Source organism: Prionailurus bengalensis, chromosome D3, assembly GCF_016509475.1.
Source record: "Prionailurus bengalensis isolate Pbe53 chromosome D3, Fcat_Pben_1.1_paternal_pri, whole genome shotgun sequence".
NCBI lineage: Eukaryota > Metazoa > Chordata > Mammalia > Carnivora > Felidae > Prionailurus > Prionailurus bengalensis.
Window position 1 is genome coordinate 11,555,440 of NC_057356.1, and position 141,869 is coordinate 11,697,308.

At 52.9% G+C, this 141,869-nt stretch overlaps 1 protein-coding gene and 1 long non-coding RNA gene across 3 annotated transcripts; one reads left to right on the plus strand and one right to left on the minus strand.

The window, feature by feature from the left end:
• Positions 1–22,708: 22,708 nt before the first annotated feature.
• TBX5 (T-box transcription factor 5) lies at positions 22,709–69,222 on the minus strand. Of its 2 annotated transcripts, none has more exons than XM_043557684.1 (9): positions 68,390–69,222; positions 66,514–66,698; positions 64,752–64,846; positions 62,457–62,576; positions 61,504–61,651; positions 57,814–57,966; positions 49,638–49,729; positions 33,687–33,913; positions 22,709–24,882 (listed from the first exon to the last, which is right to left on the minus strand). In XM_043557684.1, the coding sequence occupies exons 2-9, from the start codon at positions 66,658–66,660 to the stop codon at positions 24,305–24,307; spliced, it is 1,560 nt and encodes a 519-aa protein (XP_043413619.1). In that variant the 5' UTR covers positions 66,661–66,698; positions 68,390–69,222; the 3' UTR covers positions 22,709–24,304. The 2 variants fall into 2 exon arrangements, with proteins under 2 accessions (XP_043413619.1, XP_043413621.1); XM_043557686.1 differs by having other exon boundaries at positions 22,709–24,879; positions 68,390–69,219.
• Positions 69,223–70,692: 1,470 nt separating this feature from the next.
• On the plus strand, positions 70,693–75,485 carry LOC122470261. Its single transcript, XR_006293874.1, has 2 exons — positions 70,693–71,884; positions 74,629–75,485. It is a non-coding gene; the product is annotated as an uncharacterized LOC122470261 (long non-coding RNA).
• The last annotated feature ends 66,384 nt before the right edge of the window (positions 75,486–141,869 follow it).

The window sequence follows — 141,869 nt, forward strand, 5'->3', positions numbered from 1 at the left end:
GAGATCGGGACCTGGGCTGAAACCCAGGGTCCGACGCTGAACCGACTGAGCCGCCCGGGCGCCCCTGAGCCAGGATCTGGACTCAAGTCAAGAAGAACTCGAAACTTTCATCACCCCCACCACCCACCCCTCAGAGCTGTTCCCATATTGATAGAGAATCCAGTGAGAAACAACCCATCGAGCAAGATAGGCGCACGTGGGAGGGCCTGGGGTTTGTCTTTTCCTCCTATTATTTTTTTTGTAAGATCAGATTACCCTGGTGACTAGCAGCCCCCGCAGCCCAAACAGGCGGTGACCGGGATTCAATGCGCGTTATCGTCGGCTCCACCCGAGGGCTCATAATGCAGCGTCTGTGCCTTTCTGTGACCTTCCGATCCCTGGGAGCTCTGTGCCAGCTCATTCCCCTGTGAAAACAGAGGAGCCAAACCGGGTTTCAAGCAGCCGTCTTCATTATCTAGAGGCAAGGAAAAGCTTTTGGTAGCCCTCTTGGGACCTGGCCTGGGTTGGCCGTCCCTCTGTGAAAGACCCCGGGGTGAGCAACGGGGGAGTTAAGTCTCCCCCCTGCCCCCTGCCCAGTGCATGGTGGGCTCCATCTTGGATCCAGTGCTGACGTGTCCCCAAGGCCCTCTGGAAAGCTCCAGGCTGGCCCCCGGAAGAACCAGCTGACAAAACCTCGGACATCCGGCTGGAAAGAGCTCCCCAGAGCCCCTGCTGGGTAGATCCAATCTCTTGGGCTCTTGGGCTGGTCAGTAAAGTCTTGGGGCCGGGAGCTGATGCCTTCATCGGTCTCTCCTGCAAGGAAGACATGGCACATGGGTGGTCTTACAGCCAGAAGTCTCCACTAGACCTTGCCAGGGGTGCCTCTTCCCAACCATCGAATCTCAACCCAGTTGCGCCCTCCTCCGAGAAGCCTTCCCTGACCGCCGTGACCTAGAGTAGGCTCGGCCACATCACCCAACTGAGTTCCTTCTCGCTAGCAGAAATTACCTTCTGCGTCGAGCTGTTGGATGGCCCCCTCACGAGAATATAAGCCACAAGCGGGCAGGGTCTTTTTCTGCCTCGTTTTCGTCTGCGTTTCCAGAATCTAGACCAACGCTTGGCTTGTAAACAAAACTTGTTGGATGAAGGAGCGAATTCCACAGAGGAATAACTGACCGGATGACAGATGGAGGATGAACACCTGTTTCTGTTCCACGTTCGAGAATGTTCCACGTTCGAGGAGAGGGAGGCCTGGTGAAGACAAAGCCGAATAGACAAGCCAGCAGTCCTGTGGGCTTCCAGAACTCTGCCTGCTTCCTGCCACCCACCCCTGGCCCCTTCCTCTGTGCCTGCTGGCCAGGCCCTTAGCCCCTGGCGAGAAGGTGCCCTGTGTCATTTGGCTTTTTATCCCCAAGGTCTCATAGGTCCAGGCTCCTCACGGGGAGAGAGCAGGCTGGGGCAACAGACCCTCTGGCTTTAAATTTGTTTTAGGTTTATTTATTTTGAGAGAGACAGAGACAGTGCGAGTGGCAGAGGGGCAGAGAGGAGTAGGGAGAGAGAATCCCAAGCAGGTTCCCCACTGTCAGCACAGAGCCTGACACGGGGCTCGAACTCACGAACCGTGAGGTCATGACCTGAGCCGAAACCAAGTGTCAGACGCTCAACCATCAGAGTCACCCAGGTGCCCCGACTCTCTGGGTTTAAGTCCCGCATCCTTGGGGCGCCTGGGTGGCTCGGTCGGTGAAGCATCCGACTTGGGCTCAGGTCGTGATCTCAGTTTGTGAGTTCGAGCCCCACATCAGGCTCCGTGCTGACAGCTCAGAGCCTGGATGCTGTTTGGGATTCTGTGTCTCCTTCTCTCTCTGCCCCTCCCACACTCACCCTCTGTCTCTCTGTCTCTCAGAAATGAATAAATGTTAAAAAAAAATTTTAGGGGTGCCTGGGTGACTCAGTCGGTTGAGCATCCGACTTTGGCTCGGGTCATGATCTCGCGGTTCGTGGGTTCGGGCGCCACGTTGGGCTCTGTGCTGACAGCTCAGAGCCTGGAGCCTTCCTCAGATTCTGTGTCCCCTGCTCTCTCTGCCCCTCCCCCACTCATGCTCTGTCTCACTCTGTCCCTCCAAAGTAAATAAATGTAAAAAAAAAAAAAAACTTTTTAAATTTTTAATATAAATTTAAAAAAACCTCGTCCTCATGTGTGATTTCAGACAACTCACTTGTGTCTTCTGAACCTCAGCATCCTCATCAGTAAACATGAATTATAACAGAACTTTCTTCATAGAACAGTGCGAGGATTAAATGAGACAGCTGTGCATAGTCTAGGCAGAGCCTGACAATTATAATACGAATTATTATTACCGCCAAACGTTTTAACATCTTAAATGTATTATCGCTAAGTGTCTTAATATGTATAAAGATTATGCAAATGCTTTAAATATATTATTTTGAAACGTTTGAATGTTCTAGATGTATTATTCTTACAGTTAAGTATTTTAATGCTTTAAAGATATTGTCATGGATGGCTTTCGTGTTTAAAATGTATGGCTGGGAACTTTCAATTTTAAACGTATTGTTCTCAAAGATTTGCTGAATAAATACATCGTTCAAAATGGACGCTTTTCTCTCTCTCTGTCTCGTTCTCACCGCTCCCCATCTACCCCTGAAGACGGAGCACTTGAACTCTGGAACTTGGACTCCAGTGGCTCTATTTCTGTTTCTATTCTCAAACACGCTCCTTTCCTTGTAGACGGGTCTACAGTGAGCATCCATATGACAGGGCAGCACCGAGAAGCCCTTTGAAGTCAGACAGACCGGGGTTCGAATCCTGACCCCCCGCCAGCTGCCTCTCTAAGCCTCTGTTTGCAAAATGAGACCCGGCCAACCCAGCCCCCTCATAGGTCCACGAGGAGAGCTAAACGTGAGAGGGTATAGGAGGTTTATCAAGGAGGCATCTATTTCTTTGCCTGTTTTAAAAAGGAAGAATTCTTTATTTGGTAACTTTGTTTTTAATTCCAGCGTAACTGGCATACGGTGTGACATCAGTTTCAGGAAGGCAGCACATATTTCTTGAGCACCTACTATGTGCCAGGGACCGGGAACAGCTCAGTGAGCCGAGGAACAGAGTCTTGCCCTCGTGGGGCCTCTGCGCGGCCAGCTGCACCTTTTCCTGCCTGAGAACTTGACTCCATTCCCCCCGCAAGCCCTCTGCCTTCTCCCACGTGCTTCGACGCCCAGCGGCAGACATTTACAGAGCGTGCGAAGCCGAGGGTGCCGGGCACATCCCCCGAGAAAGGCACAACCTGGGATGCTGAGTGGTTGAGAGTGGAGTCCGTGTTCTAATGGATGCTGTGCTGGAATGTCCAGACTCCCCCTTAGGGCAGAAGGCTACGTTCCCCCGCCTGCCGGGAGCGCGGCCGGCTGATGGCCCGTAGCTGCCAGCCTCGTCAGGACGGCCCCTGTCGCAACCCCCTGGAATTCTCTCCTGGACCGTTCCAGAAGATGATTTTTGGATCACTCACTTCAGGGTTACCTCAGCCCTGCCCCACCCCCCCCCCCAGGGGTCCTTATCACACTATATTTTCCTCTCTTGGTTTAGTTAAATGTCTCCCCCACTGACCTATGAAGATCTACACGATGGAGCTTTCCGGAAGAATGTCCTTCAGACAGCAGACACTGCCTATGAATGTATTCAGCCTCGTTCTCCGACTGGCTGAAAGAAGCTTGGCCGAGGCTTGCGAAATCGGCTACAGGAAGCATGACAGAGGTCGGAGGGGATTCCAGAACTCTCCTTGACAGGACTGGGCAGGGTTACCCGGTGGGTAATCAATGGTAACAATGGCTGATGTTTGTAAACACTTTCTCGCGCATGCTTTCTATCCGTCCTCAATATCATTACTGTCAGTAGTCATTGTTGGGCGTCTCGCTTGCAAGTTCATGCTGTGCACCAGCCCCCGAGGCTGGCGGTTGACCTACAGGATCACGGGGATCGCCTATGACATTGGGAGGCAGCCGTCGCTTATTTTCTCTCATAGGTGAGCGCCCTGAGTCTCTCTCCAAGAGAGTGACTGGCTTAAGGTTGCACGGCCAGCAGGGGTGGGGCCGGGACTCCAACCCACTGGGGTTTAGAGTCCGCTTGGCTCGAAAACCCTCAATCGGAAGCATCAGAGTAGAATTACGCTTGCATTCTGACAAGCCCGGCCAAGAAAGGAGACCGACTTATGCCCACTTCACAGCGCGGAAGCCGGAGGTGCAGACGGTACATAGAATAGTCACAGGAAGTCACTAGGATGGCCACACGGAGGGCACAAAGACCCGCTAAGCTCCCGAAAGAGGGGGTTCCTGCTAACGCAGGAAAAGGGAGCGAGGTTCTGAAAGCAGCAGGCCCGAGGGACGCTCGCTCTCCCCGCGATGTCTGGCTGTGTCCGGGCGACGCGCTTGGCACTGAGCAGGCGCCGGATGGCCGGGAGCCGAAGCGGACTCCACGGACGCCCGCAAGGAGGGCTGCTGACACGTGTGATGTTTCACGCGGGATCCCTCGTCCGCGCGATGGACGTGAGGCAGCGAGGCTGAGCCCGGGGTCCCCGCGAAACCGGCACCCCTGGGAGACGCACCCCGCGTCCCACAGCCCCCTCCGCGTCCGGATGTTGGAGCCAGATCTCCCAAGCCCCCCCGGTTCCCAACCCCATCTGTCTGGCCCTTCCCCCCTCCTCCCCCAGCAACTGAGCTGGCCCTGGAAACTTATCCAGACTTATCCAGTGTTTCCCGCCCCGCAGTAAGTACCTAACACCGCCTGCACTCACCCTGCCCGCCCGCCCCCCGGCCCCGTGCACCTTGGCTACAATATCTCCTCCTCATAAATCACACAGCCATATTAACTGTCTCTCAATCAATCTCTTCCAGGTGTTGGCTTAGACAGTCTCTCAAGGAGAAAACGTCTCTCCCCTCGAGGCTTAGGCGCTAAGAGCCCCGTCGTCTGGGAACGGTTTAAAGCCAGATAGCTTCCCTTCCTTCTCAGGGTCTCCAGGCTCAGGCTGGAGACCCCCAGGATCCACAGACTGCAGACGGCTTCAAGAAACCCAGGAGAGGGTCAGATGTACCCCGGAGCGTGAGGCTGGTCTTTCTCAACACGCGAAGGCTGGGTAAATCTGGACCATTTGAGGTTTTTCCGCCAGCAAATATTCCGCATGGAGGATCTGAACCCCGAAGCCCCGGGCTCGAAGCCGAAAGCGTGGTCTTCCCAGGACAGTTGTTAATATTGGCGGGGCGCCTGGGTGGCTCAGCCGGTTGAGCGTCGGACTTCGGCTCGGGTCATGATCTCGCGGTCGGTGGGTTCGAGCCCCGCGTCGGGCTCTGTGCGGACCGCTCGGAGCCCGGAGCCTGCTTCGGATGCCGTGTCTCCCTCTCTCTCTCTGCCCCCCTCTCACTCGTGCTCTGTCTCTCTCTGGCTCTCAAAAATAAACATTAAAAAACCCACAACTGTTAACATCGGTTCGTTTTAGAGACTTGTCATCCCACACTGCCTGCACACCCCCCCACCTTTGGGCACACTGGTGGGCGTGGCAGAGATAATGCTGGATGTTCGTAAGATTCCCCGTCGACCCCATTATAAACCCTGGTTATTTCGTCTGTCGAAGACATACGGCCCGATCCTGGCCCAGGAGAGAGGGACAGAAATATACCCACAACTTCCAGGTTCAGCCATGAGACTCCCTGTACATCTCGAATCTTCTTCTGCTCTTTCCACGATGATCTAGGGCGCCCCGTGCATAAGACAGAAGGAGCCTGGAGCCCTGAGTCACCACCTGGAGAACGGTCCAAACAGCTGCCCAGCGCACACGAGCCTGTGATGACAGCGAGTGTGACAAGCGACTGAGTTCCAAGGATGTGTCACTCCAGCATCACCTGGCCTACCCTGACTAATACAACCAGGTTCCAAAAAGTCTACCGGCTTGCGAGATACGACGGCGGCCTGCTTACGTGTCACCTTCTGTGACCGACTTCGCTTGTAAATGCCGCAGAGGCCGTGCTGAGCAGCAAACCTGGTGGCAGGGACCATCCGCCGTGGGGATTATACCTAGATGGCTGGAAATCAGCATATCCCAATTGGGCTTTCAATTCCGGCAAGGCCTCATACAGCCATGATGAAGCACGTGGCTGCCGAAGTCAGGCCAACGGGGGTCGGACTTTGGCTTAATCCCGTCCCGCTGTGTGGACTTGGTCGAGGTTAAACATCACCGTCTCATCTGTAAATAGGGGTAAGACTTGTAGCAGACGCTGGTGGCCGCGTTGGGGTCACTGTGGCTCCTCGGCGGCCAGACGTGGCCTCGTCAATAGAGAGCCGTCTCACCCAAGGTCACAACCCGCATCCAATGATGGGTGGATGACGAGGCGTAAAGACCTGATGCCCGTGACACGGCTCGAGACAGCTCCGAAGGGTCATCCCAGCTTCGGATGTTGTGGGGGGGGGGGGCAGAGACTCTTAGGTGACCCCCCCCCGATGATCCCCGCCTCTTGTGTCTTGCGCCCTTGTATAGTGCCCTCCCCGGGAACGTGGGTAGAAGCCGTAACTTGCCTCTAACAGATGAACACGGCAAAGGTGAGGGAGCGTCGCTTCTGCGGCTCTGTCGTGTAAGACTTCACTGTCGGTCTTGCCGTCACACTCTGTCCCTTGCTGACTGTGATGAAGCCAGGGGGCAGCCGCGGGGCCAAGAACCAGAGTGACTTCCTGCCAACAGCCAACAAGAAACCACTGTCATCTGTCCCACAACCTGTACGAAACGGAATTCTGCCAACAGCCATACGGGCTTAGAAATAGACCCTTTGGGGGCGCCTGGGTGGCGCAGTCGGTTAAGCGTCCGACTTCAGCCAGGTCACGATCTCGCAGTCCGTGAGTTCGAGCCCCGTGTCGGGCTCTGGGCTGATGGCTCGGAGCCTGGAGCCTGTTTCCGATTCTGTGTCTCCCCCTCTCTCTGCCCTTCCCCCACTCGTGCACTGTCTCTCTCTCCCTCTCTCTCTGCCAAAAATAAACAAACATATAAAAACATTTTTATTTTAAGAGGCTTCATCTCTGTCCATTTTGCTGCCTTTCCTTCCCTTCCGCAAGTGTCGATCCCAAGAGCACTCCCTAAAAAAACCCCAGCCCCCTAAATTCCGTCCCAGGGTCTGCTCCTCAGAGAACCCAACCTGGGACGCGCATCGGATACTCATTGTTCTTCTCCACTTAGCTGGCAAAGCTCTGATCCTGCTGACTCGGTCCCCCCTCGAAGTGACTCCGTGCTTCGACAGAGGCAGGCGCCAGCCCCTTGGCTGGCTGAGTCCTACTTAGACTAAGCCTGACAGGAAAATCCCATTCTTCTTGCGTGGAGCTTTTTAGGAAGAAGCCCCTGGGCCAGTTGTGACCAAGGAGCTTCGAGAAGGGGAGTCTGTCCGGGGCTTCGAGGAAATAGACCCGGGAGGGGCAGTGCCTCCACTGCCCCTGAGCACTGCTAGACCTGATCGTAGGAGCTGGGAACGCGGAAGTCAGCTGACACCCACGGCCAGAAGGCTCGGGACCGGGACAGCAGCGCGAGAAGTTGGAAGGGGGCTGCGTCTTTCATTAGATCGGCGTCATGGAAGTAATCGGCCCTGGTGTTGCGTTGCCTGGAGACTCTACCACGGGACACAAGTTCTGTCTAGGGCAGCTGAATGCATTCTGATGGAATCAGTTTAGGTGGCCGCTTACAAAGGGTGGACTGGAGAACTGAATGCAACGATGCTGTCGTCGCCATGAAGCACACCTTGCGGGACCCCCCACCCCCAGCCACGGGAGGGGTAATTGACCGAGGGTTCCAGGGGCTGTACTTTGCAATCCATCACCAAGTTTGGGCCACACTTCCCTTGGGCCGCTTCTAGCTAAGGACTCAGCACAGCAGGGATACTAAGATGGGCGTGTTCCCGGGAGACCTGGGATTTCTCTGATGGATGACTTTGGCACAAGGACTTGCCATTGGCCTTGCTGAACCTTCCTTAGAACTGCACTGCAGTCTGGGACTCTTCCTACCAAACCAAGTAGCCTCCCTCCCTTTCTTCCTTCCTTCCTTCCTTCCTTCCTTCCCTCCCTCCTTCCTCCCTCCATTCTCCTCCCTTGCTCCATTCCCTTCTTCCTTCCTTCCCTCCCTCCCTCCTTCCTTCCTGCCTCCTTCCCTCCCTCCCTCTTTCTTTCCTTCCTTCCTTCCTGCTTCCTTCCTTCCTTCCCTCTTCCCTCCTTCCTCCCCTCCCTCCCTTCCTCCCTTCTTTCCTCCCTCCCTCCTTTCTGTCCCTCCCTTCCCCCCCTTCCCTCCCTTCCCCCCCTCCCTTCCTCCCTCCCCTCCTTCCCTCCCTCCCCCTACTCCCTCACAGGGGACAGACCTGAATCAGATCCAGTGACCCTTCAGCTCCTCCATCTCCCTCCCCATTTGCCCTCCAAGATGTTTCCCTCAATAAGCCTCTTGAAGGTTCTGTCTCATCTTAGTGTCTTCCCAAAGGATCCAGACAAGCGCAGATGAGCTTAGTGCAGAATTTGCATTCAACAAATAGTGGTCATAGCTGTTGCTGTTGTGTCCCACTCAACATTTACTCCTCGTGTCTAGCACAGTGCCTGGCACAAAGTAATACTTCATAAATATTTTTTTAATGAATGACTGGATGGATGGATGGATGGATGGATGGATGGATAAGTGGATGGATATGTGGATGGATGAATGTGTGGATGGATGGGTGGATGATGGATGGATGGGTGGATGGATGATGGATGGACAGATGGACGGATAAATGGATGGTTGGATGGATGGATGGATGGATGGATAGATGGATGTGTGGATGGATAGGTGGATGGATAGGTGGATGGATGGATGGATGGATGGATGACAGAAGGATTGGTGGACAGGTAGGTGGATGGACAGACGGACGGATGAATCAATGTATGACAACACTTCCTTCTTTGCCAACTGATGCCTTTAAAGCCAGGTCTGAAGTTTCTCAAACCCTAGCCCACAGGCCTAAGCTAATATACTTGCTTGTTTTAGGACTTTTTATTTCCTTTATGTCAATAGCAACAAGAAATCTGAGGCCTCCCTGACTTCTTCCCTAATGTGCCTGACATCTCTGTAAATGGGAAGTGGAGTGAAAACGTACATTTCATGAATGTTCCCGTCATCCACTGAGACCTCCCTATGGAATCACAAACAGGAGTGCCAGACTGGGAGATCCTAGGTTCCCATTTGGACCAGTGAGGCAAACACTCCTGCCTTCAGCTCTGCCAGTGACTTGCTGTGTGACCTTGCACCAGCCCCTTCCCTCTCTGAGCTTCAGTTTCGTCATCTGTCCAAGACGGGGATTGAATGAGATGGTCTCTGGACCTCCCATCCTCCTTGTCATGTTCTGTCATTTAGGATGTGCTCAGCTACAAGTAAGAGTCAAGTAAACCATAGCAATATTGAAATATATCCTACATTAATAAGTCACTTAACCAAAGTGACGCTTTGTGCACCTCCTCAACCAGTTTATCCATGTGCAGACTTTTTCAATCCTTTCTCCTCACTATATTTAACAGGCTGGCTTCCAATCTTGTCCTCGTTGTCTCATGGTCCCCTGAGCGCTGCCAGAGCACCGAATATCGCACTTCACTCCAGTGTCCAAACCCAGGAGAAAGGGGCCAACCGAAAGGTATTCCCTTTTAACAAAAAGGAGAACTTTTCCTAGAAACCGCCCCCCTCCAACGTGATTCCTCCTGATTTGCTGGCCATGAATCACAGGGACCCTTCTGGCTGCAAGCAAGTACTTGACCAAAAAAAAAAAAAAAGAATGCGATCGCCATGGGCATATTGCTGCCTTGATCAGGGCAAGGCGGAAAGGATACGTCTTTGAGGGAAGGGACTGATGAGATCTGTCCCAGAGGCCTCAAAGGTGGGCACCCGATCTCAGAGAGACACGACAGCCGTGCATGAAACAATTCGTGGCCACCTGTCTTTGCACGTATCAAAAACAACAACAACAACAGGGCAAAAACAGAGCTCCCGAGCGCTGACGGGGTCCGGATATTTGGGCTGCAGCTAGAGGAGTGCAGAGGCCAGAGGAATCAGGGGTGGGAAGGGAACAAGCATGAAGACAAAGGAGATCCTGACGCCTTGCTTTCTCCGGCGGGGCTGCGTGCCCTCTGTCCGTGCCCACCTTCGCATGTACCCTACCGAAACCCCCCACGCCCCTCCTCGCTGCAGCCGGAGCGAGCTTGTCACCGCTCGACACAGGACCTGGCGTGTGATAGGTGTGCAACAAATGGGAAATAATGGAGCGCGTGCACGTCGGAGGGCTCCCCAGGGAGTCCCCCGCCCGCCCGGCCCTCCTGCTCCAAGCCCCTTCCCCTCTCCCTTCCCCAGCGCAGGTGGGAACCTCCAGCCCCTCGTGGTGGGACAGCCTCCAGGGCCGGCCCCTCCATTCTCCCCCACGCCGCCCGGAGACACGGAACGGCTTTGATCACTAACAGGAGACTTCTGGGAAGAAAGAGAGAGGGAGCGAGAAATCTGGTGCTTTAAGCTCCCTGGACAGGACCCTTATTAATGAAACGAGCGGCTGTCAGCCTCCCCTCCAATCAGCTGTCCATTGCTGGGGGGCACACGTGGAGGCTCGGGGCAGCCCCAAAGCCAGGGGGGGGGGGTGGGTAGCTGTGGCAGGGGAGGGCGCAAGAAGCCGCTGCCTCCAGATATTAAATGCATAAAAAAGCCCAGGCCTCGGCTGAGAAAGGTCTGGTGCCCCGAGCCATGTCTGACCCCACTGATTTTCACTGACTGTATCCCCAATGTTCTCCTGTTTGCCTACAGCAGTTAGGGTTTACTTATAAAATCATGAATAAGTTCTCCTTGCTCAGAAAAAATTAGCCTTGCAGATAAAGGCCCAAGGACCCCCTTCCCCTCCTGTCTTGGCCCCTTCAGCGTCTCCCAGGAACTAACCACTGACAGCACTGTGGGGGGTGGGTGTATCTTTCCAGAACCCGTTTCATGCTTGACACGCACATGTACCTCCCGCGTTAGGTAGTCGTATTTTGTGTAGCTATTGGTATGTAGACTTTTCCCGGGGGGAAGTGGGGGGGGGTTGGTTGGTTTTGTTTCCAAATGGCATCTCCTCGAATCTCTGATTCGGCAAGTGGCTTCGTCCATTCGATGATGTGTCTGGGGGGGTCTTGCCGTGTAGGTGCACACAGATCAACCTGGTTTTTTTCATAACGACATAGCATTCCTAAAAGTAGATACAACCGAGTTTATTCCACTCTGGCTGCATATTATAACGCCAAAGTGGGGGCACCTGGGTGGCTCAGTCGGTTAAGCGTCCGACTTCGGCTCAGGTCATGGTCTCGCGGTCCGTGGGTTCGAGCCCCGCGCCGGGCTCTGTGCTGACAGCTCAGAGCCTGGAGCCTGCTTCGGATTCTGTGTTTCCCTCTCTCTGCTCCTCCCTGACTTGGACTCTCTCTCTCTCAAAAATAAAATAATAAACATTAAAAAAATAAAAAACAAACAAAACACCAAAGTATAGGTGTGTAGGAAGGTCCCTTTTAAAATAGGGATGCCTGGGTCCCCCCCCCCCCCCCCGCAAACAAACCTAATGAGAACTCTGAGGGCAGGGTCTAGGCAGCAGATGTTACAACTCTGAATGATTATAGCTTGCAGCCAGGGTCAAGCCTTATTCATGGAGTCAGTCTCCTATTAATGCATATTGTTTCCAAGTCTGTTCTGTTAAAGAAAACAAAAACAAAAACAAAAAAACAAAAAAAGTCTGCCGAGCATTTGTACATTTCTTCTTTGTGCCTCTGCCCTGATATTTCTCTAGGGTGGGGGTCTACCTCCGACATTTGGGGCTTCATAAGTCCTTTTTTGTGGAGGGCTGTCCTGGGCACTATAGGATGTCCAGCAACATACACACACACACACACACACACACACACACACGTCACGACAACCAGAAATGTCTCCAGAGGCAGGTAAAGGGGATTAAGTGATACAAACTTCCGAGTATAAAGTAACTAAGTCCTGGGGCTGTAGCTTACAGCACAGGGGATACAGTCCACGATAATGTAATGACTCCGCGTGGTGACAGATGGTTCCGACGCTTCCCGTGGGGGTCGCTCTGAAATGTACAAAAATATTGATCACTATGTTGCATGCCTCAAACTGATAGGATATTGTCTATCAGCTACACTTCAATTAAAAAAAAAAATGTCTCCGGACACGGCTGCATTCTGGGGAGCAAAATCACCCCAGGTTAGGAACAACCGCTTTGGGATAGGAACCCAGAAGGAGGGTGGTTGGATTAGAGGGGGCGCACCCTTTGGGGACTGATCCACAACCTCTCATTTTCTGGGACTATCCTTCCGGCAAACATTTTACTCCGTTGTCCCTGTGTCTGGATCTAGAAGTGGGGCCACAGCCCTGAGCACCTCCAATTTTCACGCTGCCACCTGTAGCCCCAAAGCTCAGGAACGCTGTCATGCCTGGGAATACACTTCAAGCTTCTAGAATCTAGACTCGAGAGCCTAAAGATCTGGAGTAGAAATAAGGGTTTTGTTGTTTTTTTGTTGGGGGGGTTTTATTTCTTTTTTTTTTTTTCTTTCCTTTCCTTTTAGTTAATTCTGCTGAGGGGAGGGGAGGATACTCCATCCTGCCCTCCCCCCACCTGAAATTTCCAGAGTCCTCTCAGTCTCCTTAAGGGCCCAATCGGCGTCCTGGGGGCTGCCTGAGTTTCACAAGCAATGAGCAGAGTGAACAAGAGGGAGAAAGACGTAAGCTGAAGTAGCTTCCCCGGGTCTGGGTGCAGGCGTGCTTGCGAATGTGCATCTGAAAGAAAATTAAATTCACAGGCTGGGAAGGAAGAGAAGGGGCGGGGGGGGGGGGGGGGGGGGGGGGGGGAGGCCGCAGGCCCAGCCAGTCATGTCTCTTTAAGCGAGATAAGCTGCCTGTCTCATCCATCTCATTGACACTATCAGCCTGTTGTCTAAAGTACTTACAGTTCCCTCCTCGAGAGAGGAGAAGCTTGACGTGGGGGTGTAGGGGGGAGGGGAACGGGAGGCACTTAGGACAGGGCGCCCTGGCTGGCCTGCTTCCCCAAAGAGCAGGGAGGGGGCGCAGAGGGAGGAGGTCTTCCCTCCCCTGGCCTGTTTTTAGATCGGCCCTGAGTGCCGGGGGGGGGGGGGGGGGGGATGGTCCCCCCCCCGCCCCCTACCTGGGGCCCCATTCCCAGGGGAACCACTTGAAACCCAAGCTTGTTCTTCTCAAGTGGCTGGGGGAGAGTGTGAAGCACAGGAAAGAGAGTGAGAGGAAAAGGGAAAGGTCTGGGCTCCAACTGACCTCAGCCCTGCCCCGGGATCCTTTCAAAATCACCGTGCACCGTGAAACCGCCGCGGGGAGTCTCCCTGTCTCCGAGAGCAGGCAAGCAGACCCAGAGACGTTGACTAACTCACCTAGGGTCACACAGCCAGTCAGAGGCATCGATGGGACTTGAGCCTAGATGTCTCTCAAGCTCCCAAGCTGACTTCTTACCTCTTTAAACCAGGGTGTTCCTTGCCCTCTTTTGTTATGAGAGATCCTGTTGATGGAGGACCTATTGGAATGACTGTACAGCCATTTATTCTTTATGCATTCAACAAATACTTTAAAAATTTTTTTTAATGTTTCTTTATTTTTGAAAGAGAGAGAGAGAGAGAGCGCGCGTGAGCAGGGGAGGGGCAGAGAGAGAGGGAGACACCGCATCCGAAGCTGGCTCCGGGCTCTGAGCTGCCTGATGCGAGGCTGGAACTCACAAACCCTGAGACCGTGACCTGAGCCGAAGTCGGACCCTTCACCGACTGAGCCACCCAGGCGCCCCCACTACGTCATCTTTCCAGGAACCCAAGAGAAAACTCTCTCCTGGTTTGTAGCAAACATGGCGATCTGTTGGTCTCTTACAACCTCTCGGACGATTGTCCCAAACGATTCATTCTCTCCTCGTTTTGGCAGCTGGGAAGTTCAGAGCCACGTACGTTTCTACCAACTACACAGGATGTTCCGGCTCTGAGGGCTGAGATGCAAACTATCCCCAAAGGGGGTGGTGCAGGACGACGCTTTCTTACGTGATCCAGACAGTGTGTGGCCGGAACCCTGAGCCTCTGCACCTACCGGGTCAAGGGCAGGGTGGGAGGGGGTTGGGAGGGGGGTACGGGGGTTGCAGGATGAACTGAAGGCTCTTCATTCACGTGTCTGGGGGTAGTGCTGGCAGGCTGGGGCTTCGACGTCTCTCCACGCGGGACCTCCCCTTGGGGGCTCTCCCGGTAAGCGGCTGTCCCTTCACAGAAGGCCGGCTGGGTTTCGAGAGTGAGTCTCCCGGGGGCAGGGGCAAGTAAGACAGAAACGGCACCCGCTTTTCATGACCTCGCCTTGGGAGGTTCTCCGACTGAGGAGGTCACTCCCCGTCCCCCACCCTTGGCCTGACCCGCTTTCAGCTCGGCCCTTGGTGCTGGGGACCATCACCCCCTCTCACACGGCGTTTGCCAGAAGGAAGCCACCACGAGGTCCAGCTCGCACTCAAGGGGGAGAAGCAGACTCCCCCTCTTGATGGGAGAAGCGCGAAGGTTCTAGAAGCCACCGGGGGACGCAGTTACTGCCGTGGCCACTTTGGGAAAACACAGCCTGCACACACGGGACCAGCTAGAGCTCACTGATGTGTGCTCGGGATTCCGGCCTCTGTCCCCTCATTGGTCGTCCTCCGCGGACCACGCGGAGGTTTGCAGTCCCAGATTCTTTGCACGACCGGGCGGGCTCGGAGACAGTAGTTGAAATGGCTCTGCTCTCTGAGTGTGTTTCACATGCCTGGCACCATGCAGATAGGTCCTTCCTTCTCCCCCTCCCGGTTTTCATTCACAGACAATCCTCCCATCTTTCTTTACCGCACAAGTAAAGACACAGGAAGCGGACGAAGGTCACCAGACCCCGCATCTCGGAGAAGTGGCAAAGGTGGGACTCCATCCCGGGCCGTCGGATTCAGCTCTGCCCCCGGTGGAGACCCACCCCCCTGCCCCCCACCCCGGCCACCCCGCACCTTCGTTCCCGGCCTTTGAGCCCCACTCAGCACCAAGCTCCTGCCCTTGAGGTTGTAACCTACAGGCTACGCCAGATTTAGCCCTCCCTTCCCCCCCGAATGTCTCCCCTGACCCCCCGAGCGTTCTTACGCGCAACTCTCTCTGAGAAATAACAAAGTCCTCGCTGACCCCTGCGTATACATCAAGATTAACATTCCCTCCAACTTAGATCAGCCAGCCTGTGGGAAGTCGGGGGATTTGGCAGAAAGTTTCTGAGCACCCACTTCCTGCCGGGCCCTGAGCTGACTCTCAGGAATCCAGACGCAAGGCCTGGAACGTCACACTGGGCTGAGATCCGTTCGAGGGCGGGGACCATGCCGCCGCGGCTTTGTCGCTGGGCACCCTGCGAGAGCCTAGCGCCCCAAGGGAGAAGGGGGAGGCGCTTGTCTGTCTGCGGTAGCAACGGAGCCTGGGGCGAGTGACCCCCTCTCTGAGCCTCCATTCGCTCACCTGTAAAATGGGGGTGAGACTGGTCCCGGCACTCCCCACAGGGCTGTGTCAGAAACCTCGTAACAAAGCAGGTTCTCCTACTTAGAAGGCTGGCTTCTAAGGGGCTCAAAGGCGAGTTCGGGGCCTGTGCCCCGTCATCCCGTAGAATGCCCAGCAGACAACCAGCCCTCAGTCCCCAGGCCTGGGGGTCGGGGGGTGCTCTCTGGGGCTTGATCTGACCTCAACCTCAGGGTGATGGCAAGCGGGAGGAGGAGCGTGGGTAAAAGTCATCGGGCCTCCGGTTCTCCCACCTCTGGAAACGGCAGCCTTGAGGGAATGGGATGCAAGCCGGGGACCTGATGCTTCCGGAATGAACAGAAATCTCCCGTGTTCTTTTCTTTTTTTTTTTTTTTCCCCCCCTAAACCCCTGATCCTTTAAGCCAAGCTCTTTGGCCAGTGCCTGCGTCAATGGATCTGAACAGATGCAGCCAATGACCTTCTGAGGCTGCAGCCTCGCGGGCGGGTGCCCGGTCAGGGGGCGCCGGGTGGGAAGGCAGGCTGGCGGCCTTTTCAGCTCTGCAGACCCCGATGCTGCCCTGTCTCTGTCGGCCCGATCAGCGCCCACCTCCACTTCTCTCTTCCGCGTAGAATGCGGCTGGGGCGTCAGGAAGAAAGGAGAGCTTCACCATTCACTTCTTTTGCTAGCTCTTGGAAATATCAAGAATGCCTGGCCCTCAAGACAAACCCCAGCTCTCGGCCTAAAAAGCTAAGTCCAGATATGTTATATATTTATTCAAGGCAGCAATTGGCCAGGAAACGACTATAAAACACACATTTTGAATAAAAGAGGGAGATTTATGGTGCATTTGTGAATCTGAGTCATATCTCTCTGCCTCCCCCAGGCCAGGATCCCTTAATCACTAACATACCCCCAGCTTGTACACTCGGTGGGCACAGAATTGCTTCCTTCTGGTCCCGTCCCAGTTAAAGATGTGGTGGGGATTGTGCTACTTGGACTGACAGTCAGTAAATGAATTGCCAATTCATTCTGAGCTGGGATGGGGGCTGGTTTCTGCATTGGGAAGAAAAAAAGTGGGGTCCTTTCATATGTATCTTTGATCAGTCGGGACTTGACAAATTATTTTCATAGGAATTTCTCTGTCCTTAATGCCACGGGGAAAAAATGGATTTACTCTAAAAGAATAGCTTTTATGTTTCAGAAATTAGAGCAATGTAAAAGCTTTCCTGGGGTTTCTCTCTCTCTCCTTCTCTCTCTCTCTCTCTCTCTCTCTCTCCCTCCTCCTTTTTTCCCTTCCACTGCATTTTTCTCCAGGGAAAGAAGGCAGGTAGCAGAGAGAGCTAGGCAAGGCCACTGCCAACGGCTAGACTTCCAGCTTACGTTACTTCAAGCAGATAAACAGAACAGGAAAAGAAGGCTCACCTCCTACAAACAACTGATATTGAGAAAGCCAAGTCAGCTTTTCTGCCTCAAGCGTCCCTTGTGATGGCTGATTTCTTTTCTCCTCTGGATTTTTGTCGTAGGGACAAAATTCAACCCGCAGAATACCTGAATTGGGTGTGAGCAGCATTCAACCCTACGGCAACTATCTTATGCCCATGGTTTTTAGACACTGACTTCTCCGGAGGCAGAGGGCTGGGACAGAAGATCTCTACGCGATTTCCACATCAAGATTTTTATCAGCTAGGGTACCACCTTAAAGAAAAGAACGTAATGACAGGAGTCGTGGTACAGAGCTGCCAGGGACAGCTGGGCAGGCTGTGCACTGCACCGCTCCAAGAGGCACCACTCAGGTAGACTACCCCTGTGAAAGCTGCCTTCCGAGGGTTGTGCCACGTTCAACCTATACAAGTGTGGGTGACAGCTCTGAAAGGGAACTCACAGAGGTGAAGGGAAGATTGGGGAACCACAATGATAAGAAAGGGACAATCTTGGGGATCTAGGTGGAAGGAACTCGAAGAGAGTTTGGTTCGGGACCAGAGTGAGCGAGTGAGCACGAGCAACGTCAGTCTGTTTATTTCTCTACTCCAGATTCCGACGCTGGGAGAGACAGAGAGGCAGAGACAGGGAGCCTTTCTCGGGTCAAGCACTCCTACCCCTTGTCTGAGGGGCTGGGGAGCTGTTGGATGAGCAGCTTTACTCTCTTACTCTAGGGCTCCCTCAAAGCAGCCCCTGACACCAGCACTGGGGCGCAGCGGTCTGTGTGGGCGAGACCAGGAAGGCAAGGAGGCTTGCTCAAGGCCACGGGGCTGTGTAGTGGGACGAACACTTGGGCAAAACCCTATTTGTGCTGGATTCCTCGTGTGATGGGTATTCGGTTTTTTTCGACCTCCTTGCCTCCATTACTCCTTTCTTGGAGGGGGCACCCCAGTCTTTTGATGGGGTCTCTCTCTCTCCTTCATTAACAGGCAGAAGAATGCAGTTCTGAGGTCAGAAGAGAGAAGGCATGGGGTTGTCGGCCTTTTGGGGCGTAGAGATTTCTGGTCGCTCGTGGTTGCCGCAGGGGACCCGGGGTTGAGCTGGGGCCTGGGTGGAAGACCTGTGTGTGAATTCTCGTCCAAGCGAAGGAGGGGGAGGGGGTGGGAGGGGGAGGGGAGGACGGGGAGGAGAGGGGCTAATAGCAATGAGGATAATCAATACTAATTCATCTTTTTATCAGCTGACAGCCATTGTCTTACACGGGGCTCTGTGCCCAGCACCCTCGATACCCACTGTCCCACCGAACGCTGGCTCGAACCTCCCGGGGCGGGGGGGGGGGGGGGGGGAACGTACCCTTAACCTCATGCCGCAGATGATTAAATGGAGGGTCAAAGAGGTTAAGTGACTTGCGCGAGGTCACGGAAGCAGTAAGCGGCAAGGTGACTTTCACGAGCCAGGTCAGGTAGGGAACAAAGGTGCGATTCTCCCAACGGCCTGTGTGTGTTCGTATGTATATGTTGCGCACATGTTTGTGTACGTGTATGTTGTGCGTGTCTGCGTGTGTGTGTGTGCGCGTGCATGCTGTATTTGTTAACAAGCGAATGATAATTCGGACCAGGACAACATCCTACCCCACCGAGAGGAACAAGCCAGCAAGGGCCAACCCCAGAAAGTGGCAACAGAGAAGCACCCAGGTGTCTCCTTGTTTCCGAGGTAGAATGTTCCGTGATTAGCAGTCGGCCGACTGGGACCGGCGTCCGGCTCTGTCACCGACCGGGCCCAGGGCACTCCTCGACGGATCTCCAGCCCCTTTGCCCTCGAAGCACACAGACACCAGGTGCCCCGCCTTCCTCACAAACTCGATTGGACAATGCGCCCCCAAAGAAACTAGATTTTATTTCACTAGTTCTGTTCCCAGTTGCAAAGATAATTCGTCTTCGTCACACCGGAGAATGGAGACGTATCCGAAAACACAAAGAAAACGTAGGCACTCACAATCCTGTGTCGTGCACACGAACAGTGGTTTTCGTTCCCCTCTATGCTTGAATGAAGGCTGTCGCATTCAAGACGACCGAAAAGCCGCCGGGCATGGCAGTTGTCAGTCAGCGTCTTTGACTTACGATGTATCTTAAATACGCCTTGGGGCAGAGAGAGAGAGAGACACAGAATCCAAAGCAGGCTCCAGGCTCCGAGCTGTGAGCACAGAGCCCGACGCGGGACTCGAACTCACAAACCGTGAGATCATGACCTGAGCCAAAGCGGGATGCTCAACCGACTGAGCCACCCAGGCGCCCCGACAAATGTGGTTCTTTTTTAAATAAGCCATGTGGTATTCCATTGTGTAGATGTACACTAATTTATTTAACCCGCACTGACTATATTAGTGGATAATAAGGCTGTCTCCAGTTTTGCAGGATTTATTATTTATTTATTTATTTATTTATTTATTTATTTCCTTTTGAGAGAGAGAGAAAGAGAGAGAGAGCCATCGGAGGAGGGGCAGAGAAGGGGACAGAGGATCCGAAGCGGGCTCTGTGCTGACAGCAGAGAGCCCCATAGAGGGCTTGAATTCGTCAACCGTGAGATCATGACCTGAACCGAAGTCAGACCTCAACCTACTGAGCCATCCAGGCGCCCCTCCGGTTTTGCAGAATTTTAAAAAATCATGACGAGCGACCCAGAAGATAAGTACAATGCACATTCCCGATTATTCTTTAGGACCAAATTCCTCAAAGTGGAATCATCAGATTAACTGATTGGCACAATTTTAGGGCTTCTGATATAGTTTGCCAAGTTCCCCTCTTTTTTTTTTTCAACGTTTATTTATTTTTGGGACAGAGAGAGACAGAGCATGAACGGGGGAGGGGCAGAGAGAGAGGGAGACACAGAATCGGAAACAGGCTCCAGGCTCTGAGCCATCAGCCCAGAGCCCGACGCGGGGCTCGAACTCACGGACCGCGAGATCGTGACCTGGCTGAAGTCGGACGCTTAACCGATTGCGCCACCCAGGCACCCCTCCAAGTTCCCCTCTTAAAAGGTGTATCTATTTTGGGGGGGGTGCCTGGGTGGCTCAGTTAAGCATCCGACTTCGGCTCAGGTCATGATCTCATGGTTTGTGAGTTCGAGCCCCGCGTCCGGCTCTGTGCTGTCAGCTCTGAGCCTGCTTCAGCTCCTCGGTCCCTCTGCCCCTTCCCCACTGGTTCTGTCTCTCTCTCTCTCTAAATAAATAAATTAATTAACTTAAAAAAAGAGATTTATCCATGTTCATTCCAGCCAACAGTTTCTGGGATTTCTTATCTTCTCATTAGAAAATCGGTATCATTATTCGCTAAATATACATTTGCTAACTCAATGAATAAAAGTTACGTCTCGGGGCGCCTGGGTGGCACAGTCGGTTAAGCGTCCGACTTCAGCCAGGTCACGATCTCGAGGTCCGTGAGTTCGAGGCCCGCGTCGGGCTCTGGGCTGATGGCTCGGAGCCTGGAGCCTGTTTCTGATTCTGTGTCTCCCTCTCTCTCTGCCCCTCCCCCGTTCATGCTCTGTCTCTCTCTGTCCCAAAAATAAATAAACGTTGAAAAAAAATTAAAAAAAAAAATAAGTTACGTCTCCCTTGCATTTCATTGAGGGAAGTCTGTCTTTCCAGGCATTTATTTAGCACCTACTACAGTAAGTACTTTACTGGACATTTCCATAGATACCACCCACTTAAAGTTCACAACAGTCCTTTGAGGCAGGTGCCCTTATCCCCTTTCAGTGAACGAGGAAGCTGAGGCTCGGGTAAACTGAGGGTCCCTGCTGAGCTCGGCCACACACCAGCAGTGAGGCTGGGGGGTGTTCCCAACCTCTCTGAGCTCAAGAATACTAACGTTCTGAATCTCTGCAAGTCCTGGCGATCCTTCCGGTGATCCCAGAACTTTGAGTCCCACGCTCACATACCCCGTGTTGGACCAGAAAGCCAGGAGGACGCTGTCCTCCTCCTCCTCTCTCAAGTACAAGGAAGCCCCACCAGCTCACAGATCGAGACTGTCCTCTGGGAACTAGCTGGAAAAGAGCCTAACACCATGAGTAGGCGCTCAACGAGGAAGGGTGTCTACCACATAGGGTGGGACCTTAGCAAATGCTTGTTGAATTAATGAATATAAAGAAGGTCATCACTACCCACTCATGAACCCACGGCTCCTTCCTTCATCGCCATTTCTGCCTCAGGACCTTTGCACAAGCCGGAAGTCCCCTCTGCCTGAAATGCTCCTCCTCCCAACTTTTTACCTGGTTAATTCCTACTCGGCGTTCAGGGCTCTGCTCAGAAGTCACCTCCTCCAGACCGAGTTAGGACCCCTCATCTTACCCTTTTGTGACCTCACGCATGCTGCCTTCATCGGTCTTCCTGCCTCTGCAATCCACTGATTTTGCAGATGATCACCTAAGGGCTGTTTCTCTCACTAGACCGGAAGTTCCAGAAGGATACGACCTCTATCATCTTGTTCACTACTGTGTCCTCAGTAATTGCACATGTCCAGTCCAGAGCAAATATCCACCAAATACATTACAGGAACAGAGCAATTTACATCGTGTCTCCTGACATCTACATAATGATAAAACTACACGAATATTTAGATAGGACAACCTTAACCCTACCAATTCGGTGAGAAGATCCTTGGTAACCATTGTTTGGAACCCAAAGCAGTTCACTCGCATCCGTTATGGAATGAGATGTCCCTTCTCTGATTTATGAAACTTGCCCTGAACATGTTTTTAGTCATTTTCCAACGCCAGCAACTATCTGAGTGCTGTGCCCAGAGAGGGGGGTGGTGGTGTTCATTCAGCACTCTTGTGACGTTCTTGGGAAGAAATAAGACTGACTGCCTGCCTTGTACAGTTGGGGAATTCGTTTGGGAAGCTAATTTTTCCAAAGGCAACCTTTTTTTTTCTTTCTTTCTTTCTTCAGAAGAAATACCTACTTAGAGCACAATCAGAATTTATTCGGCGAAACTTCACAAATTCACTCTCTGCAGGGACACGAATGCCACTGACCTAGTTTCTCCACTGTACCTAAAAGAAGCTGAATTGTCATTTCTGTATCATTAATTCACGCTTCTTGGGGGTTCTCTGCCTAGGAAAGGTTGGGGGCGGGGAGTATGATTAAATGAATAATTTGTAATCAACAACGTAATTGTTCCTGTTTCAAAGGGATGTGATCTCTTTGATGGTTCTTGATCATTTGAAAGGCGCAGGCACGGAAATTATAAACGTTTTTAAACACCGCGCCATGAATTCACTCACGAGTTTGCAGCTCTGTTCTGCCTTATAGGTATTCTACAGGAAGAACTCACAAATCCTCAATGTGTGCGTTGAAAATAAATATCCGTGGAAGGCCCACAAGGTCGCTTGCATCGGGACCTCCAGAACACTCACTTCCAACAGTCAAGGTCAAAGAAAAGAGATCCTTCAGAAAACTCCAGCACGGGGTGTTCTATGCGGTACGACCGATACATCTTTTGATCAGTTGAGATTCCTGACGGGTTTTCTTGTCCGATGCCGGCACGAATTCAGTGAAAATCAATTAACTCCATGCCAGGGACACAGGCCAGTGGATAAATATATTCACAGCTCCACCACACTCGGACAAAGCAAACGGGACGAAAAACGCACCTGCAAGAGAACTTCTTCCTATTTCCTCCACCTAACTTCCCCTCTATTCAATCAGCAGAAAGAACAAGGAAAATAAAAGGGGGGATCCAAGTCCCTTATACTTTTTTAAGCACATGGTATTTATTAGGCATTAATTGGCGCACAAATACACGAAATGGTTACTTAATTCTCACCCCACCCCCGTAGCAACATCAAAAGACGTGATCGCATGAAGACACTCACGTACAAACATACACACTCGCTCATACTTGGACATACTTAGCCTCACATATTACCCTGTTCTCTTTATTAGGGTCAGTTTAAAAAAAAAAAAATTTTTTTTTTTTTAATCAAGAAAGCAAAGCACATTCGAAAGGAAAAAAAAACGCAAACTTGGTTTTGAGTATTCATAAAATTAAAAGCTCTTGGCCAGCTCCCATGCTGGATTTCATTTCATGTTATTACTTAATTAGAATTCCTATTTATAAATAAATAGTACCAGTAAAATATTACATCTGAAGAACCCTGCAATAACATTTTACTTACACGCTTATTTTTTTTTTTTTTAATACTGTTTTCTGCTTTCAATAACCACAGTTTGGTGTCGGCATCTGGCGTTGGTATGATCGTTTTGGAGAAAACCAATCGGCGAGCACGTCTCGCCCTTTCTCTAGGAACGGCGGGCCTCGCGTGGCGTCCGGGCCGGGTCGCCGGCGACGGTGACGGGACATTTGGAAGCTTGGGGCTGGCTTTGTGTTTTATCAGGACGAATATTTGCTTTGGCCTTTTTGCAACGCTTGTCGGCACAGAGCTTGCTCCTGGCTTATCACAGTTCTGCCCGCGTGTAACCCAAGGCTTTTTAAGTTTTTCAAAGCAAGCTTTCCGGTCGGGAAGCTATAGGCCACGTCTTAGCGACAGACGGCTGGAAAGACACAGAGCTGGGACGACGGGAGGGCTGAGTAAGATAGGAGGCCAGACGGAGTGCAACGCTATGCTGACCCCGCTGGTAAAGAAGAAGGGCCAAGCGGGGCTCCGCGAGGCCCGGCAAGGTGGGAAAAGTCGGACAAAGGCCAGGACGTAGGGAACTTTCTCGAGAACATCACGTGGCAGAGGTAGGTAATTTCTTAGTCAAGGGCAGGGTGGCGAATCTCCGGTTCCGGCCGTGGTGTACGTGAGGGGAACCCCCGCAAGTACTTATAGGAAACACACTTGCCTCAGACCTCTCCCCCTCCCCCCCCCATAAGGGACTGGGTCCCATTAAGAAAATTGAAAGAAAAAATATATTATTATTTATTATATAACAACGTCAACATTAACACTGAGACAGGAAAGACTCCAGCCACACCTTTAGGCTAAAACCCTCGATAAGGCAAAGGCCTTTTGGAGGCCAAAAGAAGGAATCACGGAGGACTCCCGGAGGTGGCGTGAACATGGCCGGCCGACGCGTGGAGTGGTCGTGGCAGGTGGGGTGCATCTTGGGTTTTTTTTTTGTCTTTTTTTTTTTTTTTTTTTTTAAGTGTTGAAACGACAAAGTCACCTTTTTTGAATTGTGGTTTCGAGCTACTGATTAGATCAGCGTCCAGGGCTCTCGAGGGCAGACGTGAACACTGCGGAGGAGAAACGCCTCCGGCGGGGGTCCTCTCTGCTTCCGTCTGTCTCCCGCGCTCTCTCTCTCTCTCTCCCCGGCCAACGTCTGTGACGAAGCAGCCCTCCCTTTAGCTGTTCTCGCCCCACTCTGGCACCATGCCGACCCCGTGCACAGGGTGGTACTGATGTGGGGACAGGGTCCTCGGCACGCCGTGAGGATACAGGAACTCGGACGGCTGAAGGCCGCCGGGGGACTGGAGGCCAGTCTGAGGCCCGCACTGCCTGACCGCGGGCTGGTGGGCCGCGGAGGGCTGGTGCTGGAACATTCCCTCTCCGAGCTGCGGGGAGCCGTGGTTGGCCACGCCAGCCAGCCGGGGGACCAGGGGCCCCGAGGTGAAGTGAGCGGAGAAGGGCTGGTAGGGCAGCCGGTCCATGGGCTGCACCGTGGTGACCGTGCAGCTGCTGTAGGGGGGCATGCCGGACCACGTGTTGCAGCTGATGTCCTCCAGGCTGGGCACCGGCTCGCTGGGGGGCACGGAGCTGGCATACATGCAGGCGTGCCGCTGGGCCGACTCTGTCCTGTAGGAGGCACTCAGGGCCTGCTGCTGGGGGTAGCCGGAGCGGTAGAAAGGGTCCTCGGGGCTGGGCGACGTCTCCATGTAGGGCTTCTTATACGGGTGGTCCGTGGTAGAACATTCTTCATCTGCTAAGACAGGAGGAGAGAGACCAGTGAGGCCCCGGGACCAGCCACCCCTCGTTCTGAAGGCGGAGGGGGACCTCGGGCCCAAGGCGTGAGGAATCAAGTCCGGGAGACTCCGCTCCAACCTCCTCTCTGATTAAAAAAAAAAAAGAAAGAAAGAAAAGAAAAGACAAGGAAAGGAAAGGAAAGGAAAGGAAAGAAAGAAAAAAGAAAAGAGGGAGGGGAGGCGCCTGGGTGGCTCAGTCGGTTAAGCGTCCGACTTCGGCTCGGGTCACGATCTCATGGTCCGTGAGTTCGAGCCCCGCATTGGGCTCCGGGCTGACAGCTCGGAGCCTGGAGCCTGCTTCGGAGTCCGTCTCTCTCTCTCTCTCTCCCTCTCAAAAATAAATAAACATTAAATAAATTGTTTTAAGTAAATAAGAATGATAAAATAAAATAAAATAAAATAAAATAAAATAAAATGAAATAAAATAAAACAAAAAAGAGGGTAGAGACCTCGAGCAAACAGGCTGACCTTTCTGAGCTCAGTTTCATCTACAACATGGAAAGGACAGTAACGACACGCTTCCACTTTTCACGGTGAAGGGAGGTGTTGAGAAGGAGACGGAAAAATACAGATTAAGCAACTTAGTCCAGAGCTTGGTACAAGAAAGAAAAAAGAAAAAAAAAAAACACCCAGTAAGTAACAACTATCACTCTTTCCTTCCCTCCGCTCCGGCACGTATGTTCCATGAAGGCGGGACACCGTCCTACCCATCACGATATTCCCAGATTCCGGTACATTCTGCGTGCGCAAAACAGTAATAACACCGTCAACAACAACAGTAAAAACAAACGCCAGCAGCGTTTCCCCTGCCTGGTGCTGTTCCAAGCTGTCTCTCCGGAAGGTACCCCGTGACGTGGGTTCTGGGATTATCCTCATGCTGCAGATGGCAAAAAGGAAGCACACAGAGGTTCGGAAACTCGCCCGAGGCCTCACGCGCGTGGCTGATCAACAGGGGAGCGAGGGTTGCAATTCAAGGGGGCTTACTGCAAGTCTCTGCCCCGCGGTACTACGCTACCCAAAAAGCCATGCGCTAAAATACCCGTGCGACAGATGGGAAGGACAGACGGACACGTCGTGCACACACGGCTGGGCGCTCGGACGCCGCCCCAGCTCCTCTCCCGATGCCTCCGTGAGCAAGGCTCAGTTAACATCTGCAGAGCTGGTACAACGTAACGTCAGTCCACTCCCTTCCCCAGACACTAGTCCCCGGCGTAGGGCAGTGGAGGTACTTCTGTCCCTGGAAGAAGGTCTCCCTTCGTGACTCTGGGGTCACTGCCTCGTTTGGGAACAAAAGTGCGGGGCTGTGTCCTGGGAAAATCCGCTGAAATACAAAGTTTGGAAAACGGCACGTGCCTGGCACAGCTTCGCGTGTCACAGTTTGCGGAGCTCACGGATCCCCTAAAATCCAGACCCCGAGTTAAGGAGCGGAGACGTATGTGAGTTTCGATCTCGTTCTTCTGCTTAATGCCTGTGTGACACCAGCAGGGCGTCTGCCCTCTCGGAGACTCGTTTTTAGCGTCTCTGAATCCGAGTTAATGCTATTTACCTCACCAGCTAAGAATTAAGTAAAATCAAGCATGTAAATCTCCCGATAGCTTTCGTCAAGAGCAGCTCTTGTTGCAACGGTAACACCACCAGTTGGTCCCTCGGCAGACCTGATGTAGATTAACACGCCTCCAGGTGTTTCCTTTAGGGAGGCAATATTTGAGAACTTCTACCAAGGTGTAAACCCCAACACAGATTCATTCATTCCTTAGCTGGAATTTCAGCCCCCAGCCCGGAGATTTTCCGTCCTCATCTTCCAATCTCTTTCAAATCAATAAATGTTAAGAAATCTGTCTGTCGTGGGGCGCCTGGGCGGCTCAGTCGGCTGAGCGTCCGACTTTGGCTCAGGTCGTGACCTCACGGTTCGTGGGTCCGAGCCCCGCGTCGGGCTCTGTGCTGACAGCTCAGAGCCCAGAGCCTGTTTCGGATTCTGTGTCTCCCTCTCTCTCTCTGTCCTTCCTTGCTCGTGTTCTGTCTCTCTCTCTCTCAAAATTAAATGTTGAAAAAAGAAAGAAAAGAAAGAAAGAAAGAAAGAAAGAGGAAGAAAGAAAGAAATATGTCTGTCGTTGGGGGGTGTGAAGAAGAAACACTGGAACATTCCTCCCCCTCGCTGTGATGGCCGACGGCCTGGCGGGGAGGGCGAAGAACAAAATGGGAGGAGATACGAGTTATTATTGATGTAGCACCTCCTAAGTGACCTTACCCTAATCTCCCAGTAATTCTTCAAGATGGCTGCTCTCCAGCCTGTCTCAGCGGCAGAAACCGAAGCTTGGTGAAGTGACCTTCCCGAGGTCACGCAGGGAAGGGGCAGAGGCTGGACTCGAGGTCAGGTCTGGCTTCCTTTGCCAACCACACCTTGCTTCCAGCGCTCCAGATTTCTCATATCCAAGGCCACTCACCCAGTCATCCAACAGAGATGTACTGAGCCCCTACCAAGTGCCAGGCGGTGGGCGGATAGAGAGGTCAATAAACAGTCATGGTCCTGCTCAGCGCACATGGCGGGGTGGGGGGGGGGGCCCTCTCCAGCCCACCCTGAACAGCGAAGGTGGGAGGCTAACAGCCTGTGAGCCTGTGCACGGGGGGTGGTCCTTGCTAGAAAGCTCCAAGTGACTCATTCACCCCACAGGGAGTCCTTTGGTTTTGCACTGGATTTTAAAACAGCTCCCCAACTCGGATAGGATGGCCTGAGTTTAGGTTCCACCAAACACTTGCCCTGGTATCAAACTCGGGAGTGACCCTCACAGGTAAGTAAAAAAAAAAAAAAAAAAATCTCCCCAATCAAAACACATCTGCACTGGGATCGTACCCGCCTCACAGCAAGCGCGTTAATTGTTAGCTAGACTCTTTCTGGGACACATCTGGGCCCCAGAGGACGCCCACGCCTGTGTCCAAAAGAAAGGGAAAAAATGCGGCCGCTCTTCCAGGTGCTTCGTCTACATCATGCCAACCATCCGAATGTTCGAAGCCATCCAGATGAGCCGGTGGCCACATTTCTCACCTTTCCATGGGGCATCTCTCTGGCATCTTGAAGACATTGTTACACGCAACCTTTTCTGTCCTCCCCACCTCCTCCCTTGGTCCCATCGTGCCTCCGTGCTTCCTTCCAACCCCACCCCCACCCCCGCCGCCGGATCCATAAATCTGAATGTTTCCATTGTTGCTAGAATCATAACCTTTGGGTTTTCCATTTAACCAGGGCGTTCCCGTTTTCAATAATAAAAAGTACAGCTGCAGGGTACCCTTGGCAAGAGAAAAAAAAACAAGGCAAACTAACCATTCCCGAGTTTCTGATCCCCTTCCAGATTTGTTACAAGTAAAAAAAAAAGGAAGAATAATATGAAAAAGGCCGAGGCGCATTTTGGAAAATCGTAAAATTACACATTCCAGTCTTTAATAACCCAAAGATCTGATGCAGAGTCCTAAGGAAAAGCAAAACACTGGCTTGTTCATGAAAGCGGGTCCTGAACATTCTCACATTCCTCTTGGACCTCATCACATTGTCAAGAAATTCCGAAGCACGGATCCAGATTTCAAGTGGGTCGCGATAAATGGTTTGGATGTGATCCCTGTGTCCTTTTGGGTTGCGGCTTGATTTCCTTCTCTTTCTTGGGAGCCTGATAACCAACCGGTCAACTGCAAAGACCTCTTTCCCAGCCAAGCCTACTTTCCACGGCCCGGGAACGCGCTGGAATCAGCCATCAAGTCTTCTGTGAGACGGGTCCCACAGCTCAGGTTCAGGAAGTTGAAGAACAAGAATGCTCGGTCGTAGTCCACCTGTCCTGAACCCCGCTGTGTCTCCTGAATTACGGGAAAGCTCTTACGGGATGCTGAGCACCCGTCACCTCATTGCCCCGTGAAAATCCCCGGCCCCTTGCATCTTTCTAGCGGCTTTTGATTCTGGACCACGTGGCTTTGATGATAAATCCAGACCACAGATTTTAGGGCGCGGTCACGTCTCTGACTCTCCCTCGGCTATGTGACCTTGGGCAAACCACTTTACCATTCCAATTTCCGTTTTTGACTATATAGGAGGCTAATACTTAACTTTGTTGTAGGAATGCACGTAAGAAGTGTGCTTTAGTTTCTATCTTCCTTGCCCATCATGTGTTCAAATCTTAGCTGTCCAGGGACGATGGGTCTACTCGCCTTTCCCTCTGGAAGATGGGACAGATGGCCCTGGGAAGGCTGTCCCATGCTGGAGGGTGTCTGGGTGGATTCGAGCCGGAAAACCCACAAGCCCTGCTTTGAAATCGCTATTCCCGTTAAGGACATTTGTCACTATTCCCAAACAGGTCACTTCCCTCGCTGACTGGGTTCACTCAGACGAAAGACCATGGTGACCAGCCACTCCTCGGCTGAGTGACCTTTAGCAAGTCAGAAGCGGAACTATAGTTCAGTCCCTCAGGGTCACAAAACCGTGCTTTTTCAGACAGAGGGCCTAGCCTTTCAGCTTTCACGAAACCCGCTGTGTTCAGAAAATACGAAAGGGTGGTAACCTTGACCTGGATGGATGGGTATAGATGGGTGGGTGGTTGGACGGATGGATGGACAGATGGATGGATAAAGAATGGTGCGTGTACCCGTAACGTTAGCTCTTAGCCCAACGTGGAAAGGACCGGAATGGTACTGTAGGGAGATCGTCAACTGGGAACCAAAAGACCCCAGTCTGCCCCTCACTTAACCACCACCTGAAAATCATAAATTCATCCACTTGATTGCTATCTGTCTCCCCAATCAGAGTACAGGTTTCGAGAGAGCAGGGACCCCGGCCACCTTGCCCCCCCTCCCCGGCTTACCCCCATATTTGGCACAGTGCCCCGGACACAGTAAGAGCTCAACCGATATTTCTTTGACGAATGCGTCCCCGATCTGCCACTCACCAGCCCCGTGACCTTGGGAAACAAACCCAACCTCTTGGTCCCCTGTTGACCCTGCAAAATGTTGAGCCCCCTCCCCGCTCAGGGGCTACAGCGCGGGTCCAAGGAAGGAAGCGATGTGAAATTCCTCGAGAAAGCACACAGCGCCGACAAAATGCACCCTGCAAAACTATGTTCCCCGCCCTTCCTCCCACCTCTGACTTGCCTTTGAAGGGCCAAGGCAGTATATGGCTTTGCTTTAAATCTTTATTTGGGTTGCCTCTGATATCTAAATGTGGGAAGGCGGGGGGGGGGGGGGGGGGTGGCTGTCAGGGTGGGAGGGGGAACAAGAGACAGACAAGTGTTCTCCCAGGCCCCGGGGTCCTGGATTTGATTGAGTGGCGTTGATAAAAGACCTTCCCAGCTCTTTGGGTTCCATCCATCGGGAGAGATAGTTGGCAGACAGCTGGGTCCAAACACAAGAAGCCCTCCGGCCGGCCTGGCCCTTTGACATTTCATTGGGCCTGCCTCCTGGGCTCGTTGGAAAGGAGACAGACAATGTGGGGAAGTCAGATAGTGGGGCAGGCAGGGGGCCGGGGGGGGGGGGGGGGGGGGGGAAAGCCACCCATGGAGTCACCACTTCGCGGGACTCCCAAACTGGAAGGAAACCTGGCTGATTCCTTATCACCTTACAATGGAGGCTGATGATGAATTGCTTTTTGTCGTCTCCGAGGCACGCAGGACAGACAGAGCTTGGCTGGAATGCTGTCCCTGGGAGCTCCCTTTTGGGGGGAGGGTGGCGGGGGGTGAGAAGGGCAGAGGTTTCCCGCCCCCCCCCGCCCCCCACCCCCGCTTCACAGGCACCAGCACTTTGCAGATCTCCTCTGCAGCATTAGCCCACCGTGGTCATCAGTTATGTCACCACGCGGGACGACATCCGACCCCCTCGCCACCGTGAGCTTCAGAAGCGCAGAGCGGCGGCCAGCCAAAGGGCACTGCGCCCTTAGACCATCTCCTTCCATCTCACCGCAACCCTACGGGGGAGGTGCTGTTATCACACTCATAGTTTTGCAGAAGAGGGAGTTAGGGCTGAGAAAGCGGGGGGCTTGCCCACAGCCGGGAAGCGTCAGCTGCTGTGACCTCCTGCCACAGACTGGCCGCCACCCCACTGGCTTCGCCCGTGGCCATCTCAAGCTGACCCTGAGCTCACCTGAGGGCCCCGCCGAGTGCCCTGTGCGGGTCACCTGCTCCCATCACGGGAAGGGGGTCCATTCCCCCGGCATTCAAAGCCTTCCGACTCTTCCCCCCGCCGCCTCCAGGAGAAAAAGCATTGACACAGATGCTGCTGTAAATATCGAGCCTTAAAAAAGTGCCTTGATTCTTTTTAACTTCTTCCTCCCCTTCTTCTGGTCTGGCATTAATTTAATCGACAGAACTCCCTAATTCAAAGCCGGTGAGCTCTTCATCCGTGTGTCTGACCCAGTCTCGGTCTCGAGACGGGTCTCTAGTGGAGGATGGCGTTTTGAGATCGTAGCTGATACTGCTGACCAGGCACGGGTTCAAATTCTGCCCCCCCGGGAGCCTTCGGCACGTGCGTTTACCTTTCCGGGCCTCGGTTTCCCCACCTGTAAAGTGGGTGAATAACCACACCTACCTAGCAGCGTTGTTGAAAGGTCGTGGTGGAGCGCCTGGGCGGGGCACCCTTACAGAGAACACAGAACAGGATCTCCGTGCAGGGTCCTGTGCCCCAGGTGACATCCTCAACCCCTGCTGGGGCCTGGAGAGGCAGACATTTTTGCACGCATCTGGTCTCCAGGCCACGCAGCAGCGGACACGCTGGGAGCCGGGCCAGGGGGTCTGTTGGGGTGATATCACTGTTCCACCCTTTGGGATCCAAGGAGCGCGGAAGGGCTTCAGGTTCAGCCTGGAAAACAGCCTCACCCGGATCAGCACCCCAGGCCCGGGCTTGAACCAACGACGGCCTTTCTCTCCGTCAAACTGTGAGATCGGTACGCGTCAAATAGTCAAACCGTGCGACTTTCCTCAAGTAACCTCGGCTCAGAGAACACTGCCAAAGCATCTGTTTCCATCAGTTGTTAGTGAGTTGATTTTTTTTTTTTTTTTAAAGATGTTCCAGACACTGGGCACTGGAATTCCAAAGGCATTGAGTTGGCTACTGAGGCTGGGAGACACATCAGGCCGCACTGGGCCCGCCGGAGCAAACCAGTGACTGCTTATTGGGTCCACCTTGTGCTAAATATGACAAGCACGAGGGACGCCTGGGTGGCTCAGTCGGTTGAGCGTCCGACTTCGGCTCGGGTCACGATCTCGAAGTCCGTGAGTTCGAGCCCCGCGTCGGGCTCTGTGCTGACAGCCCGGAGCCTGGAGCCTGCTTCGGGTTCTGTGTCTCCCTCTCTCTCTCTGCCCCTCCCCCACTTGCATGGTCTCTGTCTCTCTCAAATAAATAAAATAAAACTTAAACTATATATATATATATATATATATATATATACGACAAGCCCAATTTCATGACATCCTCACACCAAGCCTATAGGTCTAATCGTGAGCCCAAATCTATAGATTAGAAAAAATAAGGCTCAGAACAGTTAAGTAACTTGCCCCTAATCATAAAAATTTGCAACTGGCAAAGGTAGGATTCATCCCAATTGTATGTGGTCCCCTCCGGCCCATATCTTTCTCGAAGCTTCACTGGGACGGGAGCCTTACGACCTCCCCCTCCACGGACACACTTCCTAGAGCGACGGCCGTAACCAGAGCCAACACCTGCCGGGTGCTCACTGAGTATCAGGTGTTCTCGGGAACTCGGCACCATTTACAAAGCGAGAAACTGAGGCACAGAGACGCCAGGACACCTGGCTAAGGCCACACAGGAAGCTGGCGGCAGAGCTGAGACTCCAGCCTGGGTCCTCCAGCCCCGTTGCCCACGCTGTCCCCACCGTGCCTGTCTGCCACTCACACAAGCAACGGTTCCAGTAAAGCTGAACTCAGCCGCACGCCCCACCCCCCCCCCCAGGTCAACCACTTTGATTCTGGCTCGAAAAATATGCCACCAGAAATTCCCTTCGGTATGATAGCCCTAGACTCAGATGACTCAGGAAAAGTCCCCATTTCTCATTCGGCCAAGAAAACTACGCAGCGTCTCAGACAGAGTTCAAACCAGATTTAAAGACAGAATGCAAAGGAGAGAAAAACAACCCGTGGTGATTTTTCTCCTTTCTTTCTTTTTTGGGTGTTGGTTTGGATCTAGAAAGGCAAGAAAACAAGCTCGGAATCCACCCACCCAAGAGAAACCGTAGCACATAAACCAAAGCACATCCAACCGTACGAAAGCTCCCTGCAGCATGGCTCGCGGGAGGCAACGAAAATGCTAGAAGCAACTACCGTGTCCGCCAGTGGGGGTGGAAAGCAGACGCGGCTTCACCCTTTGGGGGCAACGCTCTCCCTTCGGCAACTAAAAAGCACGAGGCGGCTCTAGGCTCGGGAAAAGATCCTCCATGGCATAGCCTCAAGTTTAAGAAATGCAAGTTGGGATATTCAGACGGCATAGTATCAGCCGTTAGAAGCAAAAACAAAACCATTTTTATGTGCTCGCGCGTGCGGGTGTAAGCGAATCAAATAAGACTGGACGTTTCAAATACATTTTCCCCAAGGAAGGGGCCAGAACTGGAGGAGACATGTCAAGTTCTACAGATAATGGTTTGAGTTTCTTACAACCTCCGTGAGTTTTTGTATTGCTTACGTTTTTTAAGTAAACAAATGTAGTTGTGTGTACTTTGCTTCCCCCAAGGAAAGGAAGGAAAAACAGAAAGGCAAGGTGGGCAGGCAGGGAGTATCACACTCACCTTTCCTCTTGGTGCAGTGATAAATTTGGCTGTGCTCCTGGGGCAGTGGGTATGGGTTGGGCGGGGGCAGGAGATCCTGGGAGGGGCCGGATACACCATTCTCGCACTGGTACTGGGACCCCAAGTTGGACGAGGAGGACAGAGCTCGAGGCTCACTGCTGAAAGGACTGTGGTTGGAGGCTACTTTCTGTCTTACTGTGCTCCTGGGAACCACGGGATATTCTTTACTGAAAGAGAGAAGGTGAGAAATACTGTGGATCAGTGCCCCCCATAGAGATGCTGCCCCCCGCTGGCTGAGCCACGGGATCAGAGAATCCACCAGGAATGTGTCACAGCATAAGAAACAAAGGCGTCTTTCATGAGTGAAGCGATCCATTTGTACTCAAGTGCATCAAATAAACAGACATATTTATTTAGGCACTAACTTTTCATGCCTTATACGTTAGGCAAGTGGGTTTACGTATAGTTCTGTATGTATACTGAAAGTTAAAAGAGCTCCACCGCTGAGGAACCCTCTTCATGATCAATGAACACACAGCGTCTGGAAATACTTCAATCTGCTGCGTACGTCTTTGAATTCCCTAATTCAAAAGCTAAAAAAGCTGAGTAGTCGGGGTCACTTAGGCTTAACTCCTGGGTTTCCATCTTTAAAACGGCGCTCAGGTCTTTGGTCGACATTAGGAACAAGGTAGTTGACCCTCTAGAATAGTCAGGAACGATCCCCGGCTACCCTAATCTGTGCCTCACAATTTCCTTTTGAGCTGTTCTACTGGTCACCACTGACATCACATTTAACTTCTCCTCCGTGCCTGGGTTGTCCCATCTGTGAAACAAGGAGAGTAAAAATCCCCAGTTCAAAGGATGGTTGAGGGGAAAAAAAAAGAAATTCATACGTGTGAAAGACAGAACAGTAGCTGGCACAGAGCGAGCGTTCAACAAACGACGGCCGTCATCCTTACTGTGGTCGTTTTGAGAGAGTAAGGAGAGAGAAGGAGAGGAGGGAAGGCAGAACAGGGCCAAAGGAAACAGAGAACAGAGCACAGGATCTAGGACTGGGCAGGCCCAGGTTCAGCTCCCCCCCCCCCATCACTTATAGACTGTGTGCCCCCCTGAGCCTCAGGCGTCACACGGGGAAACTGAGTAGAAGAAAATCCAGTGACATCCCACGAAGAGCATCCTCCCAGGTGCTCAGAATCTGGTTTCTCACACTCGTCTGGCTCGCACGCGCCACATTCCCTTGCCTTCAGCTTTCACACCAGGAATTCCCACTCCTTTCCTCATAAGAGCTTGGGAATTTCACCAGGAACCTCCCCCCGGGAAGGAGGGAGCCCCACAGGAAGCCGGGTGGGTGAGGAGGGTCAGAAGAAGAGTCTGCAGAGGAGTCAGGAGGAGGGGTGGCTCTACGATAAAAGGGAGAATTGAGGGGCGCCTGGGCGGCTCAGTCGGTTAAGCAGCCGACTCCTGATTTCAGCTCAGCTCACGATCTCAAGGTTCGGGAGTTCGAGCCCCACCCCGGGGTCCATGCTGACCGCAACAAGCCTGCTTGGGATTCTCTCTCTCCCTCTCTCTGCCCCTCCCCTGCTCATGCTCTCTCTGTCTCTCAAAATAAATAAATAAATAAAACTCTTTTTTTAATTTTAATAAATAAATAATTTTAATTTTTTAATGTTGATTTATTTTTGAGAGAGAGAGAGAGACAAAGCATGAGCAGGGGAGGGGCAGAGAGAGGGGGAGACACAAAATCCAAAGCAGGCCCCAGGCTCCGAGCTGTCAGCACAGAGCCGGATGCGGGGCTCGAACGCACCGACCGCGAGATCGTGACCCGAGCCGAAGTCGGACGCTTAACCGACTGAGCCACCCAGGCGCCCCGATAATTACTTTCAAAACAGGGAGAACTGAGAGGAGCATCTGTGCTCATAAGAAGATTACAGTCTGACCCCCAGCGTGTGCTCATCCATGCAGGGAAGGGGGCTGCTGACATCTGGAGTGGGGAGAGGAAAACCACAATCAGTGTGCAGGCTGATGGAGGGGTGATCCATCCTATCCTTACTGGAAGGCGACTGGATAGCATCCCTTTTTTTTTTTTTTTTTTTAATATACAATAATGCAGATCCAGCAATCCAATTACGACGAATTTCCCTAAGAAGCTGACCAGGTCAGTGCGCAAAGACATAAGCCTGAGGCTTTTCCCTGCAGCCCAGGGAAAAACTAGAAATGGCTGAAATGCCCTCATTAATGGCTAAGTAAACGCTGACAGAGCCGAGCAATGGAATATTACACAGAATTGAAAAAGATTGAGGAGGGGCACCTGGGTGGCTCGGTCGGTTAAGCGTCGGGCTTTGGCTATGGGCTCAGGTCACGATCTCGCGGTCCGTGAGTTTGAGCCCTGCTTCAGCTGAGCTCAAGCCCCACTTCGGGATTCTCTCTCTCTCTCCCCCTCTCTCTCTCTGCCCCTCGCTCACTCACGCTCTCTCTTAAAGAATTAATAAATAATAAAAATACTTCCATCACTGTATTTTAATCCACACAATTGCTACGATGCGTCGAATCGTGTTACTCTGAGAAGCGACACGTCAGTTTCACGAGGCCACCGGAGAGGCCCATGCCACCAAACAGGCTGCGACCGCCCCCCGAGAAGAAATACGTATCGGTAAATCCCAAACTCAGCTGTGATTTTTGCCATGAACCAAACTCTTCTTGTACGAATCACGTTTTTCAATCCGTTTTTCGCCGAGTGCGTTTAGCCTCACTCTGAGCGACGGGATCTGCAAAGCGACGGCGACTGTAGAGCAACTGAAATAAACACTCACTGACCTCAAAGAGGGGCGCCTGGGTGGCTCAGTCGGTTAAGCGGCCGACCTCGGCCGACTTCTGTGCCGACAGCTCGGAGCCTGGAGCCTGCTTCCGACTCTGCGTCTCCCGCTCTCTCTCCCCCTCCCCCACTGACAACTGTCTCTCTGAAATATACACAAACATTTAAAAACAAATTAAAGGGGCGCCTGGGTGGCTCAGTCGGTTGAGCGTCCGACTTCGGCTCAGGGCACGATCTCGCGGTCCGTGAGTTCGAGCCCCGCGTCGGGCTCTGGGCTAATGGCTCAGAGCCTGGAGCCTGCTTCCAATTCTGTGTCTCCCTGTCTCTCTGCCCCTCCCCCGTTCATGCTCTGTCTCTCTCTGTCTCAAAAATAAATAAACGTTAAAAAAAAAATTAAAAATAAAATAAAAACAATTAAAATTTTTTTTTAAAACTTAAAAAAAAATAAAAATAAATCTACGTTTGAAAAGAGCGCACGTGAAATCATGTCACGTCCAAAGAGCGCTGCGTCTAGCACATTCTGAAGGGTGCGCTGCATTGGCCCTCTCCATCCTTTCTGTGACCCTTAGGAAGTAGGGACTGGTTTTGTCCCCACTTTACAGATTAGGAAACCAAGGCCCTGGGAGAAGAAGCAACTTGCCGCCCCTGGTCACAGAGCTAGAAAGACCCACCACCAGGACTCTACCCCAGGCGTCCCCTAACAACTTCTCCACAGGCTCCTGATGGTGTCTTTCCATTCTCAGAACACAGTATACTTTGAGGAGAGCAGGGACCGGGGCCCAAGATTCCTCTCCGGCTTCTCCCACCCCTCGGGGGCTGGAATGATCTCCACCCTGGCCCCGGACTTTGTTTGTCACGCGAAAGCACGTCAGAGTAGCCAGGCAGGGGACGCAGAGCATCCGCCAAGTTTCCATGAGGGCACAGAACCCTCACGACACCCGGGGGTCCCCTGGCGGAGCTTTCCCGTGCTATGGGCCATCTCAGAACCCAAGCTGGAGCCGTCCTGAGCAGCCACAACACTCAGAACGAACTCCCCCCTGGGGCCGGAGGCCTGAAAGGAATAGAATTAGCTTTACGGTCCTCTCTTTGAGGTTCCAGCTACGTAATGGAAAAAAAAAAAAGAAGAAGAAGAAGAAAAATTAGAATAATAATAAAACATTACAAAAGTTGTCAACTCTTGCTGGCAATTCTGTTCGGGTCTGCTTAGTTCCAGAGCTGGGCTGCCAGAGCTCCGACAGGAAGGGGGAAGTCTCTTTCAGTCGTATGTTCTTAATGGGGAAGGTTGTTTTTTTTTAATTAAAGAAAACAACTCCCAAAAAATGTTGGCCGAGGGATTTTACAAGAGAATGTATCAATGGACTCCGTGGAATTCTCCCCTCCAGTGCTGCCAACTCGCAAAACAACTCTCTGCAAAGGCCAAACCCTGCTTTTGATTACTGACACTCCCAGAAGTGGGAGAGCCACATTGTCCCCACAGCCACTTGTCCCTCACAGCTCGTTTCTCTGCAAGGCGCTTGAGACATCATCCCCACCGTCAATCAGGAACACCTCCCTCTCGGTGCCTGCCGTGCAACGTCCCCAAGTCCGTCTGACAGGTGTCAAAACAGGAGCGTGCAACGGCGAAGCGTCCCCTCCATCGGTACGGGGTCGACACAAAGGGGGGAAGGCGCCGGCAATCGACCAACACGGGGCGGGGGGGGGGGGGATTTTCCCCGGGCTCCCCAATGCACCAAAGGAACGCGGTCAGTAGCAACAAGACGGCGTCTAACGTCCTTGCAACGGGGAAGACAAATTGTCTTCCTCTACAGCCCGAGAGCGGCAGTGAGGAATCCAGCACGCGTGGGGCGCCTGGGTTAGCCTCCGACTGCGGCTCAGGTCACGATCTCGCCACTGGTGGGTTCGAGCCCCGCGGCGGGCTCTGGGCCGACAGCTCGGAGCCTGGAGCCCGCTTCGGATTCTGCGTCTCCCTCTCTCCCCACCCCACCCCCACTTGTGCTCTGTCTCTCTCTCTGTATGTCAAAAATAAATAAAATGTAAAAAAAAAAAAAAAAAAAAATTAGAAAAAAAAAATCAGGATCAGGAGGGGCGCCTGGGCGGCTCAGTCCATTGAGCGTCTGACTTCAGCTCAGGTCACGATCCCATGGGTTCGAGCCCCGCGTCGGGCTCTGGGCCAACAGCTCGGATTCTGCGTTTCCCTCTCTCCCCGCCCCACCCCCGCTCACGCTCTGTGTCTGTCTCTCAAAAACCGAATAAACGTTAAAAAAACCAAGAAGAAAGAATCCAGGGCACAAAGGGGGTAAAGGTAAAAGCTGAAAAGCCCTTGTGCATCTAGGAAGAGGGCAGCAACAAAGTGCTGGGGGTTTTGTTTTGTTTTGTTTTGTTTTGTTTTGTTCCAGCTTTACCCTCACCTTCCGGGCGATGAACTGAAGCCTTACCCTCATTGGATCCGGGCGATATGCCCACCTCACCGGTAGGATTACATGCACTTCAGAGGTAAAGAAGCTGAGGCTCAGAGAGGTCAAGCAACTTTCCCCAGATGGCACAGCAGAGGATAAAGCCAAGCTTCGCCCGGGCTCAGTGCTATTCCAAACCTCTTGCCAGCTCACTTACACTTGATCGCAGAGAATTGTTGCCTTCACAACAACAGCCTGGGAAACACGGCCGCCCTGTTGCATAAGGCATCCTGGCGGCAGCAGCTGGAGATGGGCTGCATCGGGCGACATCAAGTTCTACTGGTCAACCTGTCAATCCTACCGTTTGAGCGGCCTTGAGTTTACTGAAGGTCACCCCCCGCCCGCACCCCTGCTCTCTGCCAGCCGCGGCCACATCCTCAAGGACGGGCTGTGCTCAGTCCGGGCTCGCCTGACACAAGCCGGGGTCCTCAGCCCCTCCGCTCGCCCTGGGTGCCGGCGCCCCGCAGAGCAGCTTCTCCCCGGCTCGGGCCCCCGCTCACATTCTGTTCCACGTGAGCGAGTGCAGTGAATGACGCCATTGTCGCCGGGTCTGGGCTGTAAAACGTTACAAGGGAATACTGCGATCCGCGGCCAAACTGCCCGCCGCCAGCTAATGAACGCCCCCGAGAAGGTCTTCCACTGCAGCCAACTGAATCGGCCTTTTCACGGGAGCAGGTGGCAGGGGTGCTGGGTGCTGGGGGGGAGGGGTGTTGTCGCTCCCCGCGCCCCCCAGCCCCCAACCCCCGCCAAGCCCAGCGAACCCTTCTCAAACAACCGAAGCAGCTTGCTGGGGCAAGACTGGGATTGCAAAATCCCTGTCCCCGCGGAGCAAATCCCTCCTCTGCTGGTACCTTAATCTGTGATTAAAATTCCCACGATCCCACAAGGGCCTTGGCGATTTATTCACTGTCTAGTACGCTCAGGGGCGCTCTTCCGATCTCACGTGCGTGGACGCCTGGGGGGACCGGGGACAGCTCAGCCCAGGCAGGACGGAGCTCAGCGCACAGAGGGCTTTGCCATTGTTTTTATGACTCAGTTCATGCCGCACCAGCACGCGCTGCAGAAGGCGCGGTGAGAACCGGGCACGCTAAGAAGTTGGACCCCCTCTCCCGCCGCTGGTTCAACAACCGGGGCTGCAGGATTCGAGGGGGCACCAAGAAATTCAAAGGCGCCTCTCCCTCTGTGGCTGTGAGCCCCCACCTTACGGCACTTCGGTTTGAGAACTCGGGGCTCCCCGGTTGAATCTCCGGGTAACTGAGTATCAGGGTGGTCGTGTGGAGTCGGCGCTCTGAAGTCAGGCCTCGTGGATGTGCCTCACCAGCCACAAACGTGGCCACGGTGGAGCTGGCGAGCTTCCACCTTTCTCTGAGCCTCAGTTTTCTGTCTGTAAAATGGGAACAGTAAAATCCACTGCCTCGGGGCGCCTGGGTGGCGCAGTCGGTTGAGCGTCCGACTTCAGCCAGGTCACGATCTCGCGGTCCGGGAGTTCGAGCCCCGTGTCCGGCTCTGGGCTGATGGCTCGGAGCCTGGAGCCTGTTTCCGATCCTGTGTCTCCCTCTCTCTCTCTGCCCCTCCCCCGTTCGTGCTCTGTCTCTCTCTGTCCCAAAAATAAATAAACGTTGAAAAAAAAAAAAATTAAAAAAAAAAAAATCCACTGCCTCTTGGGATTGTAAAACAATACGATGCGTGGAAAGGCTGAGCCCGTAGGCGGGACACACAGCTCGATGAGCACCAGCTTACAAATCGCCCGTTACTCGATTCTGAAGCAGAGATACCTCCCTTGCCCGGGCTCTGATTGGTCTAGGAACCCCCCCCCTACTCTGCCCAAACATCAGATATTTAGAACTTGTCAATGTTTCCAGGGAGAGGGCCATTCTTGTTATCACCTCCTCAAAAGTGGTCCAGAGACAGCTCTGGGATCACAGAGAAAGCGCTGAATAGTTTCATGGACCGCTGATGACATCAATCTTTGCCTCAGTTTCTCCACTCACAGAACGGGACGACCCGACCAAGGCCCACGTCACGTAGCATAGCTGTGAGCCCCCAAAGTAAGAGCTAGGATGTGAGGCTTCAGACAGGAGAGGTCAGTGCAAATGAAACTTTCGATGGGGCTCACGGTAAGGGTACAATCCGCCTTGGTTCAGTCTCCTAAAACTATCAGTTTCAACAAGTTTAACCATGTCTTTGTTTTACTAGCTTTTTTTTTTTTTTTTAATGATTTTAGACGGAGGATGGGAAGGTGGAAGGGACTTTCTGAGGTCCAGCCGCAGTCTTTCTGGAAGCCGGAAGACTGGAAGGGCCCGGACTAACAGATCTTCCTCAAACTGCTTCCTATACCAGAGGGGATTGTTTTGAGGCTTTTGTTCCGAGGGGACGCACGCGGGAGCCCCTCGGTCATGCAGAAAGAAGTAAGTCAAGGAGCTGCTGGTGACCTTCAGTTCGAACAACGAACTTGGCCAAGCCACCCAAAAGCAACCACTTCTGCAAGAATGCTAAATGGCCTGTGTACTAATAAAAAAATCTGTCTCTCCCCCTAAAAACAGACACAAACACCTATGAGGGAACGGGTCTCCAGGGAGACTAACTTCTAATGTGAGAACATGACTGGGATGGGGCAGCTGAGATACAGGGCTTAGAGTGAGGATGGCTAGAGATTGGAGTGGGTTTCAAGCTTGGCTGCACAGTACAACCACCTGGGAGAATTAAAGGGAAACAAATGTTCACTCCGGGTGAAATAGTTAAAGGGGATTAAGAATGCATTCATTGTGGGGGCGCCTGGGTGGCTCAGTCGGTTGAGCGTCCGACTTCGGCTCGGGTCATGATCTCGCAGCTCGTGGGTTCGAGCCCCGCGTCGGGCTCTGTGCTGACAGCTCAGAGCCCTGAGCCTGCTTCGGATTCTGTGTCTCCCTCTCTCTCTGCCCCTAACCCGCTCGCATTCTGTCTCTGTCTCTCTCAAAAATAAAAATAAACATTAAAAAAAAAATGAATGCACTTATTTTCATGAGCACTGAATATATCGAATTGTTGAATCACTATCCTGTACACCTGAAACTAACAGAACACCATGTATTAATTATGCTTCAATTTAAAAAAATATTTCAGCAAAGAAAAGGAATACTGACTCCTGAGTCCACCCCACCCCCTACCCCCGCAAGAGTCTGATGTCATTGTTCCGTGGTGCAGCCTGGACTTGGCGATCTTAAAAAGCTCCCCAGGAGAAAGAAGCCTTATGCAAAAAGAATGCACGCTATAAGCATCCATTTATACCAAATTCTGTAACAGAAAAAACCCACAGTAGAAAGGAAATATAAGTCGAATTGCTTCTGGTGGGGACGTGGGGGCAGGAATTAATTGGGATGGGGCATGAGGGAAGTTTCTGGGGTGGGGGAATGTTCTATATTACGACGGGGGCTTGGGTTTCATTTCACAGGAATGTGTGTTTGTCAAAAAGCGAACGGTGCCTTATGGTTTGTGCATTTCACTGTATGTAACTTTACCCAAAATAGAGATTTGTGAGCAAAAATGGAGTCTTAGTTAATGATACGCATGAAGCATAGAGGAGTGGAATATACTCGTGTCTGCCGCTGCCACTCAGTATGAAATGCATAAAAAAATAAAATGGATGGATGGATGGGGTGGCGGATTGATGGACAGATAGATTGGTGGGTGGATGGATGGATGAATGGATAGATGGACTGGTGGATGGGTGGATGGGTGGATGGATGGGTGGAAAGACGGACTGGTCAATGGATGGATGGATGGATGGATGGATGGATGGATGGATGGATGGAAAGACAGACTGGTCAATGGATGGATGGGTGGATGGATGGATGGATGGATGGATGGATGGAAAGACAGACTGGTCAATGGATGGATGGGTGGATGGATGGATGAATGGATGGATGGAAAGACAGACTGGTCAATGGATGGATGGGTGGGTGGATGGATGGATGGATGGATGGATGGAAAGACAGACTGGTCAATGTCTGGATGGGTGGATGGGTGGATGGGTAGGTGGATAGATGGACTGGCCGATGGATGGATGGATGGAAAGATGGACTGGTCAATGGATTGATGGGAGGATGGGTGGGTGGATGGATGGATGGATGGATGGGTGGTCAGATGGCTGATAGGGCAAATATGTAACAAAATATTAACTGTAGAATGTAAGCAGCAGATTTGTGGGTGCTCACTGTACCCTTCTTCCACGTTTTCTGTATGTTTTACAGTTTTCATAACAAAACACTGGGGAAGCACTGCGGGTACTTCTCACGTTCAGCCAAAGTTGAGCGCTTACAACAAAGGGTTAGGTTTTACACAACAGCCCAGCACACGGAATCTATTTCCAGATCTATTTCACACATTTACCTGAACACCCGTGCCCGTTCTGTAGAGCCAGGGGATTACCCAGGTGCAAGCAGGGGACCCCTCCATCAGAAAACGTGCCAAAGGGCCATTTCTGAGCCCTCCCTAGAGCCACCGATTCAGAACCTCTGAGGAGGAAACCCAGAAATCTGCTTTTCTTAACAAGCTCCCCACCCCCAGGTAATTTTGATGTCCGCCAAAAGTCTGAGAAGTGCTATTCGCACGTGACTGAGGGATGTGCCCACAGACACTGTCCCTGAAGAGAAGGTATGCTGGGGGGGGGGGGGGGGGACAGTGCTGCAGATGATCAAGAAAAGGTCGAGGGGGGGTGTTCTCAGCATCCATATCCCTGCCGGTCAACCAGGAGCCAACATGGGACCCCCTTGGGACAAACCTCAATTTCACATCTTAGGCCGGCTTGGCTTCCCAAACACAACCCCCTCTTATTTTCCATAAGTTCACACTTCTCTGGGGGAAGCCGCTTGGCTAGCCAAAAGTACGGGAGTGGGGAGTTCATGCCATGTCCGGAATGTTGTCTTGCAAATCACTCCTCATTAACCGGGCATTCCGATTACCTTTAACCACAAGCATGGGGCTACAAGAGCGCTAAGCCGTTTGAAAAGTGACCGCTTGAGGTTAAGGCCTCAACATTCATTTAAAATCAGGAAGCCGGGGCTGGAGGAGGAGGGAAGGTGCCAACGGAAGGGCTTTAACCTTTTAGGGCGGCGGTGGGGAGGGGGGGGACCCCTGAATCCTTCGAAATCGTTTGCAAATGTTTTTTTTTTTTTTTTTCCTATTTGTATCTTGTGAGTTGTTCAGAGAGTCCCTGGCTTTCATTGGATTTTCAAAAGGGACCCTGATTAAGAAGCCCAGCCCTGGAGAAAAAGATGGAAGGGACTCTAAGGAACGCAGAGGCAGGCGAAACGTCGGTTTCCAGCGTGGGTGGGCGGAGCCGGCCTGGGAGAGACAACAGGAACCTCCTGGGTGGAGCTGGGACATCCTGGGCCCTAAGCTTTCCTAGCCGCTGGCTGGCTGGGGGGCGGGGGGCTCCAAATCCAGGCCAGCGAAGCAGAGCCTCAGGGTGTCCCGGCTCCAGACAGGCTTGGAAGCCACCACTGTCCATCGAGTGTGACAAACCCCAATGACGCTGCATAAATGGCCCTCTGTGCAAGGTGACCCAAGAAGTGTGGGGGAAGCGGTGGGGAGCAAGGGGGCGTCTCTCCACCCTCAAGGGGCCGAGCTCACAGCCAGGCCTCTGCGCCCTGGCTCGCCGCGGGGCCCTGGGCTGGCCAAGCCGGCGTCTGGCTTCACGAGGGCACGAACCCCGTCTCAACGTCGGCCTGACATCAGTCCAGCCTCAGTCTGGGCCCCATCCCCTGCCAGATGCCTCCGTGCATGTCGGGGTGGGCTTAAAACACGCAGACACCCTCTTCGACTCTCCTCCCTAGAGGGGGGATCCCTGCGCCTCAGATCGGGCCCCACCCCAGTGAGTCCCGTGCAAGCCACGGGATGCGGCAGGAGTAACACTACGTGTTTTCAAGACCCGGTAAGCAAGAGTCTCACGGCTCCCTCCTGGTCCTCTTGGGAGCAGCCGGCAGCCCCGGGAGGAGTCTGACTCCTCGGAGTCCGCCACGCGGGGCGGGCCGCACGCACCGGCTGAGGTCCCAGCCGAAAGGCAGCACCAGCTGGCGATCACAGCTGCGTGCCATCCCGGACGCCCGGACGCGTGACTTCAGCTACCTGCCGCCCCAGCCAACACCTGGCTGCAGGCGAGAAGTGCCCAGACGAGCCCTTTCCAAGTTCCCGACCCGCAAATCACGAACGAGACGAGCGGGGTGACTTCCTGCTTCACCTGGCACACGTGGCGGCCAGCCACGCCTGGTCTTTTCAGCATCAGTGCTTCTGACGAGCAGCAGCACCGAGCGAGGGCCAGCAGATGGGCACTCTGAGGTCGCCTACACTTCCCTGGCCCTTTAGCGGGCCGTGGTGGCACAGAGCAAGCGGGGTCTAGCGCTCCAGCTGTCCCGGATTTAGTCACGCACACGGAACAGAAGGCATAGCCTTCCAGCCCGTCCCAGCGAAGCCTGGGCGTCACCTGTTACCTTGCAATAGCAATCAGGATGCGCCCATTATCCATTCACCCAGGCAACAGCCCTGGAGGTGGGTTCTATAGTCATCCCCCATTTTACAGATGAGGCAGCCGAGGCTCAGTGGAGTAGGGGAGCCCTGGAGCTACTCCATGGGGTGGCCCCGATCCCAACTCCAGAACTTTCCCCCAGTGGACCCCGTTCCCCGGGAGATCCACCTTTGCATCCTCAGGACCCGGCGTCGAGCGAGCCCTTCCCAAACGTGTGTTCGCTGAATAACGGATCGACAGATCAGAAACTGCATGGATTAATGAGTCTCTGGTCCTCAGTTTCCCCTTCTGCCAAAGGGAGAACACTGGGGGACAGGCTGTCTCCTGTGGTCCCTTCTGTCTGGAGCATCCTATGCTTCTTGGAGCAGCTGTGCCCCCTAATGCCACCATGTCACTGGGCCACCCCGGCTGGCTTTCAGAGAGCTTCAGAACGTGACCCCTACTCTAGACCCCAAGACTTGTAGATCACTGCCCACTTCTACCCTGATCCCACCCAGAAAACCCTTGTTCCCAACAGGGCAAACGCCACTCTTCCCACAAAGCCTGACTCCCACCCGCTCCTTCCCCCATCTCCCCTCCCCCCAGGGCCGCCACCTCCTGCCCCAGCGGCCTTGGCCTTGGTCCCCAGCACCTGCTGACTCTTAGGAAGTTCACAACCTGCCTGAACACATCTTAAAGACTGGAGCAAAGTTCAAAGAAAGCCATGTTCTATGGAAAACCAGGCTCTAGATCATTTCAAACAGCAGTGAAGCTCCCGCACCTTTCTTGTTAGGATGCGCATTTAGGGGTATTTCCCAAATTTCGGCCATTTGCATAGGACCTTGACAAGTTCGACAAACGTTTACTCCAGCTCTACTGCTATTTAGTTAATACTTTCCCTTAAATAATCAGCCTTCGCCGTCCCCCTGCCCTCCCCCCTTCCTCCTTCTTTAGAAGCAGCCTCATTCTAAGCAACAGCAACTATAAAATCAGCCTGATGTGCTTGCGTCCGCAGACCTTCTAAAATCATCCATCTGTCACCAGGGGAGGGGTCCTGCAATTGGGGAAATATTGGTTTTTAGGGGAAGATGTTGTTTAAGCCGCAGATTAACCTTGCAGAATAACCTCGGCATATTTTAATCAGCCTGCTAAAAGACAGGATTTTAAAATAATTTTGTCGTCCGCTTTGTGCTTTTCCCACAGCTCTCCCATTTTTTTATAGTAAGCGGGCTTCTTTCTGGAATTAGAAATCGTACACGGACATTGCAAAACAACTAAGACCATCTGCGTTTTCAAAAAACACCGAGAGCTGGGTGAGAAGAGACGGCGGGGTGAGTGCCCAGACATTTGCCAAGCGAATGCGGACGATATTTATGCGGGCTAACTGTGAGTCAATGTCCGGCCCTCTCCCTTCTTCCAACTGCTGGAATTAGAGGAAATGTCATTCCTCCTGCTTTCCCCCCCCCCCCACCCCAAGCCAGCTGTCACCGGGTGTGTAGGGGACAGGAAACAGGATTACAAGACGAACAGGGAGCCTGCCGTTCCGGCCTGGCTATTATCACAGCCGACTCCGGACAGCCATCTTCCCCACTTGTCACTGGGAGTTGGGACCACAGCCCAGAATAACTGCTTAACGAGGGCAAAACTGGGAGTAATGGCGAGTCTTCCCCCAAATCAGATACGTTATATCGAGCGTGGACTAAGAACCAAGTACCCTGTTGACAGCCTCTCATATAACACTTACAAGAACCCTGGAAGATGGAAGCTGTATTTATTTACACCCATTTTACAGATGAAGACACTGAGGCTCTGCGAGGTTAAGTCACTCGCCTGAGGTCGCATGCTGATAAATGCAGAGCGAGGATCGAACCCGGGTTCGTCCCACTCCCAAAGCCTTCTGTTGGACCCGCTCTGCCCTACTCTGTCTCCTTCTCAGGGACCACGTCCACAGTACCGGGCCCATGACCGTGTCCACTCTCCCAGCCTGGTTCCCCGGTGCGGCTCCTAACGCGGCCACAAAGACGCACGCGGTTCTTAGGCTGAGAGTCCCCTGGGGTCACTGATTCCCCTGGGGTCACTGACAGTGAAGCTCTCAGACATCTGTGCTTCCCCACCTGTCTCTCCTTCCACGTCTATCATCCAGCCAATCAGCTTCCAAAGCGCAGGGCCCTGGCCCGACACAGGAAAGCGGTCAGGGGTCCTGGGGACAGACATACACGGTCTGTGGCCAGGGGACACCTCTTGGAGGAAGGGACAGCTCCAAGGAGACCTAGTGATGGGCGGGAGAGGGTCAAGCGGGGAGGAAGGGAGAAAGCCTGAGGCAGATCAGACGTGCTGTTCGAGGGGCCAAAAATAATGGGAAGAATACAGGTGTCGAGCATCCCCTTCCGCATGATTGAGACAGAGCGGGGGCACTGGAGGGGGACAGAGCTAGGGAGGAGTGGCCAGGTCGGACAGGAAGGGCGTGGCCCTCCACGAGGAGTCTGGACGACCTCATCCTGAGGGCATCAGGAAGCCTGGGAGTGTTCTAGGCTGTGGAGTAACCTCGTCTGATTCGTGTTTTACACAGATGTCTTTGGCAGCTGCCTGGAGAATGTCCTAGAAGGGTCTAAACAACTCAGGAGGCTGTGGCTGCTGGCACCGAGAGCCTGGCAGGAGAAAGGGGGGCGGGGGGGGTGAATTCGGACACATGTTAAGAAGGCTGCATCGACGCGACCCGGTGACTGGGTGCACGTGAGGGGGTGATTTGCAACACCTTCAGTCCATCATCCCGTCTGCTCTTGACTTTGCGGGAAGGAGGGAAGACGTGAGGGAAAAACCCTTCGTGTGCAGGCCGGAGCAGGGTGGCTCACATCCAGTCCCTACCTGCACAGCCCAGAGCCTCACCTTCAGGCCTGAGGTGAGACTCCATCAAAGGCTACAACGCCTTAAAGGAAGCCAACAGGATGGCGAGGGAGTGTGGTCGCCGTGCAAACGACAGCTTGGCGCTGTGAGCCCAGGGCCACAAACAGGTTGACCCCTCCCAGCCTTATGAGGTGCCTTACTGTCAACTTTTCCGCTGACCGTGGACTTCACCCAACTCCAATTTCCAAAATGCAGACACTCGACGCCAACGTTTTCTAACAATTTAAGAACTGGGTTCTCTTAGCCACGACCACAAAAAATCTCACTACCCCCGCGATCGTGAAGGACCCCAATGATACACGCGGAAGCACGTCCAGCGGGGCGGACGTGTGTGCATCTGAAGGTATCGGTGTTACTCACTTTTTAAAAGCGTGCAAAGTCACAGCAGGTGACCCCACCAGCTAAACACGGTTTCCGTGGCACGGATTTCCAAACGCCTGTTAAAACCCCAGCGCTGCGGGTTTTCCCTCTCCCTTTCTTAGATCCCTCTGTTTCTTTGAATGGGTTTGTCCGTCCATCTGCCTGACTCACCCTTCTCGTGTCTTCCAGAGAGGATAAGGAAAAACTTCCTAAATGACCTCATTTTATTTTGAAACACTAAACCCACCAGAAGGGGTGCGGCGGGGGGGGGGGGGGCGGGGGGGCGGGGACAGAAACCCCTTCCTGGTCAAAGGAATCAAGATGTATTTCTAATTCTCTCGCCATATGGTAAGTTATTTTGGAAGCGTATCATGAGGTAAGAGAACGTTTGAGAAACTTGGCAAGGCTTGTACAACCCTTTCAAATCAGACCAAATTCCCACTATGTACATTTGCTATAGCCCCTTCTATTCATCATATCAGCGACCGTGACCACAGGATATGTAAAAATACCGAGCAATTTTTATCACCAGCTTCCAAACCCCCCAGTGCCCCGGACCACCACATGGTGTCAGGTTTGTCTGTATTTCACCCCCAGGAAATCAAGTCATTAACTTCCCTTTCATTTACGGAGAGCTGTTGCCAAAAAGAAAATCATTCATCGGCTGTGACTTATGGGAAGAAAGAGAAAGGACTGACTTCACGGGAAGGTAGGCGACAGCAAAGAAAGAGGGGAGAGAAAGTTCTCGCTTTTGTCCCCCCTCCCCTCCCCAGGGTAGATGGAGAACATCCAGTTCCCTCGTGCCTCCTCCCCGTCCTGCCCCCCAAGGGGGCACACGCCCCTCCCCCCAGGCTGTCCCATCCTTTAAGGTTTAAGCCGTGGGTGGCCTCTTCTCCCTTTCCTCGGTGGGGACAAAGGAGCCCAGAATTCCAGCTTCTTACCTTTGCATTCTTGACATTCTGTGTAGGTCCATGTCGTCACTGCCCCGGAATCCTTTGGCGAAGGGATTATTCTCAATCTTTAATTGGGTGATCTGAAGGAAGGAGAGAGAGAGAGAGAGGGAGGGAGAAACTTGGGTTTTCACTTGATGGCTGGAAACGCAGCCTCTGGCAACCAAAGGCAGCAAATTAAGCCAGTCACGTCAACGGAACCCACCACTTCATTCGAGAGGAGGCTTTGAAAAATGGCCTAGATCAGACCGCTTGGAAAAGGGGAAAAAACCTGGTTTCGGTTTGCCCATTAAGTGGAGTCATACCCCGCATCACTCCAGCTGCGTTTGGTTTTTAATCCTGCCATGTTGTGCCGCACCCACGATCTAGGCCCCCGACACTCGGTGCGCCGACCCCCCCCCCCCCCAGCCTGGAAAGTTCTGCGCGTTGACACGGTGTCGCTCCCCCCCCCCCCCCCCCCCCTCCCGCAGCGTGGCGATCGCCGTTTGAAAAAACTCGACTGCTTCCAAAATTCTGCTCTGCCTCATGCCGGGTTCATTCAGCTTCACAGACAAGGGTTATAGCCAGCCCAGGTAGAAGACGGTGTCTAATTAAATCAATACCAAAATACAGAATGGTAACATACATGATACCTGTCAGACCGCTCCAAACCCCTTCAATCTTCTAGACAAAGAAGCGCGATCCCTGTTCTTGGAAATTTCGGTTGTAATGTACAATACTCAGTAACAGAACAGGGGAAACAGTCCAACCGTATGGACTTTGCTAGAAGCATTTCCTAAAAGCTGTGTGTGAGTCGCGTGTTTATGCATCAAATCATTTTTTTTAAAGGATTCTTTTTTTATGTTTATGTGTTTACTTTTTGAAAAATGTTTTGATTTGTTTTTGAGATAGAGAGACAGAGTGTGAGCGGGAGAGGGAGACACAGAATCCCAAGCAGGTTCCAGGCTCTGAGCTGTCAGCGCAGAGCCCAAAGTGGGGTTCGAACCCAAGAACCGCGAGATCATGACCTGAGCCAAAATCAGATGCTTAACTGAGGCACCCATGCGCCCCTATGTTTATTTTTGAGAGAGAGAGAGAGAGAGAGCAGGAGCGGGGAGGGGCAGAGAGAGAGGGAGACACAGAATCCGAAGCAGGCTCCAGGCTCCGAGCTGTCAGCACAGAGCCCGACGCGGGGCTCGAACTCAGGAACTGCTAGATCATGACCTGAGCTGAAGTCGGACGCTCAACCGACTGAGCCACCCAGGCGCCCTCATCAAATCACCGTTACAGCCAGCAGGGCAGATTCAGTGACTCTAGCTTCACCTTCGTTATCATGATTGTACCCTATCTATGCGGCAGGCGGGTCTGCTTAGTATTGTGATCTCAGTCAAAGCCCTTCTGGTTTACGTTTATTTCATACATGTAACCTTCTCTACGCGTCAAACCAGAATCACCAGCTATTCAATAAGAGGAAAACTATTGTATCAAATTCTCTCTGCTGGCACCCACAGAAAGTTCTAAATCCAAGGCCCGCCCTCACTTTGTTGCGAGGGGAGACGAGGCACTTTTCGAGACGAACTTACACAAATTGGTTCTGCACTCTCTCCCTGATAGATGAACGGAAAGATAATCAAAGCGAGAACACTTTTCTCTTTGTGGTCACATCATATGCCAAGTACACACGAAAAACACCTCATCTACCCCCCGTAGTAGCGCTGCAGACTTTGAGAAACTGAGCACGTTTCTTTGAGAGACCAGGAGTAATTAGTGAATGCACCCATAATTCATCCGTGGCACATCCGGGGGGGCAGGCATTCTGGTATGTTCTGTTTTCCAGAAGAGATGGCTTTATAAGGTTTCCTTCCCACCCCAAGACACTATAATGAGCGTAAAATTACTATATTGTGTATGTGTACATGTGTGTGCATTTGCGATGAAAAAAAAAAACATATAAAGTTAACGTTTTTAAGATCTGGTGTGTGAATCCAACCATAGGACATTTTAGAAAGGCAAAGGTCAATGGTGGCCAGAAGTTGTCTGGGGAGGGACGGATGAAAAGGCAGAGCCCAGAGGACATTTAGTGAAACTATTCTGTGTGATACTTAACGGTGGACACACGTCCTCATATGTTTGTCCAAACCCACAGGATGTACGACACCACAAGTGAACCCTAAATTAGACTCCGGGTGATAACGATGTGTCAATGTGCATTCATCGATTGTAATAATGTCTCACTCTGGTGGGGGATGTTGATGGTGAGGGAGCCTTTGGGAAGGGTGGGGGGCAAGGGGTCTATGGGAACTCTCTGTACTTTCCACTTAACTTTGCTGTAAACCTAAAACTTCTCTTATAAAAACAAAATCTATTTTAAAACTTTTAAAGTAGGTGTGGGTATTTATGTGTATACACATTCCTTCCCCCATTTCTTTTTTTTTTTAAACCATGCCCATTCCTACAACTTCCTGATCTTGACTTGACTCTTCAGAACGAGTAGAAAAGTCTATAAAATCTCTTAGGAAAACAGTCTTTAACATGTGCACTCCCGAAGCCACTTCTGTTTTGGAGTCCAAAGACCCATCCCCTCCTGGAGCTTTTTTTTTTCCCACTCAGGCTTTGTCACAATAAAACGCAACCCATGGGGCGCAGTCGGTTAAGCGTCCGACTTCAGCCAGGTCACGATCTCGCGGTGTGTGAGTTCGAGCCCCGCGTCGGGCTCTGGGCTGATGGCTCAGAGCCTGGAGCCTGGTTCCGATTCTGTGTCTCCCTCTCTCTCTGCCCCTCCCCCGTTCATGCTCTGTCTCTCTCTGTCCCAAAAATAAATAAACGTTGAAATAAAATGCAACCCAACTGACCATAAATCATGTTTTTGTTTTTGTTTTTTAAAGGAGGGGGAGGGGCGCCTGGGTGGCGCAGTCAGTTAAGCGTCCGACTTCAGCCAGGTCACGATCTCACGGTCCGTGAGTTCGAGCCCCACGTCAGGCTCTGGGCTGATGGCTCAGAGCCTGGAGCCTGTTTCCGATTCTGTGTCTCCCTCTCTCTCTGCCCCTCCCCCGTTCATGCTCTGTCTCTCTCTGTCCCAAAAATAAAATAAACGAAAAAAAAATAAATAAAAAAAAAAAAATAAAGGAGGGGGAGAGAGTCTCGATATGCTAAGTAAATATTTGATCATGCTGCACTCCACGCCCCCAATCCCCCCCCCCTTCAAGTGACTGAAGCCAGTTTCTGGAAATATTGAAGACAGTCAGGGTGTGGTATCGGGGCTGAATTAATGCCTGGTCCATGATGTCACTGTTCCTCCAAGCGCTCAGGACAAACAATTATTATGCAGGGGCGGGGGGAGGGGGGGGAGGAAGTCTTTTATCAGCAAAAATCTTTTTCCCCCGACACCACTCCTTACCAAAAGGTTTCCTGCTTACCTACTTTTTGCGCTTCGAAAAGTATGATCGCATAGGACAAACACAATCTGCTACACGTACCCCTAGGTAGGTTGATCTTACACACATCTGGCTTTGTAGACTGAGTCCAGACGCCCGTAGGTTATTAAGAATTATCACCCTGGAGAAACGTTAACCTACAAGCTTAGCTAAAGGTGGCAAAGTCCGCCTTGTTCCGTATAACCGCCTCTAGGACACGTCCTTCCTGACACACCGCCGTGTGCTGTCGCTCACTCACTCACGGGCACACAGGCTGATAGAGTCAGACGTCTGAGTTCCACTAAAAAGGCTCCACTGAAACTGACTTCCCTCCAAAGTCAGCATAAAACCGGATATCCGGGGGAAGGGGGGGCGGTGGGGGAAAAAAAAACAAATATAAATGCCAGCTCGGACCAGTGAGACAGAGGTTGTAAAAATTAATGAGAATAATTGTTGGGAATTCTTGCTTTTGAAAAAAAAAAAAAAAAAACACACCCTCGCGAGGGCCAAAAATCTTAATTATGTCTCTCTATTAGGGGTTCATTTCCTGGTCCCAACCAGAAAGCTCGTACCTCATAAATACAGGCTCCTTACACAATGATTTAAGCAGGAAGAAAAAATGCCTCTTAATGGCGAGGTAAGTTAATATCGGGGGGGACGGCCGCTTGCAGACACAGCCATTGTTGTGCGAGCAGAGAAATGAAATGCCCACGTGACCTTTTTTTAACACCTAAATATTTCTAGGGATCGCTCTGGACGCTGCTGACAGCTTCAGTGAAAACCTTACAAAAACGTGTTTCACAGAGCAAACGTCGTTCTGGACGAGTCGAGTTTTTAAATATCTTTTCCAAGCTGTCAACCATCTGGGGAAATACCTCCCAAATCCAGCTTGGGGATCACAGCTGGGCTGAGGAAATACGTCGTGTCATTAGGAGCCCGGCGGCGTGCGGGTGCGTGACTGCGGCCCAACGCGCGAACCCTGCCACGCACCTGCCTCCGCCTGGTACCCGCATCCAAGCAGAGAGAGGGCATCGTGAAGGCACCGGGCCGTGGACATCAAAAATCAGCGGCTCGTCAGTGTCCCGAACTGCCCTGGCGATTTAATCACGCGGATGGCTTTTCTGTCCTTGCTCATTTTTCCAAAGCATAATGTGGGGCAAAGAGCCCTTGAATGGATGGCATGTTCGGGGAACGAACCGACTCAACCACAAAGACTAATGTTTGTAGCTGTTGTGCAACCACAGTAAGAGGAACTTCTTTAAAATCTCAGTTTTTCGGAACCTAACGTAGCCAGGACAGGGCAAAGGGTTTCCGAGCGTGTGTTCTGGAAGGAGCTGCCCTGTTGCAAACGGATCGGTTGAGCGGTAAGTCGGTGACTTCATCACTAACTGTGCTTACTCTTTGCCAGGCTCAGCACTGCGAATTTTCCGAGGATTGTCTCGTTTGGTCCTCACAGTGATAGAAACAATGCTTGTGTTATCTCCATTGTACAGAGGAGGAAAACCGAGTCCAGGAACTATGCCCAATCGAATGGACTTCAACCCAGGCAGCCCGCCTCCAGAGTCCCACCTTAACCTTATGCAACGGTGAGCAGCAGCTCAGGTGGCTCCTGCCCAAGAGGTCTCAACTCCTCGCCCAGGTGGGACCATAAGGGAACAAGACAGAGCCCACAAACCACACGCGGGTTGGCCCTCTTAGTCAAGTCACGGGTCATACATCCACGCAGGGAACGTCTGGAGGGGCCCTGGACTGGACTGGACAAATGTACTGCTTTAGACTACCTTCTGATACAAATGAGTGCCTTTGGTACTCTACCACTAAAAAGTGGGGGAAACCTCATATGGGAGAGAGTGATTGCAAGTTCTCGCCTATGGAATCCCTCTTCTGGATGTCAGGTGGGCTCAAAAACCTTTATGGCCCAACCAATTAAAAAAAAAAAAAAAAAAACCCCAGGGGCACCTGAGTGGCTCAGCCGGTTAACTGTCCGGCTCTTGATCTCGGTTCAGGTCATGATCTCACGGTTTTGAGAGTTCCAGCCCCACATCGGGCTCTGTGCTGACAGGGTGGGGCCTGCCTGGGATTCTCTCTCCTCTCTCTCTGCCCCTCTCCCATTCATGCTGTGCCCCCCACTCTCAAAATCAATAAACATTTAAAAATGTTTTTTAAAAATTCCCACCTGTGAACCCTATCCATCCAGATTCATATTTGGAGACACACATTTTTAGACCCATGAGCATTTAGATACACAATCCCCCAGACTGTGTTCAAACCTCACAAAGTACACACCCCGTTGGGCAGACACTCTTTCAAGCGCACGGATCACTAAATATATTCACTGGGGAAGATACCTTTTTAAAAACAGAAATCTGGAAAAAAAAAAATTGGAGGTGGGGGGCGCCTGGGTGGCTCAGTCGTTTCAGCATCCAACTCTTGGTTTCGGCTTGGGTCATCATCTCAGTTGGTGAGTTCGAGCCCCGCATCGCACCGTCAGCACAGAGCATGCTTGGGATTCTCTCTCTCTCTCTCTCCCTCTCTCTCTCTGCCCCTCCTCTCCTCATGCTCTCTCTCCCTCTCTCAAAATAAATGAACAGACTTAAAAAAAAAAAAAAGAAAAGAAAAGAAAAGAAAGAAAGAACAGAAACCTGAGCGTGTCAGGTAGATTCACAAGAGGTCGCGATGATAGTCTTGTGGGTATAACATACCTGTCAAATTGGCCAAACTGTATGCTTCACATATCGCACTTTATTGTTGGACGGTTATGCCTCAATAAAGCAAAGAAAGAGACGGAAAGAAGGACAGGGACAAGAGTGTGCTCATGTTCCCCAGATCTAGCCAGGCTGGATGGGCCCTAAGATCCTAACTACGCAGAGCTTCGGGATCTCCCCCACAGGATCTACTCTCCAGCAGGGTGAGCCTAACACTTGCTGTCCTTTCTGTAGGAGCCTGGGCTTTCTTAGAGGAAAAGAAAGAAACAAAAGAAAAGAAGGTCTGATACATGTTTGGACCCTCTGTCAGGTGTGTGTGTGTGTGTGTGTGTGTGTAGATACGTATGTGTAATACATGGCTGTATGTGCATATGTATGAGAGGGAGGGAGGGAAGGAGGGAGGGAGGGAGACTGAATGTCCTTGCTACTATTTTTTCCAATTTTTTTCCCCTGTGACTGTCACCGCAAAGTTAAACATAGATTGACAGCAGCCATAGAGGAAACAGGTTTCTAACAGCCAGACTCAAATTAGCCTGAAACAGTTTTTGCAATTTTCAGGGTATTTGGCCTTAATGTTTTTGCTCTTGCTGGTTTGACGAGTCGGGGCTTGGATCCCAGAAAAAAATCCTTCTTCCCCTTTAAAAAGTCATTGCACTCTGGGGAGAGTGAGTTTTCTTTCTGGAGGGAAGCTCTCTCAAGACCTGGGGCCCCGAGGCAGGCCTTGTGGTCTAGAAGGGACCATCTATCACAGCTTGGCCTGGTGACTGACAATCTGAGTTTGGAGATTACTATCTTGTAAGTGCCCTGGCTTCACCGGGGCGGGTGGGGGGACACTTTCTGACACCCGGCATGTACTGGACTGACCTTCCCGGGGTGACCGGAGGCTTTAGGGTGCTAAACCCACCCTTCACCCTGCCCTGTCCTCTCCCACCTCTTCCCAGTCCCTGTAACTTCCTGCCACCCTTCCTGGCAAGTGGGGACAGGAGCTGTGGAGAGGGAGGACATTACCATGCTCCCATCTACTATCTCCTCCTGTTGCCCCAGTGACCTGCCTTCACTGATCCTCTATGGGACCTGCTAATTTCCCCTTTGCCAGTCCTCCAATTAAACCACTACTTAATGCTAACAACCTGCACCCCCGCGGTGCCTCCCCCCCCCCCCAGATTCTATGTCTTTTCATAAGTAGGTTTAAGAATCATTCAGTCCTGCCCTCCGGCCAATAAAATGAATCCAGAGGCACTCAAGTGTCTAAAGAACAGAAATGACCCAAGACAAGTCAAGACGAGCCCTTTGCCCTGGGAGAGAATAAAAGATACTCCCCCAACCTGCGGTTATGGGGTGCCCTGTTCACCTATCATTGTCCAGCTTGGAAATACCCGAATCGGGGCCTGGATTTTGAACAGCGTGGGGTCTGTCGTTGACAGGACCCGTGTGCACCCTTCCCTGTCTACACCACACGGCAGCCGGCTTCCTGAAAACAAGGTATCCCTCCCCTCCCCAAGCGTCTTGTCTAACTAGAGGGTCTTGTCTAACTAGAGAAGGCATCTTGCAAACCCAACCCCAAGGCTTCTGGCAACTTTGTCCCAGTTCAAGTTGAAATGCATCCAAAAGACAGACTGGAGGAGAGACCCCCAACCCTCCCCCACCACCAAAAAAAAAAAAAGCTCCATGAAGGGTACCACCGGGCCCCCACCCAAGAGCAGGGAGCCACGTACAAAAGCGACCTTTCTCCTCGGTCATCACTTCATGAGACCAGAGAGATGCTTTCTTGTTGCATTTGGACGCATGGGCACCTGCAGTTTGATAAACTTGTGTCTGACTGGTGTGTGCATGCGTGTGTGTGTGTGTGTGTGTGTGTCTATGTGTGAGAGGGACACACAGAGACAGAGAGAGTGATACAAAACACGTGAACATAGTACAAACAGCTGCAGTCCTCCATCTGTAGCTTTGTCCCGCCTCAGCCCGCAGCGAGGGAACGAAGTCTAAAGGTTCCAGCACGAGACCCCTGCACAATTGTGTTCATGCAAACGAACAGACAGTCCCAGAGCTAGCGCCCGGGTGTCAGCTTACCTTGTGGTTCTGGTAGGAAGTCACCGCAATAAAGGCGGTCTCAGGAAAGACGTGGGTGCAGAACGCAGTATTTTTTGAGCCAAATCCATTATTTTCATCTGCTTTCACGATGTGTAATCTGGGCTGGTATTTGTGCATGGAATTTAGAATAATCTAAAAATCATAAAGAAAACGAAATTGTAAGAACAATCAAAACCCCTTTGTTTCCAGGTAAAACCCCACTTTCCACCCCTAAAATTCGCCTCCTTATACGGGCTCTCAAAAAAAAAAAAAAAATGTCTGATTTTTTTCCCTCCTGTTTTGAAAAGGGGCCAGTGATTTCATTAAAAAGAAACATTTCAAAAATGACAATTTCCAACCAAAAAAGCCCGGGTAATATTCCAGGAATCTACCCAAAGCACACACGGCAGTAAATCAGAATTCTTAATAAAGTTTGCTTAATAAATTAACTCCTGCATAAGGTACTTCCCCCCCCACACACACACACCCCCAAATGGGAGGAAAGCAAGTCAGGAGCAGGGAACTTGTGCCTGGAGTTGGGGCGGGGGTGGGGGGAGATGTCTAAGCATCAATTTTGGAGCGAAAGGGGAGAAGACGCAAACAAACAAACATCCTCCGCCCTGCCCCACCCCCCATAAACCTGCGAGAGATGGAAAAAGAAGAGACCAAGAGTTCGCAGAACTGGAATAAAAATCACCTTTTGTTTGCAGACTGTGCAAAGGAGCGTCAATGAAAAAAAAAAAAGGATAATGGAACGGGGTGGGGGGACCTCCACGGATGGTGAGATTGGGGGGAGGAAGCATCTCCTTGTCACCCCCCCCCCCATCTCACCCCCAGCAGAGGAGGGCCTGCTTCCTTCCAGGTTCCCTTTCTAGAAGGTCAGCAACATTTCAGGATCCACGAGCCTGATCTCCAGATTTGGCGGGACGCAGAACGGCTGCATCTGCCTTTTGGGGGGGCATGCGCTCTTTCTCCTTCCTTTCTGCCTTCTGCGTGTTTGGGGAACGCCCCCGGGGGGTGGCGGGGCAGACAGGGTCTTACCGCGGTAGCGAGAATCCAGCTACTACAGTCAGTAAGGGGGGGGGGGGGGGGGCTCTGCTGGAACAGGGCTATTCCTAGGAGATGAGCATCTTTACTTGGAAAACCGGCCTGGCTGCTTTGAGGACGCCGGGTTTTTGATGATTTCGGGAGGCTGTGAAAGCCAACACGCATCAGGACGCTCCGAGAGAAACCCGCCGAACCGGCCAATCGCCGCGCTCAACGGGCAGGATGGAACTCGGGCCTGCTTTCTCCCCAGGACAGCCAACTGGAGCGGCCGGAGGCTGTCCCGGTGTCTTGGATTATTTGCGTTGATGACCCTGGGGCAGGGTCCTTGGGCCAACCCTTGAGACCCGCCCGGAGGAGGGGGAGGGGAAGCGGAGAAGGGGCGCGAACCCGGGGCCCCGCGGCTCCCCGACCCCGGGCCGCGCGGCTCTAATCTCCGGCCCGCCGCGGTCCGGCCGCCTCCCTGGCCGATAGCGACGCCGGGCTGGGGTGGCGTGGCGACAGAGAGACGCAGCGGGGCCCCGCGCGCCGCCGCAGCCCCCGGCCGGCGCGGCCATCGTCCCGGCTTAGCCAAATTGCTTTGACGGCCGGGGACAGTGTCGAGACATCAGCGCGAGGGCGATCTAATGACTCCTAATTTCATTAGGGCGGCTCTGGACCCCAAGTCCGGAGTTGGGGGGTGGGGGAGGGCTGCGAAGGGCAGTCCAGGGCAGCCCCGAGCACCCTCCCTCTCCGGTGCCCTCGGGAGGACCAGAAACGCTCCAGGGTGCGGGAGCCTGGCTGCGGGGCTGCGAGCCCTCCCCGGGCGCCCAGCCCATCGCGCCCACAGAAGGCACCGCAGGGGAAAAGCTAGGCGCCCACGGGGGGCCGGAGCACGGTCCCGCAGCCGCGCACCAGGGTTCCACGGAGACCCCCCACAAAAGGGTCCCCCGCACCCAGCCCGCGGGAGGCCGCCAGCCAGGCGGGAGTAGCACGCGGGACGCTTACAAAACCGTCCCGCTTCTCCCCAGCGCTTAAGCTAAAGTCTCGGTCCGGTGCCCGCAGGTGCGCGTCACCCCGGCCAGCTGACCGCCCACGCACGCTCGACGGCATTTCTGTGCAGTGCACGCTCCGGCCTACGGGCCGCTGCGGGCAAACTGCCTGGTTGAAACGGAAAGGAGGCCGGGCGTTTTGTCTAGAGACGCCCCTCTGTACCCCCTGCTCCTTCCCACCGCACAGAAGGGAATGGGCCTGCCTTCTCTCTTCCCCAGCGGCCAGCGGCCAGCAGCCAGAGGTGCAAGCACTCAATGTCCCCTCCCCATCCCAGACCCTGGGGGCTCAGTGTTTTAGCCCTAAGGCCCCACGGGACCAGAGTCTCCCATTTGGACCTTCCCAAACCGTCTCCCCTCTGGATCAAATCCTTGCAAACCCAGCTCCCTCAACTGGGCACCATGTGTTTGTTGATTTTCCCTAAAGAGACCAACCACATGGCAGGACAGAGACCACCCTTGGAATTAGACCAAGCCTCAGATCTCTGCTCCCACATACAAGCTGCATGACCTTGGGCAACTCCCCTCCCCTCCCATATTTCTGTCCTCGTTTCTAGGCTGCCATGAGGGTCAAGTGTCCTAAGACCAACCAGCCCACTTTATGGTGGAATCAGCAAGCTAAGGGTTTTGAACACTGAATCCGGAGACCGGGTTCTGTCTTGGTGATTAATTATTGCCAATCAAAAGACCTAGAGACATTTCCCCCCAAATCGGCGTTTTGTTCTTCATTTGCTTTTCGTTGGTAAAGAGAAATCTACTCAAAGCTAGAGAATCCACTAAAAGCTACACAATTCTCTTGGAAGGTGGGGTGGGGGGCAGCACATGCAATGTCCTGCATGCAGATTCAGGGGGTTCACCAAGGCTGCTCTCTCCAACCAGACTCCAGGTCTAGGACCCTGGTCTAGTGTGCCTGCTGCGGGAATTGGTGCCCAGCCCATCCTGGGAACGGGGGGTGAGGAAGGCTAGAAGTCGGTGGGGGGGGGGGACATAAACCCTAAAGTATCAGCTAAAAGGGATATCAGGGTTGGTCTCTGGCAGCTTGGCTTCCCCATCCGTAAAAGAGGGAGAAGGTAGCCTGGGGTCTCCCTCTCAGCCAGAATGTCTCAATAATAAGGCAAGATCTGGAAGCGAGTAGGGAAGGTATCTATGGCTCCCACCACGGTCCAGCCTTTGGGCAGCGGGTGCTTCGTACACACTGGGCTAGAAGGACCGTGTTTTCTGAAGATCTGAAACGCAGCCGCCACCCCTAATCACAGATGGGACTGGGGGCCAGGCCAGGGGTGCGTGCTTCCCTCTCCCCAAGACCCCGGTTCTCCAGTTGCCCGGGAAAGGTGGCCCCAGAGCATGGGACAGCCGACCACAGAGAGGACCGCACAGGAGAGAGGTGGAGCCAGAGGGGAAGAAGGTGAGAGAAATCAGAGGAAAAGGAAGAGAAGGGAAGGCCGGAGCCTGGAGGAAAAGACTCAGGCGGGTGGAGTGGAACAAGGAAAGGAGAGGCTGGAAGTGTGACGAGGCAAGAAGAGAGAGAAACTCTGGGAGGAGAGAAGCGGGGACAAGAGAGACAGACAGAGAGAGACGGGGAGCAGGGGTGGACCGGAGGAGCCCTCCTGGTACTTACGTGCCCGAATGGGTCCAGGTGGTTGTTGGTGAGCTTGAGTTTCTGGAAGGAGACCAGCTGCCGCATCCAGTGTGCCCCAGTGGCCGGCGAGTCTGGGTGCACGTAAAGGCGGCCCGGCATAGCGGGCTCTGCTTTGCCCGTCACAGACCTAGACAGAGATGGGGTGGAAACCCACCCAGACTTAGCGCCCCGTGGTGCTGGCGAGGGCAGCTGACTAAGAGAACGATCTGGAAATGTCCTGACCCTCCCCTGGCATCTACAAGCCCAGGCGCCCAGAACGCCTGCAGCCAGGCGAGCCCCCACCCGGCTCTCTTTTCTTCCATCTCGCTCCTTCCCCTGCACCAGGGGCATGCAGCCTGGCGGCCCTCAAACAATCGGTGGGTTCTGGAAGCCTCTGGACAAAAAAAAAAAAAAAAAAAAAAAAAAAAAAAAAGTCTAAGAAAAATCCTTGAGGGCTTTCAAACGGGCCTTCCTCTTGGAGCCTCCGTTCGCTGGGCAGCCACGGGGAGCAATCCACCCAAGGAATGGACCTCTCCTCTCCTGCCTGTTTGACTCAAATACCACGGCCCGACTTTGCAATTTCATAAAAAGGCATGTTCAAAGCAGGTAACTCATAAAAAATAACTGTAAATGGTTTTATGCCCCCAGAAATACCTCCAGCGCTTGGAAACAATACCCTTTTGAAAAATCCACAACCCGCGGCTGCAGCAACAGATAACAAGCCCTTTACCTCCCGTGAGCCTCAGTTTTCTTGTCTATAAAATGGGGGCTAAGGGCTGCTGTTTCTTCCTCTCGGGGTGGTCCGGAGGATGCGTGGGGATAGCAGCAAGAGCCTCGAAGGCACAGTAGGAGTTCAGAAGATGTTGCTTCGTTCGGTGCGGGGGAGGGGAGGAGGGTTTTTTTCCCCCCACTTTCCTCCCTGCTCCCCCGCAACTGCCCACGCCGGTGCCTACCATTTATTGTCTGCGAACTTGTATCTGTGATCATCCGCGGGAACGATGTCCATGAGGAGGATGTATTTCGTTTTGGGGTTAAGGCCCGTCACCTTCACTTTGTAACTGGGAAACATCCGCCTAGGGGAGAAAAGGAGGGAGACCCAGAAAGTCAGAGACAGAGACAGAGAGAGACAGAGAAAGAGAGAATTAATGCCAACGTTTTAAAGAGCGCGTCCCCACATTTTAACGGGAGAAGCTACAGTTTGAGAAGCGCTCAGGAGAGAAGTGAACCCCGCTCCGCTCCTGCCAAAATCCACTCCGGGTTTCCCTGCGAGTTCTGGGGAGGAGAAAGGCCCAGAGGTGAGCTGGAGGCTGGTGATTATTTGTAACCAGGAGGAAAATAGAAACCTGGAGGCGAGGGCTTCTAGAGAGAACCAGGGCCTCCATTTCTGCTCTTTGTAAATGCTCTTTTCAGAGCCAGAGACCTACTTTTTAATCTAGGGGCAGAAGGAGACTTCTTAGGCCAAAAGCTGGCCTCCTCCGTGCAGGCAGGTGCGTTGGCCGCTATGCACCCACATGCGGGCACCGAGGTGGGTGCACACCCGTGGGCACCCGTGCACTTTCTGTCCTGGCTTCGGTCCTCCACCCCCAGCGTAGAGCTCAGCTGGTGACCTTGCCACGAGCCTCCAGCCGACATTTATTCCTCAATCCCACCACTCCCCCGCCCCCCAACTTCTCCAAGGCACCTGGTGCCCTTCCTGGGAGAGTCTAAGCCCTCCGGCCCTCGGCAAAGAAACTCAAAACCCATCCGGGTTCGGTTTTGGAGACCCCGGGGCCTGAACCAGGATGGGCTCAGGGGCAGGCGGGTGCTTCGGGCGGGGTCTGCAAGGCTCTGTACCCCCGCTCCCCTCAGCGCGCACAGGCGGGCTCCAGATTCCCAGCCTTCCCGCGGAGGGGGATGGAGCGCTCCCCAGAAAGCCAGAAGGCGGGTTCGAGGCTGGCCGGGGCAGAAGGACGGGCTGCTGGATCCTGGCTCACCCAGGGATGGCAGGAAGGGGTGAGTGAAGGGAGGCCTTGGAGCCGAAGCCTGGTGGTGTTTATCTGCCTGAGCTCCGCGCCTGCAGGCAAGCTCGAGGGAGGCTTCCCAGGCCTTTTATAGTTAAATCCCTTCAGCTCAGGCTGAGGGGGAGAGGGGGCCCGGCGGTGTCTTTCCTTCCAGAGCAGATTGGGAAGAAGAACTCAGTTCTGCAGTGTAAACAGAACGCGCCTCCTGGTTCACTCAGGCCGAGCGGGGGAGCAAACGTTGTTTAATTTCAAATAATAATAAATGTCACTGTTGTCAGTTTATTGCGGGAGGCTCGGGCTGGAGAACCGGGGGCGTCTGGTGAGGCGGCTCCCCCCTCCCCCCCTTCACACACTCGGTGGCCGGCTTCACGAGCCTGTCCGGGGCGGACTCCGGACTTTCTGCCCTTGGGACACGGAGGGCCCCTGCGGCACCGGGAGGCCTGTGGTGAGGACGTCCCCAGGCCCGGGCTCGTGCACACACAGTCGCCCCTGGGATACAGAGTTGCATGACCCTCCAAAATAGCTTTCCCCAGAAGTTTAGCGTTTCTAGCAAAAAAAAAAAAAAAAAAAAAAAAAAAAAAAAACCCTGCGAGATTTTAAGAGGAACTCTGGGGTGAGTGTCTTGGCCAAACTGCCGTGTTTATCGGTGTCTGTATATATAGAGCCCGGCCGAGCCCCGGTTCAGTTTCAAAGGCTTCTCCCGCTTTCTATAAACAATGAAAGAGGTAGCGAATACATTCAGCGATTCGGAGTTTGGCAATCGGGTGGGACTCTGGAGCCGCTCCAAGGTCAGGGAGGGTGGGACGGAGGGTGGGGGCCAGGAGTCAAGGCTGAGAGCGGGTCTCATCTCCGTGCCGACTCCGCACCTCCCCGGTTCCCCGTTCTCTCTCCCTGCCTGTCCCACTTTCTCCCACGACCAACCCGTCCACTTAGTATGGCCCCCAAAGCCCTGGATTCTTCTCCTATACGAGGTGGGAGAAATGCCCTGTTTCGGAGGTGAATCCAACAGGCGTTTCCTCCACCAGCGATGCAGGTCAATGGAGGAATTCTCCAAACATCTTTATCCAAAATCGGGTCAAACAAAACACATTCGTTCTCTCTCGCTCTGCTCTGCTCTGCTCTGCTCTAGTCTTTTCTCTGCCCCCGTCTCTGTCTCTCGCATCTCGGAGACCTTCCCTCCTTTGTCTCCCCCACAAGTTGCCCAGGCGCCCCCCACCCCACCCACCCCAGCAGAGGTGGCCAGCTCACCTTCCGGCCTTGGTTATGATCATTTCTGTGCCGACTTCGTGAAATTTCAGCCACAGTTCTCTTTCGTGGAGAAACACCTTGATCCCTTCCATGCCCTAGAGAGAGGAGAGAAAAGTCACACGGACCGGCCCCAGGAGCAGTGGGCCTTCCCTTCCCCCCAGCAGCCCCCCAAACACAGACTTCTCCTCCCCTCCGGAGCCTCTGGGCTCTGAGGCTGACAACTGCCCCCAGCCAGCCCTGGAGCACCAGCAGCCCTGCCCAGGAATCCCTGTACAAGCTCCGTGTACCTCCCCACGATGCCCTGTTGTCTCCTAACGCCACCAACACAAGGCTAGAGAAAAGTCCCCAACCATCAGGGTCCTCTAGTGCATCCATGAGAGCAGACTTTAAAAAACCAAAACAAAACAAAAAAAAATAACAAAAAAACTGGGGCCAATCGCAAACCCTTTTAGCCAAGATGCAACTAAAAGACAAAAGCAAAAACAAAAACACTCCACCTCAAAAGGCCCACTCAGAACATTCTCACGTAGCCACTCCCATGGGGTGCAAATAGTGCATATACGCGTGTTGAGTCTCGCGGTGGTGCAAATATGGCCGTAAGAGAAAATGTAAACTTAAAACTGTGTAGATCGTATAAGGGGTTCCCACGGTCCGAAAAGTTAATCCTCTGATGCCTCTATTAACAAACCTCCTAGGTTCTCACACCCAGCTTCATTCACTTCGAGCTGTTTTTTGATGACGGGAGCAGCCGAAACCGGTTAACGTTTCCGCTATGCAGCTCAAAGTTATTTTACTGAAGCGACGCAGAAAAATTTCTAGACGAAACCTTCGTTTCTGCAATAATCCGCAACCGTCTCAATAAGCAGGTTTGCTTTTCCGGAAAGAAAATCGAAGTCCCCCAAACCGTGTACCCACTGTGCTCTACAACTATTCACGCATTTTCCTGAGCCGGGAAGGGGAAAAAGGAGAGTCAGTGAGGTAGCCAGGAAGGACATCCATGGAAATCCCAAAGAAGGGCTTTAGCTACGTGCAAATATCTCTTCGGACCAAGTCACCCCGTTTTGCACCAACTGACACCTTATTTAAAATTATGGGAGGGCTCCAGGGGCCGCCTGGAGCACCCAGAGCGCTGGGGGGGGAACGGGGCACAGAGCACACAGCCTAGGAGGCCTCTCCCCCTCTAACTGGGGCCCAGCTCCCATCCAGGGGAGCCTGCGGCTCCCTGCAACCTCTTGGCACGGCCCGGCGCTCCCCTCCACCGGCCAGAGCGAGCCAGCCCTCCAGAGCCCGGCCCAAGACAAATAGTGCAACTCGAGGGTCTGGGCGGCGGCTCGGGGAAGGCGGGTGGAGGCGAAGGCTAAGGAAGATCTGAAGAAGGGTCAAGCCATCGCTCACGCCGGCCTGAAGCAGCCGCTGACCCAGCCCTTAATGAGGTGCTCAGGGCTGAGCCTATACCTAGTGGGGCAGCAAAGGAATGATCTGGGCTATTGTTAGCTGGCCCCAAACAGCCGGATAATGAAGGCTTCTCTATAACAACTTCAATGTATTTCCAAAATCCTCTGGCCATAAAGATTATCGTCACAATAAAGTGGAATGGAATATACTGGAATGGGGGGGGATGCAGGGCATAGGAAAGTGGAATGAATGGAGATAAAAAGGAAAAGGGGACAATTATGAGCAACGGGCAAGCCACCCTCCTCCCCTCCCCCACAGGAGGGCCTTCGGTTTTTGCAAAGGGCTTCTAGGCTAGCTGTCTTCTTACCTGCTGGGTGAAGGCGGCCTGCGGGGATGACGGAGACTTGTTGGGGGCCCCTAGCGTGCTCTCGGGCTTGGAGTCACAGGGTAGATCCTTCGAATCAGGTTCCAGGGGAGTGTGTGCCAGGCCAAAGCCCTCGTCTGCGTCGGCCATGGTGTGCCTGGCGCCCTGTGCCCGAGCAGGGTCCTGCTCTGAGGCCAGGAAACAGAGAGAGAGAGAGAGAGAGAGAGAGAGAGAGAGGTTGGAAGTACAATTCTAGTGACAGGAGGGCGCAGCTGGGCCCCAGTGTCCAGCTTCCAGCACCTCCGTTCTCAGCTGAAGGAGGCTGTGGAAGGTCCCGTTATTATTATCGTTGTTATTACTCTATGACCACGCACAACCTCTTGCAAAAGACCCGGGTCAGGCTGAGAGGAGGCGGCGAGGCTCGCATCTCCCCTGCGCAGGCTCCCCCACGATAAGCCAGCTGCCCGTCAAATTTGTCTGGACTTCTGGAAGGGCCAATAAAGATAAGGCCTGGGTATTTTTGGAAGCCATTGGGCACGAACCAAAAACAAAACAAAAACCTAGTGTCCTTTGGAGAACTGTTTTTTCTCCGTCAGACTTACAGAAGGACATCACGGCTCTGTGTATTAAAAGTCACAGGAGGCATATTCTCCTGCAGCAGGCAAAACGTCTACAGTAACCCGCCTCTTGCAAAACCAAGAACCTAGAGGGGGAAAGATACGCAGATCAAGAGACCCAGCCCCAAGGAGAATTCGCGTTCATCCTTTATCAGTTACAGGCCTTAAAATGAAAAGTCCCTTAACAGTAAGAGTCCTCCCCTTTCCCCCCACCTTCAGCAACCGTAAAAATTAAAAGTAGCCGGACAGAAAAGGCAGGAGAGCGGCCGCGCAGCAGCGGGGAGGGAGGCGCGCTGCTGGGCGCGGCAGGCCAGCGCTCTGCAGGCCGCCGGGGCTGCGCGATCTCCAGGCTTTCTCGGCTCTCCGGCCCGGACGGGCATTTTGACGAGCGGCCAGGCCGAGGGGAGTTTCTCCGAGCTTCAGCCGGGCCTGGCTCGCTGGAAATGCAGGCCCAAGCTCGGGCCGAGGAGGACAAAATGGGTCCCGGACAAATCCTGGGCGGCAGGCGCTGGATCCAACTCGGAGGTCCGACGCAACGGGGAGAACGGGCCGGGGTTGCCAGCACGTAAAGGAACAGCTGCAGAACTGTTCAAGCCCGGATGAGCCTGCCTCCCCGCTCTGATCGCTTTCCAATGTCCTCCACGTTTCCAAGTGGGGATCTCCTCCCCCCACACCGGGCTGCACTGGGAAGGGGGCGCCAAGGATGGCGCCCCCCCCCCCCGAAAGCTTCGCAGCCGCTGAAGGGAAAGGCTGGGTCCCACCCAGGTCTGCGGTGGCCGGAGACCCGGAGTGGGGCCGACGAGGACGGCTGGCGAGGCCCGACTCCCCAGCAGCTTCCCTCACCACACCCTTGGGGCTTGGGCGAGGCGGTGATGGGAGCCCCGCGGCCGGCTGGCAACAAAAGAACGCGGGGCTGGCGTCGCCCACGTGCGCTGCCTGCCGCCGGGGGCCGCCGGGACCGTCCCCTCGCGCGCCCCGGTCGCGGTCGGCGGCAGCTCGGGGCTGGCGGAGGCAAGCTAGATGCGCTGTGACAGAACCAGGCCGCGCGTCCTGCAAACCTCCCCGCCGCTCGCCGGGCCGCGCGCCTCCCCGCCTGGCTCCACGCGCCGGGGAGCTCCGGGCCGCGCCACATCCCCCGCAACGCCGGGCTCGGCGCAGTCCCGGGCGGGGCCGGAGTCCCGCCGCCGTTTCGCGCCTCCCGGAGCCCGCGCGGCCGGCGGGCTCCCTCCCGAGCCTCCCGGGCCATCTGCAGGGACGGTTACCTCGCTCGGTGAAGCCGGTGCATTCACCACATCCCTTCTTGCTCCTAGCAGGGAAGCTGGCGGCGAGGCGGGGGCGCGGGCATGGTGGCTCCGGGTGGGGGGTGGGGGGTGGGGGTCTATGCCGGGGACGGCTCGCCCAGACCAGCGGCTACCGCTGCCTACAAAGGATCGGCCACCGCTGGAGCCTGCCCACCTCCAACACACACCTCCTCCGCTTTGCGCTCGCTCGCTCTCCCTAAAGACTTCCAAGTTGTCCGGCGCCAGAAGGGCTCCAAGGAACGCAAGCGGCAGCCTCCGGGAGCACCCTCGAGGGTAGAACCTCAGGGCCCCCTGCTCACTTGCACCCCTCGGGAGGGAGAGTTGGGAGACCGGAGGGAGCTGGGAAGTTGGGAATGGCCAAGGTCCTTTCTGAGCGCCGCTTTCAGGGTTAAAGTTCTGGAATCCAAAGAAAAAGGGCCTCTCTCCCTCTCTCTCAGAAATACAAGCCGACTCAGCTGAGCTCAGTGACGTTGGGCTGCCTTGATGCTTACAAAGTACTGGAATTGCCTATCCAACTAGCTCCCATTGCATGCAGCCTGCCTCTGCCTCTTTCCCGCCCCCCCTCCCTCCCTCCCTCCCTCCCTCCCTCTCTCTTCCCACTCCCTCCCCCAACCACCTTTTCCACTAGATTTCCCGAACACTCAAATCACAGCGCTAGTCTCAAACCCAGACCTCGAGATCACCCCTCCTCTCCACCCTCCATCTCTGCTTCTCTGAGCTCGGCTCGGTGGCTGCAAAAAAATCCTGCACAAATCATCGCAAACCCAGTCGGCTTCTGCCCGGGAAGTAATCTCGGTGACACGGCTGTGCAGAGAACACGGAGTCTGAACGGTACGCTGCACACACACACACACACACACACACACACACACATGCCTTGCGCCTCCTCTGAAGCCTGGCCCGCGTTCTCCCTCCAACGCTGACCTCAAGACAGAGCTGCGTGACCCCGCCTGGCCCGGCTGGCCGCCGACGGCCGCCCTGACATCTCTCCCCCTCCCCACTCACCACCCGGGCTCTCAGCGACTCCAGGGTGAAGGCAGGGTGAAGGTGCATTGGGGATGGGGACTGAGATCAAAGATGCCAAGAAATTGCCTGGGGCTCCCACCCCCGGGGGCCACCAGACCTCCCGGGCTGGAGATGTACACGGCAGTACCCAGTTTTATTAAAATAATCAAACAGTCATTGGAGACTGGCTGGGGTTTTCATCTCCACTGGGGCCCCTCTCCCTGCCCTCCCCGTCTCTGAAATGTATTATTTTGAGGGTTGAAGAGGTCAATAGAAGCGTAAACACAGCGAGCAGGTCTTAGCCTGAGCAGACCCAGTCTGGAGCACCAACCATTGAGGCTCCGAATAAATGTCAGGGTTCCCTTAGTTTCCCACCCTCGTCTCCTGTACCCCCTCGCCTTATTCTTTTCTGGGGGCTCTGGTTCGAGACTGGGGCCTGCAGGTCAAGGTCTGGGGAGAGGCACCGAGAGGGGAGAAATGCCCTGGAGAGATCAGCGGCCATCTGGGTGTGACACATCGTTGCCAGATTACAAAGTGGACTGTCCATCCCTAAAAGTGGGGCTACAAGGGGTTGGGTGGGGGGGGAGAGAAGGACCAAGCCCAGCATTTGCTACGGTTCTCACTCCGCCTTCCAGGTTTGTTTGCAAACAACCTTTCACCAAGGCGGTTTATTTATTTATAAACACACCCTCACCCTTCCAAAATGTCAGCTCAGAGGACTTTGGGCTTGCTAAGGAGGGGACCCCTGGCCAAAGATGGAAAACAAACGTGGCTTCAGGATGAGCCTAAATCTCCGCATCTCTGGCAAAAGGAAGGGGAAATCTAGGAAGACCTCTCCAATCCCTTTAAATTCTCAGAGATTTGCGGATAAAAGAATTTCCCATAAATAATCCGGAGGCCCCTCCCGGGAGGGCAAATCTGAACTCCCCCAAGTAACTGCCTAGCCAGACTCACTTAGTCGGTGGAGTGCAGTTTGTGCTGGCCACCAAGAGAAACTGGGATTTTGAAACCTCCAAAGGGAATCTGTTCTTGCCAGGTGACACTCCAAGGCAAAATGCAAAGAGTGCATTCTCATTTCCACGGTGAAAAACAGCATCTCTGGGAGGGGGGTTCAGCAGGGCTGAGTTGGGGCGGGAAGGCAGGGGGCCGGAGGCAGGTCAGGTGCTCAGAGAAACCTACCCCCCCCCCATAGCTGTCCAAGGAGACACTCACCTCCAAAAATCCCACCTCTTCTTTCCAGCGCAGAAGCCAGCAGTGGCGCCTTGCTGGGGAGTGGGGGGGTTCAGGTGAAGACTTTGCAAAGGACCCCCAAAAGAGACCCCTTTTAGGCCAAGCCTTCTTCCAGCGTCTGTCAAGAGTACTAGGTACCTCCCAGCTCGAGGCTGGTTTGTGGTCTTCGACAAATTAAATATTACTATTTATTACCAGGCATACCCCAATAAAATAAAGAGGCAACCAGGCGATACGGACTATCTCACCAGCCGCTGCACCTATAGGACTTGGAGACGTCACGAGTCACGCAACCGGCCCGCGCGCGCTGTCACGCTCGACTGGGGGGCAGCGGCGGGAGGTTAATTTCTGTCCGTCTTCGCCTATCAGCCCCGGGTCTGAGCAGCCACAAGTCCCAGACGCCTGGGCCGCGGGAATAAATAAAGAAATAAACAAACCCAGCGCTCTCTGGGGGAAATGGGGGTGGCGAACATCAGGCACAAATAGAACCGAGATCGATTTTCTTAGGGAGGGGGAGGGGGGCTCTTGGCGAAGGGAGGTGGGAGCCAATCTCAGCCCACGATTGGGAAGAAATCAAATTGTTCCGAGGTGGAACGAAGTCCCTTGGAGGAGGCACGAGAGTCCTCTTATTATTTAGAAATCATTTTTTTCCGAGGAGGAGCTCTCGGCAAACGAATATCCAGGCGCCGCTCTAGCTGGTTATGTTTGGGACGCGATAACTCAGTGCCTGCTCGCAGACCTGCATACAAGTAATTACCGGGTTATCGCGCAGGGGAAATGAGACCAGGGCGTTGGAGGGAAGAAAGAGGGTCGTCCGAAATGTATCTTACTGAGAAAAAGTCCATTCTGCGGGAGCACCTCCAGCCGGGTCCGGGGACGCAACTCGTCCCAGCGCGGCCCGGCGGCGGCGGGGTGCGAGTAGGTGCAGGGGTCGGGGTAGAGGGGGTGATTTCTGCACAGAAAAAGTACAGCGACCGGGCCTGCAAAGGGTGAGGCGCTCTGTCTTGTTCTGGAATAACGATTATCATTATTCTTGGTCTCCTCAATGGGCATAACCCCTAAGCGCCCCGTGGAGGGATATGCGCTCGAGCTTTCGCGCGCAGCTGGAAACGCGCTGGGTGCAGTTGGGCAACGTACTGCGTAGACGCCCCCGGCGGCGCCGAGCGAAGAGCTAGGCCTGCCCGGGAGCGAGCGAGCGAGCGTCGGGCCTTCCGCGCAAGGGTAAGCTCCCCGCCAAGGGGCCCAGAGGGAAGCGGATGTCGGGATCTGGCCTTGCCCCCAGCTTCGGGGGTTCCATCCCGCGTTTCGCTGGCCCCTAGCCCCCCTGGCTTTCCGAAGCGCGGCCTGTCTCCAGGTCCTGTCCGTCTGGGGCTGGAGCGGCAGCGAAAAGTCAGGAACGCAGCTGACCGAGCGGCCCCGGGAGCTAAGGTCAGGCCCGCGGGGAGAACGGGCAGCGGTTTCCAGCGCTGGACGCGGGCGCCCGGGGCCGGCCGGGCCGCAGACTCTGCTGTATCCAGCCAGCAGGACCCGCGTCTCTCCTCTGGGCCAGGCCGCAGTGACTTCCCCCAGATTCTCTTTCGTTTCCCAGATTACTAGCTATTATCTTTTCCCCAGTCCGAGGCCCTTGGGGGCGAAGCGTTTGCTCCCGGTTGCCCAGAGTGCAAGCCGAAAGAAACCCTTCGCCCGAGGCCTGCGGATGGGTTCCCATTTGATCTCCAGGCTTAGATGGGCCGGAAACGGAGGCCTGGGCCCCGCCGGAGCTGGAAGGAGAAGGCGAAGCTCTGAGCTGGGCGAGAGCTCCTTTCCTTGTGGCTCCCTTCCCCCGCGTTCCCGGCGCGGGTCCCCGCAGCCCCTCGGACGCGCTCGCAAAGGATCCCGCAGCCGCGGCTTCCGGGACCCGCTGTCCCAGACACCGGGGAGGCCCGGAGCGCGGACCGCAAACACTAAAGACCTCCCCCAGTTTTGAGCATCTCCATTCTTTCCCCCGGTCGTTGGGCAGTTAAGTTCCAAAGAGCAGCCGCCCCAAGCAGCCTCCCTTCCCTCTTCGGGAGGATCCGCGCCTTCCTCGACCTGCTCCCAGCACGGTCTCCACCGCCCCCCGCGCCCACCCCGCCAAATGCATTTTCCTCAATTTTGCAAACTTCTGGCCCTGTTTTTAATATCACCGCGGGTAGAGGAGTAGAGGGTCCCACTTAAAAAAAAAAAAAAAAAAAAGCCCGAAACAAAACCAACAAGGGGAGACCGCTGTTGCTCTCTTCTGGCTCCTGCCTCTCTGTTTTAGGAAAGTTGAGTGTTTCTGAAGGAAAGACAGACCACCGTCTCTTTCCTCTCAAAAAAAAATGACCTGGCTTACGAAGACACCATCTTTTCCGCTTTTTTTTTTTCCAACGCGTCCCTGCCTGACTCGGGTCTCGTCTCTACCGGAGTCAAAACAGGAGGGAGAAGAGCAGAGAAGGCTGGGACAATGAGGAAGGATTCCAGCAACGACAGATAACGACAAACCCAAGTTGGGCCGACTCATTTTGCAAAAAAGGCAGTCGGTCTACAGGGGAGAAATTCCCTCGTTTTCTCAGGGGGTCATTTCCCCTCTCGCCTAGTTAAATCTGGCTCTGCTGTATTTTTTCCAGGACCTCGCCGTATCTCCCTTCCCCGTGTTTTAGCCCATTCCTGCCTTTCTTCCCTTCTGACCGGAAGCATCTGGGGAGCATACTGGCTATGGCTATTATTTTAATATCCCATATTCTCCTCCAATATTTTCACCGAGAATTATTACTGCCACCGCTCTTATCCAGGTTGTTCTTCCCTGTGCTTTGGAAACATTCTCCCCCCCACCCGGCCGCTCCCCCAAATTTGGCGGATGAAGCCCCCCACCCCACCCCGTGCAGTCAGCATGTGCCCACAGCCCCAAAAGCCATGGGGGAAATATATACTAAATTCCAGGGCTCTGACCCAGTAAGATAGAGACTCGGGCTAATACCTCCAGGTCTGGCGGGGAGCCTGTCTGCATACCCCCCTCCCTCAACCGGAGGGTGCTGTGGAAACTTGGGAACCCGCTGCTCTCCAGGGCTCTGGAAAGACAAATTTTCTTTGGCAAAGGGAACGGTGTCGTGCTGTCGACAAGGCAGACTATTTTTCTTGTTCCCTCACAAGGGTGGGGGGGGGGGAAAGAAAGCGAGAAAGAAAGGGAAATTAAATCCACACGTGTTAAGCTTGCTCAAAGGGCCGGATTCAAAACCAGAGACGAAACCACGACTCCAGTGCTGGCTGCCCGTGGGCCTCCTTCCAGCCAGCCCGGGCCTCATGGAGCAAGACGTCCACGCCGAGAGGACTCAGTCTGATGTTTCATAAAGCGCTTTCTTTAAGGGGGAAGGGGCATGGTTCCTGTCTACACTGCAGAGGCAGAACTCGGAGCCGCAAAGCAAACAAAGGAGATAGTAGTTGGGACCCTAACACCCCCCCACACACACACCCCTTTAAGAAAGTTCAGCTAGATACCTCCTAGTCAAGCCAGTGATTCAGGCAACATTGACTTTAGAGCCAAAATGAGCCAGGCCAGTGATTTTGGAAATCCCTGAGGTCTGACCCGGCTTTCAGACTTGGACCTACCTGGGTCAAGAGAACCTAAACTGTTGTTTTACTGACCCTGGAACAGCCAGTTTGATCATCTGCATGGCGACACCTCACATGCCTTGCTTCTCTCTTTGGCCGAGAAACTTGCCAGGGCAGCGGCCACAGGCCCCAGCCCCGGGAGGAGCTCGGCACCCGGTGCAGGGGAGGTGGGGGTGAAGGACAGAGCGGCCACGCCGCCGGGGAGCTTCGAGTGAAAACTCTAGTAATGACCTTGAGGAGGTGAAGGGACGCGTGTGGGGGTGCGGGGTGACAAGGGGGGGCCAGACCCCAAACTGGAAGGATCCGTCACCAAAACGATTGCTTGGTCAAGACCTCTAATTTTTCTTCCCTTTCAGCCCCGGGCCTTGAGCGCCGCAGCGGGTCCCCCCTGGCCTCCTGGTGCTGGGTTTCTGGTCTTTGGGGGCAGCCTCGACAGAAGGATCCGGAAGCAGGGGCCTCCAGACGCCTAGCTGCTGCCGCGCCATCACACCCGGAAAACCCTGGGGTGAAACTGACCACGGCTTGTCGTGGGGTGCAACAGACAGAGGTTGGTGGCAAAGAAAAGTTCCTGGCGACCATTTGGCGGGGTGGGCTTGTCTTCCTGGTCGCCATGGCGACCCAGGAGTCCCGTCCAACACACTCTCAACAATGGGGCATCTGCAGGACCATCGGGACGTTCCGAGGTCTTCGAGGTTCTTCTCCCACCCATCACTCTGGGGCTCTTGGCTTTCCGGAGCCTCCTCCACAGATTCAACACGGCAGGGATTGAAAAACCACCCCCTTTTGGAAACGGAGGAGAAAATCGAGATTTAGTGCCGTCTCTGCGGGTGGGCTCAGGTCTGGAGCAAAAGCCCCCACTTGGAGTTGACGACCGTGACCTCCGAGGGGCGCGTACAGGGATGCTTTCGCCCAAGCCCGCAACCCCAGATTTTCAGCCAGCGGCCTGGGACCGGGTCAGCGACCAGGAGTGCTGAGTCTCTGTCTCTTCACATATACCGTTCACCCCGATCTCTGCTTTCGAGGCTCCCCGCATACATGCACACCACCCTTTCGCCTGCCTGGATTAACGTCTCAGTGGAAGGAGGAAAGTCAGGAACTAGAAATTTGTGGCTTTCGTGTGGGCAAGGCCTTACTGAGAGAAAGAATACATTATACTCCTTTTAGAGGGAACATTTTCCATTGTGGGTGTAATATAAACAACATTAAAATAGCACGTTGGCCTGCATTGCTTTCTGCTTGAACCTGCAGCGGGAAATACCCATCTTTCTTCTGGGGGTGGGCAGTGCACGATACAGGCGACTTTTCCGGCTCCATTTTTTCAGGCAGCAAGCTCCGAGAAAGATCCAGGGCACTGACCGGCTTGGAGGCCATGGAGGGAGCTAGAGGGAGAGAGAAGGCCTCAAGGAGAAGCACTACAGGCCTGTGGGGGGGGGTGGGGCGGGCTGAGACCTAGGGCCGTGGGTTTGGGTCTCCGTGACTCCTCCTCTGGGGTCCTCCCTTCTTGATTCGCTCTCTGCAGGGGACGCCACCCGTCTCCAGGCTGGTCAGGAAAGACAAAACTTAACTCCTGTCTCTCAGCTTCCACGGGGGGCATCTAATGTCCCCCAAAGCTCCTGGCTGGCTCGTCAGTGCCCCCATCCGCCCCTTTCCAGGCTGAGCCCCAGGTGGCTGCCTCTCTTTCCTCTCCAGCATCTTGTGTTAATATTTTCAGAAAAGTCCTGCTCGAGTTCCCCCCACCCCGCCCCTGTCCCGTAGCCACGATGAGAAAAATGTGGGTATTTGAGGCTCAAAAATCTAGCATTTGAGGTGTTGACAGTAGCTAACATTTACAGCAGGCCAGGAGCTGTCGTAAGGTGGTTTCACTCACACATTATCTCTAAAAAGCTCAGTCAGGAGGTGACTTCTGGGGGTCTGGCCACAGCGTCCCTCTGGTGGGATTTGAACCCAGGCAGTGTGACTCCAGAAGCCGGGAGCAACTCTCTTACGAGACAGGGGGAAGGGAGGAGGCCCGTTACGTTGTGGGAGCATTTTGACGCATCTGAAAACACATTCAGTCAAACTAAGGCGGCTGCGGAAGGCTTAGCCTTTGGGGTAATGGCTCTGATCTCCGGCACGTCTCCACCCTCTCTCCTCCCTCCCTCGGAGGAAGCAGAAGAGGGTCTGTGTGGGCATCAGACCCAGATTCCCCAGAACTGAGCAGGGTGGAAGAGAGAGCACGTAGAGGTGCGGACAGTCTCCTCCTTAAACCTCAGCGTTCTGTCCTCCGTCCTGTTCTGTCCCCAGACCGTGGCCCCGTAGCCTCAAGCCAGGACCCACTGGAGGGAAATAGGGGTGCGCGGGATATGGGGGAGTGGGGAGGGGAAGCGATGAGCACGACTCCGTTTAAAAGAAAAAAACACGAAAACGAAGAATTAGGTTCAGAGAGGGTGAAGGCTCGCTCGGGTCACACAGCCTTTGCCGAAATGCACTCAGCTCCTCGCCAGTGTCTAGGCTCTGTGCTTTCAGCTGGAGCCCGAAAGGGAACCCCAGTCGCTTCCCCAGTGCACACGAAGCGGCGCCCGCGAGTGTGGGGCGGCCAAGGGCGCCCCTCGAAGGCAAGGGCGCGGGGACTGCAGGTGCCTGGGTTCCCCTCCCAGACGCTCAGCCCTCCCTTCCCTCTATGCGTCTTCCCCGCTGCCCCTCTGGGCGTCCACAGAGTCCCGCACCTCCGGGGTCCCACCGGCGGGTCTCAGGAAGGTCCCAAGCCCTTTCAGGGGCTCCAGATCCCAGACCCCGAGACCTGATGTCGGTCCTGAGGCCTCCCCAGAGGTGGCCTTTCGCTTTTCCTTCTGCCACCTGCTTGCCCCTGTGCCCACTCCTCCCAGGCAAGCCCCTGGTGCAGCGCTGGCTGCCCCAAGTTAGGAAGGGAAGGACTTCTCTAGAAGGTAGGGACTCGGAGAGCCAAAGCCTGAGAGGAGCGCCCCAAAGGGAGGCTCGAGGGGTCCCCACTCTCCAGCTGTCACTCTTCAGTTTCCTCCACCTGGCACCTGCCGGCCCCTTGGCCGTCCAGGGACTGAGTCTTCCCGCCCCCCTGCACAATTTGCTGTCTGGGAGATTGCCACCTCTCCAGACCCCGCTGTCTCCCCCACCCCAGGATGCCGGCAGACAGACTGGGTCGTTCCCAGTTCCTCCCAGACCACTCTGGAGGCCAGGTCCTCGCCACCGACAGCTTTCCCAGGGGCCCCATTTGCGGTGCATCTTGGTGAGTGCCCAGGACCCAGGAGTGAGGGCCTGACCCCAGAGCACCTGAATCTGAGCACCGGCCAGGACAGCCAGGACCCAGGACGGATCCTCCTGAATTCCGGACCCCCTTCCCAGGCTCCACCTCCTGGAGCAAAGCTGGAGGTTCGGGGGTCCACCTGGAGGCACGGGCTGCGTGTCTCCCTCCGTGTGACTGAATAGGACGTCACCCTCCAGTCCCTCTGCACGACCGTGTGTCACTTGAGGGGAAAGCGTGTGTATCTCTCTGCTGTTGTGTCAAACATCACGACGGGTCAAGTGGTGTCCTGGGCCCATAACCCAGGCGACGTTCAGCTCCCCTCCATTTTTATTGACCACTTTTATGATTATTATTTTTACCAACAGCTCTAAGTGGAGGCCTGCGGGCCTGGGCCCCCTGGAAGGCAGCTGAAGTTCCGCCATTCAGCCAGGAGGCCAGAGGGGCCCCGGCCACAAGGTGGCTGGGCCACCAGAGTCTATATTTGGAAGCAAATCCCACAGGCGTTTCCTGGGAACCGGGCATAGCCCTGCGGACACCGGGGCGGACTGGAAGGGTGGCAGGGTGGCTTGCCCAAACCCTCCCGGGCCTGGGGGCCTGGGGACCTGGGGTGGGAGCACAGCGCTCACCCGGGCTGCTGAGCCAGGCCTTCTAACGGCCCCATCCCCCTCCAGCCCTAAACGTAGTTTCTGGCCCTAAAAGCCACTTCTGCTCCATGGTGCCCGGGGTGGGGGGGGGGGGATTCAGCTTTCCCCCCCGCCCCGAGCCCAGTGGCCTGGCCCCTCAGTGATGCCACTCACTGGCAGGGTATGCCGTCTTCAAGAGGTCACGCGTAAAGTGTCCCAGGCCCGGCCACTTGGGAGTCACTCACAACACACACACACACACACACACACACACACACACGGCCTTGCACGGCCAGTTACTGCGGGTACAGGTAAGGCCGTTCCCTCCCTCGCACACACACCCACACGATCACGGCGGGCAGAGCCAACCGCCTCGCACCTGGGGCCAGCGACGGTCGCACACATGGCCCTCGTCATATCTGCCATCACACATTCATGTGCACATCCTCACCGGTTCCATCTCACACGCGCACACACACACACACACACACGCCTGTTCCGTCACACGGGCCCAGTCTCCCGCTCGTTGCCACGCACACACACACGCTCGTGGTCGGTCACCCGCCACCCCCCGCGAGCGCACGTCTGCCCCTGCGCGGACGTGAACTCAGCCGCACGTAGGACGGCAAACGGGGCCCACGGTCGCGCCCAGAAAGCCACACGCGCGATGGCAGTCCTTCCCCCCTGAGTCACACACACCAGCCCGCGGGGCCGGGGCGCGCCCGCTCTCACCCACAGACGCATTTTGCCTCCGCTCGCCCAGGATTCGCACCCGGTCCCCACGTCCACAGCCCACCCCGTTTTCCCCACCACCTCCCCGCCCCCCCTCGCCCCCCGCCCCCCGCAGCCTGGACCCTCGCGTCTCCTCTACTGCGGTCATTCTCGGACTCCAAAACGGGAGCACTCAGAGGCTGCCCCCCACCCCCGCCCCCCACCCCGGGCCGGAAGACATACTTGGGTGGGCATCACCATGGATCATTCTCCGAGGCCTGGGGAGGCTCCCCTGGAGGGAGCCCTTGATCCAACAGCCCCACCCAAGCTGCGGTCACCAGTTCCGGAGGAGGAAGGACGGGCAGGTCTTGAAGCAGGCGGGTTGGGGGTGGGGGGAGAAACCCATCTGCAACCCGCCTCTTTCCCAGCCACCCTCCGCAGAGCCCCCAAGGGCTTTGCCACAGACCCATCACGGTCCCGCCCTTTGGACCCTCTCTAGTGGGCCCTTCCTGCTAACTAGTCCAGTGCTAATTTTACATGTGGGGAAACCGAGGATCGGGGGCTCCCGGGTGGCTCAGTCAGTTAAGCGTCCCACTTCGGCTCAGGTCACGATCTCACGGTTCGAGCCCCGCGTCAGGCTCTCTGCCGGCAGCTCGGAGCCCACCTCAGATCCTCTGTCCGCCCCCCCTCTTTCTCTCTGCCCCTCTCTACTTGCACACGCACGCTCTCGCTCTCTCTCTCAAGAGCAAATAAACATTAAAAGAAAGTCTGAGGATAAAACACCAACTCCTCATATATTTAAGGCCTTGCACAAGCCTACCCCTGCCTGCCCCTCTCACCTCACCTCCTGGCCCCCTTTCTTTCTCCACATTCCATCCCCCTTCTTCTTTGTTCTTCATTTGTACCAACCTTTGTTTCCACCGCAGGGCCTTTGCACATACTATTCCCTCAGGGCCTTTGCACATACTATTCCCTCTGCCCCCAGCTGGCTCAAGGTTACGCCTCCTATCATTTTTGTTATGTGCCTGTTCATTATCTGTCTTCACCTTAGACTCTAAGCTGCTGAGGACAGAGATCATGGCGCCCATCCCACTCACATAGTTGATGCCACATAAATACTTGCTGAGTAAAGTATACGAAGGTATTAAGCAGACCCAGAGTCAAAGATGTGGAGGCATAGACAGAAAATATACAAGGTATCAGTGAAGGGCACAGGACTGTCTGCTCCGTGCCATAAAGTAAGGATGGGGCGCCTGGGTGGCTCAGTCGGTTGAGCATCCGACTTCGGCTCAGGTCACAATCTCGCGGTCTGTGAGTTCGAGCCCCGCGTCGGGCTCTGGGCTGACGGCTCGGAGCCTGGCGCCTGCTTGGGATTCTGTGTCTCCCGCTCTCTCTGCCCCTCCCCCACTCGCCCTCTGTCTCTATCAAAAAAATGAATAAACGTTAAAAAATTTTTTCAAATAAGGATAGGTGTCTGAAGGGTGGGAAGTTTACAGGTGGAATACAGCCTGCAACATATTCTTGGCTTTTTCTGAGCCTTGAAGCCCCGAAATGCTTCTTCTCCCCCCTGCTCCAAGTGCCCCCCACACCGACCCATCCCTCCCTTGTCCTCTGGGCCTTCCTTTTGTCCACCCTTCTATCTGTTCCCAGGCGCCTGGAGAAGGAGCCAGTAGAGTGAAAGTGGTCTTTTTACAGGCTGATAAAAACCAGGCTTATCTAGAAAGCTTTGTCCCGTCTCCCCAAGTGTCCCTAATTGGTCCCCAATGCCCTCCCCACTGGGGCTGCAGACACCCTCCCTGCCTTCTGGCCTCTGCCCCGCTCCCCACTGCCCTTCCCTTCAGTGAGGGATGCCTCACAGGAGACCTCTGTCAGGAGGACTTTTGTGGGATCAGGGGGTGGGCGAGAGGAGATGGGGACCGGGGATGCTGTCGGGGGAGGGGTCCGGACTTCTCCAAGTGGGTTTGCTATGCCACTATTTAATGATGCCAAATATATTAAACCCTATACTCTAGCAGCCTCTTAAATCCGTTTACGGCCCATGCTAGACCCTGGGCTATAATAATAATAAAAATAAAAGAAAGGATTTATGTAGCCAGGGTGCGGGGCCGTCACCGACAGAAAAGAAAGAACCGTTTCTAGCTGACCTTGCTGGCCGGTCGCCCACCCTCGGACCTCCCGTTTTTCAGGGCAGGGCAGTGACGGGGGTGGGGAGGCTCCCAGGGGCAGGGAGGAGGAGAGCCGGGGTCCTCGTGGGACAGAGTGAAGAAGCCGAGGGAAATGTCCACTTAAAAGAAACATATGCCGGGCTTCTCTCAGACCCGTGTTTCCAGACCCATCTCTCCATTTCTCTCTTGGGCTCCCGGAGAAGGACTTTCTCGTGTTATAGAACAAGGAGGCACAGGGACTAGAGTTGAGGAGACAGCAAAGATCTGGGGTGGAAAAGGCCTCCAGAGGTCCCGACCCTGCCTCTCTGGAGTCGTGTGAACTGAGCAAGCCTCTTCGCCTCCCCCAGCCTCAGTGTCTCCGACTGTGCAATGGGTCTCATAAGACTACCAGCCTCGGTGGTTGTTTTGAGGGAAAAAGAAAGGATATAGAGAAACGTCTGGAGGACACGGGTTTCTGGGGCACAGGACGCAGGGCCAGGGCAGGGGAACGAGGTAAGGACGGCTCAGGGCCTGGTCTGAAGGGCCCAGAGAGCCCTGGCCTCAGTCCCCGGGGGGAGGGGCGGGGAAAGACAGCTGTCGTTCTTTGGTGACTTGAGTATTCGTGAGGCGGGGGCCCTCCCTGTGTACTCCAGCACCCCCTGGAACTCCGCTAAGGACCTCCGTCGTAACCATTGACTTCCAGGCCCGGTTCCCCTAGGAGAGAGCCCCTCTGGTCATCCCCCAGCTCCCAGAACAGGAAGAAACGTCCACTGTGAACGGCCGAGAGACTGGAGGCAGCCGGACCCTCTGGCTTTGTGGTCCTAGTTTGGGTGTCGATGAAGACCAGGGCCCTGGGGCTGGGATTGAAGGTGTCCCGTTTCTCGGATAGCTGGGGTACAATGCTTGCTTCCTGGGGGCCCCCTCATCAGGAAACTAGAAGAGATTGGGAGCTTATGGAAGCTTGATTGCATTTAATGACCCAACGTATTTTTTTTTTTAATGTTTATTTTGCAGAGAGCGCGAGGGACGGAGGGGCAGAGAGAGAGGGAGACAGAATGTGAAGCAGGCTCCAGGCTCCGAGCTGTCAGCCCCGAGCCCGACGCGGGGCTCGAACCCGCGAACCCATGAGATCATGACCCGAGCTGCAGTCAGACGCCCAACCCACTGAGCCACCCAGACGCCCCTAATGACCCAATTTAGCGCACCGTCCTGTATTCACACCTTTGCGTGGCTGCCTCCCGCACCGGCTCCAGACGTGGCCTCTGCAACCTGCTGAGACCAATGGCACAGCAACACAATGGACACCTTGTGGGTTTCTGCTCTCTTGTTCCCCTGCCATCTCCGTGCAAAGGCAGGGCTCGCCTGATGGAGGATGAGACGCACCGCTAAGTTAGCCAGCTGTCCCAGCCGGGGCCCTACATGAGTAAGACAACCCAGCCCAGACCAGGAAAGCCACCTTGTCGGCTGCCACTGACCACAAACACCTGCGCGAGCCCCACCCGGCAGACGGCCCATCTAGCTAACCCAGAGTCACAGAAGCCTCCGGCGTGGTGCTCCCTTCTTACGTGGCATTATCGTGGCAATAGGTACCTGATACACAGCCCCGATCTGAATCCAGCCCCGACTATCCCCACCTTCCCGTTTTTGCCCAGGAAAGGAGTTTTAAGGTTCCGGCTGCACGGTTTCAGGTCCCGGGTTCAACGCCCAGGGGTGGTTATTTAAAGCATCAGAAGTAGATTGGCGCTTCTGGCTTCAAACCAGGGAGACTGGTGTGGACAAAGAGTGAGGGAGAATTCCTTAAGGCCAGGTGGAGATCGAACCAACTTCCTGGTTCATCAAAAACACACAGACCTGGGGCGCCTGGGTGGCTTGGTCAGTTAAGCGTCCGACTTCGGCTCAGGTCACGATCTCGCGGTGTGAGTTCGAGCCCCGCGTAGGGCTCTGTGCTGACAGCTCAGAGCCTGGAGCCTGTTTCAGAGTCTGTGTCTCCTCTCTCTCTGCCCCTCCCCTGTTCTTGCTCTGTCTCTCTCTGTCTCAAAAATAAATAAACGTTTAAAATAAATAAATAAACACACAGACCTGGGCTGAGTGAGGCAGCAGCCGTGAGCTGCTTCGGAGAAAAACAAAGGCCGGTGCTCCCTAGAACAGCTTGCTGGGCCACAGAGAGCGGCATCCCCCTCCTCTGGCTCCAGGCCCCTGGTTTTCTCTGGGAAATAAGCCCCTTCTTCACGCCTCTTACCCCAGAGGCGGCCAATCAGCATCTTCCAGCCGTCAACCACAATGATTGGTTCAGCAACAGGCACGTGTCCAAATTCTATCCAATCAGAGGGCTTTTGCCGGAAAGACACGGAAGAGGCCTATTTCTACCCACTGGCAGGTGCGAGGGTGGAACCCTACTGCCCGCGATCACCACCAGACAAGAGCCTGCCCAGAGGGGCAAGTGCCCTGACATCTCCGAGCCTCCGTTTTCTCGCGTGTGAAAAGCGGATAATTATTGCGTCCCCTCATGGAATTGTTGCGAGGGGTTAGGGAGATCCTCGATGAAAAGCACCAGGCGAGGGATCTGGAAACGTTAGCTGTTGTGATTACTTTGGTGCAGTCACTGGGCCCGATCAGTGTCTGATATTTAACCAGTAACGAAAAATGAGCAGATACCTGGACGTGTCTCTGTGATGCTTTCCATGCGCGCGTGGATGCCGGTGACCGTCTTGTACAGCATTTCCTCCCAGAAGCGCCAGTAAAAACGCAAGGCGGTCTTTCCAAGCCAAGAGAACCCCGACCCTCATCAGGCGTGTTCTTTGGCTGGCCCTCCGGTCGGGAGTTTGAAATGAGTCACCCTGAACTCTCCCCGGCCACCAAAGGCACACATGTGGTCCCTGAAGGAGTCACTGCCCTCGACCCTTCTCCAAGGCTGGATTAGTTTCCTACGGCTTCTGTAACAAAGCACCATGGACTGAGTGGCTCAAACAACCGAAATTTATCATTTCCCAGTTCTGGAGGCTCCTCTGAAATCAAGGTGCCAGCAATGGTGTTTGCCTTCTGTGGTGTTTCTGTGTCCAAATTTCCCCTTTTTGTATGGATATCAGTCATATTGCATTAGGGCCCGCCCTAATGACCTCTTTTAACTTAATTACCACCATAAAAACCTCCCTCCAGGGCCTCCTGGGTGGCTGTCAGTTAAGCATCCGAATGGGGGTTGGGGAACCAAGGTCACAATCTCAGGGTTTGTGGGTTCGCACCCCCCCCCCCCGCGTCCAGCTCTGTGCTGACAAGCTCTGAACCCGGAGCCTGCTTCGAAGTCTGTGTCTCCCTCTCTCTCTGCCCCTCCCCCGCTCACGCTCGCGCGCGCGCGCTCTCTCTCTCTCTCTCTCAAAAATAAATAAACATTTAAAAATTTTTAGAAAAAAGTAATTTCAGGATTCACCTTATCATATTAAGGAGATAGTTAAACGACTATCTAAATAATATGTGTCACCTACAGGGGCACCAGGGTGCCTCGGTCAGTTAAGCATCTGACTCTTGATTTCAGCTCAGGTCATGATCTCACAGTTTGTGAGATCAAGCCCCACCTAGGGCTCTGCACTGACAGCATGGAGCCATCTGGGGATTCTCTCTCTCTCTCTCTCTCTCTCTCTCTCTCTCTCTTCCTGCCCCTCCCCCCCAAACAATAAACTTTAAAAAATATGTGTCACCTGCACACAGCTAAGTAATACATATCACCTACATTCCCTCAACCCACTGAATGCTCAATAATCGTCAGTGATTCCTGTCGCCCCATTTTTCCCCCTTAAGGCTTCCTTCAATCTCAGTTTTGCACAACAGCTTATGTACACGTCCACTATGGCATTCATCCTCAGAGCCCCGTTGCGCAGGGCAAATTACCCAAAATTTGTTGCAGGCCGCTCGACTCCAGTCTCGAGGGAACAGTTGGACACATTTCTTTGGAAGGAGGCGACTTCCAGATGAGACATCAGCTCGTGCAGCATTCCCAAAGGAAGTGTCTGCAAAGGGGCGGTGAACCAAGCTGAGAGTGTAAAATGTCAAAGCCCAAAAGCAAAGGTGTGGGTTCAACAAACACCCGGAGGTACCTAGGTGCTGTTTAATGACACCACAGCTTATATGCTGCCCCGGTTGAGCTGTTCTATCACCCACCCACCCCCCATTCCCGTGCCTCGATTTATATGAGGAGACAGTGAGTGAATCTGTGCTGACCCATCTCCCGTGAGACATCCGTAATGCGCTGGGAGCAACTTACATTTTAACGAAAGAAGATGTTTGTGCAGCCTGCATTGGTCACAAGGACAGCATCCTCTTTTCCCCAGATATTAAGTGTCTCTGTTTATTTCTATCAAAGCGCTCTATCCTCTTCCACACCCATAAAAAGAAAGCAAACAGTAGAGGGGTCCAGTAGACCAAGAGGCCCCCAGGAGGTTAATAAGCAGGAAGGGGGCAGCCTTGCTCGGAGGTGACTTCACCGTTCTTCTCCCACCGGATTATGAAGGCAGATCAAAGTGTGGCCCGAGAGCCAAAGCGGCTCGCTGCACAGTGGGGAAATCTGAAATGGGGCTGGGTGGCCAGAGGGTCGAGCTGGGAGTCAGTGGCTCACACCAGCCACAGCCCGATTTCCACATCTCAGTAGCCCTGGACAGTTGCCTGGAAGGCGCATTCACGTGACCACTCATGGATTCAGCGGACACTTCTTTAGACTCCAATATGGCAATGCTTCCATGCGCTACCTAATGTCTCCTTTCACGGACATTAAGGAAGAGGGATAGGAAGAGGGATAGCAAGAGGTTGATGTGAAAACAACCCTAGGACCTCCTGGCCAAGGGCTTGTTGAGGGACGGCAGGGGCAGGAAAGAGACTCTTAATGCCAAAGCATGTTTGCAAGAGAGCTCAGTAGTCAGATCCCCTGTGAAAGGCATTCGTGTGCCGTGGTCCAGAGCATAGACAGGCCGACTTGGGTGACCACGGGTAAGTTACTAAACTTCTCTGTGCCTCAGTTTCCTCTTCTGCAAAATAGACACGCTAATACCTCCCTTCCAAGACCGCCAAGTGGATTAAATAAGATATTCATGTATAACACTTAACACACCATTGACAGAGGGCTACCAGATGTAACAAAGTTACCGTCCTTCCTCTCTGGGGTCCTTGTGTAGAACCTTGAAAACCCGCTTCCCTTAACCCACAACAACGTGGTCTGGCCTCGAAGAGGAAAAGAAAACTGATACTGAATAGGTTGTTCCTCAGCCTCCACGACTTTATCTGAGATAAAGCAGGGAATATCCCGCTTGTAGGGCTAATGCAGGGGTTACACGTAAGGCTGTGAGTGCCTGGCATCTCGGATGAGCACGATTGCTACAAAATTGGGGACAATCGAAATCCCAAGTGGCGAATCAGACCAAGGAGTCTATGGGACTGAATTTGCCAAGCCTTACTTCATGGCTATTCTTTAACACCCGCCCCCCCATTTTTAATTAGTTAATTTATTTTCCATAACACCTCCCCACCTTTAGCTCAAAGGTTGGCACTCAGTTGTTGTCCCACAGGTGTAAGGCTGAGAGTTTTCTTTTCCATCCATTTCTCTGGACCCACCAAAAGACATTTCATAGATGTACACCTGAGCTGTACTTGGAACTCATTTAAAGTTCTAACCCCGCATTATTCTAAACTCAACCTCCAAGGCCACCCAACAGGGGCTTGTAAAAATTTGTTTAATGTTTATTTATTTATTTGGGGGGGGGGGAGGGGCGGAGAGAGGGAGAGAGAATCCCAAGCAGACTCTGCGCTGCCAGCTCGGAGCCCGACGTGGGACTCGATCTCACGAACTGTGAGATCATGACCTGGACTGAAATCCAGAGTGGGACGCTTAACCAACTGAACCCCCCAGGGCCCCCCAAGGGCTTGTGATTTAAATAAATATTGGCTGAGTGTCTACTGTGTGCCCAGCACTATTCTTGGAGCTGATGTTACAGCAGTGACCCAAATGCCTAAGCATCTCTGTCCTCAAGAAGCTCATTGTCATGCCGATCTGCCACAAACGACTGGGGGGCTTGCACAACTCAGTGTCAACCACATCATCACTAGCTCTCTCTCACTTGATCTTAGCGAAAAGGCCGAGAAGTGATACCAGCTCTCTCTCAAATGCTGGTCTGGAAAGGAACCTGCAGGTCCTTCTTTTCAAAGGAAAGGGTGGAATCTACCCACATGGAGAGGTAAATAGAGGTACATACGAATACATCGTTGGAGATCCCAAAACCTATTTGAGCACAGACGCATTACTGAGGTCCTTGATCCACATCTGCCTGAAACCGACATGCCCTCGAACTTCCCAGTTTAATGGGCCAATGAAATACGCCCCTTTTAAATGTGTTTGCTTATGCCAGCCATTAAGCGAAGTGAGTGGAGAATCACACGGGTCCCGACAATTATTGCTACGTTATATCGTATGACCACTCTGTCCCGGGCTCCATGCTGGGCAACAGGTATACAGCAGGGGGTAAGACCCAGCCCCCAGTCTTAATGGTCTCACGATGGTCTAATAAAACGGACAGGTGACAGTCACAATACAATGCCGTCTGATTTTTCTCAACGTCTCCTCCCATCCAAATTCTCATCTCACCGTGGCCTGAAGGGGCCAAGTGCACCCTCCTTCATTGGCGACTGTTTCCATGGGGATCACGCCCGGACGCATCCACCTGGGTGAGGAAAGGTATACGCCAACTGCATACCCTAGCTTGCCAGCTGCATACCCTAGCTTGCCAACTGCACACCCTAGCTCGCCAATTGCATACCCTAGCTCGCCAACTGCATACCCTAGCTCGCCAGCTGCATACCCTAGCTTGCCAGCTGCACACCCTAGCTCGCCAATTGCATACCCTAGCTCGCCAACTGCATACCCTAGCTCGCCAGCTGCATACCCTAGCTCGCCAGCTACATACCCTAGCTTGCCAACTGCATACCCTAGCTTGTGGGGGATGGCGTGTGTTAACACTGGTACGTGATAATCATCAGTAAACGTTCTGGGACTTCATTAAATCATATAAGTAGTCTCGTCGGCGACGGGAAGGGCATATGGTGGTGAGCTGGGGGCTGAGTGACGCGCACCAAGAGAGAATAGCTGGAAAGACATTCTTAGATGAGCATCCCTTCCGCGGGCCTGTGAGACCATTGGAAACATCTGACAACACACACGGAGTCTTGAACCGTAAATCCGGGCCAGAAGCTCCTTAGCACGTGTCACCCCGATGAAAAATGATTGTGGTTCACCGAGGCCTAGGATCTGTACCTAAAGATCACAGGGGGTTCGAATCCCTGGAGCTTAGTCACCCTCCTCGTGCGATAACCACATTCCTGGATGACAGCATTCCGATGAAAGTGCCAAGAAGGCGCAACCTCACTCTAGTTCCCGCTATTATTTCTTGGGGTTTTTGCGTCATCACCTTGAATCGAAATAGAGCCTGGGTCCATGCGTGTAGATGGCTAATCACCGGGACCGTTTGTACTCTGCGCGTTTATATGCTGTCTGCTTGAGACTCGTAGGCCAGAGCCACCCTAACGACCTACTGTAGGGCCGAAAAGGCAGAAGTTTATTTCCCCACAGCTCTGGAGGCTGGAAGGCCAAGGCCAAGGGTCTCCCTCTCCCTGGTCGTCGTGGGGTCGCCCCTGTCCGTGTGTTTGTGCCTATGTCCTAACCTCTTCTTCCGGGGCACCAGGCATCACGCCTTGGGCCCACCTGAATAATCTCATTTTACCTGAATTACCTCCTTGAAAGACTTATCTCTGGGGCACCGGGGCGGTGCAGTCGGTTAAGCCTCCGACTTTGGCTCAGGTCATGAGCTCACCGGCTCCTGAGTTCGAGCCCTGCGTCAGGCTCTATGCTGACGGCTCAGAGCCTGGAGCCTGTTTCAGATTCTGCGTCTCCCTCTCTCTCTGCCCCTCCCCAACTCATGCTCTGTCTCTCTCTCCTTCAAAAAGAAATAAACATTTAAAAAAAAAAAAAAGGCTTCTCTCCAAATCCAGGCACCTTCTGAGCTACCAGGGGTTAGAAATCCAGCATATGAATTTTTGGAGGACACAGTGTAGCCCCTAACAGGTTTTGACTTGCATGTTAAGGACCTCGCAGGCCAGGCACTGTGCACACACTTTACAGGCCTTGTCTCATTTCATCCTTCCCAATAGCCCCATAAGGATGGCACTATTAGCCCCATTCTACTGACGAGGAAACTGAGGCTCAGAGTGGCTCACTAACTCAAACCAAGTTACACAGCTGCTCAGCGTGAGCACTGGTGTTTAAATCCGATCTGGCGGTCACCAAGCCGTGGGTTTTTCACCTTGACCCAAAAATGTCTGGTGGCCATTCTCGACGTGACTTTAGGTACAACAAAGACGAACTTCAGGAGAAACGGTTAATACTTATATATTCACTTTAATGATTATTCAAGAGGCGCCTGGGTGGCTCAGTCGGTTGAGCATCTGACGGGTCATCCCAGGTCATAATCTTGTGGTTCGCGGGTTCGAGGCCCACATCAGGCTCACGGCTGTCAGCGGGGGGGGCCTGCTTTGGATCCTCTGTCCCCCTCTTTCTCTGCCCCTCCCCCACTTGCACTCTCTCTCTCTCTCAAAAATAAATACAAAGTTTTTAAAAAATGATTATTATTGAAAAAAAATAGACCAACCCACCAAACTCGTGATTGCTTAGGATGAGACCAAAGTGGATATTCAGGTTTAGAAAAGTGGAGAAGAAAGAAAGAATTAAGAAAGAAAGAAAGAAAGAAAGAAAGAAAGAAAGAAAGAAAATTGAATGGACGGTGCTTGAAAATGGCACAAATCCCGAGTGAGTTTGACAATGACCGAACTTTGGGAAGGAGTGACTTCCCTGATCTGCAAATTCATACAAGCACATCACAGAGCCACCCCCTGTCAGCTGGACACCCATACGTGCATCTCCGTAAAACATATCTTAAAACCACTGTGAGCCTCAGTTGCCTCATCAGTGCCTGGCCCGGGAGGTTCTTAACAAGTAAGCAAAAGCCTGTTCTGGGTGAAATTGTATCCTCCAAAAATACCCACCACAATAACAATAACAATAACCTATGTAGTGCCCCACCCCCTGCCCCGCCCCGCCCCGCCCCCCCCCCAGAGTCATTTGTGTTTCAAGGACACCCATTCTCCATTCTTCTCCCAGCTGATTTACGCAAGCAGAATACTTGTATTCCCTCGTCCTCCTTGCTTTTGATCTCTCTCTCTCTTTCTCTCTCTCTCTCACCCACCCCCTGTCTCTTTGCAGCCCTGTTTTTCCCACACCATCCTCCTGGAGGAGTAAGGGAGCCAGCACACTACTCGCCCTTGGCTGGGAGAGCACCTCTGGCTCTCTGGGTGAGTTTCCTTCTGACCCTCTCCCTTCCCCAGGGGCGGGGGGGGGGGGGGGGGGGGGGGGAGGGGGGTGCGCTGTACCGTTTCCCAGCAACCAGGATCTTTCATCCGGTTCTTCACCGTGGTTTCTGGGGCTTTATTAGCAAATGAAAATGGCCCCACTCCAACCAACATCAATGCCGTCCCAGCTAGGAACAGGGCCGGAGCGTTTCCTGTGGCCCGAAGACTCAGACAAACCAGTTTGAAGAGGTGCCAGTTGGCTTTACTCAAGCTACCAGTGAGCTATTTTTGACATAAAAAAGAAGCTGACTTTAGCTGATAACCGATTGGAGAAATCTTAAACACAACGAGGTGGGGGGGGAGGGCCGGGTAACGTCCTCGCCGAGGGGGCGGGAAGACAAGGGACTCAATTCCATCAGCCACCTGGTTTGGAAAACTAACTGAATTCCATCAATTGTTGGCAAAACAACTGACTGAGCTGCGGTCTGGGTACCTTCTCTTCCCCAGCATCTTTCGGCCGCCTCAGTGGAAGTGGAGAGACAAAGCCTTAACGTCTTCCTGAGCCAGAGGTTGGTACGGCCATGAGAAAACTCCATAGCGCACTAATCTAACGTGTTCTCTCTATCTCCTAAGGAAAACGAATTTCAGAAGTGAAGATAACATTTTCTGAAACGTTTTAGATACGTACGCAACGGGAAAAGGGCTTCTGGAGGCCCGGCCAAACCTACGGTACAGAAAAGAATGTCTTTAAATATACTCCAGGGATGCCTGGATGGCTTAGTCGTTTAGCATCCGACTCTTGATTTCAGCTCAGTTCGCGATCCCAGGGTCATGGGATCGGGACCTGCATCGGGCTCTGTGCTGGACGTGGAACCTGCTTAAGATCCTCTCTCTCTCTCTCAGATCATAATCTCACAGTTCATGGATTCAAACCCTGCATCGGGCTCTGTGCTGACAGCCCAGAGCCTGGAGCCTGCTTCATATCCTGTGTCTCCCTCTCTCTCTGCCCTTTTCCCGCTTGTGCTCTCTCTCTCTCTCTCTCAAAAATAAATAAGTATATTTTTTAAAAAAAGATTCTCGGGGCGCCTGGGTGGCTCAGTCGGTTGGGCGGCCGACTTCAGCTCAGGTCACGATCTCGCGGTCCGTGAGTTCGAGCCCCGCGTCGGGCTCTGGGCTGACAGCTCAGAGCCTGGAGCCTGTTTCAGATTCTGTGTCTCCCTCTCTCTCTGACCCTCCCCCGTTCATGCTCTGTCTCTCTCTGTCTCAAAAATAAATAAACGTTAAAAAAATAAAAAATTTAAAAAATAAAAATAAAAAAATAAAAAAAGATTCTCTCTCTCTCTCTCTCTCTCTCTCTCTCCCCCTTCTTCTGCCCCTCCCTCCCTCCCTCTCTAAAATAAATAAGTAAATAAAATCAAATATACCCCCGATCTTTTATTTTCAATAATCCAAAAAGGATTCATTCAATCCACCACCCCCGCCTGCCCATCTATGTTTGCTCATAGCAGCCTTAAGTTGCAAGGCAAGAAAGCAGAATTATTTTTTCCTGAGATCTGGAGAAATACACAAACAGAAAGGTGGAGTGGTCTGCCTAAGGTCACACAGCAGCCATCCGCTGGCCCGGGATGGCCCAGTTCTGTACTTTGAGTCTCTGCTTCATTGTGCCCCCTCTGGGTTGTTTGGTGTGGTTTGATATAAACATTTGGGGCGCCCTTGGGTGGCTCAATCAGTGAAGCCTCCGACTTCGTCTCAGGTCATGACCTCACAGTTGGTGAGTTCGAGCCCCGCGTCAGGCTCTGCTGCTGACAGCTCAGCTCCTGGAACCTGCTTCGGATTTTGTGTCTCCCTCTCTCTCTCTCTCTCTCTCTTTCTCTCTCTCTCTCTGCCCCTCCCTTGCTCGCAGTCTGTCTCTCTTTCTCAAAAATGAACAAATGTTCAAAATAAATAAATAGATAAATAAATAGATAAATAAATAAATAAATAAATAAAACATTTAACAGACGTTCCTGTTCCTTATTTTCAATCCTTTAAAATGAGACCGCAACCAAGAAGAGTTTTCCAGTTCGGTCCTAAAGATCACTTTTCAACTTTGGCCAACGTACCCTGGGTTAGAACCTAGCCAACATATAGCCCACAGCCCGATGCGACAGAACGTTCTTTTTTTTTTTTTTTTTAATTTTTTTTTTTTTTTCCGCAAGGTGAAGGCTGCCCAAGATCACACATGCCAATGTGACATCGCAAATGTTTAGTGAAAATCCGCAACGTATTTACTCTCAGGGTCAGCAATTCCTTGGGGTATCTGCTTGCTGGAAACTCCTGCCCAGAGAATACTAACCAGCATCCGTGACGAAGCAGGCACAAAGATGTTCACTGTATCATTGTTTATCACGGTGAAAAAAAACAGGGAAAAATCTAGATGTCCGTCAGCAGAGAAAGTGACCTTGGGCTGGTTACTTAATTCCGTATGCCTGTTTTTTGTTTTGTTTTGGTTTTTTTGGAGATTTTTTTTTTCAACGTTTATTTATTTTTGGGACAGAGAGAGACAGAGCATGAACGGGGGAGGGGCAGAGAGAGAGGGAGACACAGAATCGGAAGCAGGCTCCAGGCTCTGAGCCATCAGCCCAGAGCCCGACGAGGGGCTCGAACTCACGGACCGCGAGATCGTGATCTGGCTGAAGTCGGATGCTTAACCGACTGCGCCACCCAGGCGCCCCTGGAGATTTTTTTTAAAGTGATCTCTACACCCAATGTGAGGCTTGAACTCATGACCCCGAGATCGAAGGTCGTGCTTTACCAACTGAGTCAGCCAAGGCACTCCATCTGGATGCCTCAGTTTTCTTCTCTAAGTAACGAGGCAACAATAGCACCTATAGGTGGGAGAATTCATTCAATAAATTCACTTAATGAAAACAGACAGGGAAACAAATCATAGGAGACTCTTAACAAGAGAGAACAAACAGGGTTAATGGAGGGAAATGGGTGGGGGATGGGCTAGATGGGTGACGGGCATTAAGGAGGGCACTTGTGATGAGCACTGGGTGCTACATGTAACTGATAAGACGCTGAATTCTACTCCTGAAACCACCATATATTAACTGAAGAATTTAAATAAAAATTTGAAAAGAAAAAAAAAATTCATTGGGGCGCCTGGCTGGCTCAGTTGGTTGAGTGTCCCACTTGAGCTCAGGTCGTGATCTCACGGGGTGTGAGTTCGAGCCCCGCGTCGGGCTCTGTGATGACAGCACAGGGCCCACTTCGGACCTTCTGTCCCCCCCCTCCGTCTGCCCCTTCCCTGCTTGCTCTCTCTCTCTAAAATAAATACATCTTAAGAGAAAATTTCATTTACTGAGTTCATTAAATAGACTGCTTGGCACCTGGAAAGTGCTATGCATGCATTAGCTACAATTATTATTATATAATAAACTGCTGCGTAGCAATCAGGATGAGTGAAATATATTTACAATATTTGCAATTATACCTATTTATCAAAACAAATTGAACACAACTGTCAGAAAGATGATGTTGAGGGGGAAAAAAGCAAATCGTAGAACTATATACACGGTATAAGATTCATGCAAATTAAAAAACAAAAAAAGCCACAGGGGCGCCTGGGTGGTTCAGTCTTTTAAGTGTCCCACTCTTGATTTCAGCTCAGGTCGTGAGATCTCACAGTGCGTGGGATCGAGCCCTGTGTCAGGCTCTGCCATGACAGTGCAGAGCCTGCTTGGGATTCTCTCTCTCCCTCTCCCCCTCCGCCACCTGTGTGTGTGTGTGTGTGTGTGTGTGTGTGTGTGTGTGTGTGCGCGCGCGCGCGCGCGCGCGCGCGCGCACGTGCGCTCTCTCTCTCTCTCTCTCCCCCCCAAAATAAATAAACATTAAAAAAGTTTTAGACCCCCACAAACTCATATTTTGTATCACTTCTAGAGAAGTGTGTTTTTCATAAAAGTATAAAACTGGGCGGCAGATATTTGCCAAAATTCTGATAGTGGTTATATTTGAGGGAAGAAGAGACAGGAGGTATGGTATCAGAAAAGGGGAAACCACTTTACCTTTATAATATTTTGCTTCTGCTATTTAAAAAAAGCTTTGCAGCAGGTATGACCACAGGTTAATCTGTGTTGTTGTTGTTGTTGTTGTTGTTTTTCTGGGTGTTAAGCACACAGGCACTTGATATAATAATCAGTGTACTTTTGTGTCTGCGAGAATTTTTTTTCCAAGCGTGAAGAAAAAGCCCACAAAGTCTTTGTTCCTGTTGCTATGAAAAGCTCAGACTCAGCATATTTATGATTTTGCTTGCTTCCCTCTTATTTTTTTGGCTTCTTTCCTGGCAGGGGAGAGGGACAGATTTTACTTGCTAATGATGAAAGAAAGAAAGAAGGAAAGAAAGAAAGAAAGAAAGAAAGAAAGAAAGAAAGAAAGAAAGAAAGAAAAGCATCATTTACCATCCAACTGTATAGTGATCTTTGCAAAGAATTATAAGGTCGTTTTCAAAAAAACACACCTCCAGGGAAGAACCCAGCCTTTGCGGTTGTCTCCATAAGGTACAGAGACCTTCCGCCACTCCCTAAACCACAGCCGCCCCTCCTTGGCCAACCAGCAAGTTCTCTCCAAGGAATGCAGAGGAAACCCTTGCTTCCAAGGCCACGCCAATATGTTGTGCAAAGATAGGATTAATTTAAGTAAACAGGGCTCCAACACGCTTAGGAAAGGGAATGCATTTTTATCCAGAAGAATTCATTTCAAAAGTCAACAGATCTTTCCTATTTGTGCGGCAGCCTTAAATTTGTAAATGCCACCCTACTTTTTAATATGACCACAAACATTTTCAAGTTTAATGCAAACTTCCTTCCTTACTGAGGTCTGCCCACATTCAAAGTGGCCAGATTCTGGGTTCAGGCATTTGCCTTAGCCGCTGATATCTCACACACACACACACACACACACACACACACACACACGGAGTAGTAACAGAAATCCGAATTCTACTTCGTACACCACTGCCGTGGACTCTCCATTTGGTGGAAGTCAGGATTCCAGAATTTTAGCCTCCTCCTCCTTTTTCAAATGTTGCAGCTTGTGACATTTGTAACTTGCATAGAAACTTCTTTCCTCCGTTATTTTTCTGGCAATGGGCTAAGAGACCTCCATCCGAAAGGAACTGGTAAAGGAGGAAGGGACAGCAACACGGAGGGAACAGAGCATAATTATTTATTATTTAGCTATGTATAATTAACGTTAAAAGCTAATATTCATTGCATGGTGGGGTTTTTGTTGCTTTTTCTTTTTTTGGTGGCAGGCAAAATCCTAGATGCTTGACATGTTTTGTCACATTTGATCCTCATAGGAAACCTTTAAGGCAGGTAATAGTATCGATCCCATTTTAAAGATGAGAAAACCAAGAGGCGCCTGGGTGGCTCAGTCAGTTAAGCCCTCCGACTTCAGCTCAGGTCATGATCTCACAGTTTGTGGGTTTGAGCCCCATGTTGGGCTCTGTGCTGACAGCTCAGAGCCTGGAGGCTGCTTCAGATTCTGTGTGTGTGTGTGTGTGTCTCTCTCTCTGCCCCTTCCCCACTCACACTCTGTCTCTCAAAAATAAATAAACATTAAAAAAAAAAATTTAAAGGTGGGAACACCAAGCCAGAGAAGTTAAGGAAGTTGCCCAAGGACACAGAGCTAAAAAGTCACGGCTCCAGATGTGGATCAGGCACCCGGGCTCTCACCCACCGGGCCACGGCTATATGTTGAATATCAAAGGTAACCCTTCAAATCAGAAGAAATTAATTGTGCATAGATTGTGTCCAGGAAATCTACAAGAAAGGGGCCACAGCTGGAATTGCCTGGGAACAAGGAAAAAGACTGTGGCAGGAGGGGACGAGAAGGAAACATGGGTTCATTATGTAACTTTTTAGACAGAGCTGAAATGTACTGGAACACACATTTCAGCATCTCGGACGGTCGCGCAGCGCCTTAGACATCTTCGGTTCTCAAGAGCTATTCGCTGGCCTGGCCATGCCTCAGTCCCATCTGCCAAAAAATAGGATTCCTCGTATCTTCCTGGGGCGTTGCTCTGGTAGCCAAGGAATGCATTTGAAGTCTGAAGGCATTACTTGCAGAAGCCCAATCCTCAGATAAGAGGAATTTCGGTAACAGCCCTAGCTCCTATGTTTAAGGGATCCCCACAGGAATCCTAGCCCCACATCCGGATCTTAACCGAGCAATTTTCGAAGCCGTATTCTCACACCCCATTACCTTTCAGGGCTTAGCGCCGGCTCCGGGAAGGGAGGCCTGCTAGGATTTATGGGAACTGCAGGGGAGAAGGGCAGGCTTGGGACCAAATCCTTTGGAAGCACGGAGACCACGGGTGAGTTTCCTGTGAACGGCTGAGGGGCACGCCTGGCTCACTTGGGTCTCTGTCAGGCCCACCTCGGTGCCATCTGCCACCGTGTGTCCTGGCCAATTGTCTTTGTCTTTAGAGCCCGTTGACTCACTTTGGTCTGGACTTAGCTGTCCCCTTGCAAGCATTTCTTTCATTTACTCGTTGTGAATGGTGGTGGGGAGGTAGGGTGGAAATTAAGGGTGGGAGAGGGGCTCCCGCGGTTGGGAAAAGGGAAAAAAAAAAAAGTAGAAAGAGGAAGAGGAAGCTGAAATAGGGGTCAATTCAATGGCAGCTATTAGGCTGCCGAAACAGATGATCTGGGTTGGCGAGCATCCTACTAAGTACAGGAGTCTGGGCAGGAAGTTTGTTCCTAGAGCCTCCGTTTAACCACCTGTAAAATGGGGCCTCTCTGGCACAGCGATGTGGGGATAAAATGAGATATTTTTGGAAGGGCTTGGCCCAACCTCTGCCCACAGTGAGCGTTCATCAGGTGCTGATTGCTATGCTGAAGCTGGGGGAGAGAAGGGGGTGATGGGGGGACACGGGGGGGGGGCGGGCAGGGGAGGGGGGAGTCCTAAGAAAAGAACCACGAGGACAACAACCCTTTTTCCAGTATTTTACCAGTTCACTTAAAAATGACTTCTGGCGTGCCTGGGTGGAGCTCAGTGGGTGCAACGTTCCTTCCCCACAGTTAATTTAACCAGAACCCCATTAAAACGGACCAAGCTATCAATTTTTTTTCCTATCAAAGAAGTGCCACATTGAACATCTTTACACATTTGCAATTTTCGGGTTGTAGGATCACATCTGTAGGGGCAACATCTGGGGTGGGGGGAGGAGTCGCTTCCCGGTTTTGGCGGGTACATCAAAACCCCCCTCCCCGTATTGGCTGTAACCATCTATCTTCTCCCTGCTCATGGCTTCTGGGACTTCCTGTCCCCCACGCCCTCGCCAGCACCGTGTGTTAATTACATATTTCCATCTTTACCCATCTTCTTAGTGGTGTCTGAGCTTTAAGAGAGCCAGGCAGTAACGACTGAAAGCAATAGGGCTCATCAGCCAGCTGCTTGGATCATTCCAGAAAGCCAGACATAAAGAGCATGTGCTCCGGGAAAATGAACTGTGAAGCGGCTACCAGTGTTTCTGTCCCTGAAGTCCCCTCGGTGATCTCCACACAGGAGCACCTGTTTCTCTGCTTCCAGAAGCCCCCAGCATGGGTCCCCAGCCAGCCTCTCCCCGAAGGAGGCTATGATCACCCCGGTATCGCCACAGGGCCGGGAGATGTCAACATTTTCTCCCCGTCTGGTCCGCGCTGCAGGCTGAGTTTAAGGCCTGGGGAGGAAATGACCTCTTATTAATAAGGAAGCTTTGGAAAGGTAGATGGGGTAGAGGCTACTTACGGGGGCAGCGTGGTCAGATGTTAATATTCTCATCACTTAGCAAAAGGGGCCAGAGTGTGGACCCTCCTTGTCAAACCGAAGACGGGGACTGGCGGGAAGATGGATGTTGGTGGCTCTGAACAGCAAATTATGGAACATGACGCTTTTCATGCAGGTGTATTTATGGGATTTATATTTACCTAATAAATATAACAATGGATGAACAGCTGTTGAGAAGGGGGAGGCGTGGGCTGGGTGGTGGGGCTGGGAAATAGACATCTGTCATCCTGGAAGGGAGCTAGGTGGTCTGAGAAGGATTTTAACATCGGATGGGTTTTTTGCCTTCTTGAAATTCTCGCCAACCTTTGGCAAGGCGGTCGCCTGGGCTCTCAGAACCGAGGTGGGAATCAAATGGGCCTCCGAGGGGGACAGAGCCTGGCATGCACAGGCAGGCAGTAGTAACACATAGGAGGGACAGCTGGTAGCTGGGTATGTCACCCGTCCCAATGGACAGTCCCACTGACTATGGAACATCTGAGCTCTTAGTAACCTTCCAGCCCCTCTGCCTCTCCAACACACCCAGTCCTGGAAGGGCTGGTGCTAACCCAACGCAGGACTTCTGGAAGGTTCTTAAAATGTTCTCCTCCCCTTTCTGGTTTTCTTCAGGCCAGTGTGACCCGCTGCAGTTGGTTTTCCGTAACGGAGAACGTTGACGTTCAATGGCAACACATCCTAGGCCAAGAAGTGGAGAGAGTCACGGTAGAAAGGAACAAGGGAGTGCGGAGGGATGCAAAATGGTGTAAATAAAGAAGGGGAAAGACGCCCGCAAGAAGGGGGTTTTGAAATCCTGCCACTGTGAGGAGAAAAAGGAGAGAAAGAAGACAGAAAATCGAACATGTAATGGGAAAGACGGGATCCAGGAGGGAGGGAAGGCAGGCCGGCAGGCAGGCAGGCAGGCGGGAGGCCAGCCCGGAGGGGGAGAAGGGAAAGGAAGCGAAGGTAAGGGGAAAATTTTTTTTTTGAAAGGGGGGAAAAGAAGAGATAAGACGGCGAAGGGAATGCAGAAGAAACCCAGGAAAAGCCAAATAATTTAAAATTAAGTCAGGAGAGCTTTGAACGGCGATGTTTCTGAAATTCTTTCCAACGCGCTCCGGCGACCCGCCAAGGCACACGCGTCTAAACTCTTCAATGAGCTTTCGCTCCGCTCGCGGCTGGGCACATAAAGGCATTTCCGACGAAAGCTAATTGGCGAGCTGCGGCTAAAAGGCCAGCGCGGCGGGGACGGCAGGAGGGCGACAGCGCCCCGGCTCCCGCGGTCCTGACTGCCGGTCGTCGAGCCTGGCGCGCCGGAGGCCGGGAGTCGGCCTGCTGCCTCTCTCTCCGGCCGGCCGGGGAGGCCACGCGGTGCGGGCCGGAGCCCGGGGGCCTGCGTGGCGGCCCTGTGTCCCCGCGCCCCGGGGTCCGGGCTCCCCGCGCCTGGGGGTGGAGCCGGCAAAAGCTCAGCGCGCAGAGGCGCGCGCGGCGCTGGCGCGGGTCCGCCGGGAACCCACAACCGCCTTTCTCCAGCGGGCGCGCTCAGGCCTCTTTACAACACAAACCTATAATTTACACATTTTGATTCCGCCTGTAATTTCGCCCTCCGAGCTCCGGCGCCATAAAACTCGTGGGGCCTGGCAAAGGGACCCCCACCCCACCCCCCCAAGGCCCCAGCTCTCCCCGAAGGTCCCTGCGCTGCTCCAAATAATCGCGTGGACGGCGGCCAAGAATAACTGGAAAATAAACACAACTCCCCGGCCTCTGAGCGCAGGCCCTGGGTCTCCCTCCCGGCCCCACCTGGCTCGGGGGCTCGGGGGAGGCGCGGCGGAGGCCGTGCCGAGAGCTCTGCGCTCCGAGCGCTGCCTGGAACCCCGGAACCGTATCTGGACTACTCAAAACCGGGGACCCACCGGCTGGCCTTTGTCCCGCCGTCTCTCCTAGCGGGAAAATTGTCTGGCTTCCGACCTCTGTCCGGAAAAAAAAAAAAAACGAACAACGAAGAAAAAGACCCAACATGGACTGGAGGGAGAGTTTTCCCCTCTAAACTCCGAAACTTTCCCGATTAGACGGGAGATCTCAACCTCGTGCCCCCCGTTAACACGCCGAGGTCCGAGCGTGTGGGTGCGTGTCTAGGGCCGTGCGAAAGTGCAATGGCGGCGGTGCACCCTAATCTGCGTGTGTGCGATGAAGTGTACGCTCGCTGGCGCGTGCAGATAACTGCGCGCGCAAAGACGATCCGGTCTGCAGACGGTTTTGCGCAAATTAAGCGTGGCTCGGGATCTGCAAACAGCATATGCAAGCGATGATCGGTGTGCAAATAATGCCGACGTGCCAGCGACTTGGGGGTGCAGCTAGTACCTCTCCGTGCATATGCTTCGGTGGGCAAGTTGTTCCGCGTGCAAGTGAGCTGGGGTTCGCGCCAATGATTTCCACCGCTGCACACGATCGTGCTGATGTGTGGTGCCTTTACAGAGCCAAAGAAAGGACTCCAAAAAATCGTTTCTGGGCGGTTAGGTAGACGTCGCATCGTCCGGACCGCCTAAGTCCTGAGAAGCAGCGCGTAAAAGAAAACCTGCCCTGCTTCCCACCGTGCCCTCTCCCTGCCGGCTCTGCCTTCTGGTGCGGAAGGGAAAGAAGAGAGGGTAGATGTTTGCAGGTCGTCCCTTTGCCTGCCCCAAGCTTCCAGCTCCGCGGGGTCGACGCTCTCCAGAAGCGGCGCGCCTTTGCACTCGCCCCGCGCTGCGCTGTCACGAGTTTCCTCGGACGCACCGTCTCCTAGGTGTCCGCGGGTTAACTGGCTGCCGCCACGGAGTCGCCGGAGCCTGCCTGGGCTTTCTAGTGCCCGGGAGCCTCCTAAAACCTTCCCCGGGCCGGGTGCGACCCGCCCGGGGCAGCGCCACCGGGAGAAAGCGAAAGTCCTCGCGTTTTGCCAGCGGCTCGTGCGCGCTGCGAAACCCCAGTCGGCAACCACTGGGGAAACAGTGGGTTAGCAAGCCCCTGTGTCCCCCACGGGCACTGCAGTGGCGAAGCACGTCCCGGCTAAGGCAGTCAGTCCCTCCCAGTGCGCACACGTGTGCCCAGAATTATAATACAATATAACACATCGTAATATCGGATATTATACCGCGTTTACCTTCCATTAGGATGTGTATATTGTGTTAGGCTGTGCTTATGTGTTTGTTACGACGTGCTGTGATATTGTATCTTTCAATCTCACTACCATGTGCCGCGCACCTACAGGCTTATTTGATCCCCACAAAGACCCCGGAGGCCAGACTCCTTTCTCCCTCTGCGCCCTAGAGGTACAGAGAGGGAAAACATTTGCCCAGCGTTACCCAGCTAGAAAGGGGGCAGGGCTTGGATTGGAACCCAGAGCCTGAAAACTGGCAGTAAGGGTGAGAAGGGGACATCTGCCCACACCGCTGCACGGGAAGGTATCCTACATGCACACTGCCCTTTCTGGACTAGACCCACGGCGCATGGATGTACATGTATTGCATTAGCACCCCGTGGCTGCCTGCGCTCCACAACCCTCTGGCTGAGAACTCGCGCCGAGGTGCCTCTCTTCTCCTAACCACCCTATGAGGGAAGGATTGTTATCATCGCGGTTCACAGAGGAGGAGGAGGGGGTTCAGAGAGGTTAGATAATTTGCCCAATGCCACTGGGCAAGTGAGGGGAGAGTTTCAGCTCAGGCATTCGGACTCCAGAACGATTCTGATTTTGACAACGACATTCCCAACCTCCCTCCCTCCCCAGGCATCCCCGTTTAATCCGCGTCCAAAGGTAGGTGGGGGGCCAATGGTAGAGAACAGGTTTTAGTGAGAGGATTGTTCGAGGTAATAAAAACTCTGGATGTCCTCTCCAAGAGGAAGGAGGTCTAGGAGCTAAGGAAAGTTTTGGGGAACGTGAGTGGGGTCCAGGACCTTGCCGGTGACTCAGGTACAGTTCCACAGTCGTCCTTGGGAGACCAAAGAGCAGAGGATGAGTCCTTCACAAATCCTAACCTCCTTTTTGCGTGAAGTTGCAGGGGCCCTCACGGGAATACAGCCACAGGACCCCGATTCATCCCCTCCCTCCAATTGCAACAGCCAAGGGGTCACTGCGCCCTCCAGAATGTCCCCCAAGACCAGAGGGCAATAGCCAGGCCACGTCTCCCAGCAGCTCCTGGAGGAGGGGACTTTCCACCTCGCTTTTCAGACTTCTCTGCTTCCAGGCGGAGCTCTATACCCCGGGAAATGAAAGCCAGGGAAAGAATCCAGACCCAGCCCGCCTGGATTAATCCAACCCCCGGCCCCTCCGCCACCGGGCTTTGTTTCCAAACACGCTGATACCCAAATTGCTGGGGAAGCTTTGTCACCGGCGTTTGGACGTGTAGCCTGAACCCCCACCCTCGGGCTCTGCCGGAAGCACGAGATGCCAGAGGGACGCTGTCCCCTGGAGCGCTGTCCCCTGGAGCGGCCCTACAGGAAACGCGGGGGCCAGAAATTGGCGTCCGGGCACAGAGCGGTATCCGCTAGAGGGTGAGATCGGACGGGCATTTCCGAAGCTGAAAAAGTCAACAGGATTGTCCCCAACCCAGGCCAACGGACCGTCCCGGCTGTCCCCTGCCCCCGCTGGGTTTGAGGGGTGTGCAGCTGCTAAGGGCCCGGAGAGGGCTGTTCAAACCGAACACACAAATACAGGATTTTTTGTTTCATTGTGTTGTGTTTGCCTTTCGAGATAGAACGTGTATCTATACTTTCCTGGAGAATATGCGGATGAAAAAAACCTGGAAAATGATCCAGAAATTTGGAGCTTAGCTTCCCCTCTCCCATGTATACTTAATTATCTGGATCTTTGGCGGGGTGGGGGGGGGAGTTTAGAGATCGAGCATCTGGATGATTGGAAAAAGTGCTTTAATTTTCTATTTCTGTGGGTATGTGGGAGAGTAGGAGGGATGTGTGTGCCTCCAGGTGGGAAACCTGGGGATGAATCTGAGGCTCTTCCCTAGGCTATGAAAGTGATGGGGCGCCTGGGTGGCGCAGTCGGTTAAGCGTCCGACTTCAGCCAGGTCACGATCTCGCGGTCCGGGAGTTCGAGCCCCGCGTCGGGCTCTGGGCTGATGGCTCAGAGCCTGGAGCCTGTTTCCGATTCTGTGTCTCCCTCTCTCTCTGCCCCTCCCCCGTTCATGCTCTGTCTCTCTCTGTCCCCCCCCCCCAAAAAAAAAGTTGGAAAGTGAGAACATCTCCTCAGAGAGGAGGCCAAGGTGACAGTCCCCCGCACCACCTGCATCACCAAACCCCATTCTTCTCCCTCCATCCCAAGCCCGGGGGCATGGGGACATTTGGCAAAGGAAAAACCACCAGAAGTATCTGGAAATTTCAGGAGAGGGTATATCCTTCAGAGTCAAGGCTGGAGGGTGGAACATTTCACCCTTGCTAATACAACCCGGACAGTTGTCCCCATTGGAGCAGATTTGGGCCGGCTGGCAAATTCAGGAAATTCTGAACGATTCCATATAACGTCCGGAGAATGTGACAATTCCACTCGGATAAGGCGAGCGACATCTGATGGGGGGGATTTATAACAAGGTGGAATTGTTGGTAAAAAGTCTAGCGCAGTTTTTCCGTTTTGTTTTATTTGAAGATGCGCGCTGGGGTTGGAATTTCCACCTCGGCCACGGCCACACTCGCCAGGCACCGAGAGCGGCATCACCCCTGCGGCACGGCCCCTGCCCCTGCCCCCGCCGCCGCCCCCAAGCAAATCCCTGGCTGTCGGCGCGGGGGCGGGGGCGGGGGGGACAGCCGGCGTGGGGGCCACTCAGAGCGGAGGGTCGCCGGGTGCGCTCACAGCCGATTTCCCCGCGCAGACCCAGAAAAGATGACCTAAGAGGCGCTGCCCGGCTGAAACGCGCCTAAATAAAGGGTCCGCCGGCAGCCTGGGCCAGAGGGATTGCCTCACACTCCGGAATCGGGTCCAGACACGTTTGGAAATGTTTTGCTGGCCGCCCGCCCCGCAAGGGCGACAGCCGCAGCCGGCGGCCTGGACGAGGTCGCGTCGCTGGTCGTAGGCTGGCGCTGAGCGGCGGCCGCTGTGGCGTCCTCTGTGGTTGCCCGCCCTTTTTTTTTTTTTTTTTACCCTTGTCCTCCGCATTTGTGTGCCCCCCTGGGGGCAGGGGTCCGTCTGCAACGCCCCGGCTGTGACCAGAAAGGCGTTAAGGGACCGCGCAGGCAAGAGTTTGGCACCAGAACGAGGCGCTGTTAGTTTCAACCTCGGCCTCTCCCAGTGATGGGCGGGCTGCACGGGGCAGAGGACCGTCCTGGTCACCGCTGGGTCCCCAGGGCCCAGAACGGAGCCCGACAACAACGGAGTATTTATCGAACCAATGAACGGATCCCGAAATCGGGATTTCAATCTTCACTGTATCCTTATCCCCTCTGGGACACTGAATGTCTCTCTGTGGCCTGCGTCCCCTCTGTAGAGGAACAGGGCCGTCTTGTGGCCCCTGCTAGGCTCTCACAACTCGGTCATAATAAGTGATAACCATAAAAACATCTGGAACTCATGGACCACCTATGCTTTTCATCAAGCTTTATATTCTTCTACTCGACCAACGATCGGGAGGGGTACGTCCCATTTTACAGATGAGCAACCAGGCGCTTAACTCGACCACCCGGTTCACACGGGGATGAACAGTCATCCTGACCGTATGAGTCCTGCTCTAGATGCCACATCTAGGGTACGATGAGCGCTCGGCCCGGGGCTCCCCATTTCTCCAGACTTTTAAGACAGCTCTACGCGCCGTCCTCCCAAGCCCGGGGAGTCCAGCCGGCCTAAACCCAAGCCCAGACGTTTGAAGGAGGCTGTAACCAGCTCTAAACTTACACGTCAGGGCGGGGACCCCTGACGTCTTGGGCTAGTGTGTTCGCGAGCCCTAACTCTCGGGGCAGAAGAAAAGGGCTTTCTGCCATCCTCCCCAAGGCCGCGCGTAATTCCTGCCCAAGGCTTGGAATTTCTAAAGCCCCGAAGAGCCTAGAGAGCAACGAAAAGGGCTCTGAGAAAGGTCACCCAGAGGCAGCTGTGACCCATCTAAGCCCCTGCGCCTTCGCCTTCGCGCCGTGCGCCCCACCCGCGTCTTTACGCACTGGCGCAATTGCGCCCGGACGCGTTGGCTCAAACCAAGATCCTGCCCGCTGGGCTCCAGTCCCGCCAGGCTTCGGCCCCTGCACGCTAGTCAACGTAATGAATGGAGAGAGAAAAGAAGAAGTGGGGAGGGAGGGGACACTGTGACGGGGGGGGGGGGGGTGAAATATCTTGGAAATAATACACCGAGAGAAGGAAATATGGACAACAGTTTATCAGCGCCCCCGCCCCCATTGCCCGCATGTTTAAAACCCCTAAGTAATTTTAGATTGTGTCTTCAGTTAATATATCTCTCTCCCTTTCCCGCGGGCTGACAGGGAAGCTTCGTTGCTGCAAGATGTCTGCAGAAAAAGGGTCTTTAAGAGTTTCCACATTGTTTAGCTACACAAATGTGTTTGTGGTTCCCGAGGTCCTCCCCCTCCCCCACCCGCCTCCGAATCTCATTTCACTTTATGACTCCAATTGTTTGAGGATGCCCGCGCCACATAAATCCTGCTTCGAGATTAATCTCTCTGCTCGCTCGCGCGGGGCGCAGTGGGTTTTTTTTTTTTTTTTTTGAGTTCTTTAAAAGAGGGCGCCGGGCGGAGATTTATTAACAAGGAAAAATAGTTTATTTTTATAGTCGACCTCGGAAAAGTGGGGGTGGGAGTGGGCCGGGGAAGGGGAGTCGTTCAGATGGATAAACAATGAGGCCGAAGGGGCTGGGGCGTTAAGGACCATTTCGGCGGAGCCTGGGCTGGAGACTTGAACTTTTCTCCCGGCTACCCCGCAGCCGGGCTGCGGATGCGGATGCGAGGCCACGCCAATGATGGCGGAGGTGTGGGCAAGAGAATCGCCCACACTCCTGGGGACAAGCCTCTTCGGGGACGTGGTACCCCGGGGGCGTTCCCCAAACCAGCCTCTGCCGGGGTTTTGGATCTTCCCTTCCAAGGGAAGTGACTTTCACGTGATTGCTGTGGATGGCCCTCCAGGGCCTGCAGAGCACTGGATGCTGTTTGCAAAACTGGGGACGCTGGTGAATTTTTGTGGAGAAAAGCCATCGTGTTTTCGTCAGCTTCTCCGAGGGCACCTTGTCATCTAAAAGGCCAAAACCCCACTAACTTAGCAAAGAGCCAAGCGAGGCCCTTTACCTTCCCACGTTGGCAGGTCCACACTCCATACAAGTGTTTGTCCTTCAGACCGGCTCAGCGTGTGTCACTAAAGGGTAACCACCACCTTAACCTAGGGCATTTTGGAGGTTGCCTCGGGCCCCGTTTTGGACTCATGATATTTGGGAATTCTCACCAGCGTTAGATTCAGAGCCCAGGGACCCGAGCTTTGCCCTCGGCCTCTAACTGGCTGTCTCGGCCTCTGGGCCTCAGTTTCCCCTGAAGCTTTTGGAAGGAACCTTTTTGAGATGTGTACGCGCTGACGTGCTGTCTTGCACAGTCAACCACCTCGAGGGAGATGTAGGAGAAGAACACACAACCCAGAACGTTCCACCCTGCACCAAGGATAAGGCCCCCCGAGGACCTGGTGGGGAAGAGGGCTTGGTAGCCTTTGGGGCAATGCAGATCTTACGGAGACGATGATAACAAGAAGGCTCTTCTCTGCACCAAAGAAGGGAAAACGCACTTCAATAGTCGATTTTGCATATAACTTTCCGGAGTCCCTGCTGCATAGGTGGAGGCCCCCTGCTTAAAGCGAGGAGATGGGGCGTAAACCCTGACCGGTGTCTGAGAAAGGGGCTAGGGCCACCAGAGCTGACTAGTTCGAGACCCGCTAGGCGCTCCCGGGTGAGCGGAGCAGAGGGAGAGGGTGACCGGAGGAGGCTCCTCCTTTGATTCGCAGACCCGGGCGCACCCGGAGACCGGCCGGCACCGGCACCGAGGCGTCTGTCTGTCTGCGCGTCTGCCCGCGGGTCCCGGCTGTCCCAGTGAGCTGTTAAGAGCGCTGGGAGTGCGGCTGGACCAGCTCGAGGGCGCGCCCTGGAGAGGCCCCGCTGGGGGGGGGGGGGCAGGATCTGGCCGCGATCTCCCAGGGCCCAGTGAGCATCTCCCTGGGGGCCCTGCAGTGAAAGGCCTTGGAAACACTCTTGGCTTGAGCTCTGCAACCCGGTCTGCAGGTCACTGCCTCGGGTGCTCTTCCTCCCAAACGTCTTTCCCTGGGACCGGGGACACCTGCTCAGGGCAGACGCAGGCCATGCTTCAACCTGTTTGATCCCACGCGGGTCCCCTTCCAGGGGAAACGCACATCCCAGTCGGCTGCTGGTTGACTCTCTCTAGACGGTGCCAGAACTTTCTCATAATAGACCACCCAAAATAAGGCTCTATTTTAAAACGATCTTTCAAATTATCACCTTACTGAAGCCCGACAGCCCGCCGAGTTGTTATTAGGATTCGTCCCTGCAAGATGAGGAGGCTGGGCCCAGAGATGTTAAGCTACTGGCCCAAGAGTGCACAGTAAAACCTGGAAAGCCTGGAGTCAAACTCAGGGCTTTGGGCTCCAAATCCCCCTCATGTTCTAATGTACTACAGCGACCTTCTGACTACGGGCCCTCAACCCCAACACGCTCGCCCCCCTCCCAATACGCCCCAATATGCATGCTGGCGTCTCAGAGGAACGGAGGGCACCCACGCGTGGCCGGAGGCCGGGAGTGTCGAGCCCCGCTGTGGGAAGGTGACAAGGCACATCAGGGGTCACACACACCTCTCGCAGGCGCACCCCCTCACCGACAACTTGGGGTGCGCCCCACCGCATCCCTGCCCTGAAGCCCTGACCCCTGCCTTCCCTGCTTTCCTCCCCTCCCCCCCCCCCGTCCCTCCCCACCCCTCTGGTTCTTATAAAATACCAGCCTTCGCCAGGCCCGTAGGGAACATCGCTCCCCACCCACCTGCCGCCTTACCTGGTCGCGCAGGGACGCAGGCCTGCACCGGGAGCCTAAGCGCGGGCTTGTGCGCACCCTGGCGCAAACCTCTCCATCAGGCATCCACTGGCCTTGAGCCGCGTTTCCGGTTGTAGCGCTGGGCGCCCCCCCCCCACCCCGAGTGCGCCCGATAAGCTATCACCCGGGCCGGGCCCCGGAGGGGCGGTGAGCGGCCAGCCGGGGCACCTCTGGCCGGCTCCCGGCTCCGGGGGCCCGGCTGCCTGCCAGCAGCACTCAGGACAGCAGCGAGATGCCTGCCGAGGTGTTTCTGGTTACAATCACCTCACACACAGGCCTGCATTCCGCCCCCGCCCCCCCCCCCATCCTTACCATTATGTCTGAAATCACACCTTCTCCGGGCCTGGGGAAGCTTGGCCGGGCTGGGGGCCTCGAGTGCCTTGAGCGCCCCGCCCGGAGTTGTTAATCCGCCGAACTCCAGCAGGTCCGTAAAAAGGAATCTTTTGGTGGTCGGAAAATCAACATCGAGTGGGCATATCGCCTGTGTCTACGCACCGGGAGTTTCCCACCCGTTTAGCCACGGTCGCCGTGTGCTCCTGATGATTTTCTGGGAGGGCCGAGGCAAACCGTTTAATGGATTGGTTTGTTTTCTCTTTCGGATAACGGAGGGCTTAAGAGATACGCAAAGATTCTCAGGAGAAGGCTAATCTTGGCTCTTACGTGGTCTGAAAAATTAATCATCATCCTCACCGAGTAGCTGGCCTCGATTTCAGTACTAGGTTTTTTTTAGCGTGGCTAGCATTTATGGTGTGCTTTTGTGCTCGAATCCCTCAGAAAGGCCTGTGAGGTAGGAACCGCTCCTTTCCTCGTCGTGGATAGCCGGGGGGTTTGAAGAGGTGAGGCGTCACCCCCCGAGTCACCCGGCCGTGGGAGAACCAGCCCCCGACGGCCTTCCAGCTACCACAGCCGGGCGCACAGTAGGTCTGGGATAAAAAGTGTGGGAAGTCTGAACGTTGGCGATGGAAGGCAGAGATGCCCTCACTGCTCTGTCTTGGGGAGCCGTCTGCCACCTAAAAGACCTGCAGTCAGACCCCCCCCCCCCCAGAGGCCCCATACTATTTCCCCCCCCCAGCCCTCTGAGCTATTCAGGCCGGAAAAGAATTCCAGAAGGAACGGCCCTCGCCTTGTCCGGGCAGGGCGGGCGGCTCAGGAGTCCCGCCTGACCCGCTCCGGGTAGGAGCAAGCCTGGTGCTTTCCCACGCTTTGGTAACAAACTGTGGCCAGACCATTCGGGGGGTCCTGCTAGCCGCGTGTCCCAGGGGTGAAAGCTTAGATCCCGGCCACCCCGCTCCAGGCTGGGTCTGGTTCCTGCGTGGTCAGGCCTAGGGGCTGGGGCCTGAGCCAGGCCTCCGGGGTCACTCGAGGCTCTGCTGAGCCTCCCCCCATCTGGAGAACAGGGCCGCCCCAGACCCACAGAGCCATTAACCTCACCCACCCTCTGCCTACCAGTTTCCTTAAAATAAATGTGACAAACGTGAGCCTAATGATCTGCGGAGGAAGACGTATATGCTTCAGGCCCTTAACACATGGCTCCTTCCCTCCCCCGCGGACGACGCGCCCCTACTTCAAAGAACGGCCAGTTGGTGATATTGGAGAGGCTCCCTGACTTTCCGGAGACAAACAAACCATCAGCCAGGTTCTTTGGGGGCCGGATAACAGCCGGAGACACTAACACTAAGGATAATGATGATGATGATGGCGATGGCGAACGTTTATTGGCTACACGCGCCGCACAGCGCTAAGAGTTTGGCGCACTGACTCATCCTGCTGTTCCTTGCAGCAACTCCCGCCGGGCCCGCCGGGCGGTCAGTACAATCGCCCCATTTCACAGCCAAGGACTACCGAGGTCACGTACCCCATATCCTCGCAGCTAGTGGGCAGGGCAGGATTTGGACCAGATCCCCCAGGCTTTTAAAATAATAACTAGGATAACAATAATAACACTAAATGGATTTTTACTTTGTTTTTTTAAGGTTATTGATCCGGAGAGAGAGAAAGAGTGTAAGCAGGGGAGGGGCAGAGAGAGAGGGAGAGAGGGAGAATCCCAAGCAGGCCCCGCACCACCAGCACAGAGCCCCATGTGGGGCTCGAACCCATGAACCTTGAGATCATGACCTGAGCCGAGATCAAGAGTTGGGTGCTTCACCGACTGCACCCCCCAGGCACCCCCGTAATTGGGTTTTAAGAGATAAATGCACGTGAGGCAAAAATCAACGACTAATACTCCCGTTCCCAGCTGCTGACACCCACGTGGGTGTTTTTGCCTCTTTCTCTTCTGCCTCCTTTTCGTAAACTGCGAACGGACCTCGCAGTATAAACTGTTGTTCCCTTCGTATTTTTATTATCTGGTTAACTTGAGGGTGCGTTTCTTGTTTTTTGTTTTTTTTTTTAAAGTAGGGGCTTCCGATCGCTAATCACTGCACATCAAAGGAGAACGTTCCAAACAAGCGGACGGAAAAGGGCACTGGTGGGGCTGGTTTCCTGGGGGGACAGAGCAGGGTCAAGTTCTGCTCAGGGTCATTTCAGCTGCTTAGGGACAGAAATGGAGGGAGGGAGAGAGGAGGAGAGAGGGAGGGAGACAATGGAGAGACCGGAGGGAGGTTCTGGAACGCTCTGACATCTCTGACATTCCAGTGGGAGATAGCAGATGTCCCAGGAACAAAATATGCTCATCCGCTCTTGGCACGGGGGTGTCACTGGACTAGCATCTCAGAGCGGGAGATTTTCAAAGCCTTAAATGGTCTCTGAGAGACAGGGCAGAGCCATATCCACTGTCTGTTTTGGGTGGAGGGACTAAGGGCCCTCAGACCAGCAGGGCGACAGGCGCGGGGCGGGGGGATAAGGCTTGCCTATTTGGGTCTGGCTTCCCATGTGACCTTCCCGCCTGGGAACAGGCAAGTTTAAGGCATCCTCAGCATGTTAATTCCATTCCTCCCGCGCACCTCCAGCACGCTCACCACCTCCTTTTTTTTTTTTTTTTTTTTTTTTTTTTTTATAAATCCCCCTTGTCTGCATTTTGGCTCAAATCGCCCGTGCAAAGCTATTTTCCCAAACGGTGTTTGTGTTTTCATTCTTCCGGGTGTATACACACAGAGCATCTTCCTGACACACCCGCGCAGCCCCAGCTGCCCGCCTCCAGGCTGTCCCCCAGGCGGCAGGAGGGCAGGAAGGGCCGGTGCCTTCCTGGAACCCATTCGGAGAAGCTGGAGTGGCCAGAATACAAGGCAAAGGGTGACACCGTGGTGAAGAGTTGCTGGACCCTCAATATCTGTAAATTTGTTTTTTAATGTTTGTTTATTTTTGAAGGAGAGAGAGAGACAGAGCGTGAGCGGGGGAGGGGCGGAGAGAGAGGGAGACACAGAATCCGAAGCAGGCTCCAGGCTCCGAGCTGTCAGCACAGAGCCCAACGGGGGGCTCGAACCCACGAACCACGAGATCGTGACCTGAGCCGAAGTCGGACGCTCAACCGACTGAGCCACCACCCGGGCGCCCCGTCCCTTTAGTAATGAGCTGTGGTTTTGTCTGCCCATCCCTGTCTCCTGCCCCACAGTTTGTAGCTCGCTAGTCAAGCACAGTGACATCCTGGGGGCGCCTGGGTGGCTCAGTTGGTTGAGCATCTGACTCGGGACTTCGGCTCGGGTCATGATCCCAGGGTTGTGAGATCGAGCCCTGCATCGGGCTCTGTGCACTTAGCGTGGAACCTGCTTAAGATTCTCTCTCCCTCTCTCTCTCTGCCCCTGCACCCCGTTCATGCTCTCTCTCTCTCTCTCTCTCTAAAAGAAAAAAGAAAAAAGAAAAAAAGAATAGTGATGTCCCCTTTCTCCTGGCCTTCTTCTGCCCCCTACCGCCTCTTATTCGTACTGTCTCTTTCTCTGCCCCTGTGTGATCCTTTCTCCCTCCTTCCTTCCCTCCTCCCTCCCTTCCTACCTTCCTGCCTTCACCTACCTGCCATCCTGTCTTCCCTGTCCAGCCATCCCCTTTCTCATTCCCTCTTTCCTTCCGTCCTCAGAGCTCCCTTTTTGGGGGAGGGAGAATTATAATGAGAAATGCATGCCAAGCTTCTGGGGCCTTCCAACTCAGGGGCTTTGGGGAGCTGATTCCAACTGAAACAGTGAGTCTCTTTCACCATATGAGGGGGACTGTAAATTGAAACAGCCCTGGTGGAGGGGCGTGGGCAGCTTGTAGTTTACCTTAAAAGTGCATGCATAGCTGTTTCATTTCTAGAAATGTTTTCTAAAGAAATAACCAGAAATGTGAGCAACTATCTGTAAGAATGTCTGTAGCAGGGGCGCCTGAGTGGCTCAGTCGGTTGAACGTCTGACTTCAGCTCAGGTCATGATCTCCTGGTTCATGGGTTCGAGCCTCGCGTCGGGCTCTGTGCTGACGGCTCGGAGCCTGGAGCCTGCTTCGGATTCAGAGTCTCCCTCTCTTTCTCTGTTCCTCCCCTGCTCTCTCTCTCTCTCTCTTTCAAAAATAAAGCTTGAAAACAATAAAAAAAAAAAAAAAAGACTGTCCATAGCAGTGAAATAGGTCACGACAAAAATAGTTAAGAACTTAGGTGCGCAAAAGCAGGAGTTGGGTAAAATCATGTTGTATCTATAGATAGAATACCACATAGTCGCTAAAAATCCAAGTTTCAGTGAGAAAAACAGACGGAGGGTCGTATGTGTCTTTACGATTCCATCTTCTTTGTGTGTGTGCATCTGCGTGTGTGAATTACACGGGCATTAAGAAGGTGGCGTATGGACGATTGCATTTATACGTGCGATCGAAGAACAAAACAAGCGAACAAAAGAAAACTCATAAGTACGGAGAACAGATTGGTGGCCACCAGAGGGTCGGGGAGTGGAGTGTGGGTAAAATGGTGACCGGGTCAAGCGGTACAAACTTCCAGTTGCATATATATAAAAAAATTAGGTCACGGGGATGTTCTGTGCAGCGCGGCGAATATAGTCGATAGCATTGTTTTGCGTGCCGGCAAACTGTTGCAGGAGGAGATCTTGAACTTCTTACCCTGGGAACAAAACGTTTGTGACTCCGTGTGGTGACTGGATGGTAACTAGATTTACCAGGGGCGATCATCTGACGGTGTGTAGATAGATTTCAAGTCGTTACATTGTACACCTGACACAGAATGTTCGGCATGTGTCAGTTACCCTTCGATTTCACAAAGGTGGCGTGTGTTCCTCAAGATGTTTAACAGTGAGGGGTAAGATTACAGAGTTTGGGAGGGTTTGTGCCTCCAAATGGCTGCCTGATGCAATTATGGTGTTTTATATAATGCTGTCTTTTCTACTTCTGCATACGTTTGAAGTGTTTCCGTAATAAGATACTTTCTGTGTTGATAGGGATGCAATGTTTTCCCTAAGTGTGGCCAAGCGAGAAAGAGACGTAGTTCGAGTTCAGTTTTCCTCTGGGGCTCTTGTTTGAGGACTTCCCCAGAACTTCCTTTCCCGTGGCAGCCGGGACTCCGGATTCGGGGGGTTCGTAAACCCAATTACGCCCTGCTAACCTTGAGCGGGGCCGTGGCTGGAGCAGGAGGCAGCCGCCTACTCAGACTTGCGCTTGGGTAATGAGCGGGCCAGGACGACCCAGCGGGGACTGGAGAAGGGGCAGAGTCTGGCAAAGTCAATTAGGTGGGTTTGCACTAAGGTTATTCTGAGAGGCCGGGAGTTAACCTAGGAGAGGCTCGTGGCAAGGAGAGTGTCGAGGGCCTTTTAGGCCCGGGGGACATTTGGTTGCTATTATGAATGAACAAACCCAGTAAAGCTGAAACAGGAAAATGGCAAAGTTGGACATCTCAGTGGGCTGGAGAGAGGCCCAATGACCCTGGGGCTAAGTAATTCCAAATGGTCTTTGAAAGCTCTGACAGTCGGGCCACTGAGACCCGGGGGCAATGGGAGAGGGAGGGGGGGGCAGAGGTCCCATTACAAAGGGGCTGAGGTTCTAGGCACTGAGCCATTTTAAAGCAAGTTAATTATTGCCCTCTCTTGCCGGCATCCTTAAAGGAACCACCAGACGCAGACAGACGTTCGCACCCATTAGCCGCAGGAACCCGCATGCTGGCGTTCGGAGAGAAGGGGGAAATTTTCACAGCTAGAGACAGAGCCCGTTCGCTCAGCAGCCAGAATGGCAGCCTGTAAGCCCCCCGTTCTATGTGGCTAGTTCGTGCCTAGAACATGTGGCCGCCAGTTAACTACTCGAGGTACAAACACACTGATCCCTATTCTTTGTGCAAAATGGCCCCACCTTTATTGCCACGTGGCTCCAAGTGTGCATCTGGGATCCCGTCACCTGATGGGTGGGCCACATTGATTCCTAGGGCCCGCCCCAAACTTCCGAATCAGGATCTCCGAGCTGCAGCACCGGTGCAATTTTCACACTCACACCGGGTCGCTCTCATGCTCCCCGCAATCAGAACACCGCCGTAGGCATCACTGTTGCTCGCTTCTAGAAGATCCGGACGCAGGCAGAGAGAAGCAAGCTGCCCAAAGCCGTGTCGCCATAAACATTATTCCCACCGTTTATTTTGTGTGTATTATAATCGCTTCTCGGCCTTTTGGCTAAGGTCAAGTGTATTTTGTGTTTAGTATAGGAGATGTCCTAGGTAAATATTACACTTACCATTTATTTCAGCTTTGTTAGGTGTCAGACGCGGTGTCGAGAAATGTGTGTGTGTTAACTCATTTCATCCTCAAACAGTCCCTTCCAGGAAGCAGTAGACCTGACCAGGGAACGGAGCGTTGTGACTTGTCCAAAGGCATACACCTTTCGACAACAATGACAACCACAGCCACCCTAACGGTAACAGGTCCCATTTACTCAGGGCACCCGGGGAGCCAAACACCGTGCGAAGCGTAGATTTTTAACATTTTTTAAATCGAATCCATGTAATTTAACTTGACGTGGGTTATTTAACTTCATTCCCACAACTTGATAAGGTAAGCACCATTATTATCCCCCTTTTATGGATGAGGAAACTGAGGTCCAGGGAGATTCGTTTCCCGTGGCCACAGAGCCAAGAAGCCGGGGCAGCAGGATCGGGCCCCAAGTCACGGCTCCTACCGCCTCCGGGATGTGATGTGGGAATCAGGCCACTCTCCAGCCATAGCCCAGAACTCTCTCTTATGTAGCTAGAAAGTTGTAAACCCTAGACTGACCTTTGGTCTGGTGGAATATGGAAATAGGCTGCAAGGTTTCTGAGGGGCAGAGGTGATACAGAGCAAAGATTGGGCATTCTGGATGCTTGCCTGGAATTTTTATGAGGTTATCTCTTCCTCCGTTAATCCATCTGTGACATGGGCCCCTGATGGAACCACCAAGGGCCAGAACGATGGGCCAAGAGTGAAGAAACCAGGTCCCGATTCTAGAGCTGACCCCAACTCACGGGCCCCGCCTGGGCCTCAGTTTCCACGACCCTACGCCACCCTGAGACCCTGTGTTCCTGAACCCTACCTCTCCTAATCTTCCAGTTCAGACGGTCTATGAGCCCCTTCTGCGAGCTCAGAGGCTCGGTTCTTGTCATAAGAAGGGAATAACAACCGACTAATAAAATCTAGGGTGCTGGTGACAACAGCTCCCCAAAGTGCGAGTGGACTCGGGCATTTTCCCAGCCATTGAAAAGGGAAAATCAGCCTCCTTAAAAAAAAAAAAAAAAAAGAAAGAAAGAAAGAAAAGAAAAAGAAAAACACACACACAAAAACCCCAAATTCTCCTCTCTGTAAGTGCGGGTTATCAGTCGGAATTCTGATGACTTTGGGGCGGACAATTTTAACAACCACTTAAGTCTCACCCTGCGCCTTTTATCTGAGCACTACACAAACATTGTTAAACGCCCAAGCCGAGGCCAGCGACCATGGTATCATCTTCGAGGGGAGAACACCCAGAGAACCGAAGTGACCACGGGCCACTCTCTCCCACTCTTCCCTCAACAGAGCTAATCAATGGCCTGGCTCGGCTTAGAATTAATAAGTCCGGACCCGCACTTTTGACCTGGCTGTTAGATAACAATTCCTTTAGCTAGGCCCCGGGTTACGAGGCATGAAGAGTCAATTTGATAAATAGATGACGTTTTATTTATCTAAATTTCTGGAGGAGCGGTGTTTATTTTTGAAAGCGGGGGATGTAATTTATAAATAATTTATGTGCACGGTGTGAGCTAAAGCAGGGGGTCCTTACTGGAAAAACAAGAACCAGAAAGCGGCTCTCATACTTTATTGATTTAAAAATACACAGAAATAAAACCTCGAGTCCCTGTACGTGGGATTTTCTCCTCCTGTTCGGTCTCCTTAATGCCGGATTTAGAGGCATTCTGATTCATTGTTCCATTTCCAACTGAATCTCGCGAATGGAAATGGCTTTCTCACTTGCCACAAGGCAGTTTTAATTCCCTGATGCTTTTTATTTATTTGTTCTTAATTTTTAAAATGTCTTCTGTTTGTTTCTTTTTGAGAGAGAGAGCGTGAGCGGGGAAGGGCAGAGAGAGAGGGAGACACAGAACCTGAAGCAGGCTCCAGTCTCTGAGCTGTCAGCACAGAGCCCGACAAGGGACTCGAACTTGTGAACCTCAAGATCATGACCGGAGCTGAAGTCAGATGCTTAACCGACTGAGCCAACCAGGCGCCCCGATTCCCTGGTGATTTTTAATTCTGTAAAAGTTGGAAGCCGGCTTACCATTCCCAAAACGAAGGCGGCTTAAATAAACAATGATACATCTGCAAAGTGGGGTATGCCTAACACCCCTGATGTTGTAAAACATCATTCATCCATATTCTCTGTCTCCCTCTCTCCCTCTCTCTCTCCTTCTCTCTCTCTCTCATATACATACATACATACATACACAAGTATCCTAAAGGGAATACAAACAGGTTTTACAAAATAGTTTGATTGTATTTTCTTCAAAGTATCCAAATGTTCTAGCACAATAACAAGCAGCACACACGAACGCTGACCCAGCAATTTCCTATCCAGACCCGCCTGCAAACTTGCACAAGGATGTATCTACACCCAGAGTGACTGCAGCATTCATTGTTTAGAATAAGATAAAATTGGAAACATTTTAAATAACCAACTGTAGGGACCTGGTCAGATAGCTCAGGGTTTAATCCCTGTGGAGGAATACTATGTAGCCATTCAAAGGAGAAAGGGGGAAAAGTGTGAGACAAGTTGCTAAAGAAAAAGCTAAGACCCTTAGCGGTGGGTCTAGTATGTGTGAATGTGTGTTAAAAAAAAAAAAGGAGAAGAGGGGCACCTGGGTGGCTCCGTCGGTGAAGCGTCCGACTTTGGCTCAGGTCATGATCTCGCGGTTTGTGAGTTCGAGCCCCAAGTCGGGCTCCGTGCTGACAGCTCGGAGCCTGCTTCGGATTCTGTGTCTCCGTCTCTCTCTGCCTCTCCCCCACTTGTGCTCTCTCTATCAAAAATAAATTTAAAACCTGTAAAAAAAAAAAAAGGAGAAAAAATGTCCAAGGAAGTGATGACAATGTTGCTCTGGGCTGGGGAACGGTGCTGCAGGAGACAAAGGTCAATTTCTTTCCTTCTTTCTTTTTTTAAATGTTTATTTTTGAGAGAGAGAGAGTGCGAGCAGAGGAGGGGGTGGGGAGGGGAGACAGAGAGAGGATCCGAAGCAGGCTCCACGCTGACAGCAGCGATCCCGATGTGGGGTTCGAGCTCATTAACCGCGAGACCGTGACCTGAGCCGAAGTCGGACTCTCAACCGACTGAGCCACCCGGGAGCCCCCAAAGGTCGATTTTTTTTACTCTCTGTGCCTTTGTAGCAACGGATATGGGAGCCATGTGAACGTTTTCCTATTGAAAGTACATGAAGGGGCGCCTGGGTGGCGCAGTCGGTTGGGCGTCCGACTTCAGCCAGGTCACGATCTCACGGTCCGTGAGTTCGAGCCCCGCGTCGGGCTCTGGGCTGATGGCTCGGAGCCTGGAGCCTGTTTCCGAGTCTGTGTCTCCCTCTCTCTCTGCCCCTCCCCTGTTCATGCTCTGTCTCTCTGTCCCAAAAATAAAAAAACGTTGAAAAAAAAAAAAAAAAAGAAAGTACATGAAAATATATACGGTCAAAGACCACCTGTGAATCTGCTTAGCACACTGCTTTAAAAACATGCATGAATTGGCTCTTTCTGGGTCCCTGGGTCTGTGGATGCTTTTGCAGTTTTTCTCTTTGGTGTGTTCATGTTTTCTGATGTTTCTGAAATGCACGTAGAAGGGGTTCTTGTGTAGCTATTTGAGAAAAGAAGGAAGGAAGAAAATGATTTTCGCTACTTCGCTCTCCATGGAATGGATTCCTTCAGCTCCCCACTGTCAGCGTAGAGCCTGACGCAGGGCTCGATCTCGCGAACTGGGAGATCGTGAGCTGAGCCGACATCAAGAGTTGGACGCTCAACCAACTGAGCCACCCAGGCGCCCCCGGATGCACTTCTGAATTTTGTGGTTGCCCTGGACCTCCTTCCCAAGGGACCCCAAAGGCCCAGCGCTCATGACAATAGCTCAGTGAGAAAAGGGAGAGAGGAGAGAAGCAGTCAGCATCCCCTTGCAAGGATGAAGAAGGTCAGATGTTGAATGAGGCCCCTCAAAGGTTACCTATGACCAGGGAGGAGAGAGTCTGAGTTTCCCCACTCAGGGGAAACGAAGGTGAGAGCTCCTTCGTTTGCAGTGATTGTGATGACAAGAAGAATGTCTAATCGCATTTAAACGCTTACCCATGCCATACCCTGGGCAAAACACTCTCTGCACATTATCTTGTTTAACCTCGCAGGTTGTTGTGAGGATAAAACGAGATAACACCCCTTGAGCAGTAGACAACCCTTGGAACCGACCATGGCTACCGTCTTGCCAGTAGGGTAGATCTTAGAGGCCGCTGTGGTCATCTATGTACAGAGGCGCTCTTCGTATGTGTTCCCGTGTTCATTTTCAGCCTGCTGGTTGAATTTCCAAGTACCAGGACCTGAAATTCTTGGCTGAAGGATTTCTCTTCCCTCCGGAGTCTGCTCTGGCTGCTCAGAGGCAAACTGGAATCGCCAGGGAATTCATGCCCCAACCGCACCCCCAGGGCGCCCTTAATCAAGTACCAAGGGAACACAGTATATAATACCTTAGCTTTCTTGCCCCCCGGGGCGGGCTCCTCTGTGGAGTATTGTCTACACTGATTCCCACAAGCTCCAGAGCTCATAGGAGTAACCCGCTGGACTCCGAACCCGGCACTGACTTCCTCCCCTCCCCACCGCGCTCTCCTCCCCTCCCTGCAACTTTTCCTGGGATCGCCTCCCAGATCAACGGCTTGCACTTAAAGCCTTGTCTCAGGCTCCGCGTCTGGGGACCCAGCCTAAGACATCTGCCGCAACCTCATCGCGCGCCCTTTTAAAAACGGCTCTGCTGCTCTCGTGCGCTTCCTCTTGCGGGACAACTGCCATCAGCAGAGGATTTGATGGGTTTCTAATCTCCTTCACATCTCTCATCTCGTCGGCACTCCCCCCAGGTCTGTGAGACAGATCCGAACATCATACCCCGCCCCTTCCTTCTACAGATAAGGCAACTGAGAATGAGCGGGGTGGTGTCATTTGCCCGAGGACACACACGGCGAGGGAGGGGCAGAGCCCAAATCCTGGGCTGCTGATTCTACCGCCCGCCCTCAGACCGTGAGACTATCTGCTATCTCTCTGAAGAGTGGCTCCCGGTTATATATCATTGCATATTTTTCTGGATAATAGCTCGTTCAGACTTCTCAACGACTGTGTATTCGATTGCCCTCATCATTATTGTTTATGAAGACAGGGCCACTTGGCTAAGATCGCGTGGCTAAGAAGGGGTCTTCTGACTTCTGGTCCAGGAACCAAACAAATTATTAAATAGTCCTTGCCAGGGGTGCGTGGGTGGCTCAGGAAGCTGAGCGTCCGGCTTCGGCTCAGGTCACGATCTCACAGTTCGTGGGTTCCAGCCCCACGTCGGGCTCTGTGCTGACAGCTCGGAGCCTGGAGCCTGCTTCACATTCTGTCTCTCTCTCTCTCTCTCTCTCTCTGCCCCTCCCCTGCTCACACTCAGTCTCTCCCTCTCTCAAAAATAAATAAACATTAAAAGAATTTCTTTAAATGGTCCTTGACGGTCAGCTGGCCCATGCCACTTAGAGGACACCTTGCACTTTAAAAAAGCACCGAAGAGAACCTCGCTGTAGCCTTCACGTGATTTACAGCAGGGGATTGACAACAGTCCGGAACTGGGCTAAGCTCTTGATTCTCTCTGCTCTGTCTTGGGGAAGATAAGGAGGTGTTTGGACCTTGGGGGAAGGGATCATTGTAAGAACTAACCACAACGAATTGACATCAATGAGGGGTAGTAAGCGAGGGTCAGCCTGCCCTGGTGATTTCTCCTAATACAATGATGTTGACCCCTCATCGTGGTGCTTCCCTCAAATCCACTGTCCTTGCCACTGATAGGTGGTCATAGAATGGATCTGTGGCACAATTGTGGCCAATGACATATAAGCAGAAGTTTTCTGGGGAGGGAGGGAGCTAGTTTCCAAAGATGCCTCCCCCACCAATAAACCAGACCTTCCAGTCTGGAAGGTCTGGTTTATTGCCCTTATGTTGTCTTCTTTCCTTGAACCTGGACTGGCCCTGGGACTTAATTTTGACTGATAGGATACAGCAACAGTGATGCTGTGTGACTTGAGGGGACGGCCTAGGTCATAAGCAACCTTGTAGCTCCCAACCACGTCTCTTATTCCGGGGGAAGCCAGCTGCCGCGTGAAGTCTGATTTCCCTGGGACCGCCATGCTGTGGGGAAGCCCAAGTGAGCCATATGGAGAGGCTGTGCAGAGAGAGAGAGAGAGAGAGAGAGAGAGCTGCCTGACCAACCTCTAGCTCTTCCCCGATCCTGACCGGAGCACTAGGCAAGAAACTATCTTGGGCACTGAGGGCAAGTGGCACTCAAATGATACCTCCCCCATGGTCCTCTGACTGCAATCTCCATGAGAGACCCCAAGTGAGAACTGGCCCGTTGAACCCAGCCAACTCAAGGAACCATGAAAGAGAAGCTTCTCGAAAACTCTCCTTACTTCTAAGAAAGAGATATAGAGACAGATGCCTCCAACACCTTCTTTCCTCTGGACGCATCAGGTCTCAACGACTTGAGAACTTGGGAATACAAAAGATCTAGGTGTTGAAGGCAAGTTCCACGCACTGGGAATGGCAGAAGAAAGAAAAGGAAAGAATGTGAGTCATTGACGGCCTTGGAGCACTGCTGGCTCAACCAGCCCTGAAACCCACCCTGCCTTGGACTTCTCACTGGGTGAAATAACACTTTCATTGTTGGCACCAGTCTGGGCTTTGGTACTTGTGCTGAGAGCTTCCTAATTCATGCCTAGACGAGGGAAGCTGATCTGGGCTTGCAGGCAGTAGAATAGAAGGGTTAGGTAAAGTCAAGTTGGGTTTCAACATGGGCTCTGCCACCTGCCAGCCCATGGAATCAGAGTAAACTATGCCCCACAGAGTCATCCCACCAAAAGGATGACACAGCTGGAGTATTTACATAGCAATTCCTGTAAGTCCTTGGTTACAGGCTATTCCTGAGGGTGGGGGCTTGAACCTCCAGCACTTCTGGCCACTGGACTCTGGTAGCTGAGAGAGCCTCCAGGCACAGAAATGCCAGCACTCCCAGTTCATGCTAAAGTGATATGGGCAAGAGGACACGAATGGGGCCAAGGCAGTATCCACTACAAGTCTCTAGAGCTCATATTTACCAGGAACACAAGGGACTGGAGAACAAATTAAATAGCACCACAGAGGCATCACATAATGATAAAGGGGTCAATTCTCCAAAAAGTCATAGCAATCCTCAACATGTATGCACCTAACAACAGAGACTCCAAATACATAAGGCAAACAATGATAGAACTGCAGGGAGAAATAGACAAATCCACTGTTGCAGTTGGAGAATTCAGCACCCTCGATCAGATCCAGCAGGCAGAAAATCTTAAAGGACTTAGCTGAACTCAACAACACATCAACCAAGTGGATATAATTGCCATCCATAGGCTATTTTATCCAGCAACAGTGAAATACACATTCTTCTCAAGCTTACATGGAACATTCATGAAGACAAATCACATTCTGGGCCATAAAACACGCCTAGGCATGCATGAAAGAATAGAAACCATACGATCGATGTTCTTACACCACAATGGAATCGATAATAGAAAGATAGCTGGAAAAATCCCCAAATACGTGGAGATTAAATAACACATTCTAAATAGCACATTAATAGATCAATAGATTAATCTAAGAGTCTATTAAACAGCACCTCTAAATAACACATGAGTCAAAGGAGTCTCAAGAGGAATTAAGAAATATTTCGACTAAATGAAAATCTAAGCAGAATTTACCAAACTGTGGGGGATGCAATGGAAGCAGGTTCAGAGGGAAATTTGTAGCATTGAATGCATATATTAAAACAGAAGAAAGATCTAATATCAACAATCTAAGCTTCCACCTGAGGAAACTAGAAGAATAAAATGATTCCAAAGTCGTTAGAGTGAAAGAAAAAATAAACCTGAAAGCAATACTCAGTGAAATGCACAACAGGAGATCAACAGAGAAAGTAAATGAAACCAAATGATGCACAAGAAAAAACCAGACAAATCAGGAATGTGGGACCTCGTCTATCTTGTCTGACTTACTATTGCAATGAGCCAATGACTTGGGCGGAGAGTAATCTAGGTATATATATCTAGGAAAGATACCCAAGGTATATATCAACCAAGTGTAAATGTGTGCGTTGTTTGGACCCTAATCAGAACAAAACAACTCTAAAAGACTTCTTTTAAGACAACCAGGCAAATTTGATTCTCAAATTTGTATTAGATGATAGTAAAGAATTTTTGTTAAATTTGTTAACGTGGGGGTGCCTGCCTGGCTTAGTCAGTAGGCATGTGACTCTTTTTAAAAAAAATTTTTTTTTCAACGTTTATTTATTTTTGGGACAGAGAGACAGAGCATGAACGGGGGAGGGGCAGAGAGAGAGGGAGACACAGAATCGGAAACAGGCTCCAGGCTCTGAGCCATCAGCCCAGAGCCTGACGCGGGGCTCAAACTCACGGACCGCGAGATCATGACCTGGCTGAAGTCGGACGCTTAACCGACTGCGCCACCCAGGCGCCCCAATAGGCATGTGACTCCTGATCTTAGGGTTGTGAGTATGAGCCCCACATTGGGTGTAGAGATTACTCAAAAAAAAAATAAAATCTTAAAAAAAAAGTTTTTTAACGTTTATTTATTTTTGAGGGAGAGAGACAGAGCGTGAGCAGGGGAGGAGCACAGACAGAGAGGGAGACACAGAATCCGAAGCAGGCTCCAGGCTCGGAGCTGTGGGCACAGAGCCCGACGCGAGGCTTGAACTCACCGAGTGTGAGATCATGACCTGAGCCGAAGTCCGACGCTTAGCCAACTGAGCCACGCAGGCACCCCTAAAAAAATAAAATCTGAAAAAACAAAATCTGTTAATGTGATAATAGCGTCGAAGTTATGTAAGAAAAACGTCCGTGTTCTTTAAAGATGCCCACAGAAGTATGTAAGGATAACATAGCACGATGGCTGGGATTTCTTTTAAATTCTTCAGCAATGATTTTAAACAAAATCAGGGTCTGGCCCTGCCCTTACTTCTCACCTTAATCCTGGACCTGTCAGATCTTGTTTTCATTTGCGTTTCAAATAAAATATAAAATCATAGATTACTTTCCGTTAATTTTGATTTTTTATTTATTTATTTATTTATTTATTTTTAATTTTTTTTTCAACGTTTATTTATTTTTGGGACAGAGAGAGACAGAGCATGAACGGGGGAGGGGCAGAGAGAGAGGGAGACACAGACTCGGAAACAGGCTCCAGGCTCTGAGCCATCAGCCCAGAGCCCGACGCGGGGCTCGAACTCACGGACCGCGAGATCGTGACCTGGCTGAAGTCGGACGCTTAACCGACTGCGCCACCCAGGCGCCCCAATTTTGATTTTTTAAAAAAAAGATGGCATTAAACGACTCTTTATCTCGATTACTGAAGTTTTTTGTGGTGCCTCCCCTCCAAATCTGCGGTAGTGAAATGTTAGTCCTGGCACCACATCCAAATTCAGTCATCTTCCTGCTTTGCCTTGGGGTCAACCCTGCCTCAGGATAACCAGAGCTGGTCACGATTTTCCAGGTTAATAACCCACTGAAGGCTTTCCCACCGTCCGCTCTCACCACACCGACATATTTAACACCCTCTTCCCCCCTTCAAGGAGCCACCGTAGAAGACGTGGTCCAAATTTAGGAGATGGTGGCTTGTGGTTAATTAGGAGTCTCGCCAACAGGGAACACACTATTTACAATCCTGGCCTTAATTTACAGGTTCACGCTTCGAGGCTGCCTTGAGTGTCGCTAGCGTTTTTAAAGCAGCTTTAAAATATCCATAGCCGTTCCAAATGCTCATCTCCTCTGTTCACTCTTTGAGTTCCTTCCCCACCTCCTTCTAACCTGACAGAAGCTGCCTTCCTCTGTTATCACCGCCAGCTCCAGGCGGGCACCTTAGGGACCCCCCGGGATTGTTTCTCCACCCGGTTCCCAGCAGGAAAGAGACAAGATTTGCATCTTTTTCTGACCGTGCACACACTGATAGTCCCTACCTCCTAAGTGTGATGATTCCGCGTGTTTCTAAGACCGCCTTGGAAAAGAATAAAATGTCACATTGGGAAGAGCCCTAACGAATAACTGAACTCTTTTTTTTTTTAAATTTTTTAATGTTTATTTTTGAAAGAGAGAGAGAGAGAGTACAAGCAGGGGAGGGGCAGAGAGAGAGGGAGATGCAGAATCCGAAGCAGGTTCCAGGCTCCGAGCTGTCAGCACAGAGCTTGACGCGGGGCTTGAACGCATGAGCCGTGAGATCAGGACCTGAGCCGAAGTCGGTCGCTTAACCAACTGAGCCACCCGTGGCTCCCTGCTTCTTGACGTAACGAGGTGCATGATTAAAGCTCTCAGAGTCAGGTGGATCTGGGTTCAAAATCTGCCTCGGCTGCTGTGGATCTTAGAGAAGTGACTTACCCTCTCTGAGCCTGTGTCTCTTATCTGTCAAATAGGAATAAAAATAGTATGGACCTCATAGGGTTGTTGAGACAGTAAGCGAGCTAATGTCTGTGAAGCATGTGGCATAATTCTTGGAACAACCTAAGTGCTTAACACTCGCTGCTGGCAGTAATTATTTGGGTGGTCAGCGTCTTCGAGATTTTCTTTGAGAATCTATAAAAAGCTATGAAGACCCATCAGGAAAACATACATTCTTTTATGTTAAAAAAGAATTAGGGGCGCCTGGGTGGCTCAGTAGGTTAAGCATCTGAGTTTGGCTCAGGTCATGATCTCAGGGTTCGTGGGTTTGAGCCCCGCTTTGGGTTCTGTGCTGACAGCTCGGAGCCTGGAGCCTGCTTCAGATTCTGTGGCTCCCTCTCTCTCTGCCCCTTCCCTGCTCGTGCTCCGTCCCTCTCTCTCAAAACTAAATAAACACTTAAAACCCCCTGTGGGTCTAGAGTACCATTTAACAGACAACGTGGACAAGAGGGGGAAACGTTTGTTTCCTAGCTCATGCCAGAGATGCGGTTTCCAGCTCCAAAATTTCCTCCATCAGCGTGGAAAGGCTCACATCCCCAGCTCACATTCTCCCAAAGCCAAGAGTAGCCATTGGTGGATACATTTTGTTATTCTGTTTGTTCCATTTAGCAAATGGTAGATTCTCTCCCACACAGCTACACAGACTTCCCGCATAGTATTTTTGAACGTCACCTTCGGTCCCGATCATGGAATTGATACAGGCACCGCATACGAATAAAGCGAAAAATAAAGTCTCCCGTCCTCTCTTCCGAACCTAGAGAGAAGCACTGAGAGACGGGGGTCCGTCCTTCCGGGATCTGCTCAGTGCACGGGCTACACGTGTAAACGCACATACCGGGTGTGGTGGGACCCGGGCCGACAGGTGGTTCATCACATGGCCGGAGGTAAGTGTCCTGAGTGTGCCTCTCGGTTCCAGCAAGTCCTTGAGCGACCTTGGATGGCCCTTGGAAGGTCTCCAGACCCCATTTCCCCATCTGTAAACAGAGCACACTTGGGCCTGGAGAATTGTCGCCAATATTAAATGGGTTCAGACCCGCGGAGCCCCTAGCCCACTGCTTCCCCACCTCGGCACCACCGACGCCCTGGCTGGATAACTCTTTGCTGTGGGGAGTCGTCCTGTGTGTTGCAGGATTCTTAGCGGCCTCCCGGTCTCAACCCACTAGACGCCAGTAGGACCCCCCCCCCCCCCCGCCCAGGCAAAAGTCCCAAACACAACCACATCCTCCCCCAAAGGATGCTGAGTGAACTCGCCTTCATATTATCATCATTATAACAGGGTAGCACCTTTACTGAACATAAAGCATTCAATGGCTCAATTCATACAAAAATACACACCCGCTGGTATTTTAACCGTCCACGAAGGAGTCCGATTTCTTTGTCTGCTCAGAGGCTTTTCAGACCCAATACTCCCGGTCCACCTCAGATGGAAACTTCCCCCCACAAGAGCATTTCATGTGTATCATATTGAAATGGATTTGGCCATTTTTATTGGCTCTGTGCCTCCTGAGTCTCTCCTCTCTCTCCCCCTTCCCCCATGCAGGTGAGAGACAAGACTGAGCCCACAGCGAACAAGCTGTTTTTCTCACTGTCTCTACCCCGTTTGCATCGAGGTGTTTTTCCACGGAGCCCTAGGACGATGGGATTATGTGTGTGCTCGCTGGGATCGAACCCCCCCCCGGGGGGGACAAACTTGGAAAACGACCGAATTAATCACTTATGATCTGCGTTCTGTGCACATTATCATAATATTGATATAATGCACATACTGTTCTTTGCTTATTTCTCTATTGAGTGAGGCCGTGCGGTGAGTTTCGAGGAAATCTGAGACTCGTGCACCTGGCTAAATGCTCTCTCTCTCTCTCTCTCTCTCTGTAAATAACCCAAGGTCTCCTGGTTTGCGAGGACTGGCCTAAAATGAGTTACAGTTGCCAGAACGTTTTTAAGTAGGGAAATAAATTAGAGTGGTAATAATCATAACAATTATATAATAAATGGTAAAAATTGTTAAGTTCCCCAGCGTCCTCCATAACGTCTTTTCGGTGGGGAGAGGGCCGGGGTGAGGGGGGGGGGTGTGGAAATTCCATCGTCTGCATCTGGTGACATCATCAGGCTGGAGAGGACAAGCTTCTAAATTCCAAATGTCACCGAGGTGCTGAATGAGGTGGCGTTAGACTTTCTCAGCTGAGGTTGCTGGGCTTGGATTATTAAAGTCCTTGCTTGCAAAATAAATTTAGGGGTTCAGGGAAGTTTCTGGATTGACCATCTCTCTCTTCCACCTTCCCTCTTTCCTCCCTCCCCCCCCCATCTTCTCCCCCCATAAGGGAGCCCAAGGCAACCACAGCTGCACAAATTATCTCAGTGCCCCCTCCCCCAATAATTTCTCCACGTCCAACTGCAGACGGAAAAGGGGGCTGGAAAAAAAAAAAAAAGGAATGACAGCATGTCCCCAACCAAGAGACCCTTCCAGGAAGCCCCGACGACTCAGAAAGCATGTTAAAGCGCCCCGAATGGGCAAACCTGGGTCTGGTCTGAGATCCATGCGACATATAGATCGAAGCGAGGGATCCAGGCACGATTCACAGTAACGCCAGCCAACGTTTGTACGTGGGATATGGAGCTGTGCGCTTCACTCGTATTATCCCGCTTTTCCTGTGGTAGGGACTGTTATCACTCCCATTTTACAGATGTGGAAACGGAGGCTCAGAGGGCATAAAGCGCTCGCTCAAGGCGACGACAGCTTTACGCAGGAGACGTTAGGTCCAGCCCGGATCTGGATGCCTCTGGAGCCCGTTCCCTGAACCGCGATGCTCTATGACCCGGATGGGCTGCGTCCCTCGGTTTGCAAAGATTTTCAAATCCGGAAGGCAGGCCTGCGACTCTGACACAGGGATGCATGATGAGAGCTCATCCCTGCACGACATGGTTGACATGGAAGGCAGCCCAAAGAAGCACCTAAGTGAGTTTTTGGAAGATCTCTTATGGGGGGAGTTGGTGCTGCCTCTGGTATCAGGCTTGTAGACCCAAAGTGGAGTTTACCCTTTGGCCAGGCTTCCACTCCTTTCCAGAAAACGACCAGAAGACTGTCCCAGGAAGTAACTCCCCATCTTGTTGGGTTGCCTGTTTCCCAACCTCCCGAATGCAGTGGTTGATGCCCAGACTACAGCCGGTCCTATGTTTAAGTTGACTTTACCTCCCTCTGTGGCCGAGCGGGGGACTCTATCCCTCTGAACCTCAGTGTACCCACCTGTGAAGGGAAGGGCTGATCACAGCCGGGGCCACTCTGGCTCATACTGTGCCTGTACAAAATTAGAAAAAGGCACACCTTCCTCAAGCCAGCGTACTTCCTTGTTGGAAATTTGTCCTAATATACCGATTTCAGTAAAACAAGACGCTTTACTGCCACCTGCTGGAAAGCTGTTGTAATAAATACAAATGGGTAAAGGCGGGGCTGCGTACAGCATCTCCTTTGTGCAGTGCATGACCTACACAACTGTGCATAGCAGCCCGATAATTCTTCCCTGTATTGCTGGGAAGCGAAAATTTGAGACGGCCTGCCAAGTGTTTTCTTAGCACGTTGATACGGACGTGGCTCGCAGATTTTCAGCAAATGTTGGCTGCTCTGTTAAGTTCTGGCTCCAACAAGTCATTGAATGAGCGTGTCTCTCCTGGCCATGTATCTCATACAGCATCTGGTTTGGGGGACAGTATCGCTCAGGCAGTCTCAGTCCACCCCTCAGCACTTGCCCGGGTCCATGCTTCAGAACAGCCCAACTTTCAACTCCCCGAACATGCCTCCTCTCTTGCCTCCCGTCCAGGAAAAGGGACAGAGAGAACTTTCTCAGTCTGGTTCCAAAAGCTCTGTCTGGCATTTCTTTGGTGTTTGGAATCTCTGAGGCTCCCGGGACAGTCTTGCAAAATGTTTGGTATGTTCCCTCAGCTTTGCCCCGGGGCCGAAAGGTTCCTGGCACGGGTCTTACTTAACATGGCGTCTGGGGTTCAACAAAAAGTCTGGTTGAATCTAAGCTTTTCCTTGTACTGGCTGTGTGACCTTGAGCGAGTCACTTAACCTTGCTGTGCTTTGGTTTCTTCCCAGGTGAAAGGACCCACTAATCCATCACAGAGAGCTACGCGGCGAAGACAAGGGGAAAACGTGTTTGAAAGTGCTTAAGAGCGAACGCTCTATGAATCAAAGTTATTACTATCATTAGCAACAGGGGAAAATGTTTCAGATTTTTTTTTAATAGGTCATCCATTTCCAGCTGCCCGTCTGATCGCTGATGACCTTGTCTTCTGAACCGAAAATTAGAACCCCCGAATCTAGGACCTTCCCCCCGAATGCCTTCCCTTCGTGGTTTATATGAAAAGCTGAAAGTCTAATCGCTTTCTTGGCTTCTGCTCTGCAGACGTCCCATGAAACGAGATGTGTCCCAGCTTCTGTGGGACACAGAGTTGCTTCACTCATAATGTCACAGCTGTTTCCTCTTCAGCAACAAATACTCTAGAGACATGAGTGGCTATTAAGAAGTAATCATTCGTTCCCTCTCTAGGGAACGCTGCTTATAACCGCTGCTTTAATCACTGGGTCCCCTTTTCCTGGAACTCGAGGCAGAATCAGGGCGTTGTCTCTTCCTCGCCTCTCCTTTCATGTTTTCAGTCTGCTTCGTCCCCCATCCCTGGCTCCGGACTTCCAGAGCCTTCTCTGTCAGCCGGAGGATCTGTGGCTTAATTGAAATGACTCTGGTACATAGAGTACATGCCTAGGTTGTTACTGGCTACAAAGCAACTGGGTTTGGATCACGGTTTAGTCCATTCTGGGGGACAAGGGCAGGGCAGGCGAGGATCGGCTTCGAAGGCCAATCTGCGGACGGACGGTCCAGCGACACAGAGCGAGACAGCGCCAGCAGAGTCTCTTGGCTTTGTGACTTTCAGCAAGTGGCCCCACCTCTCTGAATCTATTCTTGCTCCTTTTGTCCTTAAATGTCCTCAGATGCAAATGCAGCTAAGTGCAGTGCGTGAGAACTGGGTCTTTTGGAAGCGACTCACCTGGTCTCTGAAGCCCACTAATCAGCTGCTGTGTGACCCGAGGCAACTTACTTCCCCTCTCTGATCCTACGGTTCTTTATTCATCAAGTGGAGCTGAAAGATTGATCCTATCTCCTTGGGCTCCTCGCGAGGGTTGGAAGAGATAATGCTTCGAAAGTGCTGGCAAAGTGTCCGACCTGGGGTGAACACCCCGTAAATCCTAGCCTTTATTATAAGCCTTTTAATAAAATAGAGGCTTTCTGGGGATTTAAAACAAAAAAGAAAGGCACACACTCATGAGCCAAGAAGCATTTTGGAAAACTGTTTTATTTCACATGTTCTGGATGTATCTGGCTGGTCTTTTCCATTAAAGAAAAAAAAAAAAAATTTCCCCAAGGAGGCCACAGTCTCCACACCAGCCAGGCCCAGGCCACACAGTAAGTTGGATCTGGGCTCGAAACGAAACCCAGGCCTCCGACCCCACATCGGACGGTTGAGGCTCCCCGTTCTCCACCAGAGCCAGTGATGTTACAGGGGACTGTGCCGCGTCCCAGGGGAAGAAAATGGCATTTCTCTCTTGCCTCCGTGTGACTGGGGGGTGGGGGTGGGGGGCGGGAAGGGAGATGGTTGGTCCAGTCGGGGAAGCAAGTTCAGCACCCTGGAACCCTTCTCTGCCCCCCACTGTCTCCTCCCATCCCCAAAGCCTATGCCTGTCTGCAGTGGCCCAACCCCCAAGACTGGACCTTCCGGACCCCCTTCAGCTGTCCTGCCACCAAGGCTGGGACTACAACCAGGCTTCAGGTACAACGTGCGAGGTGCCCCCCCCCCCCAAAAAAACCCTCAGGGATCAAGATTTATATATATATATATATATATATATATATATATATATTTTTTTTTTTTTTTAATGCGATATATTTAAAAACTCAAAATTCATGCAAAAAGAAGTCCAAGGTGCCAAAAGGCAGCATTTGAAACAGAAGAGAGACTGGGTACGCGGGATGGCCCCTCTCACCTGCAGCCCACACTGTAAGAAAAAGGCACGAGATTAACTCCTGCCCCCACCCTCTCAGCCTCACCTCCCCCCCTCCCCCGAATTTCCTGTAAGGGCCACAGCCATAAATTTCCACCTTCCCGGCCTGCGGCACCCCCTTCCCGGGCAGAGGTGAGCCCGGGTGAGAACACAGAGGCTGTTTGGACCGCTGCAGGCCCGCGGGAGGGTTCGGGTGGGACGATCCAGCTTTTTCCATCTTGTTTTGAAACTATGTAGGCTCCTCTCCTTAACCAGAAAACAGGAATTAGGTCCCAGCTCCAAGAATCGCTTCCTGTCTTCCAGTTTATGACCTTGGCCACCTCGCAGCCTTTTAAAGTCGCCGGGCTGGCTTCCTCAAATACCTGAGGTCGCAGGGACAGGTAGTAAACAGATGGGGAGTGTGGGGGGGAGCGGGGGGGGGTGCTTCCCGCGGCCAAGCGGGCGGGGGCATGTTGCACCGACCCCCGGAGCGCCGCGGGTGCGCGGGGCCGGCGCGTCCAGAACTTTAAACCTTTTTCTTTGATCGCTTTCTTTTTTTAAGAAGGGGGGTGGGGTGGGGAGACAAGCCGGGGAAGGGGGGACGCGGCGGGGAAATGAGGTGCCGAGGCGAAGTTTTGATGCTCTCCTGCCTCTGGCTCCAGCTCCGCCCTCGCCCGAGGCGGGGAGCTTGGAATTCCAGACCCGGCCTCCTTCCCCTTTTTGAAATTGATCGATTTTATCCGGGAGCTTCAAATCGAAACCAGGAGAGGGGGCTTTGAAATGTCAGAGCAAAGTTGCAAAAGGGAAAAGGGGGTGGGGTGAGGAGGGGAGGGAGGGGAGTTAAAAATAAGCGGGAGGGGGTCTTTCCGACCCGGCGCGCAGCGCCGGCCACCTTTGTGAGGATCCTTAACCTTTTCACCCTTCAGCGGTGCTGGTGGGCTCCGCGAGGCTCTTTGAAAAAAGCTGAGGAGCTCCGTGGACCCTCTCCACCCCCCCCCCACACCCCCCTCCCCTGGAAGCGGTGCTTCTTAGGGGCGTGCCACGTTTGCATTCACTTTGGGTGGAGGGCGGGCGGGTGGCACCGGTTGTGAGCAATCTGGGGAAGTTTTTGCAAAACCTTCTGCAGGGCCATTTGCCCTGGAGCTCGACCCTCTCCCCGAGTGACGATCTGGACGAGTCTGGTTTGCCTGGAGTAATCTCTACCTAACTGTTACAAAGTATTATTTGGAATTTAAAAAAAATGCAGCCATATTCTGGGGGAGGCAGGAACTGGCAGGCATGACTTCTAGCTGGGGACGCTGCTGCAGCCCACACTGCGAGCTGGAAAGCCCGGGGCGCGCTGGAAACTCCTCCCGCGTCCGTGCTTCCGGCGAGGCCCCCTCCTGGCGCTCCCTGCGCCTCCTAGTCCTTTCCTTTAGGGCCCGAGACCTTCACTCCCGACGACGCGGGGTGCTGAGGCAACGGGGCTTCTAATCTGGCCCATCTCCCTCCCTTTGCCTTTAAATAAGGCATCAAATGGGAAAGACTCTGGCTGACGCACAAAGGTATCTCTTTAGAGGACTGGCCCCTGGAAAGGCCTGGGAAATGCACCTTAAGTTGATAGCAGGACCTTCCAGCCTTCTTCAGGCTGCACCAAGACCAAAAGGCTTGAAATACACAGGGTAGGAGTCGTGGAAAACCTAGTTCGAATTGCTTTGAATTGACTTGATCTCCTGATGGCAAGGGACCCTGGGGCCGGGCAGTAGAAAGTGGCTGCTGGGTCGAGCCGGTGCACGGCTGAGCTCCCTCTGTCCCTTCCTCTCCAGCGTCCCGGTGCTGACGCTGCAGGAGGAAGGTAGGCAAAGCTGGCGAAGGGGCTCTGGGGTCCCTGAGGACGGCTGCCCCCAGGGGCCGGCTTTGGGAAAGGCACTAGAGGTTTATCAGCTCAGGACTGGTGGAGGGTGCAAGGCGGAGATGTAGAGAGAGAAACAGAGAGAGAGGAGCATCAGGGAAAGAGACAGAGACAAAGAAAACGACACGGTGAATAGTGAACCAGAAGCTGATAAAGCAGAGAGAGAGGGCGCGCGCGACAGTGAGGGACACCCACAGAAGACTGCAGAAACAGGTGGAGAACCCAGCAACCTGAGTCCAGAGCGTGCACCCCCCGCAGCCTGGTGATCCTGGGGGGCTGAGCTGCCATATGGTGGCCCCAAAGCCTGTGCCAGCCTGTCCAGCTCCCGGGTCCTGGTCCCGCTGGGCACTTAACCTTGTGCGATGAGCCCCCGTCCCCCAGGGGGGACCTGGGAGAGCTGGCCACGACTCAGCGGATTCTTGGCTCCTGGGATCTGAGCCCACGAGGGCCACCCGCACACCTGACGAGAAGGTTCTACTGAAGAATGATGGATTGGTAGCAAGGATCGAGGGGTTGCCCACCTTCTCCATGGGGAGACCCCTTAACTCTGTGCCTCTCTCAACCCGCTGGCGAGAGAGACTCCTCTCTCTGGAAGGCAGGGCTAGTGGCGTTCCCATGAGGGATATGAAGAATTTCCCAATAAAAGGTGGGACCGCAGGGCACCTGGGACGTGGGGGATGGCCCCTGAATGTCTGCTGAAGAGTGAAGGTAACCTGTCAAGTGCCCGCTGGGAGCCAGGCACCACGCTGAGTGCCTACGTAGGGCTCGCGATGGCCCAATGAAGAGATAGCGTTATTCTGTCCCCAAGAGGACACCAAAGTTCACAGGGGTCAAGCCGTTTGTGCCACATCATACAGAGGGCAAGTCTGTGCCCGAAATCACTGGATTGTTACGCTAGACTCGTGGTGGAAATCCTGTTCTCTGTGCAGCCCCAGTCGGGTGACATTCCCAGCAGAGGGGAGGCCAGACTTGAAGCTGGCCACATAGTCCGCAGCTTTGACTTTGGCTTTCCGGGCGGGCCGCAGGGGTCCACGTGCGGGCTCGGGTACTTTCTGAACTTTTCCTGGTTTCCCCACCCCGTTCCTCTCTGGGCTCAGGTTCTCAACAGCAAAATACTCAGAGGTACTATTTGAAGAGATCTTACTAGATATAAAACTATATTCCATCCGCACATTAGCCCATCCAGGCATTATTATCTCCGCTACGGATGAAGAAACTGAGGTCTCAAGGAAGTCAGGAACTTGTACAAGGTCACCAGCTCATAAACAGAGGAAGCTGAGGGGTGCCTGGGTTCAGTCGGTTGAGCGTCGACTCTTGATTCGGCTCAGGTCACGATCCCAGGGTCGTGGGATCGAGCCCTGAGTGGGCTCTGTGCTGAGTTGTAAAGCTTGCTGGAGATTGTCTGTCTCTCTCTGTCTTTCTCCCTTGCTCACGCTAGTGCTCTCTCTCTCTCTCTCTCTCTCAAATGAAAAAATGGGTGCCTGGGTGGCTCAGTCGGTTAAGCGTCAGACTCTTGGTTTCAGCTCTCAGGTCACGATCTCACAGTTTGTGAGTTCAAGCCCCGAGTCGGGCTCCACACTGACAGCACGAAGGCTGTTTGGAATGTTCTCTCTCTCCCTCTCTCTCTGTCCCTCTCCCAGTCACTCTCTCTATCTCTTTCTCAAAATAAATAAATAAAACTTACGGAAGGAGTCCAAATATCCATCGACTGATAAAAGAATAAAGAAGATGTGGTTGATATATACAATGGAATACTACACTGCAATCAAAAAGAATGAAACCTGGCCAGGGGCGCCTGGGTGGCGCAGTCGGTTAAGCGTCCAACTTCAGCCGGGTCACGATCTCGAGGTCCGTGAGTTCGAGCCCCGCGTCGGGCTCTGGGCTGATGGCTCGGAGCCTGGAGCCTGTTTCCGATTCTGTGTCTCCCTCTCTCTCTGCCCCTCCCCCGTTCATGCTCTGTCTCTCCCTGTCCCAAAAATAAATAAACGTTGAAAAAAAATTTTTTTTAAATAAAAAAATAAAAAAAAAAAGAATGAAACCTGGCCATTTGCAACAACATGGATGGAACTGGAGGGTGTTGTGCTAAGCGAAATACATCAGTCAGAGAGGGACGGATCCCATCTGATTTCACTCCTGTGTGGAATTTGAGAAAGCAAACAGACAAACACAGGGGAAGGGAAGGGAAAATAAGATAAACACGGAGAGGGAGACAAACCATAAGAGACTCTTAAATACAGAGAACACACAGGGTGGCTGGAGAGGGTGCAGGGATGGGCTAAATGGGTGGGGGGCACTAAGGAGGGCACCTGTTGGGGATGAGCACTGGGTGTCCCATGTAAGGGATGGATCCCTGGCTTCTGTTCCAGAAGCCATGGCAACACTGTGTGTTAACTAACTTGAACTTCAATACGTAAACGAACGTTAAAGCAAATGAAAATAACATGAAAAGGAGGCTGAGGTCTGATCACCCATCTATCAGATTGCAGAGCCTTTCTGGGACCCCTGTCACCTCACCTGCAAACTGGACAGGAAGCCCCCGAAAGCGGAGTGGCTTCTGGAAGAGGCACCTCAGGACACTTACGCCCTTCTAGAACGAGATCCCGAGGTCCAGTAGAGACAGGAAAACGGTTCGCAGAGGTGGCCTCCTCGGAAGAAGTGGTCCTGGGAAGACCACCTCCATTTTCCAGAAGAGAAAACTCACTCGGACAGTATTTGACCACATCTGTGACCCCTTGCGCAGGGGAGCCGAGCGAGGCTCTAACGGGGGGTCTGACTTCTAATCCAGGCAGATGGCAAGGGGGTGAGGACTCTAATGGACTTCTTGCCCAAAGGTCCTCGGAGAGTTCACAACTGGGATACGGGTCTCCTTGAATGGGCTCGTGTGCCCATCCCCCGTCACCCCCTAACACAGCAACACGTGAGCCCCTCGCCTTCCCGGCTGCCCCCTTCTCCAATGAGTTACTCTTGGCCAACATCAGCTGTCTCCCCTGGGAGGTTTAGCCACCTCCTCGCCAGCAGCCCCTCAAAATGACTGACTAATGCAGAGAGACCAGCTGGTCCCCTTGCCCCCAGGGCAGGATCTTTGCCTGAGACCCACGTTTGCAGCTGCTCTCAGCCTTGGCTCTCTCTGTCCCGCTTCACTCCTTCCCATGTGAGTTTCTCCAGAGAGCACCCCCTCAGGAAACGCATGTGCATGAATCCTTGCCTCAGGCTCTGCTTTCTTGGGACCCTGACCTCAGAGAGGGGCTAAGCCGGAGCGAGAATTGGATCTCTCTGGGGCAGACACCTCCCATGTCCCTTCCAGGTCTTTGGAGATGGGAGAGCTAATTCCACCCCCACCCAGGAGTGCTACAGGAAGCAAGTTCAATAGGGTGGGAACAGGAAAGCCACTTGTTCTCTGGGGGCTCCTCCATAGGGTGGGCATTTGCCTCCGAGCTCCTGACCCCCAACATCCGTCTCTGCCTCTAAGCTGAAACTGCCAGGCGAGCGGAGAAAGAACCCACCGGGTTGTAGCACGCTGGCTGACCCATCCCTAACGTTGTGGCGCCCCAGGGCAAGGGGACAAATTGAGGTCCACACACTATACCTGAGAACTTCGGAGTTATACATCGACCTGGCGGCGTGCTAAATAAAATGTGTTCTATCGTCAAAGAAGGCGACGAGCAAACCTTTCTAATAACCTAAAAGGCCGAAGAGGACTTGAGAATTCTTAGTTTCTTAGAGTTCCGGCCCAGAATCGGGCGACCCGGGGCATCCCAGCTGGCGAGCCCAAGCTTGTCCACATCCCCTCTGGCAAACGACCGCCTCTTGGCCATCCCTTAGGCCTACGGGTGAGCACAAGGGTGGGGAGATTTACCCAGAGGCTAGGGTCTGGATGCAGGCTGGGGATGCATTTGGGCCCCAGAAGCCTCAGTTTCTGGGGACCTTGCATAGGTAAGTACTGGTAATGGGGGGATATGGCCTCTGTCCCACAGACTCCCTGCCCCCGGAGAGGGGCTCAGTCAGCAAAGAGGCAGAGCAGAGCCCGCTGGAGAAGCACAGAGACACTTTGTTCAGGACCAAACACAGCGCCGCGCTGGCACAGCTGGACCCCACGGTGAATCCCCCAGAGCCCCTCGTGGTCTGCAAACCCGGCCGTGGGTGCTTTCAGACACGTGGCTTATCCACTCTCTGAGCCCCAGCCACGCTCAACTCCTGCCATCTCTGGTGTTTCCTCTGGGAGCAAATTCTGCAAGAAACTCAATCTGCTGTGTGCAGAATTATGGGTTGTTCTTGGCTCCGGCCTCGCCCTCGCCCTCGGTGCAAACACAGACGTCCACACAGAGCGGGGCAGGCTTGGCAGGATTGCCAAGGGGTTTGGGGCTATGTCGGGGAAACTGACCTCCCTTTTCTCCCTCTCCGGGGCTGGAACCCTCCCAGCACCAAGGAGGAGAAACCAAAAGCATTCAGGAGCGGACTTGGAGGAAAACTCCTCTTCCCGTCCCCGGTTTTGTCCAAAGAGAGCTGGTCCGGCCAGGCTCAGAAGGCCTCTCTGCCTCCCTTCCCTGCTCAGGGCTCCAGGAGGACCTCGAGGAGGTCCCAGCGGGCATGCATATGCAAATCGTATGCAAATCACACCCCATACCGTGCAATACTCATATGCATACAGTATGCAATACTACGTATGTTTATGCCTCTGCCTTTCTCTGTATCTGTGTATATCTCTGTCTCTCTGTGTCTGCACGTGCGTGTGCCTACCTGTGCATCTTGCATAAGAGTCCCAGCTTTCACCGAATGACCCAAGGTGTCCGTGACCCCGCATCGTATGAGCACCTCCCCTGCGATATAGTTGCTAAGAGCCCCAGCCTACCTGTCAAGAGCCGATGGATGAATGCATCGTGAGAAACTCATCACAAAAGGGATACTATTTTGCAGTGAGAGCGAAAGAACCATAACCTCCCCTGCAGAAAATGTTGCTGGAATTTGTCAAGATCACAGGGAGCCTAGGAAGCTCCCGCAAATGAACCTACGAACCTACCGTTCAGGTTCCTTTCCCTGCCTCATGTACACCCCGGGGGCCCCGCTGAACTTGAGCCAGAGTTTGTCACACCCTTTCAACCTCTTGGGGACTGAACTCTTGAAAGTAGTCTGTGAGCCTCCGAAGGATCCCCAGGGGTTCACCATGGGCGACCTGCCCCCTGCATAAGGCTGAAAGGGGCAGAGGCCAAGAGCAGTTACATGGGACAGCACGCCCTGTGTGCGGGGGACTTAACTAGTGGGGGACAGTGCCGAGAGGGGGCACGGGAGCTCTGGAGCTTGGAAAATAATTATTTTCGAGCCGGTATTATGGTCCCTTGGAGCACATTAAGGTTTGAAACTCAACTCTGACCATTCATTCCAAGAAGCATATTTAAAAGTTTAGCTCTACCCCTCACCACACTTGTCCTTCTAAAAGTAATTTAAAAAAAACAAAAACAAAAGTCTTACAATCCCCCACCCGCCTCCGAATCCTTTAAATAGCCCACAGTATGACGATCCGGGCGGCATTACTGATTATAACTTGCCCAGAGAGGTTACCCTAATAATCCTTTGAAGTGAAACTTCGCTTTCAACCTTCCCAAATATACCAAATAGCTATATGTATATATTTCCCTCTGTTTTCTCCCCTCGTTAAATTTCTCAGATGCAGGAGCCAAAGGAAGCCTCGTGCAGAACCAAATTATCTGTGTCCCACATGTTTCGTTTTTAATAATAAAATAAAATGAAATGAAACCCAAAGGGTGCAGGCCCCCCGACCAAGTTTTTATTACCTGATCAGAACACATGTCACAGGCACACCGGGGGAGGGGGGGAGGGGGGTGGCCCAGGAGCCACACTTGGGGGCAGGGACCTTTCTTCTCCCGCCAGAGCCATCCCCGGAGAGCTGAGAGCTGCCGTCCCGTCGCCTGACCCCAGGCCACTCCGGAATCCCGGTCACCGCGCTTGTGCCCTCCTGCAAGGGCCGTGGGTTCTACTGGCAAAGGGAGAGAAGTGGCCGAGGCCAGAAGTCATTCAGTTCATGATTCAAAGCTAGGTTTCTTCACAGCTTGGGCCGCTGCATCTGTTTGCCTAAGCGCCTTTGTTTTTCCATGGACTGATTCAAGAAATATCGATTTTGAGCAGCTATCGCGTGCACTCAGTGTGCCAGAGCTAAGGGTGAAATAGTGAACACAAGGGATAGAATCCCTGTCTTGGGAAGCTAGCCATTCTAGAGGAATAGAAGGATAAAAAGTAAGTTAAAAAAGATATATGTATATTTAATACAGATAACATATACCTATAAGTAAATACATTATGTAATAATTACATAAAAACAAATACATTGTTTAATAATTTTGTGTGTAGGGGCGCCTGGGTGGCTCAGTCGGTTGAGCGTCCGACTTCGCTCAGGTCACGATCTCACGGTCCGTGAGTTCGAGCCCCGCATCAGGCTCTGTGCTGACAGCTCAGAGCCTGGAGCCTGCTTCAGATTCTGTGTCTTCCTCTCTCTCTGGCCCTCCCCCCATTCATGCTCTGTCTCTCTCTGTCTCAAAAATAAATAAATGTTAAAAAAAATTTTTTTTAATAATTTTGTGTGTAAATATATTATTTAATAATTATTATACATAAAGAAATTCATTGTTTCATAATTAGTATATGTAAATAAATGCATTATTCAATCATTATAAATGGATAAATACATGATTTAATAATTATTATAAATAAATACATTATTTAATAATTATATACAAAGAAATTCATTATTTTATAACTATCATATATAAATACATTATATTTATATTATATATATTATTATATATAAATTATTATATATAAATAATTATTATATATAAACAAATACATTATTTTATATATAATTAATACTTCATATATATAGTTTTCTGTATGTGTATAGGCCGTTATGATTTCTAAAATTTTATATATAATTGTATATTTTATTATATATATGCAACAAATATACACACATACAACCCTTCCTCCACCATAATTCTCTCGGGATTTGATTTGATTTTCTGCACAGTACTTCATATTTCTAAATATACATAAATTTATACCAAAATACAACCTGTAAATCTGTATTTTAGAAGCATTAAGTATATGTATATAATATTTACATATGATGTTATATAGAAGTTTCAAAATATTCAGGATTATGCTATTTCTACATCTTCGGTGTAGTATGCTATCAGTAGAGAATGCTTTATATGTAGTTAGGATATAATACCTACCATTTTATATATCTATAATTAGTGGAGTGTGCTTTTTACAGGTATATAATTAGTATATACTATAGCACTATGCTGTTTTATATATCTATACTTTTAGAAGCTATTAAGTACTCTGCAGAAAATAAAATCATGTGAGACAGAATTATAGTGGATGAGGAGTCCGTTATATAAAACATGACCAGACAGCTCCTCTCCAGAGAAGTGATTTAAAAAAAAAAAAAAAAGACAGTTTTATGGATTTATAATTTACACGTGTTGAGATGCACCCTTGGTCACGGCCAGCTCCGTGAGTTCTGAGAGGTGCACAGAGCTGTGTCGCTACCACCTGAGGTCAAGGTGGGGCGCATTCCCTCACCCTTGCTCCCCCAGGACACCTTTGGGTCTTTTGTTTTTTTAATAATTTTTTAATGTTTATTTATTTTTGAGAGAGAGCAAGGCGGGGCGGGGGGGGGGGGCAGAGAGAGAGGGAGACACAGAATCTGAAACAGGTTCCAGGCTCCGAGCTGTCGGCAACAGAGCCCGACGCGAGGCTCGAACTCATGGACCACGAGATTGTGACCTGAGCCGAAGTCGAACGCTTCACCGACTGAGCCACCCAGGCGCCCCTCCTTTGGGTCTCAATTACAAGCAGTCTTCTCTGGCCTCAGTGCCCCACCCCCACTCCCTGGGCGACCACTGCCCTGATTTCTGCCCTACGGTGGTGCTTCATCTAGAATGTCATATACATTGAGTCACGCACTAAGCAGTCTTTGGCACCTGCCTTCTTTCCCTTACCCTGGCAGTCTTGAGATTCACCATGTGCAACTGTCATCCGTCTGTTCCTTTTGATTGCCGGGCAGTATCCCGCGGCATGGATGTGCTGCTGTGTGTGTGTCCGGCCCACGGTTGACGGACACACGAGTGGCTTCAGTCTTGGGCTACTGTGAACCCAACAGTGGCAAACGTGTAGGCACGTGTCTTTGTGTGGACATACATTTTCATTCGTCTCCCAAATACCGAGGAGTGTACTTCCCGACTCATAGGGCAACTCTCTGCATAACTGTGCAAGAGGCAGCCAAGCTGTTTTTGCAAAGTGCCTCTTCCATGTTTGCGTTCCTGCCAGCGATGCGCGCTCACTCCCGTTGTTCCGTGTCCTCGTCCGCTACTTGGCGTCATCGGCCTTTTTACTCTTAGCTATTTCGGTGTGCAGGTAGCATTTCTCTGATGGCCGACGACGTTGAGCGTCTTTTTGAGAGCTCGTTGGCCGTTACTATATGAAACCAAGGCTAGTGCAGGTGCACGACAGTGAGAGAGGACGGTAGGCAGGAGTCAGATGCAGGGCTGCGTGTTTCACAAGGGACAAAGAAAG

What these genes read in the sequence shown, in the direction of transcription:
- TBX5 (XM_043557684.1), bottom strand. Translation starts at nt 66,660, where the DNA reads ATGGCCGACGCAGACGAGGGCTTTGGCCTGGCACACACTCCCCTGGAA. An exon ending in ATCATAACCAAGGCCGGAAG is followed by an intron (nt 62,577 to 64,751) that starts GTGAGCTGGCCA and finishes TTTCTCCCCTAG; the next exon opens with GCGGATGTTTCCCAGTTACA. An exon ending in ACCTGGACCCATTCGGGCAC is followed by an intron (nt 57,967 to 61,503) that starts GTAAGTACCAGG and finishes TATGATTTTTAG; the next exon opens with ATTATTCTAAATTCCATGCA.